Below are 144,179 nucleotides of genomic sequence, written 5' to 3' on the forward strand. Positions count from 1 at the left end.
GAGTGCCATCTCCTCCTGGAGGCCGGTCGCACTGCCGGGGACAGTCCCAGGCAGAAGGGCATCTGCAGAAGAGCCCCGAGCGCCGATCCGTGCCTCGCCGGTGGGGGGCGCTCTTCCGTGGGAACAGTCGGACCGGGCGGAGCGGGAAGAGGCGGAGCAGGGCGGGACGCGGACCCTCCGCCCCCTGGGCGCCGCCCCTCGCTCTGCCAAACTTTGACTTCCCTGCGGGTCTCAGCGGCCACTGAAGAGGAGGCGCGCCGCCGCCCGCCCGCCCGCCCGCCGCGTCCTCCGCCGCTGCTAGCGCCCGGCCCCCGGTCGCCCGTCGCGCTCGGCCCCGAGGGCATGCGGCAGCAGCAGCGGTCCCGGTTCCCGGGCTCGGCGGTGCGGGCGAGCGTGAGCGGTGAGTGGGGCGCGGAGCTCGGGGAGGGTTCCCGGAGCTGCAGCCGGCCGGGCCGCGTGGGGAGGTCGGGGCGCATCTCTGCCGGGCCCAGCCCTCGGCTTTTTGGGGTTGCCTGGCGTCCAGCCCGGACCCCATACCTATTCCACGTACCTTGGACAGACCTCTTTGGGCGACGTGGAGCACATCTTGCCCTTTCCGCCTTCCTTCCCCCCGCCCCCCTCCCCCCAAGAGTAAAAAGCCGTCGGGATGCAGAATCCGCGCTGCGTCGGTCCCTGCTGTGAGCTGGTGGGCTGGGCGCAGAGGAGCGGAGAGCCGGGCTCAGGTTCCGCTCTGACCTTGCACAGGTGCTTCTTTTCCAAACTCGGTCTCGCAGCCGTCGATGGTGAACTGAGGTTCTCCCGTAGAGCCCACAGATATAACATTTTCCAGCCATCAACTCCTCCCGGGCTGGCGGTGTGTTAGTTAGGGAACAGTTCGAACCATGCGAGGCATCCAAAGATTTGGGCAATGGTTATTATGAATTCACTGGTAACCCTGTCAGGGGCTGTGCTTTGAGAGTAAGTGAAGGTCCTGGCGGTCCCCCTCACCACCGGCAAACAAAAGTGCTTTGTTCTGTAGCAGTGTTACTTTATTGCTTTCCTTCAACAAGTTACAACTACCTAAAATTGCTTAGAAATTTCTCAAGCAAGTACTTTGAGGAGTGACTGTGCGTATTGGAAACAGTTTAGTTTTATTAAGGGAATCATTAAAACTGCCCCCAAAACATATAGGTCATTTTTAAACGGTATTTTCCACGAAATGTTACTTATTACTGTCCCTGCGGTGCATTTCGCCCCCCTCACTTCTTTGCTGCTCTGGGTATCACCTGGCCTTGGGATATTATTTTAGAAGTTAAGAGCTGCTTTTAGCTTCTGGCGGTTCCTACTTTTGTAAGTCAGAAAATAAAGTAAATGCCAGTCACAGGCGATCCCTCTTCACCAGTGAGTTATTATTTCATGCACTGCACAGCATGTCATCAATGCATGAACTTTTGTATTGGTAAGGAGAGTTATTGGGTTTCCCAGTGAACTACTTATCAGGGGTTGCTAACCCTGCTTCCGATGAGGAATTGCATCCAATTTTGTGTGTTCTGATCCAGTGAGTAGAATTTTCCTTTTGAACAGAAGTGATACAGTTAGAAACACACCACCTCTGCTCTATTAACACCATGCTTGTCCAAACAAAGTGGGCTGTTCTAAAAAAGACAGCAAGCAACCCCTGCCAGTGAGGTTTTTATACTTGAGATAAGCTTCTGGAGGTGTCTCTTGTACCATGCGACTGTATGTAGCATGCAGTGATATTCAGTCATCTGGACATAACATATTCATTGTTATGTCAATTTAAGTACCAAGTGCGTGCATGTGTGTGTATGCATGCTCAGTCATGTCCGACTCTTTGCAGCTCCATGAACTGTTGCCTGCCAGGTTCCTCTGTCCATCCATGGGTTTCTCTAGGCAAGAATACTGGAGTGGGTTGCCATTTCCTTCCCCAGGGGTTCCTCCCAACCCAGGGATCGAACCCATGTCTCTTACGCCTCCTGCATTGGCAGGTGGGTTCTTTACCACCAGCGCTACCTGGGAAGTCCATGTAAGTAACAAGTACCTAGGAAAACAGATTATTTGAACACATTTTTCAAGTTTTCTATTTTTGTCTTTAGAATTCAAAACTTTGTAGCTTTAACTCTAAGTAACACATTTCTTTTCTAAATCTTACAAATGTATAAATAGTAGTTACCAGCCTCTTTATATTATTAGGTCACATCTAGTCAAATATCTAGTTTTCCCTGGTGGCTCAGGGGTCGAGTCTGTCTGCCAACACAGGAGACTTGGGTTTGATCCCTGGGTCAGGAATAATCCCTGAAGGATTGGCAATAATCCTGAAGGAAATGGCAACCCACTACAGTATTCTTGCCTGGGAAATGCTATGGACAGAGGAGCCTGGCAGGCTACAGTCCACGGGGTCATAAAGAGTTGAACACAACCTAGTGACTAAAGAACAATTTACATATCTGGATGATGTACAAGATGTTTTATTGAGCAGATCTACGTATATTTTCTAAAAATGAAGACTAAAATGAAAACATTTCAAAATGGGATAATTTTCCATTTATGTTCATCAGAACCTATTTGAAAATCTACACTCTAATCCTCTCTCATTTTTCCAAAACGCATAGACACAAAGGAACCCCTGCACACATAGCACCATAGCCAGTTAGCAATCAAGGCACACACCCTCAAAGTGGTGCACCCATGCCCGAGGCTGGCTGCCTCTCCCCCAAGTTTTTCATCTTGGAGCAGAAATCCACCATAATCTAAGCCTAGCGTCTGATTTCTTCGGGCTGTGGCTGGGGGAATCACTGTAACTCGAATGGGAATTACTATAACTTAAATTACCCATTAGCCATTCTCTGTGGAGTATACATTAGTTCAAAATGCTTTCTGGACTGTGATTATACCCAACAGAGTGGTTAAGTCTGATTGCAAGGTTCTAAATGGCAGAGCCCAGGCCCAGGGCGTTATTACTGTGGTGTAAAGAGAAGAGCTGGGCTTTGCAGTCAGATCAGCCTTTGTTCCAGGCCAGGCTTTGCGACTATGAATACTTCGCTTCACCTCTCTAATTTCCTTGTCTGTAAAAATGAAGATTATATCCACCTCCCAAGATGAAGAGAGAAAGCACTTAGTTGGGTCTTGATGAACAGGAAGTCCTCCTTAAACGCTGGCTGCCCCCTTTCCCTCCTAGATAAACCCTAAAATATTGACATTTCTATCAACGTGGTGCAAATGTACATTGTACCGGTGAGAGTGCAAAGAGAGATTCCCAAGTCCTGGGTGACTTAGAGATGTTCTTCTCACTTTCTTCATTTTCCTGCTTCCTCTCCATGGCCCTTTTGCTCTTCCGTCCATCGTTTCTCTTCAAGGTATTGAGCTGCCCCCTCTCGGACCTTTGACCCTCATCCTGGATTCTGTGTGTGTGTGGAGGAGTCCCCTGGAACTTAGTCTTGCTGTGGCTGGGAAAGGTGGAGGTGAGGGGTGCAGAGCTGAGTGAAAGCCCCAAGAGCTTGTGCCCTTACAGTGCTGGGTTAGAGAGGCAGTCTGGTGTACAGGGGTCTGGGTTCTAATCCCAGCCATACTTGTGTGAGCTCTTGTAACCTTGAATAAAGGTTATCGTCTTTGAATTAGTTTTCTCATTTGCACAATGGGGGTAATAATTCCTTTTCTAGCTACCTGCATTGGTTGTGTTAGGTCCCATTAAGTCAGGTATGCAGAAGAGCTTTGTGCCCGGCCAGGGTCACATAAATGTTGGAATTAAAGAGGCAGGGCCTCCAGATGTGGGGCAGACAGGCTGTAGGGGTGGGAGGACCTCCACATGGGTGTTGGACGTTTTGAATTTGCTGCCTCCTCAAGGAGGAAATCCAGCCAAAGGTTGAGAGATTGATCCATGGGAAGTATGAGAGGAAGAGAAATGTCAGGACCAAGATTACCTAACATTGTGTGATCGAAGGCCCAGGGCAGAGGTCCAAAGAAGTTTTCATTCCATCTTAGAATTACCTGTGCTGTCTGCTCATCTCAGTTCTTGGTAGACAGAAACATAGAGTTAACTAACCAGCCAGTGAGTCAGAGCAGAGCGGTACTGGTGATCATCAGACATTAAATTGGGGTGCCCTCTCCTGTCCCTGGGCTTCCCAGGTAGCACTAGTGGTGAAGGACCGGCCCGCCAATGAAGGAGACAGAAGAGACGTGGGTTGACCCCTGGGTCAGGAAGATTGTCTGGAGGAGGGCATGGCAACCCACTCCAGTGTTCTTGCCTTGAGAATCCCATGGACAGAGGAACCTGGTGGGCTATAGTGCGTGGGGTCGCAGAGTTGGACACTGCTGAAGCAACTTAGCACGCATGCGCGAGCTGTCCTCACTGGCCTGTGCCTACTTGGTAACTTGAGTCTCTAAGGCTTACTCTGCAAAGCACTAAACTGACTCAAGGCATTCCCCCTCCTACCCCGAACAATTAAGCTTATTATTTCATTCAGTCTGAAAGGTGTGTGTTGCTCTCTGTCTGACTTGCCTGGTGAGCCAGAATAGAGCCCAATGAAAGGAAAGTCTCACTTCCTGGATTGTACCCCCTCTTCCCTCTCCAGGCTGATGTCTTCATTCTTATTGCTCTTCATCTCCTGGCCTGGCCTCTGTGGCCCCGACCCCTAGCCTCTTGTCCCATCTGCCTACTGCCTTGAACTCCTCGATTGCCTGTTCCCCTCCCTGCTCCCATGGACCTTGCCTCCCATCCTCAGATGTGAATTATTCATACAGCCAAGTCTGGGCCAGACTTGAGTGCCACTCTGGAAAACAGCCTGCCCCACCCCTTCCTAACGATGTTAGTCAGCCCCTGAAATTACTGATCAGCTATCCTGTGTCTTTATTGTTCCCTGGATGTTTTGCTGGAAGACCTACTAGCCCTGGTTGATTCAGCCTTGTGCAGCCTGATGTGGTATCATCAGGGTGGCTTGGCAGGTGGCAGAGGTGGGTTGGAGGGCATTTTATCTCCTCCCTAAGTGCCACTAGTTTGCCCAAAGCCTCTCCAAACAAATATGCAATCTGAATAAAAGCAGTGTGCTTGCTTTGTAAATGCACCTTTAAGGCAAGTCCTCTGCCTCCAAACCCCTCCTTTTCAGAAAGGCTTGAGCTGTCCCCAGATGGACTCACAGCATGGAAATCAAAGGTGGGCAGTAGAGTCGGTCACAGCCGTTCACTTCCCAAAGAGAGCTAGAATCCAATGTTAAGGCTCAGCGCCCTTGAGAGTAACTAGTTATTGAAAATCAAAGCAAGGCATCGGGTATAGAACATCCCTGAATGATTTGCCTCCTACCCTGGTTGATTTCTAATAGGTCAATCCTTTGAATGGGAGCCCTTTCCCTGAACTAAACTGTCACATGGGTCTGGCAAGGAGAAAATGAGTATAATCTTTTTCTATATCCCCATGGCATTAGGATTAGTCAGGGTTCTCCAAAGAATGGAACCAATGGGATAGCTATTTATAAGAGGGTGTTTGTTTTAAGAATTGACTTAGGGTCATCGAGGCTGAGAAGTCACACAGTCTTGCCATCTGCAGGCTGAAGAAATAGCAAAGCAGGTAGTGTAATTCAGTCTGAGTCTGAAGGCCTGGGAATGGAGCTCTGATGTCTGAGGACAGGAGGAGATGTTATCCCAGCTCAGACAACAGGGAATATTGGCTCTTCCTCCTCCATTTTGCTCTATTCAGTCTCTCAGCAGACTGGATGATACTCAGCCACGTTGCTTGAGGATCATCTTCTTTACTCAGTCTACAGATCCAAATGCTAATCTCTCCTAGAACCATCCTCACAGCACATTTAGATAATGACTTACCAGCTACCTGGGCATCCCATAACCCAGTCAAGTTGCACAAAACAATAATCCTTGTACCACCAAACCAGGAAGTTGCCATTGTTACAGCAGTACCATCCAATCCACAAAGCCCACCCGTATTTCATCAAGAGTCCCCCAGATGTCTCTTCTTTTCCTGCCTGATTTGGGATTCATGTTAAATTTGTCATGTTGTTTTCTAGAATAGTTCCTCAGACTTTCCCTTTCCTAAAGCCCTTGCAGTTACACAGGTCTTGCATACAGTAGATGACTCTCAACCTGGGTCTGGCAGGCATTTCTTCCGAACCAGACTTGAGCATATGTTCTTGGCAGGATGCTCTGCTCTTCTTAGCACATCACATCAGAAGGTACACAATATCAGCCTAATCACCACTGGAATTTTGGCCCTAATCACCTGATTATGTTGGTGTCTGCCACATCTACCCACCTTCAATTCACCATTTTTCCCTTTGAAACATATTGGTGTTTGTGGAGAGGTGTTCTGAGGTTATTCTAATAGCCTGTTCCTCATTAAGCCTCTACCTAAAGCCTTATTGGGATTCCCTGATAGCTCAGTTGGTAAGAATCCACCTGCAATGCAGGAGACCCTGGTTTGATCCCTGGGTCGGGAAGATCCCCTGGAGAAGGGAAAGGCTACCCACTCCACTATTTTGTCCTGGAGAAATCCATGGACTGTACAGTCCATAGGGTCAATGAACATTGGACATGACTCTTTATTCTTCCCTGCTGCCTTCCTGCCTGAATCAGCTACCTCTCTGAAGGTTGCCAAATGGTGATTCTTTATTTCCATCACTCCTTTCACATTTGTTAGTTGGCATTCTATTATAAGGAAGAACTTTTTCTCCTTCATGCATTTCTTCATTATATTAGGACATATTCGTGGATTCCTTTTGAATACAATATGTTGAGATCTCTTACTATCATTATTTATTTTGATGCTCAAATTGTTCTCCGTTTGACCAGTTGAGAATCCCTCTGAACTGGCTCCTTTGTCCTTTTGGCATCCTAATCATTCACTGAGCATTTTAAAGTTTTCTGTCATCACAAGATATCCCAGGCTTATCTTGTACTTTCCCTGACCTGGTTAGTCATCCCTTTTGGTAGAGAATGGTATTTGGAAAACAAGATATGGAAGGTTGGTGTGCCTGTTGTCACTGGGGTATTGTTGCTTTGGATCTCTCAGAGGACAAAACTAGGAAATAGATGTATATATACATATACACTTATGTATTGTCTACATAAGGCCGTATATTATAAAATCACGAGTTCATACTAAGACCTCCAATTCCAACTCAACACCCAAGGATCTTTCTAGTCTTATCTGTTTATATATTTCTACATATCATCTCTGGCAGTTAGAAACTTGACTCCCATTACCTTAAGTATTTTTACTTATTTGTTCAAAGTAGCTCATCTCTCAGCCACAAAGGCCATCCTGCTTCCTCTGTGTCCGCCGCTCTTCCCACTGCTGCCTGTCTTTGACTTCCAGGCCTGTTAGCTCAGGCATACGTGCAGCTTTATTATCAGCCTCCAATCCCTCCAGCTCACTGTGTGGTTCCCCAACTATAGCCTATTCTTCCTTGCAACTCCCCACATTCCCTTTCATCACACTGCATTCTCAGCCACCTGCTGGCCCCTCAGTTCTGGGCGGGGGGAGAAAAGAGAAGGCCGCGGAAGAGAGAAGATGAGAATGATAGAAAGCAAAAAGAGAAATAGTATATACATTTTTTAAAGTTTCCATGGGTTGATACTAGGTCATCACTAGCCTTTCTTAGTTAAGTTCTAGTCTAACTTCTGTAGTCAGATAATTGATGTCTGTGGCCTAGTTCAGCTGGTAGACTCTGTTGAGTTGATGGGGAAGGTAAAATGCGTTAGGAGAAACTGTTTCTTAAATTATATCATTCAACATGTTAGAAGTAAACTGCGTTGCTTGCTCTTCTGAGTTTTCTCTGAAGCAGGCAAACTAACTAATCGTTGCTATTTTCTATCTTGTATTTAGAGTTTTAGCCAGTCATTTTCATTTGATTATGGATTTTCCCCCATAAACTCTTGTCAAAAATTCTAAGTAGAGATACATTTATGAATTTTTATTGACATTTACCACAATCATATTACATTACTTCTAGAATCACTAAATGTTTGCAAAAGGCATTAATGTCATTATGGAGAACAAATCTGCATATTTTATTTCTCGTGGGGTTAGGGGATTAACTACTGAAAAAAAAAGAGGCTCTAGTGGTCAGTGTGGTGAAAAGAGCCCTGGATGTGAAGGCTGAGAGCTGGTCAGAGTGAATCAGTGTTTCCTAGTTTTAGTTTTCTCGTCTGTGAGATAGAGAAAGCTATGCTGCCCATCTCACCATGGGCTCAATGGGAAAAGAGACATGAAGTCACCTCGAAAACTGTTCATTGGTCCTTTAGTGAATATATCTTGATGGGTTACTCCAAGATCCAGGTAGAGCGTTCTAGAGGAAGTGTAGTAAAATTATCAGAAGATTAAACATCAGGTTTAATTTCATCGGGTGAGGATTAAACACCCGGCTGCTAAACTCCATTTGTACTTTTTCTCTGGGGCCGCATGTTTCCAGCTGGTCGTGAGAAATACCAGTTAGTGACCCTGGACAGGGTGGTAGAGGGGAGCCGTCTTGAGGTTGTAATGCCAGTGACCACCCCCCCCCCAGCCTGAGGGAGGGATTTCCTCCTTTGATCTTCCCTCCCTGGTCGTGTCTCTTGGGACCCCTGCCCCCACCTCTTGGGAACAGACTTGCCCTGTTGCTTTACTGGACTTGTCTGACTCCTCTGGACCTGGAAGTGGGTTGAGAACTTTACACTGGCTATTTCACTCACTTTGTCCCAATAACCCAATAACCTAACAAGTTAGTCTTGTCTCACTTTCATAACAGAGAAAATTGAGGCTCAAAGAGGTTAAGTAACTGTCCTCATGTGTGCGTGCTCAGTCGTGTCCAACCCTCTGTGACCCCATGGAATGCAGCCTGCCAGGCTCCTCTGTCCATGGATTTCCCAGGCAAGAATACTGGAGTGGGTTGCCATTCCTTCTGCAGGGGATCTTTCTGACCCAGGGATGGAAACCAAGGTCTAGTGCCCCCTGGGAAGCCCAACTGTCTTCAGATCCCACTGATAATAACAATACAGCCTCTGTGTCAGAGACTATTCTGAATGCCTCATTAAATCTCCCAGTAGTCTTAGGAAGAGGGTACTGTTTTTATTCCCATTTTATAGATGACAAAATTAGGGCACAGAGAGGTTAAACCTGGTAAGCAAGGCTTTGGGTTTACCTGTTGGCTCAGTGGTAAAGAATCTGCCCACCAGTGCAGGAGACACAGGTTGGATCTCTGGTCCAGGAAGATCCCCTGGAAGGAAATGGCAACCCACTCCAGTATTCCTGCCTGGGAAATCCCATGGATAGAGGAGCCTGTCAGGCTATAGTCCATGGGGTCACCAAGAGACTGATAGAGCTGAGTGACTAAACAACAACAACAACAAAAGCAAGGTGTTATACTCAGGCCAGTTATCACCAGAGGCCATGCTCTTTTTGGCCTTTTGATATCCAGTTTCCCCAACACCATTTGTTTTCCCCATCGCATATTCTTGGCACCCTTGCCAAAGATCAGTTGATCATATATACATGAATTTATCCCTAGGCTCTCTATTCCGTTCCATCTGTCTGTGTGTGTCTGTCACTCGGTCGTGTCCGACTTTGTGACCCCATGGACTGTAGCACACCAGGATCCTCTGTGCATGGAATTCTCCAGGCAAGAATACTGCAGTGGATAGCCATTGCTTTCTCTAGGGGATCTTCCTGACCCAGGGATCAAACCCAGGTCTCCCACATTGCAGGCAAATTTTTTACCATGTGAGCCACGAGTGAAGCCTCCATTTGTCTATATGTCTGTCTTTATGTCATACTTTTTCTGATAACTGTAACTTTGTATTGCTTTGTAGTATGTTTTGAAACCAGGAAATATGAGGCCTCCAGATTTGTTCTTTCTCAAGATTGTATTGGCTATTTGGAATCCTTGGTGTTTTCATATGAATTGTAAGATTTTTTTCTATTTATGTAAAAAAAAAGTGCCACTGAGGTTTTGATAGCAATTGCCCTGAATTTGTTGTGTAGGCATCTTAACAATCAGTTCGTTTAAGTTCAGTTCAGTTGCTCGGTCGTGTCCAACTCTTTCCGATCCCATGGGCCTTAGCACGTCACGCCTCCCTGTCCATCACCAACTCTTGGAGTTTACTCAAACTCATGTCCATTGAGTTGGTGATGCCATCCAACCATCTCATCCTCTGTCGTCCCACTTTCCTCCTGCCTTCAATCTTTCCCAGCATCAGTCTTTTCCAACGAGTCAGCTCTTCACATCACTTGGCCAAAGTATTGGAGCTTCAGCTTCAGCATCAGTCCTTCCAATGAATATTCAGGACTGATTTCCTTTAGGATGGACTGGTTGGATCTCCTTGCAGTCCAAGGGACTCTCAAGAGTCTTCTCCAACACCACAGTTCAAAAGCATCAGTTCTTCAGCACTCAGCTTTCTTTATAGTCCAACTCTCACATCCATACATGACTACTGGAAAAACCATAGTTTTGACTGGATGAACTTTTGTTGGCAAAGTAATGTCTCTGTTTTTTTAATATGCTGTCTAGGTTGGTCATAGTTTTTCTTCCAAGGAGCAATCGTCTTTTAATTTCATGGCTGAAGTCACCATCTACAGTGATTTTGAAGCCCAAGAAAATAAAGTCTGTCACTGTTTCCATGGTTTCCCCATCTATTTGCCATGAAGTGATGAGACCAGATGCCATGATCTTAGTTTTCTGAATGTTGAGTTTTAAGCCAGCTTTTTCACTCTCCTCTTTCACTTTCATCAAGAGACTCTTTAGTTCTTCACTTTCTGCTCTAATATCTTAACAATATTAGGTTCTAATCCATGAGCACAGAATGTCTTTCCATTTACTTATGTCTTCTTCAGTTTCTTCCACCATTGTTTTATGGTTTTGAATATACAAATATTTCGCTTCCTTGGTTATATTAATTCTTAAGTATTTTATTCATTATAATGCTATTGTGAATCAGATTTTCTTAATTTCCTTTTCAGTTTGTTTGTTGTTAGTGTTTAGAAATGCAACTGATTTTTGTATGTTGATTTTGTGTCCTACAACTTTACTGAATTCATCCATTAGTTCTAACAGGTTTTTTTTTTTTAATGTGTGTGGGATCTTTAGGGTTTTCTTCATATGAGATCATGTCATCTGCATATATATAAGTTTACGCCTTCATTTCTGATGTGAATACCTTTTTATGTCCTTCTCTTGTCTGATTCTGGCAAGAACTTGAAATACTCTATTGAACGAAGTAGTCAGAGTGAGTATCCTTGCCTTGTCCCTCCTGATCTTAAAGGAAGAACTTTCAGTTTTTCAATGTTGAGTATGATGTTCATTGTCGGGGCCTTGCTCTTTAACCACTCTGCTCACCTGCTTTACTACTAATACTTGAACCCAGGACCCCAAACCCGTGTTCTTCCACCACACCACGCTGCCTCTCCTCTGCTTCCTCACCCCCTTCTACCTGCCCCTTCCTGCTTCCCTGTTTTGTTTCAAGCAGCAGAAGAGGGAAGTGGCAGCACCCTAAGCCTCATCACAGCAGTGCTGGGCCCATACTTTCAGGCAGGGGAAGAGTCTTTCCTGGACTGTAGTTAGTTTGGTGTAGGTATAGGATGCCTTAGTTATTGGTCCTTGTTAAATTGAAGGGTTAGAGTGTGAACAGTGATTCCAGAATGCCAGTTGTATATTCCATTGAATTTGGGGAAAATTTTGAGTTAACTAACTTTCTTGGGAAGTATTATCTACCATTTATTGAGTACACCCTATGTGCTAAGCATCTTGCTAGGTGCTTTATAAACATTGCTTTCATTATTCTTTCAATAATCTATATAGTTGTTGTAGTTATTGTGCTGCAGTTACTTTCAGAGATGAAGGAAAAGGGTCTGCCCAGATCAGGGATGTGCCAGGTTAGAGGTGTTGCTGACAGTGATGAGGCCACATCTGACCCGGGGCCAGCTGTCGCCAAAGCTTGTGCTGTTTTCTCCCTGCTCCCCAGCCTCCTGTGTGTCACAGCCTGCCATACTTTCCTTGGAAGGACTTAGGTGACCAGAACTCCACAGGTCTGGCCTTCCCTTCTCTAAACCCTGTTTTAAATACTCATGATAAAATGTCCATTTCATTGCTTATTCTGACCGACTGATTCATTATACAATGGAGGAATAGAAACAAGCAGACCACAACAAAATAAAACTCCCATTCTGAAAAGTGGAAGACACCCAGCAGCTGCAGGTGTGTAAAAATGATGAAACACTGCTGGGCAGGAATGATTAAGGTTTCCCCGCCTCAATCCCTGCTTCTGCTCTCTGGGAGAGTCTTCCTACTGGCCTTGACTTTGACTCTGTCACCTAGGAAGTTCTTCCTTGTCCATTACCCTCTGTGGCCATATCTGAAATGGATGTTGGAAAGTGTGAGCTCCATGCCACGCTGTAGCTTCCATGGCAGTATGGTTTCTTAAAAAAGTTTACAGTCTTCTGATCTGTTTGCTTTTGGTCAGTTCCACACACCAGTTACCATATCCAGGTTCTATCCTGGATCAAGTTCTCTAGCATTCCTTATTTCCCAGCTTCTGTCTGGGCCCATCTCTCTCTTCCTCTCCTTAGTGGTCTCTACTCTGACTTCCTCAAAAACAGAACTTGGGCAGGAGGGTGCACACTTACTCTGATCTTTCCTATCAGCCTGACTTCTTTGTTCCAATGCCATGTTTTACCGAGAGTCCTTTGAGAAAGGCTGTGAGCAATGATACTATTTTCTAGGCTTTGCAGTTGTAGAGGCAGTTAACTTTTCTGATCCTCCAAGGCCTCCAGCTTCTAGGTACTGGCCATTTCCCCCCATTTTTGCTTACAGATGATCTTTGCCTGAGCTCCTCTCTTTCTGGGAATGCCTTTCTAAAAGCTAGGGCTTCCCAGGTGACTCGGGGGTAAAGAATCTGCCTGCCAATGTAGAGACGCAGGAGATGCTGGTTTGATCCCTGGGTCAGGAAGATCCCCTGGAGAAGGGTATGTCAATCCACTCCAGTACTCTTGCCAGGATAATCCTATGGACAGAGGATGCTGGTGGTCTGCAGTCCATAGGGTCACAAAGAGTCAGACACGACTGAGTGACTGAGCGCGCGCACACACACACTAAAAACTGTGAGGAGCAGCCAATGCACGCTCAGAGCATGTTTCCTTCCAACACTTGCACCTAGAGCTGCAGGCTTCTTTGGCAGAGAGGCCCCTGAATCCAGTGATTTGAAGATGACAGAAGTTGTTTTTTTTCTCTCTCTTGTTAATAATCCTGAGGTGAGTGGTTTGGATTTGAAGGGCTCCTTTTCTTTTGTTTGTCCACCATCTACCAGGGTAACGTTTCTCAAACTCCCTTTGTTTAAAGATAGATTTCTTTACATCCAGTGTGCTGAAGACCAGTATTTTGGTTTGGACTCCAGAGATCATGCATTTGTATTTCATAACAACGTCAAATTGTGACAGACATTTCTAGGTGTTTATTCATAATTTCTGTGTTTTTATCTGTTTATTAATGGAAAGTTGTCCCCAGATGACTTTGAGCTGTGCTTCTAGGGCTCTGTCTTGGTCTGGATGTTCAGTGCCAGATCACAGGCCTCTCTGAGCTCCAGCATGCGGGAAGGTGAAAGAGCATGAAGGTGTCTGGGCTGTTCCAGGGCTAACCCGGGAGCTGTGCTCTTCATTCACGCTCACAGTCAATTAGCAAGGAGTTAGCCACACGACCACCCTGGCTGTAAGGAGGCTGGGGAATGGAGTGTATTACTCTGTAAGAAAAGGAAGACATGATCTAACAGTCTGTGCCATAGACCATAAAGCCAAGAATGACGACAGAAATAATTATGAGAGAAGTCACAGGGCAGCAGACAGCCATGGGCAAGTGAGTTGGAAGAATTGTCCTAAGCTCAGGGTCCTGTCACTCAGAACAGGACCTCTTGGAAGTGGAGTCTGGGATTCTGCTGGTCCTTTTATGCAGTCTGAGGGCCACAGGCTGGTAGTGTGGTGAGGTTAACAAGGGGGAAGTTTGTGCAAGAAGGGCCCAAGAACCATTCTCAGGAGGAAATCCAGAAATGAGATACACAGATTTGGCATTAGAATGCACAAGGCTGTGTTCAAAGTGCTGGGGCAGAAGTGGATCTGATTGCCTGGGATGCTGCAGTGATCAGGACTGGTGGAGCACCGGGAAAGGGGTTCTACTAGTCTATCCTGAATCCAAGCAAAGCCCTGAAAGAGGGAAGACAAAAAGTCCAGGCCAGTGTGAGCTGGGAGAAGTCTCTCCAATCCCAAACCTCTCTGCCAGCTTGCAAATGCTATGCTACAAACAACTAATAAAACCCAAGACCACCCTTGCTTTAACCCCTGCATTAAAACCTAGTGCTTAAGCCTCAAACTTTGTTCCTATTCCAACAGCTGAACTGAAGGAGGTTTCATCCCATCCTGCACAGATGCTACCCTCATGGTGACTTTCTTGTTTATCTTGGAGGCAGTTTGGGAGCTTAGCATGAGAGAGAGAGGACATGAGCAGTGTCAGGGCTTAAGCTAGTTCTAGAGTCACCATATAGAGGAAATAACTTAAGCAATCAAAAGGAAAAGAAGAGAGACCTGAGAGCCAAGTCTAGGAATATGTACACTCCAAGGCTGATGGAAGAAAGCATGACAGAAATATTGAGGACAGTGGAAAGAGAAGCAGGAAAGAGCAGGGTCACAGAGGCTTGGGAGGGGAGTTTCAAAAAGAGAGTAACTCTCTGTCCATATCCACAGTGAAACCAAAGAAAAAGAGAGACTGGAAATAAAGGATTTGTTATTGAATTATTCAGTAAAATTGAGCATATATTTATTATGTGCTGATTACAAGCAAGATTCTGTGTTTGTGCTTCAGAGAACAGTGGGACAGAAGGATACCAGCTCTGCCCAACAGGTTTGGAAGTAAAGTGAAGACAAATATTTAATACGGTGTGTTGAATGCCATAGGAGAGGTACCAAGTATTTCATAGCCGAATTTCTTGAAAGAATAGCCTATACTTTCTTTCTACTTCTGTGTCACCCAGGCATCATTCAGTAAAGGGTGATCAAGTTCTTGCCTGCTCTACTCCCAACCAGCAAACTAAAACTAACCAACACATGAACTAGACGCGTGTTGTCCATGACCTTATATTGGGCATCAGGTGCACAAATGTGAGTAAAAAACTGGTGGCCTTTCAGAAGCTCGCAGTCTGGTGGTAAAGGCTGACACTGAGACAGAGGCTGCTTCTACACTGCAGTAACAGGGGAGTTCCCTCCAGTGGCTAAAAGAATCTGAATTTAGTAAATAAAGAGTCACCTTAGGAGAATGAATGTATATATGTCTGAAAGTTCCAGGTGTATACCTGTGTATAGGTTCCAGAGTTAAGGACCGCCTCTGAGCTCCCCCAAGTGTGTTTGTATTCATTTTGGAAGAGTAGAGGGGAGGAATGCTGGAATAAGATGAGACTGCTGATGGAGTGGAGATGAGCTGATTCCTGAGCCCCTCCCTCGCCCTCAGTGCCGTAAGCCCCCACGCTCTTTGTCTACTTAGGGACTGAGTCCAGTTCATGTCCGCAGGGCCTGAAAACCATCTGCCATTACAGCATCACCACCGTTGTAGTATCTCCACCATTTTAGCATCTCCAGCCTGCAGAGCTTCTGGGAGAGCAGCTCTCATCCACCAGCCCCCCTGGCTGGCCCTGCCCCTGGAAATGCCACTGCGGAGGATGGATCAGTGGTGCCACCAAAAGGCAGCCCCTGTGGCAATGTCTGCCTGGCCTCATATCAGGTGGCAGGTGCCCCCTTGGTTGAGGTTGTCACTACCCTGCCCCTCTTTGCCTCACCCCCTTCACAGCACCTTAAGGAAAAGTCTGCTGCTGCTTTCCAGTTCTAGTTTCAGACCTGGCTAACCTGAGGCCCAAATGAACACCACAACCCATGTCATTTATTTCCATGGCATACAAGACCAGGAACTCAGAGCTGAGACTGATGCTGGATTACACTGGAGGACATCCATGAGGTAGACTCCGGCATGCGGGGATCTGTCGTGCAGTCATCTTTTTGTATATAACCCCTGATGCAGACACGTGTGTGCTCAGCCACGTCTGACTGTTTCCAACCCCATGGACTATAGTCTGCCAGGCTCTTCTGTCCATGGGATTTCTCACGCAAGAAGACTGGAGTGGGTTGCCATTTCCTACTGCAGGGGATCTTCCTGACCCTGGGATTGAACCCATTGTCTTCTGCATCTCCTGTATTGGTAGGCAGATTCTTTACCACAGAACCACTAGCAAAGCCTGCATATAACCCCTAACTGTGGGCAAATCACTCATCGATTGAATCACTTAGTGTGTGTAGGGAAATTTGCTAGGGTTCTGGCATGTCTAAGGGGACATAGGGAACATCTAAAGAATCGTAATACTGGCCATGCCTTTGAGAATACTGTTTATTCCTCTTTCCTTCTCTGAGAGTTGCTACATTTGTAGCTAGGAAATATTACGTGTGCTTGATCATACTAAAAGATTAAAGAAAATCTATAGCATATTAACACCTTTCAAATAACACTGTTGTATTATAATGTACTTGAAGATGATATCTGTTTTACTACGTGAGAGTTTGGTATCTGGAGGAGGGGGATGATCACTTGGTAACTGGGGGAGGGCAGAGTTCATGAAAATCAAGAGATGGTGCAATGACCCAGAGCTGGAAACAGCAAGGAGCTGTTAACACCCCTCAAACTGAAAGCCAAGGAGAGGGGGAAGGGGAGGCTGCCAGTAACAAGAGGCTGCCTGCCAGGTACTAACCCGGCCAACCCAGAGACATATGCCAGGGAGTGAGCAGGGGAAGTCAGTGTCTCAGCTCTGCCCCACCCCTCCTCTTCATCTTTTACTGTACCTCTCAGAGTAGGCACTGGAGGGCAAGGAAGCCGATGTGGTCCCAACCGGGAAAAGAGCACGTGGAGAGGGTTGGAAAGGGAGCTGAATGGGTGGATGGTTGAAATCAGGCACCGCATTCTCTTGTCTTTTATATGCACTTCTGAGACCTGATTACCTTCATACAGGTGTGCTGTTTTACTTCTCGACACGCATAGGGTGGGAGAGGGGGATGGGATGGGGATGACTGTGAGACTCCTGCTTTGGTGACCAAACCTCGGTGCTCTCCTTTAGAGCCTCTGAAGCTTTCATTAAAACAACCGTTTCCCTCTCTAGCCACCTGCTTTGAAAGTGTGATTTTCCTTTCTGTATCGAATTTCAGGGTTCAAGCAGGCACTAACCTGGGTGGACATGCTCTCCAGAAGCAAGGAGGGGTCACTGCAGGTCACTATTCACCTGTTACTGGGAACAGTGGGGGACTATTTGGAACACACCATGTAGAGTAGGAGATTCTTGAACATCCTTCTCAGTACCAGAGACAGATTTAGTCATGAAATGGATCGAGCCAGGGAATGAATGCAGTATGTGGTTACGTTAAGACAAGCCGTTTGGACCAAAATTTTCTCTGTTGTGAATTTTATAACGAAAAGAAATCTGATATTCTTCTGAGAAGTCACTGGCTATAAGTAGGAACTTTGAAATTTCTCAAAATATATCTTCACAGAGTGACAAAGTTCTTTATACAAAAAATATCTCTTTCAGGGATGAATGTCCACATTTTAAATTTTGGCATTCTCTCCTCCTTCAAACGTGATTACATGACGATCTAAGGATCATTTGCTATATAGTAGAACATATGGAGTTATAGTATATGTAAATATTATTCATTTTAAGCATTCTGATTAGCATCATTACTTTTAAGATGGCCAAAATGTATGTCATCTGTCCAGTCTAATGAAATAGAGGAGATTAAAATTGTGTACAATTGACAGAGTAAACACAGTTAAAGATTTATATTACACTTGGATAAGCTGAGTCAGAGAATTTGCTGATCACATAAAATCCATGTCTCACCTCTTTTATTTGGTTTAGTTCAGTATGTTTTCAAGTTTGCTTTCCTGTTTAACCAAGAGGTTTAAGACAGTCCTTAGTCGGTCATCAGTGACATCTGGGGAACAATACGTTTGACTCTAGTTGTTTATTAAACAAGTCCTTGGGTAGAAACTGTGTGTTTACAGCCTGCGCTTTCATAAATCCACCCACCTGATGGAGAGAGAAAGCAGTGATCGAATCAGCTGACATGCAACAGGCAGGCCTCCCTACCTACAGGGCTTGGAAGCGAGCCCTGACACAGTAATCTGTTTATTCTGCTGAGCTCCCGCTGCAGGTCCCCCTGTGTGTCGCCACTCTGAGCTGAAGATGGCTTGAGGCACGGAAGCTTCTCGTTTCCCGAGTGCACGGTTGTGCCTGCCCCTCCCGTGTGTCCGCTGTTTGGGGAACACTATCAGGAGTGTCTCTCGGTGTACTGCGGGACCTGGAGGCGAGGTGGAGAACCGGGGGTCGAGATCAGGACAACTTTGCCTGAGTTTACCATTTGTTCCTAAGAAACAGAGTAATGAAACTTTTTAACAGAATTGAGTTTAACTTGCTTAAAGTCCAGTGTATTCAGAGAGGGTAGCAGATTTGTAGTAGCCCTACACTTAGCAGGTAGCCCTAATATAAATGTATGAGCTTTACCTGAGAATATCGAGGATCCCAGTCTTCTGTCATGGACAGTATCCATTTAAGTTGAATCTCCAACAGATGGCTGCGCCTCTGTGTTATTTTGCTACAGCAAAGAGTAAAGTTACTGCTTATGAAACCTGCAGGCTTTATTTATTTTGAAATTGTTGCAGTATAGCAGAGCTGATGTCCTCTCCCCTCTGTTTTTAAAATCTATTTTAAATATTATTTGCTTATAGGACAGTTTCATATTTACAGAAAAATTGAGCAGATAGTATAGAGAGTTCCCATGTTATACCCCTATTCCTATTACTAACGTCTCCCATTAATATGGTGCATTTGTTACACTTAATGAACTGATATGGAAACATTATTATCAACTAAATATTTGTTTATTTATTTATTCTCAGATAATATTATATAATTATAATAATTGAATATAATTATTATATATAATCATATAATTATGTACTTGGTATATTTAAATTTATAAATTACATATTTATAAATATATAAATATAATGTTTATATTATAATTATATATGTTATATATTAATAAACATAATATTCATTCAAATAGTCTCACTTTTTCATAACATTCCTTTTCTGTTCAAGGATCTGAGATATACATTATATTTAGATGTCATGTCTCCTTAGGTTCCTCTTAGCTGGAACAGTTTCTCAGATTTTCTTTGTTTTTGATTACTTTGATGATTTTTGAGAATGTCTTCCTGTTGGGATTTGTCTGAGGTTTTTCTCAGATCAGGCTGGGATTATGGGTTTTGCAGGGCTTCCTTGGTAGCACAGTTGGTAAAGAATCTGCTTTCAAGGCAGGAGACCCTGGTTTGATTCCTGGGTCGGGAAGATCCCCCGGAGAAGGGGTAGGCTACCCACTTCAGTATTCTTGGGCTTCCCTGGGGGCTCAGATGGTAAAGAATCTGCCTGCAGACCTGAGTTCAATTCCTGGGTTGGAAAAATCCCCTGGAGAAAGGCATGTCAACCCATTCCAGGATTCTGGCCTGGAGAATCCCCATGGACAGAGGAGCCCGGCAGGCTCCAGTCCATGGGGTCGTAGACTGGACATGACTGAGTGACTAAGCGGCAGCAGCATGGTTTTGGGAAAGAAGATTGCAGAGTAAAGTGTCATTCTTAACGCATCTGATCAAGGTTACAGGCTAGCAATGTGACTGGTCACTGTTGATGTTGACCATGATTACCTGGCCGAAGTCATCTTTGTCAGGTTTCAGCAATGAAAAGAGGCCCACACCCTGTCACGCTCTCCTCTTTGGGAAGAAGTCACCATGCACAGTCCCCATGTAAGGACTGGCAGAGATATTCCCCTCTAAAGGAGGGGAACATAATATATTTCGAATTCTTCTGCATGGGAGATTCATCTCTTCTTTTGCATTTATTATATTTTTCAGTCTTTTATTTCTATCAGTATGACTAATAGATCTTCTTTTTTTTAATGCTGGGTGATAGTCCAAGCCTACTTTACTTTGTTGCTCAATTGGCCTAGCTTTGGCCACCATTGAGTCCTCCTTTTCTTTGGAAGTCATGCTCAAAGAGAAGTCATAATTTCTGATGTTCATACAGACCAGGGAGAGGTCTCTACCATGGAACTACCCTTCAGACCACCCTGATTTGTCTGCTCTGGTGAAGCTTTTGTTCCAAGGTGGCAAACACCACTCCTCACACCTCTCAGCTAGCATGGCCGGGAGCCAAGTCTACAGAGGAAAGTGAAAGAGTTCTGAGACCCTAATTAGAGAGTATGCAGCAGCAGAAGCAGCAGCGGAAAGTAATAATGCTCAGTTTGGGTAAACAGGTAGGGTGTGTGTGGGCACATGTGTGCTTCAGTTAATTCTGCATTGAACTAGTGTCTACGGAGTGCCTACTATGTGCTGGCATTGTTCCGCGTGCTGGGGACATGCCACCATAGCACAAAGGCCCCAGCTTCCTAAGCGCATGGGGAGACAGACCATAACCCCAAGGAGACGGTGTCGGGTGCAGAAAAATGCTGTAAAGAATAATAAAGCAGGGGAAAGGGTGACAGCAGTTGGCAAGGGGTGGGGTGGGAGTTTGGAGAGGGGCTCTTTTACAAAGTGGCAGGGAAGGGACTCTCTGATGAAGTGATGTTTGGACAGAAATGAGGTGGCAGAGTGAGCCCTGAGAATACCTAGGGGAAGAGGCTTCTGGGCAGAGGGGCAGCAGTTTAAGGGCCTTGAAATTCATGGCTGAAATGAACCTCAGGGATCATATGTGGAGTTAAAATATCCCATGCTATCCTAATTTTGCCATTCACATGAATTAGTAAGAAGAATTCAGTGCACAAATGTGGTTGATTGGCAGGACTGGTCTCTATTCTGGTTGTTAGTATACAAACTTACCTGATCTCCAGCTCCCGTCTGGCTGGGGCTTCCAGAGAGGAGAGGAGAGTTCTACACTTGTGGACCACAGGAAATGAAAATGTGCACAGCACCAACAGATCTCATTTTGGAGGTACCCTGTTTCATCCTAAGGGGAAAAAGAAAGTGTTGTTGAAAGCCAACTAAAAGGCCAGCAGCAACTTGTCTCCCAAGATGTAGTTTGAAATAAGCTGCTTGAGTGGTTTTCACATGTCTTAATTTTCATAATTGTTTCCACATTATGGGCTGGCTGGACCGTGTTTTAGAGAATCAAGTTTGGGAGAGTCTAAATGAAAGCTTTGCTCCTGAAGTTTTCATTTGGATTCCACATATAGACTTTCTAAACCATCATTTTCTGAAGTCTTAAATTACTGAAGTTTAAAGTTGTGGTAATACCTCCAGAGTTTAACATCTTTTGTTTCTGGGTCGAAACTATTCAAACCCTCTAAACCTTTAGTATAGAAAAAAAAAAGAAAAAGAAAGAAAAAAAAGCCCAGCTGGAGATTTGGCAGAATTCAAGATGAAAAACATTAGTCTTAAAATTGTATTGTGTGGCCTGCTTACTATGAAATTTGAAAGCGTATTTTCAGAAAAAAAATGCCTTTTCCTATATTTCTCAGGGCTTTAGAAACAAAATAAAACATCCAAAGGGTATTTAGGGTGTCCCAATTTTTTTTTTAATATGCATTTAACACAAGACAGACTTTGAATGTGATTTGATGGGATCATTCTATTTTGGTAATTCCATGGTTATTGTGAGTATGACTATAGTTCTTGGTCTGTCTGGTATTTCATTTGTCTGTGGAGAGAAAAATGTAGTGTTGTAGAGAAGCTTGCAAGCCTGGGAGCACAGCTGCCTCAAGAGAAGCCAAGGTCTTCCAGTTACTAGCTGTGTGACCTTAGGCGAGGATACTTCAGTTTCCTCACCTGCATAATGGATCATGTAATAGTATCTGCATCACTGTGGGTAGGATTAAATGCTTAGTCCAGCATCAGGCACAGAGTAATCACTCAAATATTAGCAATTAAAAATAGTAATAGTAAAGTCAAGATATTAAGTAACTAACCCAAGAACACATAGTTAATCAGTGAAATTCTCCAATTGGCATAGTTGGTGGGTGATGTGTAAGTCATCAAAGGCATTTAACTGAACCTCTTCCTTTTAGAGGGGAAGAGAGTGTTAAATGGAGATTCATTTGCCCCCTCCACACATGCTAATGCTGTAGATGTGAGCCTAAAAGGCTAGGTCCCTGGTCTCATGGAGCAGAGAGGTCTAGCAGAGAGGGAAGGATAATAAAAACAAAACACACACAAAAAGTATGTCGTAACTGGTAGAGAAAGCAAGGCTTTCTGATAGCGGGAACTGAGGGTTACTTTGGATTGGTTAGAGGGGGTATCTCTGTGGAGGGGATGTTTAGAATTTATAATAGAATTATGTTTTGAAGTTTGAGAGAGGTCAAGAAATGATAAGTCAATCATTTGTTATAAGAGCACTAAGTTTTTGGTAATTTCCAGCTAAGAGAATATGGTGATCTGTTGTTAATATGTATTGGGGACTGTCAACAGTTTGACAGCTTATGCCGGAGGAAAAAAAAATCAGAAGTACTAATTCACAAACTTCCATTATTCATTTTTGGGACTCTGGGATGATTGTGTTGGGAATGTTTTATAAGAGTTGGGAAAACCGACCTCTTGATTTGGCCAGTTGTCAGCATTATAAGGTTTTGTTGTTTCATGAAGTTTTAAGTAGAAAACCATTTTATTCTCATTACCATTGGAAAACTCTAAAGTGTGCCGTGCTGATAAGAGTAATAATAATGAACATAAGTGAATCCTTGAGGTTTTTCCTTTGAGGATTAATTTTTATTTTTCAATGTCATAGTTTTCAAAGAAAGGTAAGTAGAATGTGTTCTCCTAAGACAGAATTTGTAAACCAGCATTTAAGAGTCTTTTTATTTATTACAATAAATATGGACTGTAGAAAAAACTGTAAAGAATTAAAAAATAAAAACCCACAAGTCTACCATTCTTCATAAAGTATTTGCACTTTGAGTTTTTTCCCCTCTTCTTTTTTCTGTCTTTTAAAAGTAGTCAAGATGACACAAACACACATTTGTGTGTGTTTATATGTGTGTGTGTGTATATATATATAAATATATGTGTACATACATATGTATACATACATATACTTTATTTTAATTAAAACAATGGCAGATGCTTTTCTTCATATTATTACAGCTTCATAGTAAACATGATTTTCAATGGCTGCATAATATTCCATCTTGTGGAATCTTTTTCACTAATTTCGTATATTAACTTTTTTATATTCTTATTGTTTAGTTCTCCCAAAAGTAGAATTAAAGTCTGGGAGGTAGGAAATTGTGTGGTGGGAGTTCTGGTTAATCATGGTTTTCCTATGGTTTTCAACTTTGTAAGATAAAACTGCTTCTCATTCTGAGGACAAATTTTGCTAAAATATGTCAAAGCATGTGCCATTTTGGTTTTGATGAGGGAACGTTGAATTTGAAGATTTTTAAAGTTTTTAAGAATCATTAAGGTTTTAGGGCATGATGTCATTAGAAATTCAAGCAAGTTTATGAACCACAATAAATGTTAAAACCCCTTTTAAAGGAAATTAGGAAAAATTTGGCCTTTTGCTAGTGTGTTAATTCCTATATCTTTCTGACATTAATCTTGATAAACTGATGAGTTAAAGATAATATAATTTTAGGACTTCCCAAGAGGTTCAGTGGTAAAGAATCCACTTGCCAATGCAAGAGACTCAGGTTTGATACCTGAGTTGGGAAGATCCCCTAGAGAAGGAAATGGCAACCCACTCCAGTATTCTTGCCTGGGAAATCCAATGGACAGGAGGAACCTGGTGGGCTACAGTCCATGGGGTCACAAAAAAGTCAGACATGACTTAGCAACTAAACAGCAATAAATATAATTTTAAAGTCAGAACTGTGTTTCTCTTAGCTATCAAGTGAAAGTGAAAGTGAAGTCATTCAGTCGTGTCTGACGCTTTGCGACCCGGTGGACTGTAGCCTACTAGGATCCTCCATCCGTGGGATTTTCCAGGCAAGAGTACTGGAGTGGGTTGCCATTTCCTTCTCCAGGGGATCCTCCCGACTGAGGGATCGAGCCCTGGTTTCCTGCATTGTAGGCAGACGCTTTAATATCTGAGCCACCAGGGAAGCTATCTAGAACATATAGCAAAATAAAATACATGAAATATTTTTCATTAGTAGAAGGACACATAGCAATTGCATACTAAAAAGACACATAATCATTAAAATTTCTCATGTGGTTTTTGGATTTTTTTGTCTTGAATTTCAGTATACTTTCAGTACTGTTGAAAGCTACATTTTCTGTTTGGATATTAAAATTGAATTTTACTCGATTAGTATCTTCCATTCAACTCTCATCTGCTGCTGCTGGTGGGATTAGAAATATCTGTCTCAAGGGCAGTTCAACAACATATACAAGAAACCTTTAAATAAGTTTATTTTCACTACTTCATCAACTAAAATCTATGGATTAATCCTAAGGAAATAATTGGCCAAGTATGTAAAGATTAATGCATAAGAATGTAGTCTTTCTTGTCAAAGTAAGATATTAGAAACAACTTAAATATCCAACAGTTAGGGATTAGTTAAATAAATTGTGGTATATTCATACTGGAATATTGTGAAGCTATTAAAATTATCATATAGACACATGGTTTTAATTTGGGAAAATTATCATGATATAATGTAGATATATTGACCTGTTTTATGAAGTCATCTGATATTGGCAGTTAGTGGTTGATGAATATCTTCCAAAGAGAGTAGTTTTTGTTTTGTCAGAGTAAAAGGCACTTAGACCCATTTGTATCTTGAGATCATTCTCATTTGTTTGTCTGAAGCATATAACATGATATTTTACCTTTCATTGTTTATGGCAGAGACACATATATCTAATTCAGTAAAAATATCATTATACCATTGTAAATTAAAAAGAAGACTGTCTACAATAATTTTCTATTTTGTGCTACTTTAGACTGATATTTAACGTACTTATTCTGATTCTGGATATGATGTTGGATTTTATACGCACCTTTAGAATTTATAAGAGCCTTAAAAGCTGGGATTTCCACCAAGTTTTCACTGTTAGAGCCACTTCATTCCCACCAGTGGCCTGCTCAGTGCATGTGTCTACCAGAAATCCAATTTTCCAGCAGAAATATTGTAGCCTCGTTTCTTGAAAGAGAGCCCTGGTCATTTTCCCCAGAAGCTAGGTTTCCTGGTTGTCAACCCCAGTCTCCATTGATTGGACCCTTCATAGCAATGGCCGAACCACTCTGAGGCAAGAACAACTGGTCTTCCGAACAAGCACAGATGCATGGGCATCGTTTGAGCCCCTGCCCAGCCCCTCCTTGGTCGGAACCCCTCACTTTTGGACTGCAAGAGACCGCATCCTGAGACTAGTGTCTTACTTGTCTGCCTGGTACCCCAGTGTGGGCTCTCCTTTCAGACATGTGTCTGGACAACTTGCCCTTACTTGGCAAATGCATTCTCATACCATCGGGCTCCAGATCCTAGTCTTACCCATGAAGGACTGGTCTTCTGCTACCTCTGTTAAACAGCCCAGGGAAGGGGACTGACTTGAAGTGACTGAGGTGGATAATCCAACATGCAAATTCACATTGGCGCAGTTTGGCTTAGGAGAATAAAAAAGAAGTGAACAAGAAGGTAAAAAAAGCGGATTGAGGACAAAGTCTCCAGTCCTGTACCGCATGCTTAACCAGTGTTGCCGTGGCTTGAAACTAAAACATGGCGAAAGGTGGACCAGAAGTCTTGGGAAAGCCATACAGTCACATGAAGAGAAACTCAACACCTGATATCTTGGCAAGAATGTGCCTGGCATTACCAACTTGCCCTTGATTAATGAACAGAACCTATGTATAAGAAATGAGCTGGAAACTACCAGAAAGAGTGTTAACATGCTATGCTGTAATTGTTACCAGTATAGAATGGATTAATGCAAGACTCAGAATATTTGACCTAGTTTTGCCTTCTGCTCATTCATTCTTTCAGCCAACCAGCCAACCATTCAGTAAATATTGGTCTTGAGACAGCCAGGGCAGGTGGGTCCTGGGGTTGTCATGATGAACAAAATAGATACAGACCCTCTCTCACTAAGCTTGCACATAACCTGAGAAACAGACAACAGTGACTGATGTGAAATAAATGCTATAATAGGAGGTCAAGGACCAGGGTCCTGGAGCAAGGGACATGTACACTGAAATCTAAAGGATTAACAGGAGTTGACTAGAATAAGGGGCTTAGCAATGGCAACTGGTGGTTTAGTGACTGATTTTTGCAAAGAGTGATATTTGTTTCTTCTTTAAATTTCTTTCTAGGATGTTCAGTTCTTCTCCACAATGAATGAGTGTTACTATGATAAGCGGATGGACTTTTTTTATAATAGGAGCAACACTGACACTGCTGATGAGTGGACAGGAACGAAGCTTGTAATTGTTTTGTGTGTTGGAACATTTTTCTGCCTGTTTATCTTTTTTTCTAATTCTCTAGTCATCGCAGCAGTGATCAAAAACAGAAAGTTTCATTTCCCCTTCTACTACCTGTTGGCTAACCTAGCTGCTGCAGACTTCTTTGCTGGAATTGCCTATGTGTACCTGATGTTTAACACTGGCCCAGTTTCAAAAACTCTGACTGTCAACCGGTGGTTTCTCCGCCAGGGACTTCTGGACGCTAGCTTAACAGCCTCCCTGACCAATTTGTTGGTTATTGCCGTGGAAAGGCACATGTCAATCATGAGGATGCGGGTCCACAGCAACCTGACCAAAAAGAGGGTGACTCTGCTCATCTTGTTCGTCTGGGCCATCGCCATCTTTATGGGGGCTGTCCCCACGCTGGGCTGGAATTGCCTCTGTGACATCTCTGCCTGCTCTTCCCTGGCCCCCATTTATAGCAGGAGTTACCTCATTTTCTGGACTGTGTCCAACCTCATGGCCTTCTTCATTATGGTTGTGGTATACCTGCGGATCTACATGTACGTAAAGAGGAAAACCAACGTCTTGTCTCCGCATACGAGTGGGTCCATCAGCCGCCGGAGGACACCCATGAAGCTAATGAAGACGGTGATGACTGTCTTAGGTAAGAGGAACCAAGTCAGCCATTATTCCCCTTCATTCAGCAAATATTTATTGAGTACCTGTTGTAAAACAAGGCATTTACTAGGTAGTAGGAATGCAGCAGTGAACATGAACAGACATAAACCCCCACCTGCCTGGAGCTTATACTCTAATAGGGGAAGACAACGTAAGTACTCTAATGGGACAAACAAAATAATTTTATGGTAAATTTTATTATGAATTTTGTAAAATAAGATGTTGAGGAGTCTAATGGGAAAAAATAGAGCAGGGAAGATAAGGAGTGTGCTAAACTGGTACAGTTTGCAATTTAAAAAGAGTGTTGTGAGGGACAGCTTCACCTAGAAGATGACTTTGTAGCCGAGATAGGAAAGTGGTGAGGGAGCGAATCACGTGGGTATGGGGGGATGGGTGTTTCAGGTAAAAGATGCAATGAGTTTTGGAGGCTGAACAGCAAGGAGGCCAGTGTGGCTGGGGTGGAGTGAGCGAGGGGGCGATGAGGTCAGAGAGCTGAGGGGGTGGGGTGGGGAGACTCAGATTCCATGGGGCTGTGCAGTTACCGTAAAGGCTTTGGCTTTTCTGAATGAGAGGAGAAGCCATTGGAAGGTTTTGAATGAGGGAGTGGCATGATCTCGCTTACATTTTAGTGGCATCTCTCTGGCTGCTGTTTTGAGGAAATACTATAGTGGGGCAAAGGCAAAAGCAGAGAATTGCTTAAGAGGGCATTTCGGTGCCCAAGAGAGATGGTAATGACTAGGACCAGAGAGCAGTCTGGAGGTGATGTCACGTGGCTGGTTTCTGAATTTTTTAGATGATAGCATCAGTAGGATTTGCTGATGGGTAAGGGACAAAGGAAGATGGGAGGGCTAGGGGAAGATGGAGATGGGGAAGACAGAAGAGGAGATTTGTGGAGAAGGTGGGGAGTTTGGCTTTGGTCTAGCTAAGTTTAGGATTTTTTTTAAGACATCTCAGGGAGTTATTGAATGAAGCTTTCAGGATTTAGGGGTGGACTGGAGATCTACATTTGAGAGTCACTGGGTGGGGGGAGGGGGAGTGGTATTTTAAACCACAAAACTGGATGAGCCCACTGTGAAAGGGAGTGTGGATGGAGAAAAGAAGAGGACCAAGGAACGAGCCCCGGGACATTCCAATGCAGGGAAGGTGGAAAGGCAGGAGCAACCAGCATAAAACCAAGAAAAGGAGTAGCCAGAAAACCCAGGGGAATACAGTGGCCTGGAAACTGTGAAAAGGATAGGGTGTATCAGCAATGTTCATACTCCTGAGAGGTAGAGTCAGACAAGGTCTCACTGGGTTTAGCAGAGTGGTAGTTGTTTGGTGACCTTGGAAAGGTCAAAACTAGCATAGTTGTTTGGTGACCTTGGAAAGATCAAAACTAACATAGCCAAGAGTCTGATCCAAAGGAAATGAAGAAAGGGACAGAGGAGAACCTTTAAGACAATGGGTTTCAGCAGCTCTCAGGAGTTTTGCTTTCCATTGGATTCTTGGACCAAGAAGACTCATTTGGGTGAAGAATTTTACCTTTGTTTTGTATTCTCTGTGGCAGGTAGCCAGTTGTGTGCCAATTCTAGTCCTGTGTCCAGGTGACAGGTAGACTTTGTGATGGGTGGACAAACAAAAACTTTGATGGTTTTGCAGGCCTTGACTTCTACATTAGAGAGGCCATTTCTCACCCTGTGTGGTGGCTGCAGCTGTGGGGCCCATTGTTGAGAGAGATTCAGGAGTATAGTCCTTTTAATTCCCAATGTGAAGGAACTATAAAGTGAATTCTTGGGGAGCAATTCATAATGGAAAATGCAGGGGATATGTGGTCTGGAATGGGAATCATCAGGATATCAGTAGGTCCTGAAACTGCTAGTGTGGTTTGGAAGTCAGCAGACACGTACTATAATTGTTAAAATAATTTCAAACTGAGGATTTATTTTAGATAACAAATATTTATATAGGGTTTAATATGTGTCAAGCATTGTCCTAAGGATTTTATAGATATTAGCTTATTTAATCCCCTTGGCAACCCTGTGAGGTCAGCTACTGTTATCCCTGTATCAGATGAAGAAACTGAGTGGAGAGTTTAAGCAGTATGGCCAAAGTCATTCATTGTTAATGGTGGAACCAACACTGACCAGTTGGCCATTGAAGTCCACATGTTTATTACCAGATTCTGTAACTAGTTTTGCTTTATTTGGACTTTGTACTAGCTTCTTCTTTGTTCTGTCTTCAAGTTTGAACACCTCATTCTCCTTGTAGTGCCTTGACAAGAATGTAGATAACAATAAGAAAAGGTGGAGTCATATTGATCCATTTTTCTACTCTTGAGCTAGAGCTATTGATGTTTTTGGTCTTTATTCCTAGTGTCAATAAACTACTTTTCCTACTTGCGAGCATAACCATTTGCTTTGATGCTGTTGTTCAGCTGCTAAGTCGTGTTCAGCTCTTTGCAACCCCATGGACTGCAGCACGCAGGCTTCCCTGTCCTTCACTATCTCCCAGAGCTTGCTGAAACTCATGTCCATTGAGTTGGTGATACCATCCAAAAATATCATCATCTGTCATCCCCTTCTTTTGCCAACAATCTTTCCCAGCCTCGGGATCTTTTCCAATTAGTTGGCTCTTCACATTAGGTGGCCAAAGTATTAGAGCTTCAGCTTCAGCATCAGTCCTTCCAATGAATACTCAGGGTTGATTTCCTTTAGGATTGACTGGTTTGATCTCCTTGCTATCCAAGGGATTCTCAAGAGTCTTCTCAAACACCACAGTTTGAAAGAATCAATTCTTTGGTGCTTAGCCTTCTTTATGGTCCAACACTCACATCCACACATATAAGAAAACCATTGTTTGACTATATAAACCTTTGTTGGTAAAGTAATGTCTCTGTTTTTTAATACACTATCTAAGTTTGCCGTAGCTTTACTTCCAAGGAGTAAGCATCTTTTACTTTCATGGCTGCAGTCACTGTCTGCAGTGATTTTGGAGGCCAAGAAAATAAAGTCTGTCATAGTTTCCACTGTTTCCCCATCTATTTGCCATGAAGTGACGAGACCAGATGCCATGGTCTTAGTTTTTTAAATGTTGAGTTTTAAGCCAGCTATTTCACTGTCCTCTTTCACCTTCATCAAAAAGCTCTTTAGTTCCTCTTCACTTTCTACCATGAGGGTGGTGTCATCTGCATATCTGTGGTTATTGTTATTTCTCCTGGCAATCTTGATTCCAGCTTGTGCTTCATCCAGCGTGGCATTTCACATGATGTACTTTGCATATGAGTTAAATAAGCAGGGTGACAATATACAGCCTTGAGATACTCCTTTCCCAGTTTGGAACCAGTCCATTTTTCCATGTCCGTTTCTAACTATTGCTTCTTTAACTGTGTAGTTTTCTCAGGAGGCATGTAAGATGATCTGGTATTTTTACCAGACCATCTCTTTAAGAATTTTCCAGAGTTTGTTGTGATCCACACAGTCAAAGGCTTTAGCATAGTCAGTGAAGCAGAAGTAGATGTTTTTCTGGAACTCTCTTGCTTTTTCTGTGATCCAATGGATGTTGGCAATTTGATCTCTGATTCCCCTGCCTTTTCTAAATTCAGCTTGTACATCTGAAGTTCTCAGATCATATACTGTTGAAGCTTAGCTTGGAGAATTTTGAACATGACCTTGCTAACATGTGAAATGAGTGCATTTGGACAGTAGTTCAAACATTATTTGGGATTGCCTTTCTTTGGGATTGGAATGAAAATTGACCTTTTCCAGTCCTGTGGCCACTGCTGTTTTCCAAATTTGCTGGCATATTGAGGGCAACATTTTTACAGCATCATCTTCTAAGATTTGAAATAGTTCAGCTGGAATTCCATCACCCCCACTAGCTTTGTTCGTAGTGATGCCTCCTAAGGTCCATTTGACTTCACACTCCAGGATGTCTGGCTGTAGGTGAGTGATCACACCATCATGATTATCTGGGTCATTAAGATCTCTTTTGTACAGTTCTTTTGTGTATTCTTGCCACCTCTTCTTAATATCTTCTGCTTCTGTTAGGTCCATACCGTTTCTGTCGTTTATTGTGCCATCTTTGCATGAAATTTTCCCTTGGTATCTCTAATTTTCTTGAAGATATCTCTAGTCTTTCCCATTCTATTGTTTTCCTCTGTTTCTTGCATTGTTCACTTAGAAAGTCTTTCTCATCTCTCCTTGCTGTTCTTTGGAACTCTGCATTCAAATGGGTATATCTTTCCTTTTCTCCTTTGTTTTTCACTTCTTTTCTCTCAGCTATTTGTAAGGCTTCCTCAGACAACCATTTTCCTTTTTTGTTTCTTTTGGGGGGGGATGGTTTTGACTACTGCCTTCTGTACAATGTTTGAACCGCTGTCCTTAGTTCTTCAGGCAGTCTGTCTATCAAATCTAATCCCTTGAATCTATTTGTCACTTCCACTATATAATCATAACGGATTTGATTTAGGTCACTCCTGAATGGCCTAATGGTTTTTCCTACTTTTTTCAATTTAAGTCTGGATTTTGCAATAAGGAGTTCATGATCTGAGCCATAGTAAACTCCCAGTCACGTTTTTGCTGACTATATAGAGCTTCTCCGTCTTTGGCTGCAAGGAATATGTCAGTCTGATTTCGGTGTTGACCATCTGGTGATATCCATGTGTAGAGTTGTCTCTTGTGTTTTTAGAAGAGGGTGTTTACTATGACCAGTGTATTCTCTTGGCAAAACTCTGTTAGCCTTTGACCTGCTTCATTTTTTTCTCCAAGGCCAAACTTCCCTGTTACTCCTGGTATCCCTTGACTTCCTACTTTTGCATTCCAGTCCTCTATGATGAAAAGGACATCTTTTTTTGGTGTTAGTGCTAGAAGGTCTTGTAGATCTTCATAGAACCCCGTTTGACTTCAGCTTCTATGGCATTCGTGGTTGGGGCATAGATTTGGATTACTGTGATTTGAAGGTTTGCCTTAGCAATGAACCGAGATCATTCTGTCATTTTTGAGATTGCATCCAAGTACTGCATTTTGGACTCTCTTGTTGACTATGAGGGCTACTCCATTTTTTCTAAGGTATTATTGCCCATTGTAGTAGGTATAATGGTCATATGAATTAAATTCACCTATTCCCGTGCATTTTATTTTACTAATTCCTAAAATGTTGATGTTTGACTACTTGCTGTCTCCTGTTTGACCACTTCCAATTTACCTTGATTCAGGTAAATTGACCCGGACCTAACATTCCTGCTTCCTACACAATATTGTTCTTTACAGCATCAAACTTTACTTTCACCACCAGACACACCCACAATTGGGCTTTATTTCCACTTTGGCTCAGCCTCTTCCTTCCTTCCGGAGCTATTTCTCTGCTCTTTCTTCAGTAGCACATTGGGCATTTGCTTGGCTATATACCTTCAGAAACTACTTGCCTGATTAAAAAGAAACTTTTTTCAGCATGTTCTATATTATACACAGCATGAGATGGAAAAGAACTCTGTCATCCTGTTCTGTCCTAGAATAGGACTCTTTGTGAAAATGGTCATCATGATCACCAGCTTCAGTGTCATATGTAACTTTTGTCTGGAACATATAGCAAGTTTTTCTGGAAGGGTTAAAATTAAAGTAGTTAAAGTGTAGTTTGGGCAGGTGTGGTGTTGGATAAGGGCCAGACCAGAAGAAACAGTGAAATTGCTGGGCAGGATAGGAGAAGTCCTGGCATCAAGATGAAACAGCATTGAGGAATTGGTTAACGGTAGGAAAATAGCTTGGTGTGGAGGACCTGGGGAAGTTCCTCAGTGGTGAGACAGAGGCATCTGGTGGAAGACGGGAAGTGTGGGGACAGAGGAAATGAAACTGAAGAGCTCGGTGGTATGAGGTTTTTAGACTTACAGCTCCTGACTTCTTTGGATAACAGATTTAGGTTTTTAGCCCCACTTCTATGATTTTCTACAGAGATGATATGAAGCTCACCTTTTCCTGGTTAAATTTCCTTATCAGAGGTTCAATAGGTAATCTTTAAATTATTTTCAAGCTCTGAAATTCAGTAGTCTACCATGACAATAAATAACCAAAGCCTCTCAAAGTTCATGGATTAACTGAGTATCAAAGCACAAAGTCTCCTTCCATGAGAGCATCTTCCATGTTCCTTAGGGAGGAAACCCCTCAGTTGCTCTGTCTGATGCATGTAAGAATTCAGTTGTCTAATACAGGTATCTGTCATATGATAGTATATATATTAGAAAAATCAAAGGACTGGCACCTACCACCACTATAGTCATGGGTTCTGAGTATGTTGAAATTAACAGCTTAATACTTATTTCTTTAATGATTACCTGATTTAAATAAATTCATGATAAAATACTAAACCCTTATGTTTACTCCTTGATGTATATTTTGTAGAAAATGTTAATTTAAAATTAAAGTTTCTTATAAACATAAATTCTTCTAAGTATTAGAAAATTAATAAATACATACCAACTGTCTGTTAAATAGCATCAAAGAGGCCAAAGGCTGTATGAATTCAGTGAACTTAATCTCATTTCAAAGAAGGAAGAAGGGATAACAGGGCCCATAGAATTTGGGGAAGGCTTCTTAGGAATCTGTAATGGCGGCTGGGATTTGTATTGGCAGGAGGGAAGGAATTCTAAGCAGGAGAAAGAGTATAATCAGAAGTGTGATGGTAGAAACATCTCAAGCTTGTGCAGTAGCACAAGGAATGCCCTGTGAAACACAGATGCGTGTTGAGGTACAAGGGGAAGTGACTATGAAGAAGAAAAGTTTAGTTGGCTATTCTCTTTGGAAGAAAAAGGGTAGATCCAGATGACCTTTGTGTTTCTTTCCAGGTTTAGGATTTTGGTTGAACACAAAAAGCATACAGAACTGGATGGGTAGCACTCTTTAGGCTTGAGGAGATAGACGGTGGTAGTGACGATGGCAGTATGAATTTTAAGTCTGTGTGTAACTGGAAAGGCATCTAGGCAGTGTGTTCCTATTTCAGCTACCCTGAGGCGGAATGCTGCTCACATCTGGGTTATGATGTGTGATGATCCCTTTACATGGAAGAAGTTGCTTGTTGAATGTTCTCATTGAAAAGACATTGGAGACATATGATCCTACCTTCCACAGGGCACAAAGGCCCTGCCTAAGAGAGACTCCTGTATTTTGAAATCTTACTGGTCAGCAAGCCTATGGCAACCAAACACACAGAATACCCTGTGTGGAAACCTCTAACTTATTGTCATCATGCTTATTTTTGTCAGCAGCACGCTGTGTGAACTGTGCACCCAGGGATGTCTTATTTCCTAGGAAATGGCCTGGAATTTCTTTTATTTTGCAATATCTGGAAATGCAAAAGAAAAGAAAGATTCAAAGGATTTGTGAACCATTCTTTTGAAATTTTTCATAAGCTCTCCTGTCTCTTAGGATGGTGTTTTCATGTTGCAAGTGTGACCTACTAGCAAGTAATGAAATCAATTAGGACACTTTTTTTTAATGACACACAGTGGAATAGAAGAGGAAGTATCAGAGTGAATTACATATAGTAGGTTTAAGTGCATTGTTTCATAGTGTGTATGTCTGTGTGAGAGAGAGGGAGAGACTGGTTTATGGTATAATTTTTTTTTTTCTATGGTTTATGGAGAAGAATGGGCTTCCCAGGTGGTGCTAGTGTTAAAGAACCCACCTGCCAATGCAGGAGATGCTAGATATGCAGAGACGTGGTTTTGATCCTGGGGTCAGGAAGATCCCCTGAAGGGGTGCATGGCAACCCATTCCAGTATTTGTGCCTGGAGAATCCCATGGCTAGAGGAGCCTGGTGGCCTACAGTCCATAGGGTCACAAAGAGTCAGACACGACTGAGGCATCTTAGCACGCAGACATGCATGCATGCATGGAGAAGAACATTTGAAAAGCCATGGTCTTAGGGTCAAGGGTATTTTTTGGCCAATACAGACTGAGGTTTTTAAAAATATGAGCAGCATGAAGTAAAGGGACTTTTCAGTTTGTGGTCATTGAAACAAAGAGCTGAACGTTTTTCTTATTTCTGCCTTCCACCTCTCCACTTAGATCAATGCTGAATCCTCCTTACCTTCTCTCAGTGGGGAGGGAAGGGTGGCAAAGTGGTGGTAAGAGAAGAAGCAGTACCTGGAGTTCTCATGCGAGGAAACGGGTGAAAAGTTAGCGCCATATGAGCCTTGCTAGAGTACTGCTAGTAATCATGCACAACATTTCTGCGACACAGTGTCTTTTTCAGTGTTTTAATTGTTCTCGTGTGGAAATTCTGTAGGGTAAATGGATAAGATACTATTATCCTTCTTTCCTGCCACTCCCCTGATTGCTCCCTGTTACTCAGTTATAAGTCATTGTTGAGTTCCTCAGTTGGCATCATTGAGCCTTTGCTCAGACTAGAACACCTTTCTTCTTGTTCCTCCTGGGAAACTCCTATTCAGTTTGTAAGGCTCAACCCAAGGGCCTCTCTTCTCCGAATCTTGCCCTGCCTGGATACATCTGGCTCCTATCTCCTTTGGGCCACTCTCTGACTTATCTATACCTCCATCACACACTTCGTTTGTTTACATGCCTTTAGTTTGAACTAGGGTGTCCACTTTTGGAAGTTGGGACCTGTACTTGTTTGTCTGCCTTTGCATATCTCACATGCAGCATGCTGTCTGGAGTACATGTGCTGGGGTTACAATAGAAGGAATAAGTGAGGAAACTGAGGTTTAGAGAAGTGGCTTTTCAAAAGCTAGAACTAAAAGTAGAACCCAGGTTTCTTCACATGCAGCCCGACCTTCGGCAGGCTCTGGCTGTGACTTGCCTGTGAGGTAAGCGATGGCAGGGGAACGGGTGGGGGCTGTCCCCTGTCTTACTGTGGGAGACTGAGGTCTCAGAAGGGCCAGTGACAGTGGTCTCTTGGGAAGAGGAAAACAAATGAATGTTTCTTGAGTGCTTACTCTGAGGTCTGCATCCTACACGCTTTTAGGATTTTATTTCACTTAACCCTCATGACGACTCTCTGTTAATCTGTTTAATAGATGAGGAAACTCAGATGGACTTAAGCATCTTGCCCACAGGCCCATACTGGTAAAAATAATAGTAGTTAATACTCGCTGTGTGCTATACATGGTTCTGAGACACATTTTACTTCATTTAATCTCCATGACAACCCTGTGAGGGAGGTTCTGTTATTCTAACCAGGCAGCTAAGGCCCTGAGAGGTTCGATGTCTTGCCTGAGATGAGTATTAATAACAGAGCTGACATTCAAATCTGAGCAGATTGGCTCCAAGACCCAGTTTTTCAAGGTTAGTTAGCAGCCACTGGTAAGTGGTAGGGCTAGAATAGCATTGATGCACATAATGAGGTTTATGGGCTTCCCTGGTAGCTCAGATGTTAAGGAATCTGCATGCAATGCAGGAGACACAGGTTCAATCCCTGGATTGGGAAGATCCTCTGGAGAAGAGAATGGCAACCCACTCCAGTATTCTTGCCTGGAAAACCCCATGGAGAGGAGCCTGGCGGGCTACAGTCCACGGGGTCACAAAGAGTTCACACAACTGAGCAACTAAGACTACTAAAGTTTATGCTTGGTATCTCCCTTCACTTCTAGTTCAGTTTATCTCAGTAAAGGTCCTTGATATCTGACGTTTACCTTGCTCTTTGTCTTAAAGATTCCACAGCATGGTGACAGTGATGACAGCATCTCCCAGGGAATGACCGCGCCACACTCTTCAGACTTTATGTTCTTTAAAGTCAATGGCAAGAGTAGGGGCTTTGAAATAGGGAGGGAACCAGATTTAAAATATGGCTTTGCTGCTTCTAAACTGCATGACCTTGAGCAATTAACCTGACCTCTCTGTGACTTAGTTTCCCCATCTGTAAAACAGAGATAATATCAGTACCCCTGGCATGGCAAGGTTTTGAGGATGCAGTGAGACAATGCACATAAAGTGCCTATAGTAGTCCCTATAAACCACCCTCTGCCGCCCCGTCAGCCCTAGTAAAATCCTATCAATGGTTCCTATTTCTAACAAATGATCTTTGCATTAATAATTCATTTTGATTTTGCATCATTTATGAATCAAACATGCTAAGTGAGACCCTGACTATCAAGTGTTAGCTTAAGAGGAATCCTGTAATATAGTACCAACATCTTATATGTGGATCTGTAAGATATTTCTCATAAGAAACTGTCCTCATCTTCTAATGAATGCTACCAGGATTCCTAGTTAGCCACGTACTATTACCAGCTTTACTAGGATTGGGAGATTTGCCCTTTGAAAAGAATTGGGAACACACACACACACACACACACACACACACACACAGAAATCAGGACTCAAGAAAAACTAGCTGTGGGTCCCCAGGAAATGTGAAATGTTTCTTTCTAGCTTTTGTGACCTTGTAGTAGCTTCTGCATCATAAAAGCCTGCTTTCAGTGTTTGCTGCCTTGCATGCCTTCATAATCAAATATCTGTTAAAAGAAAAAAAAGTTAAAGCTTTGCCTTAAGAAATGCTGAGTGAAATGATCAGATTTTTGGCACTCAAGAGCTCTCTTGTTGCTGGGCAGTTGTTTCAGAATGACTAATGCTTTTCAAAGTCAAGCCTTCCAGGCACCAGTCCTCAGTACGTTTGGTCCAAGGGTGTTTGTACTTTTGTCTTGGAAACAGCTAATTAAAGGAGCACCTTCATGGCAGACGCTTCTCCCATGGGCTTCTTGTCACTGTACCAGGGGCCTTCAGGAGAGGGGCCTGGCTTTCAGGCCAGCTGTAAATGAATAAGGGTAAATATGAAGTCTCTTCCCAAATGCTGCCCCGAGCAACATGGTGTCACAGACCCTTCCATTCTGGGGGGAAATGTGTAGATTGAGAAAAACCTCAGCATCTGGATTTCGCTCTAAATTTTTTAAAAAGCATCATCGTTTGCCACTGTATCCCACCTTTTCAAATTGTCTGCACTTTTTGATACTTCTTTTTATCCCACATTTTTAGGAGTCTGTCTCCCCCCTTCTGCCTCTGCTGTATGTAGTCCTTTGTTTTATCACCTCTGGCTTTTGGTTCTTTTTTTTTCCCCTGCTTTCATGTTTTAGATACCTTCCTTTGCAAGTCAGTTCAAAAGTCATTTTTCCAAATCTTTGTCCTTATTTCCAGTGTAATCACTTCTCTGCCTTCTTCCTGCTTCCGTTTCCTCTATGTGCCCCTTGAGTTCTGTTCATCTAAATTCATTCAGCTGCTTTCATTTCCCGATCACACTCCCTCCTTCAGAACTGTTTTTTCTGGTTTTTCATCTTTTCAGAAACCTGAAACCTTTCTCTTCAGCTGGAACAATGATTGAATATGTCCTGAGTATAAGGTACAAGAACACTTCTCAAATTCTGCCTCTTTGCTTTCCCCCCCAACTTTATTAAGGAATATTTGTTAAATAGAATTGTATGTGTGTAAAGTACACAGCATGATGATTTGATAGACATATACATTGTGGAATTGATGACCGAGATCAAGATAATGAACACATTCATCACTTCATGTAGTTAACTCTGTTCCCTTTTTTTGTGGTGAGAACAAAAAGATACACTCTCAGAAACTTTCAAGTAAATAGTTATCAACTCCAGTCATCATACTGTATATTAGATCCTCATAACTTACACTTGCTGTAACTGAAAATTTGTGTCCTTTGATCTACATCTCCCATTCCTCCTCCCCTCCCTCTGGCAACCACCATTCTCTTTTCTCTGAGAAGTCAGCCTTTTTTTTTTTTTTTTTAAGAGTCCACATATACATGGTGTGCGCAGCATTTGTTTTTCTCTGTCTGGCTCATTTCATTTAGCAGAGAAGTCTCATTACTCGACTGCATCCCACTCTCCTGCCAGCACCTAGCCTCCTGGTAGGTTGCAGAACTCAGCGATGCCCTCTCTTAGGGCCTTGACATCTGCCAAAGGAGAATGTGCTTATGTCCTGTCACACCAGCTGAGTAGCTTAACCCCTGGAATAGCATGGTATATGTTGATCCATGGTAGAATTTATATCAAATCTGTGTTAACCATGTTTGTACTTTTAAAATTTCCACTGGCTCCAAGTGGGAAAAGGAGGGGAGTGGGATAAATTGGGAGATTGGGATTGACATATATATTTATATATATATATAAGTATTCAGATATTACCTTTTATTTTTTATTGGGGTATAGTTGCTTTCCATATATACACTAATGATAGTATGTATAAAATAAATAACTAATAAGAAGCTAGTGTATAGCACAGGGAATCAGTGCTCTGTGGTGACTTAAATGGGAAGGAAATCCAAAGAGGGGACATATGTAAACCTGTAGTTAATTCACTTTGCTGTGCAATAGAAACTAGCACAACATTGTAAAGCAACTAGACTCCAATAAAAATTAATTAAAAAAATAAAATTTCCACTGGGGACTGCACTCAGTGTGTAGCTGAAGCACACATTTTATGGGAGGGAATTGGGAATAAAGGGTAGAATCACAGGCTCTCAGAGACCTAGGGGCCAGCGTGGAAGCTGGGATAAAGGGAAACCAGGCAATACTGGTGGGGAGGGGACACCGCATGGGCAGCCCTCCACCTGCCCTGATTGTCCCTCTAGTCCAGGTACCTCTCCTTCCCTCTCCACCAGGTTGATATCATAGCTCTGCAGAGTGTGAGAAAGAAAGATCCTATTACCTAGAAAAATCAATATCGGTTGAGAGATTTATTCAGGTTCATCTTGTAAAGCATCGCTCGTGTGGGGGCCAGAGCTTTGGGTTTCCTAGTCCCTGATGCTTCCTGCAGGTCTCACTTCTTGCCTTGGTGAAATACACCTGTCCTTGGGTGCCTGCAGGGCAGTGATGAACAATAAGATTTGTCTATTTCCATCAAGTCAGAGAGTTTACATAAACAATAAAACAGATAAAACAGTGGGCCTGTTTTATCCTTTATGTTTTCTTAACAGGAAGAAATTTCTGCTTTTTATACTTCCCCATCGTAAATGTCTATTGAGTACCTTCTTGATTTTAGATGGTATTCTAACGTTAAGACATGGCTTCTCTTCTGAAGGCGACAGATCTGTGCTGCTCTAAAGTTTTATGGTTGTCGGGGCATGGCCATGGTTTGAGACAATGGTTGGGTGGTGTGTGAGATAGATTGTGTGAGTGACTTATAGGGAATCCTACTTGTAGGCTTATCTGAGGAAATAAGCTTATTAAAAAGATAACTAAAGGAACAAAGAAATATACACAAGAGCAAGTATAGGGTCCAGGCCAAAAGTACCGTGGGTTTAGATGATCTGTGGAGTCCTCCTTGAAGAGAAAGGGGAGGTGAGAGGGTCTGTGTGATACATGCAGAGGAGAGGGCAAGGCCTCACTGATGGGGGAAAGGTAGGGTGGGAGGCAGGCATGTAGACATCTAGAGACATGCCAAGGTCAAGAGGGGGAGGACAAGGACAGGGCAGGCGGGTCTCTGGAATAAGGGCTTTGCATGGTGGTGACAGTTTGGTTTGAGAAGTGACTGGACCAGAGATTGAAAAGCCTTGCATCCTAAGACTGCGTGGACTTTATTGTCCACAGAGACCGAGTAGAACACCTTGGTGTGTGAATTGGGCCTGGGGTGGGGATCAGGCCCTAGGGAGGGGTGGCACCTGTGGCTGACCTGACAGTTCACCTTTTGTTAAAAGCCCCCCTGCAGGCCAAGGCAAATAGGTCCGTGGCCAGTTTTCAGCTGCCTCACCTGCAATGGAGATCCCCTGTAGGATCTTGGGGTATTGATGGCTTGAGAAGATGGGAACTGCAAGATGGGCTGGAGAGGGCGAGATCCCTTAGGAGACTGCTGGTACTGGCCAGGACTCTGTGGGCGGTAGATAGCTCAGACACCAGAGAGACACAGAGCTGGCTTGTCCTAGTGGGTGCTGCAGAAAAGCACGTCTGTCACCAGCAGTCCCAGTCTACACGGGGAGGCAAGAGCAGCCAGAGAGGCCCAGGGGGCTGCAGGGGAGCAGAAGAGAAGCAGGCCAGTGGAGCAAGAGCTGGTGGAAATCTGGCAGGAGAGGGAGCTGGAATAAGCAAGTGGCCAAGGTCAGAGAGACCTGGAGGCAGGAAGCAGGGATCTATCACGGGGACTAGGATTTGGGGGCAGGGGGCTGGTAAGAACAAGATTGGACCTACTCAAAGTTTGCCCACTTTCCTTTAGGCTTTTGAGCTTTTCCCTTTTCCCCTCCCAGCTGACCTCTCCTTCCTTCTAACCAAGAAGACGTAAGTTACCTGGCATGAATTTCCCTAATTTCTTTCCCTTAACCAGCTTAGTCAACTGGAAAGGCCCCCTTCTAGCTTTTCTGTGAGAGTGATTTCTCATCTCCCCAGGGGCCTCATCCTTACTCTTGCTCTCAGGTGCTCTATTTTTGGCCATTAAAAAATATAACCCTTGATCTTAGGCTCCCTTTTCTAACTACTGCGTTATCTCCTACCATTTATTATACTGTTTTCTTAATACCTCAGGCCATGCTACCCTTGCCATTCTACTGAGACTGCACTGATGAAGCCACCGTCACCATTTTGTTGCTTAACATTTTATCTGTCTGGATTCCTTTTTCCCAGTCTTCTCTGCCCCAGGCCTTTCTCCATACCACCAGCTGAGGCATCTTCCTAAAAACACAGTTAACTCTGTCCAATCTTTTCTCATTCCTCCTACTTACTAGATAAAACTCAGATTCCTTTGCTGGAATTGCAAGGCTCTTTTCACCTCTCCGTTTTCCAGTCTTCTTTCCCAAATGCCTCCTGCCCCCCATCCCAGTCCATGCTTCTGTGGGTCAGGCCTCTCACTGTCACCTTGCAGGAATGCAAGGATGGTTTAATGCTCCTTGTGGTAATTCTTAAAAGGGCCAATTCCTATCCATCTTTCAAGATCTTTCCCTGTGATATTTTCTGACTCTCAGGCAGAGTTAATTATCCAGTGCTTCTATAGCACACTGTTTATATGCATAAAAGTATTTAGCCCATTTCATTGTAATTCATTTGCAAAATTTCTATATCTCTTACTAGATTGTGAACTTGTCAAGGACAGGAATAACAAAGAATATCTTCATTCTGCACAGATGTTTATAAAATGAACTAACAAATATATTTACTGGGTGGGTCAGTGGGAGGCAGCTGCCCTAGCCTCTACCCTTGTCCTTGTCATAACCACAGAGATGGTCCTACTGCCACTCAGGATCCTTCTTACTAACTCTAGGCTATCTTAATCTGATTGCTTTCTCGAATGCAGGTCCCCTATGTCCTGCTTTTCACCAGTGGCCTTCTTTTTTTGAGCTGGGGAAGTTTTGAAGAGGGTGGAAAGTAAAGCTGGAATGGGAACTAACTTGTGTGAGGAATGACCCTAATCTCCTTCAAAGGAGATTTCTTTGGGAGGCATGGGACTAAAGGCTGAGGGAGCTCCAAGAATACCTGGAGTTCTATTATGTTGCTTAGGAAGCAGTTATGTCAGGGCTGCTGACAGGATCAGCCGCCTAATTTGTGGACCTCTTTTAAAAGAAGGCAGGAAAGGGGGAGGATTGAGAGTTTGGGGTTAACTGATGCAGACTATTATATACAGACTGGATAAACAACATGGTCCTACTGTATAGCCTCTGTGTGTGTGTGTGTGTGCACACATGCACATGTGTGTCCATGCACATGCTCAGTGGCTCAGTCATATCTGACTCTTTGCAGCCCCATGAACTGTAGCCCACCAGGCTCCTCTGTCCATGGAATTTTCCAGGCAAGAATACTGGAACAGGTTGCCATTTCCTACTCCAGGGGATCTTTCTGACCCAGGGATCAAACCCATGTCTCTTGTGTCTCCTGCATTGGCAGGCAGGTTCTTTACCACTGTGCCACCTGGAAAGTCCCACTGCATAGCATAGAGAACTATATTCAATATCCTGTGATAAACCATAATGGAAAAGAACATAAGAATATATATATATATATATATATATATATGTATATAACTTTGCTATACAGCAGATTTAACACAACACTATACACTGTGAATCAACTATACTTAAATAAAAAAAATTTTTAATTACATAATTACAGGGAAAAGAAGTACCACTAAAGGTTGTAAGATATAAAGCTCTTTCCTTTCTTCTGCACATCTCCTCTGCTCACACTGATACTCACTATCCTGTCAAACTTCACTGACACTGACAAAAGTTAAGTTCAAAGATACACTTAGGGTTTCAAGCAGAGCTGTAAGCCAAGCACAGAGCCCTTGTGAGCGACTTGTGACTGCAGTCTTCACGCCCACAAGGTTGCCCCTGGCTGCTCAGTTTGACCCCTTGGCCTTAAGTCACCCAGAACCCAGCTACTATGATTCAGGGCACTTTGAATGACTTAAGTCTCACTGAATTTGTGCCATCAGTTTTATGAGGACCAGCCATGTGCGTTGTCTTATGATCAGTCTTCTTGACTATGAGAGGTGTTTTCTTAGAGGCTTCCTTGTCTTCGCCAGGGCCTGTGCCTATTTCCAGGGCGAGTCTCCTCATCACCAGTTTTGAGTACTGGTGGGAGGTGGAGTGGGGCTATGTGGCTGAGACAGACCCGGGGCTCCAGCTCAGAGCTCATGTGTTGCTGAGGTTTCAGAACTGGATTCACCGATGAGTCAGGGAACAGCCTGTTCCTGCTCTGTATCTGCTCTGAGCTGCCTCTCTGGGTTCAGGACAAGGCTTATGAGATAAGGGTTGTATCCAGAACAGTCCCCCTCATGACTGGGTCACCATGAGAACACTGCAGATGGGCTTTGTACAAAAGGTCAGGATTTTGCACGTGACTTGAACAATCCCTCCCTTGGGAGGTCCGTGTTTTCCTCCTGAGGACACGTTCCAAGCTTCTCAGTCCTGGGGCTCCTCATCACTAGGTCTGTCATTCTGCGGGCAGCTCTGGTCTCCAGAGGAGTTGTCGTGAGTTTGTTCCTGAGGGTCTGGATGCTAGAAAGCATGTAGCCAAGTTCCTAGGACCCGCATGGCCCCTTTGATATCTTATTGTTACTCTAGAGACACATGGCAAGCCTTTTTTGTTTTTTGTTTTTTTGAAGGCTTGCTGCTGCTGCTAAGTCGCTTCAGTCGTGTCCGACTCTGTGCAACCCCATAGAGGGAAGCCCACCAGGCTCCCCGTCCCTGGGATTCTCCAGGCAAGAACACTGGAGTGGGTTGCCGTTTCCTTCTCCTTTGAAGGCTTACAAACACACATTTCTTTTCTCATAATTTAGAGGCTAGTTTAGTTTAAGGCCAAGATCAAGCAGGGTTGGATTCATCTGAGCCCTGTCTCATCGTCCTGTAGATGGATGGATGTCTTCTTGATGCGTCTTCATGTGGCCTTTTTTCTATCCACCACGTAGCAGACTTTTGAATGTCATCTCGGGGTGGGGTTCAGTGCTCTCACTGGGCCTGGGGAGTCTAAGGATATCGAGGTCTCACAGCAGGCCTGAGTGGTGCTGGGTGCTCCATTGGATCTCTCTGCAGCTTAGAAGCTAAAATGGTGTCTCTTTGGTAGCACAGAATGGACCCTCAGAAGGACACAGAGGTGGTCCTACAAGAGGGGAATGTTAATTTCTGGGGTGATAACTGGACTTTCTTCATTTGTTCTGACTTTGAGGGGAAATATTGTTCCCCTGCTTTAAGGCAACTCACAGTTCAGGGCCTGGAGGATCTTTAGGGGTCCTGATTCTTCCTTGGGGCCTCTATATAATAAGTGACTGTATAGAACCTTCTGGCACAGGGAGTCTCTCCGAATGTGGTCCCCAGGGGCAAGGGCAAGAACCAGCCCCTGGATTCTGGATTTCTGCCATTCGGGAGAGACATTGGCAGGCCTGGGGGGCCTTCAGGGAAGTCTGGACATTCTTAAGTTGAGGGCTTTCATGAGGGCCCTCAAACTCAGGGATGAGATAATACAGGCAACTTCACTCCTGGGTGAGAGAGTCAGGCCTAGGTCTGCCCCACAGGGAAAACTGATGCTTGGGTTCAGCTTGGGGGGCCTCAGCGATTGTAGACTGGAAGAACTGTGGCCTTCAGATCTGGCTAAGAAGAATGGGGATCTCTAAACTGTGGAGTTCCCTGGCACCTGGCTCTGCAGCTTCTCTGCACTCCCCAGGGCTAGGCTCTGGGAATGTGGAATCAGGGCAGCCTTAAGAGGCATCAGGGCCTCAAGAGAGAGTGCCGTCTTGAGTCATTAAGAGACTGGCTTACCTTGGCACTGGTAGGCAGATTCTGGTAGCTCAGGCGGTAAAGAATCTGCCTGCAATGCAGGAGACCAAGGTTAGATCCCTGGATTGGGAAGATCCCCTGCAGAAGGGAATGGCAACCCACTCCAGTATTCTTGCTTGGAGAATTCCGTGGACAGAGGAGTTTGGCAGGCTGTAGTCCATGGGGTTGCAAAGAGTCAGACGTGACTGAGCGACTAACTTAAACTAGGCACTGGTCTTCCAGAGAACACAGCCGAGCCAGGGTTCATTAGCTGGAGGCAGCCTTGGACAATGGAAAAGAGAGTGGACTAGGGTCCAAGGGCTCTCTAGGAGATGCCATATTCTCTTAAGGTCCCTTGGAGGCTTACTGGAGGACACTGATGCCTGTCCCACATTTGTCAGTCAGGGGCATTGGATGAGACGACCCTTCCTATGCTGAACAAGAAAGATCAGATGCAAAGCTCACTGCACCCATGGGAGATGAAGTTCTCTAGCAGCTGTAGGCTCCTCTGGAGTTTCCTAGGCAGCTCTCTGGACATTTATGTGGCATGGGAAATGGATGCCTGGAGATCTGGTAGGACAAATGGCCCTCTGGAGTCTGGTGGCCACCTATGTGGAGCTTTTCCCACACATCTAGACCAGGATCAGGTCACAGGGTGATGGCAGGACCCCCTGTGGGGTTAAAGCGGTCGTACAGATGGGGGCTGGCCACATTCAGGTGGAGAACGCTGTCCCCTTCAAGCGGCCACTGTCTGGTCTCTGCTGCAGGTGAAGGCTGGGTCAGCTGAGAGGAGGGGGCCGGGTTGTGGGACCACTGTGGAGGGAACAAGCTGGCTCCAGGCAGGCTCACAGATGCCTGTGCCTGCTGTCAGAGGTGGCGCTGAGGGAGTGCCGCGGACAGATCAGCGAAAGTGGCGGGTCCTCGTTGACAGTAGGGGCCCAAGATTAATGCCCAGGAGCCTCCAAGGAAGGGTTGGGATCCAGGTGGAAAAGCTGGACAACAGATGCCACTTCTTGCAACAGCCGGGCGCAGGCAGCCCCACTGGGAGCGGTAGTTGGAAGTGAGGGTCAGGGAAGCCTGACTGTGGGTACTGGGAACTGGTCATCAACCCTAGCCAGGCTGGGATCAAAATGGGGGGATGAATTGTCTGGAGGGCTGGAAGGTCCCTGAGAGACTGACAGTCTCTGAGAGTCCCTGAGACAGGTCTCTGAGAGTCCAGGAGAGGCCCAGCCCTAGTGTACCTTGAGTATCAGGTTACCACGGAGACCTTATTAGTGGGGCTGGAATATAAGGTGGAACTGAGGCTTCAGGCTCCTAAGATTCCTCCTGATCAAAAGATGGGCTCTAAGTGGCTCCAAGTGCTTGGTTTGGAGGGTTGAGAAAGGAGGGGTGCAGACAGTTAATTTTAGAATGTGGTTTCAGGGTGGTATGGTGATGCTTTGCATCAAGGTCGCCCGGGTGTTTTGCACATACTCAGAGCTCTCCTTCCCCTCCTACACACACATACCAGGTTCTACTTCAGTGGTCTGCTGGCACAGCCCTGATGAGCATATTTTGAAAAAACTACCGAGGTGTTCTGAATGCCCTCATTCCATGCATACATGCTTCAGAAGCAAGAGTTCCTCTGGTGGCACTCAGAAAAGAAAAGGAAAGATAGAATTAAAAGACATTAAAGTGATAGATGCCTCAGAAGGTGGAGACATATCAGACATGAGGGGAGCAGCCAAAGGATGACTCCAACTTCCGAATTTTAAATTTGGGTGACTGACAGAACAAAGAAAGTGGTGGTTTAGAAATGGAAAAGTTCAGTGAAATAGAGATACTCAAACCAAAATCTCTGATATTCCTAGAAAACATAAAATATCATTTCTTTTAAGGCCTTTGGAAAATACCTGCTTCCTCAACTCCAGTCTCTAGGAGAATAACCTACAGGCTGAAGTGAAAAAGTGAAAGTGAAGTCACTCAGTCACTTTTTCACTTCAGCCTGTAGGTTATTAACCTACAGGCTAGATCCTCACAACTTCAAGGTAGCACATCGAAGCTGTATCATTTGCTCTGATAGACCTTCCTATTCAATACATATCTTCTCTTCTGCCTCTCTATTATAGAGACTTAACACATTTTTCATCATAGGAATAAACTATTTTGGTAGGTTGAAATTAGCCAGTGTGAATTTGTATCAGATCTCATTTGCTCTGACACAAATAATCCCTTGATGGGTAATGAAAACAATTTACGGGTATGGTTTGAAGGAGAAAACAATGTTACTCAAACTATTGACATCAGGGGACTTCTTGCTGACCTCTCAAGATGCCCTGCAGACTGTGCTTGCAGTATTACTGCACTCTTGAGAAAACAGGGAGTGGAAGCTTGCCCCAAAATATTTTAGAGAATGCTTCATGTGGAAAAGTCATAAAGGCAGAGAAAGGGAGAAGGGACTTCTAAAATTAACCTGATGACAAGGTTGACTCATTTTGAGCAGCATGTCTCGAACATCAGTCTGTCTGAATTGGGCACAGGAGCCTGTTGCTATAGCATCTTGAAGATAAAAATTGCATAGGGTTCTGCAATATTGTGTTTTGAGATTCTCTAATAGGACTGAAACTTTCAAGGAAATGCAAATTAGGCCTAGCATTTCTAGCCTTAATTCTGAGTGTCGGGTGAAGCCCTTTGAGGCAGAGACTGGTTTGTCTTTATATTGTACTGTGAATTACACACAGGAATTGAATTATCCAAGCAAGGAAATCTTTAAGAAGACAACCTTTTCATGCCTTGAAGTATAGATGACACCCCCAAGGAAGAGAGAATAATGATTATTATTTAAAATTAATGTCTACTGTTTCAGTTATATAACTGGGACATCTTTAAAATGCCTGTTTTAACATAGAGGAAAAATTTATCTGGGAAGTTATTTTTAGTCTTTTATGATCAATAAAGGGCTTGTGGTAAAGAACCCACCTGCTAATGCAGGAAACATAAGAGACTTGGATTCGATCCCTGGGCTGGGACAATCCCCTGGAGGAGGGCATGGCAACCCACTCCAGTATTCTTGCCTGGAGAATCCCATGGATGGAGGAGCCTGGTGGGCTATGGTCCATAGTGTTGCAAGAAGTTGGACCCCACTGAAGCGACTTAACATGCACGATGATCAATAAACATGCTATCTTGAATTTGGTTTTTAGATCCGTAGTGCTGGGAAATTGATAGAACTTTGTAATATTGATTAAAACTTGCTTGAAGCTGAAAGAATTGGAACATACCCACCTTATCTGGGAATGTGCCCTCTTATTTGAAGTCATGTCAAGAGTGAGAACTTCCAGGGTTTTGACTACTTGAAACAAGTAGGACATGTCATGCCCTCGTTTGTACACCCTGCTTGTATATAATGGTAGCTGTGACCCAATGAACAAAACTTCCTTCATAAACTTCCCAGTGACTAAAACGTCTGCCCCTTCATAGATCACAGCCTTATGGTGGCAAAAGGTCTTATATAACGCAGTGATGCTATTAATAAGAGCCATGCTGTGCAGGGCCACCCACGATGGACGGGTCATAGTGGAGAGTTCAAACCAGTCAATCATAAAAGAAGTCAACCTTGAATATTCATTGGAAGGATTGATGCTGAAGCTGAAGCTCCAGTACTTTGGCCACCTGATGTGAAAAGCCGACTCATTGGAAAAGACCCTGATGCTGGGAAAGATTGAGGGCAGAGGAGAAGGGGGTAACAGAGGATGAGATGGTTGGATGGCATCATCGACTCAATGGACATGAATTTGAGCAAACTCCTGGAGATGGTGAAGGACAGGGAAGCCTGGTGTGCTGCAGTGCATGGGGTCGCAAAGAGTCAGACACGACTTAACAACTAAGCAACAATAACAGAGTATCCCTTTATGCACTTTGGTGGAATTAGTGCCCCTCTCTTTTTAAGTCTCATTTTTCCTTCCGGTAAATGCATATTTGTCTTATCAAAGTGTACATTTTCTCTTCTTAAGTAAAATCCTGAATATTTATTCTGAAGAAGTTTTCCTAAACTGTTCTGATTTTAAGTGCATTTATTTGAGCATAATTAAAAAGATTAATTGGCCTTGGTAAAGATGAACCAACACACTTTGCAGGAAAAGAAATGTACAGGTTTTTTTTTTTTTTTTTTGCTGCAGTCATATTTTATTTTATAGTTCCTAAGGTGCTTATTACTGCTCCTGACTATATCCAATCCCTTACATCTTAGAGGCTTTCATAGTTTCCTGAGTCTATTCACCTCCCTTTTCTCTGGGTAATGTATGGGATGAAATGGGAGTTTAACGTCAAAGCATTTGATTCTAGTTCTGCTATCCAAGGGAGAAACTTAATTTCTCTCTGCCCAAATTTCCTCACCTGTAAAAATCATAACACACATCCTTTCTAGAGTCTATTCTTAGGAATAAATGAAATATAATGCGAACAGGAAACTTAAACAATATACATAATGGCTTCTTGGAATTTAAAGTGTTTTTAAAACTCATCCCATGAATTTGATTTCGCTACCCAATAACCCTGAGCAGTAGACAGGACAAGAATTCCTAGCCTCATTTTATGAGTCAGGAATAAATAAAACCTAGAGTTGATAGAATTTGTTAATCTGAATGTCACGACAAGAGCTCAAAATGTATATAATAATTTTATAAATATTAAAGTTCTCTGACTCCAGAATTTAAATGATGTTTAAAACCTTGATTGTTTTTTTATTATTGTGAACATGGCATTTGCTTGTTGCTAAAATGTACACATGACAGAAATGTATTATTCAGAAAGTGGACGTCCCCCTCAGCCCTCTCTTTAGAGCCGTCAGCGCCACTGTTAACAGTTTCATGTGTCATCTTGGAGACATTTTCCCTGCAAATAAAATGTGTGCTACACACACACAGTGATGATTTTTGAACAGAGAGGTATTCTTAATAGCCGTAATAGTTCTCTGCCTTGCTTTGTTCCCTTCACCATAATATGTTGGATTTTTTGTCACATCAGTATCAACATACATATCTTATTTTCTTCAGTGACTGTATATGATTATATTGTATTCCACACTGAATTATTGATATTTTATGGATTACTTGGGCTTCCTAGGTGGCTCAGTGGTAAAGTATCCACCTGCCAATATAGGAGATGCAGGAGACGTGGGTTTGAAACCTGGCTTGGGAAGATCCCCTGGAGGAGGAAATGGGAATCCACTCCAATATTCTTGCTTGGAGAATCCTATAGACAGAGGAGCCTGGAGCTACACAGAGGGTTACACAGAGCTGGGCACGACTGAGCATGCATGCACCTGTGGGGTACTTCTGATTTTTCACCGTTATCAATAATGCTGCAGTGAGCAGCCTTGTATAGACATCTCCAAGGATTTCTGGGACTATTTTGTGCACTATATTACTTGAGAATTAGTAGTTCAAGAAAATCCCTGTTTAAAATTTTGTTAGGTATTTCTAAACTGTCCTCCAGCTGATTTTATCAAACCCCTCTCCCACAAGCAGTGCAGTATTCTTTCTTCTCATGCTTTCCATCAATACCAGGTTTATATAATTCACAGACCTTTAAATGAAGTGTTTCTGCTTTAGCACAAGACGTGCAAAAGGGTGAGAGCTATCCATCTCCCGACTCCTGTCAGCAAACCAAGGGCAAAAAGCATAGAGGAGTAAATCAGAGCTGACGGGGAGTTAGAAATGAGAGATCTGGCTTCTGTTCCTATTCATTCATTTAGCAGTCACTGAGGGCCCATATAGGCCAGGCCCAACTTAGGCCCCAGGAATAGAGTGATGCAAACACAAAGTCCCTGCCTTCGTGAGCTTACATTCTAGTGGGCATGAACCTTAAATAAATTATAATATTATCTCAAGTAGTGTGGTGTTCTTTGATGAAAACATAAAGCAGAGGAAGAGATAAAGAGTGTGGCAGGGTAGAGGCGGGAGGAGAGGGGGTGGTCCTGGGATTTTCTCTGCAGACTTGATACCTGAGTAGAACCCCAGGTGCAGTGAGGGCAGAGCCCAGTGCTGTTCAGAAGGGGTCCCCCCAGAGCTGGCAGGAGCAAGAACAAAAGCCTGAGAAAGGAGCAGTTTGGCGGGTTCCAGAAGTAGCCCCAAGGCGTCACTGACTTGATCTGTCTGAAGAGGATAATGGGGCTACTTCCTTTCTTTATAGAGGGCCATGTGCAGGTGAGTGAACGTGGAAATAAATTAAGTGATGCTCTTAGAGTAAAGTAGGACTTTTAACCTCTAAAATCCCTCAGCTAGTCCCAGCCAGGGTCCCGCAGAGGTGGCGTTCTAACATTGTCTTTCTCACCAGCAATACAGCTCCCTGCGTAGAAACGTGAAGGTGTAAAGCCATACCCACCGCTCCTCCAGCCTGCAGGTTAGACCAGCATACTCTTATGACTGACATGTCCTTCCCCCTGCTTCTTTGCTTCATAAGAATGCAGTTCTTTATTGAAGTGTTTTAAAAACCACCAGAGAGAAGTCACAATTGAAAACCAAGTTTGTGTGGAAGGTGGTCACAGAAAGCAGCTTCCACTCTCCAGATCTGGGAAGTTACTCCTGTGTCCATAGATGGATCACCTGTCCCCTCATCTCTGACTTGGGGACTCAGGAGGAGGCTGAGGGCAGCAGCCAGGAGATTGAAGGGTAGCTGAGTGGAGCTTGAAAGAGGACACACTGAAAGCAAAAAGGCAGCTTCAAATGTGAGGATGAAGGTAGGAGTTAGAATTTTCTGTGGGTCAGAGCCTTCATAGGCATTGAACTTCTGGCTCACCCCTGACAAACACCCCAGACTTGAGTCCCTTTTAATGATGTGAAGAGTGAGACAGGACTTTACTTTCTCTTCAGTGCTTGGTCCCCTCCTTGTAGAGCTCATCTTTTAAGGAAAAGATGAAATTGCCTGGCTATGAGGATTATAGAGGCCAAAGCATTGCGTACTGGGTGGTTTATGCTGCTTGCACACCAGCTCCTTCATGTCTCAACATGTGGCAAGTCTTTTTTTTCTTCTCCAAAAGTCTTATGTAAGAAGGCTCAAACAAGAAAAACCTCCCTGTGAACCAAACAGTACCCCTGGAAGACTTTGATATTCATGCCAAGTATGATATTGAACTTGAAATTCAAACATAGGACTGTTATTATCTTCTGCTTCTGAAAGGAGCTCTTGAGTCTACCCCCTTTACCTACATAAGGAAGAAATGTGCCTACTTAGAAGTGCTTTAACAGATGATTTTTTTTTTAGGTGACAAGTTTATAAGAGTGCTATGAATAAACAGATGGATGAGGCTTAAAATCTGAACACTTTGCATTTTATCAAAATGAAAACTAATCTATTTAAGTGCACCTCTTTAATACATCTCTTCAAATCTCTGACTTATGAAGCTAAGGGAAATGGAAGGAAAATAATTTCTAAAAGCTTATTTACATCATTAAAGCCACTTGTGTGGCCATACATTATGTTCTATGCCAACCTTTCCCCCCAAACTCTTTGGGAACTTTTTGGCTTTTGACCGATGAATGACTCAACTTCTTTTGTCTGAGACTCTAAATTTATAGCAAATGATTGATCTGACTGCAGTGGTTATAAGACATCTGGAAGAAACGATATATTTCAGTTTCTGAAATATATGGAAATCTATGCTTACATTTAGAGTTCCATTCATTTGTTAACTGTACTTTTAATTGCAAAAACAGGGACCAGCCACGTCTGTCAGCTTAAGTGAAAAAGTTGAAGAACCAAGAGTGTATAGATCACCAGACCTAAGGAGTGGCCTGGAAGCAGGGTGGGGAAAGTCCTGTGTTCTCCCGGAAATTCTACTCCCTTTTCATCTGAATTTCTCCTATGTCCTTATTTTCTTCTTATCTCCCTCTGCAAACTGCTTTTTATTAGCCTGCCAGGCTCCTCTGTCCATGGAATTTTCCAGGCATGAATACTGGAGTGGGTAGCCATTTCCTTCTCCAGGGGATCTTCCCAACCCAGGGATTACACTGGGATCTCTCACATTGCAGGCAGATTCTTTACCATCTTAGCCACCAGGGAAGCCCTTTTATTTTCCAGCTACTTCTATCTAGATTGTGCAAAATGTGCAGCCAGTAGCTCCTGTGTGTATGTATCAAGGTCTGTCTCTCCCATTTACATATTCTCTGGGATGAGTCTTACCTGGCCCAGCCTGAAATCAGACCAAACCTTAGAACATTCACATCTGGCCAGAAGCTGGGGTCTAAGGATGGGATTTTGATTGGTCCAGTTTGGGTCAGGTGTTTCAGAGGAACCAGTTTTGGTGAGGAGTAGTATCAGGTGTGCCAGGAGCCTTACCTGTGTAACCACGTGGATGGAGTGTCTGTATGTGTGAGGGAGAGAGAGACAGAGAGTGAGAGAGAGATAGAAGGATGAGGGATGTGATACTTAATTTTTACAAAGCTAAGACACAGAGAGATTAATTGAGAGGTATGCAACCACCAGAGAAGAGGGAATCTTTGACTTGTAGGTGTCCGTTTTAACCTCCAAACATGATGCCCTACACACTGCATAATTTACTAGTACAGTGGTGGGTATTGACAAATGACAGAGGAGCCCCTGAGAATTTCCTAGGATCTCATGGGGGGGCCTCATCCACTTATCTTTCCCACTGAAGAACAAACTCCACTTCAGAGAAATCTAAAAAGTCTCCAGATTTTTAGTTGGGGTTTTGTTGTTTCAAAAAAATTTATTAAATTCATGAATAAAACAAACATTATTTGTCATAAGGGACCATTAGTTGTCCTTCCAAACTTCTCAAGCAAATAAAGAATTTCATGATTATGCTACATTTTAAGGAGGATTTAATCTCCATCACAGAAATGGGAAATGGAGTTTCAGGAATTCATTTTTGACCTGAGATCCAGAAAGAATAGACAGCCACAGCACCTCAATGAATACTGTTTTATTTTCTTTGCCAAGCATTGCCAAAGAATGGATCATTGTTGAAAACTGAAGGATAATGTTTATAGTAAAAGTTCTGGTTGCTGTTTCTTCACGGGGAAATTCCTGTGAGCATTTAAATGGGTCACAGACGAGAGGACCAAGACTTTGGACTGCTTGGCAGAGGGTCTACTCTGAATGAAACTTTCCTGTATTTCTATGTCTCTTTTGGTGAAAACCAGCCATTGTTTTCAACAAATAGTGTCTCCATTCCAGTATTCTCCAGAGAGTGTCCCTAACAAGGGATGCAATACTCAAGTGACTCCACAAAATCTTGGCAGAGTGTCTGTTCGTTCGGTTATATTCTTTCTAAATTATTGTTTTAATAAGTCATCTGCCGTGTTTTTTAGAGCACACAACTAAATCCCTGTCAAGGTCTGAGAATGCAAGTTTTTTCATTGTCAGTGAGTAAATTGTTCAGGGGATTTTCACCATAAATTTTTCCCCATCAAATGGAACTTCTTTGGTCCTAACCATTCTCACAAATCTGAGCTTGTCCTGTTAGTTAGTCATAGGAAACATTTCTTGATAGCTTTCTTATTTAATTTGGTCCTTGTATAGGGCTTCTCAGGTGATGCAGTCACCTGGGTGACATGGGTTCGTTCCCTGAGTCGGGAAGATCCCACTGGCAACCCCCTCCAGTATTCTTGCCTGGAGAATCCGCCTGGAAAAGCCAAATGACGGAGGATCCTGATGGGCTACAGTCCTTGGGGTTGCAAAGGTTGAACATGACTAAACACAGCACAGGAGCATGCGGGAGTTTATTTTTTATATGAGTAAGTGGTGTGCTCTGAAACTTCCAGACCTTTTCCTCTTTAGAGTTGGTTAGAGCTGACTCACTCATCTGCTGTTTTTGTTAGTTTGTTGTTTTCGCTGTTCTTTAAAAAAATCTGCTGACAGGATATTTTGTAAGGAATCCATCCTTAAGCTGTTTCTTTGATGCTTTGTAACAAGTATTTGGGCAATGATGTTTAATTCTAGGAACAGCAGATGTTTGAGGATTGTCACTTTATCTTAGTTTCTCTTGCCTGTAAAATTGAACTAATGATACTTATTCCATTTTACAAGTGCTTTTAATTTCTTTGTTAACAGGAATGCTAATAATAGCAAACACTTGTATAGTCCTTACTTGTGCCAGGAATTCATCTAAGCACGCACAGATATCAACTTATTTAGCTCTTACATGAAATATGTATTATCATTATCCCCATTCTAGGCAGAGAGATAAATTGCTCATGGTTACACAGTCATGGGGCGATCTGAGATCTGAATGCGGAAAGCTCCTAGAATGCGCTGTGTTCCGTCTGAGCTGTGCGAGTCGCTTCAGTCCTGCCTGACTCTGTGTGACCCCGTGGACTGCAGCCCACCAGGCTCCTCCGTCCATGGGATTCCCTAGCCCAGGCAAGAACACTGGAGTGGGTTGCCATGCCCTCCTCCAGGGAATCTTCCCGACCCAGGGATCAAACCCTCGTCTCTTACGTCTCCTGCATTGGCAGTCAGGTTCTTTACCACTAGCACCACCTGGGAAGCCCAAGAATGTGCTACTCACCTTAATACCGTTTGCCACCCTTTCTACCGTATTGCCAAGCATTGCTGTCATTGCCATCAGTTATTAATTTACAGACATTTATTGAGCTTCATCTCAGAGACCACCAAAAATCAGACATGTATTTTCCCTTCAAGACAGCACTCTGTGCAGAAGATTGGGAAAATAGATAACTGTAAGTTTTATGGTAAAGACAGGAGCCTCTGGGAGGACTTTAGAAGTGGCACATAATCCAGCTTTGAGAGATCGTGTGAGCTCATCTATAAAAGAGGAACGTGATAATCCCTTCCTCAGAGAGCTGATGAGGGGATTCAGTGACTGGATGCATAAAAATGCCCTGACAGAACCACTCACGTTAACTGAAAGCTATTCTTTTTATTAAACTCAATATTGGAAGCTGTGGAGTGGTGTGAGGAACTGGATTGTGGTTCTTTACAGTGTGTTGGAGACGGAGCTGCAGGGACAAAAACCTGGGAACAGAAGATGGCCTGGCCTGTTCAGGGTGCTGCAAATGAGCCAGCAGGTGGAGACAAGGGCTGAAGGGACAAGGAGACTGGTGGGTCAGTCGGGGTGAGGTCGTGAAGGACCTGCTGGTCAGGCTGCAGACTCTGGGCTCATCCTGAAGACTTCTAAGCCACGAGGTAGGTTTGTCAGTCTTGACACATATAGAGACTGCTGACCACTCTTTGCAGAATATTAGGGCAGAAAGACCATTTGGAAAGTTATTAAATTAACCCAGGCCTAGCAATGATCTACCGCACAATTTCACTCATCTCACACACTAGCTAGAGAGTTCCAGAAAAACATCTACTTCTGCTGTATTGACTATGCCAACGCCTTTGACTGTGTGGATCACAACAAACTGTGGAAAATTCTTAAAGAGATGAGACTAACAGACACCTTACCTACCTCCTGAGAAATCCATGTGCAGGTCAAGAAGCAACAGTTAGCACTGGACATGAAACAATGGACTGGTTCCAAATTGGGAAAGGAGTATGTCAAGGCTGTATCTTGTCACCCTGATTATTTAACTTCTATGCAGAGTCCATCATGCAAAATGCCAGGCTGGATGAAGCACAAGCTTGAATCAAGATTTCTGGGAGAAATATCAGTAACCTCAGATATGCAGATGTCACCACCCTTATGGCAGAAAGCGAAGAGGAACTGAAGACCCTCTTGATGAAAGTGAAAGAGTAGAGTAGAGAAGCTGGCTTAAAACTCAACGTTCAGAAAACTAAAATCATGGCATCCAGTCCCATTACTTCATGGCAAATAGATGGGGAAACAGTGGAAACAGTGAGAGACTATTTTCTTGGGCTCCAAAAATCACTGCAGATGGTGACTGCAGCCATGAAATTAAAAGACGCTTGCTCCTTGAAAGAAAAGCTATGATCAACCTAGACAGTATATTAAAAAGCAGAGACGTTGCTTTGCCAACAAAGGTCTGTCTAGTCAAAGCTATGGTTTTTCCAGTAGTCATGTGTGGGTGTGAGAGTGGACTATAAAGAAAACTGAGCACTGAAGAATTGATGCTTTTGAACTGTGGTGTTGGAGAAGACTCTTGAGAGTCCCTTGAACTGCAAGGAGATCCAACCAGTCCATCCTAAAGGAAATCAGTCCTGAATATTCGTTGGAAGGACGGATGCTGAAGCTGAAGCTCCAATACTTTGCGCACCTGATGTGAAGAACTGACTCATTGGAAAAGACCCTGATGCTGGGAAAGATTGAGGGCAGGAGGAGAAGGGGACGACAGAGGATGAGATGGTTGGATGGCATCACCGACTCTATGGACATGAGTTTGAACAAGCTCTGGGAGTTGGTGATGGACAGGGAAGCCTGGCGTGCTGCAGTCCATGGGGTTGCAAAGAGTCGGACACGACTGAGCGACTGAACTGAACTGAGGGATGATGGTAATTCAGTCTATGGGAAACATAGGGTAGTTGGAAAGAAGCAAATGGATTAAAGAGATACTAAAGAGATACTTGAAAGTCCTTGGCGATTGTTTCCATGTGAAGGTGGGAGAAGGGACAAGTCAAGGATGATATCCCAATTTTTGGCCTGGACAACTGAGTGGACAGTGATCCTATTTCCTTGAACTCATAGCATGTAACCCATATCTAAGAGTGTAGGTTCTAGCAGCGTTGAGGAACATGAGAGATGGTAGAGTACACAGTGAAAGAGGTTGACCTATGAAAGAATCCACCATGGAGCCAGCACAATCAATACTAGGTGGCACAAATTTCTCAACATTTGTGCAGAGAGGCTCGTAATCAGACTATATTAGTACAGGGTTGTAGGGAAAAATGGTCCTCACCCTCAGATTTCTTTCATTCTGAGAATACCTGCTGGCCCCTTAGCCTCCAGGGCCCACCCTGGCAGGAGGGGAGTGCACCTTGTTTCTTAAGGAGTTGGCCTGATGCTCTTTATGCCCCAATACATGATGCACCTGTGTTTTATGGAGCTCTGCTATTCTAGGGAGTTTTAAAATCACAGCCTGTTATATCAGGAGGGACTTCAGATGCCATCTAGTTCGGCCATTCACGGAGCATATTTCACAAGTAGATGTGATAATACTGAATTATGTGTAATGTAAGGACACCATTTCTGACTCACATCCTTTTTGCTTCCAGCTCCAAGTAAGATTGTTTTCACCCTAGTTTTTGTGTCAATAAGAACATAACTCTCCCCAGCCTCACTACCCTCCTGTTTCTGTATCTTGTTACTTCCATTAGATTTCAGCATTTTTTTTCAGTGGCAACAAACTGATAAGGATATTATTTGTGTGTGTTTTACATATACATGTGTTATTTTACATATATATGTGTGTATGTGTATATGTTTTGCGTATAAATGTGTATATATATGATATGTGTGTTTTAGAAATATGTGTGTATATATTATATGTTTTACATATATATTATGTGGGGCTATGTGTGTGTTTTACATATATATGTGTATATATATATTATATATTAATATGTTCCTGTGTGTGTGTTAGTTGCTCAGTCGTGTCTGACTCTTTGTGACCCCATGGACTGTAGCCTGCCCAGCTCCTCTGTCCACAGGGATTCTCCAGGCAAGAATACTGGAGTGGGTTGCCATTTCCCTCTCCCAGTGATCTTCCCAACCCAGGGATTGAACCCTGGTCTCCTGCATTACAGACAGATTCTTTACCATCTGAGCCACCAGGGAAGCCATATATTAATATATGTATCATATTTCCATGTTTTATGATGAGAAACTCCTGCCTAAGTTTGACATTTCATGTACCCTTTGTAGATTCCATTAGAGTTGTTTTTTTTTCCTAGAATAGGAAAGGACCCCAACATTCTCTGAACTGGCCCCTAACTGGCTCATAACCTGCGGGGAGGCATATCTGCTGCCTAGAATCAAGCTGGAGGAAGTTTCTGTCTTTTTTAAAATGAAGTGCTATGTTCATATCAAGGGAGTTTTATAATTAATAATTGATAAAGTAAGTGTTTTTCTCAGTGATAGAATTTTTTTTAAGACTGCAGGGCTTTTAATTTGCTAAAGAGATCAGCCTTAATTGTATTATTTGCTGATAAGATTTACTAACCCCTTTGTGTCTCAGTTCCCACACCTATGAAATGAAGCAGTTAGCACAGAAGTGATTGTTTATTTTGAGACTTGTGGTTTTAAGATTTTGTTCTAATTTTCTAAATAAAGTCCCAAATGAGCAGTTATGGTTGATTATAAATGAAATAGTCTTATTCTTTCCTGGGACACAATGTGTCCACAATATGTGGAAAAAAATAATAGTTTTGGACTTTAGAAATTTAAATGTCATTGTCTGATCACCTTTACAAGATCTCTGAGTATTTTATAAATATGAACATTTTTATATGAAGTCAGAAGATATGTCATGAATTTATATTGCAAAACTATTTTAATATTTGATAAGGAAACATATGCTCAGCAAAACTGTAGAATGGATTTTTAAGTAAAAAAATAAGAAATGGTGCTCATAAGACCCACATATATTAAATAACAAATTAATTCAGTTTATAATTTGTGATAATGTTGCTAGGAGAGTAGCTAAGAGAATGCTACAGACAGTATGTATCTGTGGATGTCAGGAAGACCTTTGATAATTGGACATTGTATTCTGATCATCAAGAGGAACTGTGGGCAGGATTATAGAATAGTCAGGAGATTCACCAGTAACTGAATGTTTCACCTGCGCCTTGGTGATTAGGTACAGGCTTGATATCAACCTAGCAAGAATCTCAGGATTGCCAGAGGACTCTGTGCTTGGTCTGTATTTCCCCAGCAAAGTAACAACGACTTAGAGAAGATGGAAAAAGACATTACTTGCAGATGTCAAGATATGCAGGTAGCCAAAAGAAGAATTGCTAATATGGTTAGGTAGGAGGTTCCAGACTCATACAGCTATCAACAGAATAGATCTGCCAAAGCGAACAAGAACAGCACTTTATAAGAACAGATGTAGTCATTAGGTTTAAACGAAACACACACACGCTGCAGTTATACAATCAAAGAGATTAGGAACATCTTAAAACAACATATGTGGGGGTTAGGGGGGAAAGAGGAAGAAAGGGTTTTTATGGACCAGAAGTGCAGTTGTGTCGAGGACATCATGTTGTGTAATTGTCCCAAACGGGAGTGTAGTCATAGACGTGTTCATTGAATGTGAAGGATCCAGACTTAGGAAATTGTCCTGTATTCTGTGGACACAAGGACATCCACAGTGACACCACAAAGCCAGATCTGGAGCTCACATTTTGAGATGAATATTGTCAGTGTAGTCAGCACCTTCTGGAGGGTGACTGGGGTTTGGAAGGATCCAGAACAGATGAAGGAATTGGAATTGTCACCAAAGAAGATAAGAAATGAGGACACAACAATTATTTTAAAACATTTTATAAGTTGTTACCTGGAAAAGAAATTATAGTTTAGAAGTTTGAAAGTTAAGATAGGATCAAGGGGTAGAAATTATAGAAGGAATATTTTAACTCATTATCAGATGAATTTTCTAAAAATTAGAGCTGTTCTCCAGGGGAGCCAAGCTGCCGAGTGATATGAGGGAGCTTCCTCTTGCTGGAGGTGCTGGGTAACTGAGAGATGACTCTTCGTGTATGGTACTATCCAGGGATTCTTACACAGTGTGGGAGGATGGATGGACAAACTGTACGAAGGCTTGTGAGTCTCAGAGTCTATGACTCTATAAAAAAATGTTTTATTAGATTTATTGATAACATTTTTGTGCAAGTATGGGAAGATGACTTGATCTTATTTGAGCTGGGTGCAAGCATTAAATACTTTAGTTGGGTTGGATGTATATCATCCGCATAAAGCAAAAACAATCTTGCCAAAGGCCCCATGCAGTGCATCAGCTCTGGCTAGGCTAACTGGAATTGCCAAGAGGATTCATAATAAAATCTCTCTATGGTAAAAACTAGGGACTGTGAAATTGAGGTTCCAGGCTATAGGGACATCATTCTTGTTCATCTTTCTTCTCATTTGCTATTGGCTCCTACCTGGTGACCAAAGAGTCAAATTCTGCACATATAGTATAAAAACATCTGCGTGATATGCTTGTACTTGAACAAATGTCTCCATGTATCTTAGACAGTGAAATGAGAATGTTAGTTGCTCAGTCGTGTCTGATTCTGTGACTCTGTGGACCGTAGCCCGCCAGGCTCCTTCCTCTGTCCATGGAATTCTCCAGGCAAGAATACTGGAGTAGGTTGCCATTTCCTCCCTTAGGGGATTTTAATTCACTCATTTGATCACTGTCTCATTAATAAATATTAAGTGCCTGCTTTATGTCAGGCACTCTGCTAAGAACTGGGACTGCAAAAGTAAATTGGCTGAGTGTAGTCGTCATCCCTTGAGGTATGTACGGTCTAGTAGAGAAAACAGGCATGAAGGTGAAAAATATCTGCAGCATCACTACTGTAATAGAGATGTGCTAAATGGATAGGGCTCTGCAGGCTACTTCTGCCCCTCAGGTCTTCTCACTTAGTTATTCCTATGTTCTAAAAGGCTGTTAAAAAACATAATGAAAAAATTAAAGACTAAATATCTTGATAAAAATCATTATCCCAATGGGATGACTTAGGAAATAACAACAAATTTTTGCATCTCAAGTAACTGGTTTCTTAGTATTTCCCCACCTCTTCCCACTCTGGAGTCTGATTCTGAGCATCTTTAAACCTGGAGAGCAGGGTCAGCAGCAAGAATGGCTAACACATCATGCCTAACTCAGTGCTGAGCATTGATCTGGATACTTTATGTATGATCAGTCATGTAGCCCTTAAGCAACCCCAGGAGGTGGGCATCCTTGTTATCTCCATGTTATAGATCAGGTATAACTGAGGTACAGGTAGGTTAAACAGGTAAAATAAAAATAGCCCAAGGGTACCCCAAAGCAAGTGTAGATTAGGGGTTTGAACCCAGTAGTTTGGCCTTAGTAGACAAGCTATTATAATTCCATGCCATGTTGCTCCTCTGACCAATGCTGTTGTATTAATAGGTTTTTCAAATATCAGATCACAAAAGGTTTTCCTGGAGAAGGAATAAGAGATGCTGATCATGATGATGACTTTGTGCTCCATGCTGTACTGAAGAAACTTTAGTCCGTTCTTCCAGTTGGGCCTTACCAACCCCACAAGGGGAATTTTATTGTCTATTTTGCAAATGAAAAAACAAAGTTTAGCAAGTTTAAGAAAATTACTCGTTTACCTAACTAGTAAATCCTTCAGTATATGAATATCGTTAGGTAAAAAGATCAAATTAGTCATTGTACCCAGTAATAAACACACACACATGTGCTTCAGGAAAATGTTGGGTTGGTCAAAAAAGTTCATTTGGGTTTTTCCATATCTTCTAGAACCCAAACAAACTTTTTGGCCAACCAAATAAAAAGGTATATGTTGAAAGAGGAAGTGTTTAATATTTTCCAGTGGGTGGGGGCTAAAGGATAAGAAGATAAGCTTTCTGTTATTTGAGTATCACGATGTCTTTAGTTTCACAGTTTGAGTGAGACAGTATCTCAGACTTTATTTATTCGCCCTTTATTGAACTTAGGGTGTGTACCCAGTATGTACCCAGTATCCTGTACCAGGGTAGATAGATAGTCTCTAGTTCAAAGACAGACTCCTTAAACTTTGAATGACCTTTCTCAGCATCACATCAATGTGATTTGACTGTTTCTTCTTCCCTGATTAACAATTTACAAGTTATTTATTGTTGTTTATGTATTTGACTTACTAATCTTATTTGATTACTAGAATAGTAAAGCTAATGTTTTGAACAGAGGGTTCTTCCAAACTATGATGTAATGTGACTTAAATGTGTTTGGTTAACCCAAATATAGCTTCCCTGGTGGGTCAGATGGTAAAGAATCCACCTGCAAAGCAGGAGAACTGGTTGGGAAGACCCCCTGGAGGAGGGCATGGCAACCCACTCCAGTATTCTTGCCTGGAGAATCCCCATGGACAGAGGAGCCTGACAGGCTACAGTCCATGGAGTTGCAAAGAATCGGACATGACTGAGCAGCTAAGCACACAACCCAAATGTGGAAACACATGGACTACAAGATAAGCCTCAGACTCCTCTGCTCTAGATTATAATAAATCATCTCAAATGAGAAAAGGAGCCCTTGGCCTCCCAGGTGCCTATGATAACATGGCTTATAACATGGGAGAAGAATGCACTGGGAGCTCTACCATTTTGCTGCTATTATTGCACCAAGGGACAGTGCCTCATCTCAAAGGTGTTTGGTATATTTACATGTCATATGTGTGGTCAGTGGGTTAGGAGCATTTCAGCTTTCCTTTCCCACTTCCTTGAAAATAATAACTACTAAACATCCAGCCCCCACCCCCCATCAGGTGTCAGGAATCCAAGGTGAATATGGCAGCATCTCTGCCCTTCAGGTGCTCTCAATCCAGCTGGCCAGATGAAGGGATAATCCACTAACAGTGTCTGATTCGATGATACATATGTGGAGAGCCTATGGGAAGATGGGATGGGGATCATTTGACCCAGCCTGGGAGGAGTGTCTGGGGAGAGCTGCACACAGGAGGGAAAAAAAGAATCAGCTTTGAAAGAGTAAGAAGAACCCAAGGCTATAAAGTTAGCACACAGAAGAATGTGAATGAAGCATGGCACCAAAACTGATTTCCCTCCTTCCTGCCTCCCTCTGGCCTACCCTCTGTCTGGACTGTGTGTGTGTGTGTTTGTAATTAACTAGAATGCCATCATATTTATTTGGGTTGAGAAAATAAAATTACCAAGACGTTTGGATACTCAGTTCAGTTCAGTTCAGTCACTCAGTCGTGTCCGACTCTTTGTGACCCCATGAATCGCAGCACGCCAGGCCTCCCTGTCCATCACCAACTCCCAGAGTTTACTCAAAACTATTGAGTCGGTGATGCCATCCAGCCATCTCATCCTCTGTCATCCCCTTCTCCTCCTGCCCCCAATCCCTCCCAGCATCAGGGTTTTTTCCAATGAGTCAACTCTTTGCATGAGGTGGCCAAAGTATTGGAGTTTCAGCTTCAGCATCAGTCCTTCCAATGAACACCCAGGAGTGATCTCCTTTAGGATGGACTGGTTGGATCTCCTTGCTGTCCAAGGGACTCTCAAGAGTCTTCTCCAACACCACAGTTCAAAAGCATCAATTTTTCGACACTCAGCTTTCTTCACAGTCCAGCTCTCACATCCATACATGACCACTGGAAAAACCATAACCTTGACTAGACGGACCTTTGTTGGCAAAGTAATGTCTCTGCTTTTTAATATACTATCTGGGTTGGTCATAACTTTCCTTCCAAGGAGTAAGCGTCTTTTAATTCCACAGCTGAAATCACCGTCTGCAGTGATTTTGGAGCCCAAAAATAAACTCAGCCACTGTTTCCACTGTTTCCCCATCTATTTGCCATGAAGTGATGGGACCAGATGCCATGATCTTAGTTTTCTGAATGTTAAGCTTTAAGCCAGCTTTTTCACTCTCCTCTTTCACTTTCATCAAGAGGCTTTTTAGTTCCTCTTCACTTTCTGCCATAAGGGTGGTGTCATCTGCATATCTGAGATTATTGATATTTCTCCCGGCAATCTTGGTTCCAGCTTGTGCTTCTTCCAGCCCAGCATTTCTCATGATGTACTCTGCATATAAGTTAAATAAGCAGGGTGACAATATACAGCCTTGACGTACTCCTTTTCCTATTTGGAACCAGTCTGTTGGTCCATGTCCAGTTCTAACTGTTGCTTCCTGACCTGCATATAGGTTTCTCAAGAGGTGGGTCAGGTGGTCTGGTATTCCCATCTCTTTCAGAATTTTCCACAGTTTATTGTGATCCACACAGTCAAAGGCTTTGGCCTAGTCAATAAAGCAGAAATAGATGTTTTTCTGGAATTCTCTTGCTTTTTTGATGATCCAGCAGATGTTGGCAATTTGATCTCTGGTTCCTTTGCCTTTTTTAAAACCAGCTTGAACATCTGGAAGTTCGCAGTTCACGTATTGCTGAAGCCTTGCTTGGAGAATTTTGAGCATTACTTTACTAGCATGTGAGATGAGTGCAATTGTGCGGTAGTTTGTGCATTCTTTGGGATTGCCTTTCTTTGGGATTGGAATGAAAACTGACCTTTTCCAGTCCTGTGGCCACTGCTGAGTTTTCCAAATTTGCTGGCATATTGAGTGCAGCACTTTCACAGCATCATCTTTGAGGATTTGAAATAGCTCAACTGGAGTTCCATCACCTCCACTAGCTTTGCTCATAGTGATACTTTCTAAGGCCCACCTGACTTCACATTCCAGGATGTCTGGCTCTAGGTGGGTGATCACACCATCAGTACCTGGCAAATCCAGTTACCATCAGAGGTTGCTTTTTGCACAGAATCAGAACAGAAGCGACATCCCAGCCATGAAAAAGGCTGACGTTGACCAAGAACTTTCTCCCTTGAAATTGTATATGGTCATTCTAGACCTCCCTGGCTCTGATGACATTCTTTCTTCTGAGATGTTATTTGCCTTCAGTCAGATTTCAGGAAAGATGTTGCAGGTCTGGGGACTATAATATCTCTTTAGGACTTAACTGAAAGAACAACCTCTTTCCTCTCCTTTCCAGGTTCTTACAGAATGTTTTATTGTCATCTCCTTGTACCTCTTGCAGTGTCCATTGTTTCTTTCACTCTTATCTGTTACATGTATTCTATTTATGTCCTCCAACCTTACTTTGCTTTCTTCTCCTTTCATCCTCACTGTATACTTAACTACATACTCCCTCATATTCCTTTTGTCAGGCTTTGGAAGTTTGTTCAATGCAAACTAAGAATGTATTTCCAAATTATGTTGTTTTTTTTTTTCTCTTTTTCTGATTACATAGTATGTTCACTAGGGTATTAACCAGATTGTGCTTTACCAGTAATTTTCTTTTTCTTAAATATGAATCTGACTGAAAATGGCTTTTGTAAGTTCCTGTAAGCCTATACAGTTCACTGTTATCAAACTACGTATCACCAGCCTCTACAGAGTATATTCGAATTGAAGATTTTTCCTTTCCTGTGGGAAGATCCCTAAGTGGGATGTAAGCAGATTTGGTCATCAAACTTTAAGACGTGGGTTTGTCCAGCACTTTGCACATTTACCCTGAGCATGAGACTCCCTTGGGACATTGGTTAAACATTCAGATTCTGTCAAATTGGGATAATTTGCAATCAGTAAATGAGTTAACCAACCAGTCAACAAATAAACAAGATAATTGCAGAGAGTGACACAAGGAAATCCAACAGAATAACATTTGAGGAAATGACTGGGCTGGGTGCTACTTTATATGGCACAAAGGAAGAGCTCTCCAAAGGGTTCACTTGGAGCTGAACTCTGAGAAGGAGCCAGTGAAATCAGGAACTGGGAAAGAGCTTATATGTCTCACTTTACTTAGCTATAAAGTGGTTAGCACTATTGTTGGCATCTCTTGTGGCTCAGTGAATTTTTGTTAGATAATGCATGCAGTCCTGAAATAGCAGTGCTTATACCCAGATTCTGAACAATGGAATCAAATAAATGCTGTTTAAGTCTGCAGGGATCTCTAAGTCAGGTTTAGAACATTTAGAACCTGAATGTTTAACAAATGTCCCGAGGGAATCTCATGCTCAGGGTAAATGTGCAAAGTGCTGGACAAACCTGGGTCTTAAAGTTTGATGACCAAATCTGCTTACATCCCACTTAGGGATCTTCCCACAGAAAAGGAAAAACCTTCTATTTGAATATACTGTGTAGTCTCCTATGATATGTAGTTTGATAATGGTGAACTGTATAGGCTTACAGGAACTTAATGTGGGGTTATTATTACAAGTAGGATACAAGCAGAATTCCTGAAGAAGTAGAGAAAATGAAGAAAAGTGGATAAAGGAGAGCATCTGGGATGAATAGGACATGGTTTCGGGGGTGGGGGGGATGACTGTAGAGCAGCCAAGGAGTTGAGGGAAAAAAGGAAATAAACGAGAAAAGAAGGCTATCTTTGCACCCCTGGCATCACTGTACTGCTGTCCACCAGGGAAGCTCCTAAAGAAAATTAGAAAAGAAGGCCATCCTTTGCACTTCTGGCATCACTATACTGCTAGTTAATAGGGTGATCAGTAATTATGGCCATCTTCTTGGGATTTGAGCAGCGTGCTTTGACTAGCATAGCATTGCTTTCTATTTTGCAAAGTAAAATTAAAAAAAAACCTTTGGAAAACAAAGATGGTGTCACATTATGGTGGTGGTTTAGTCACTAAAGCAAATTATGAAAAATACCAATTCCAGCTAGCTTAGGACAAGTTAGATTTGATCAGAAGTAGTAGGTAGAAAATATTTCGACAGAATCTGAATGGCACTCAAATTCATATATCTGCCAAGTTAAAACTATAGAGGTTTGTCACTTGGATTTATTTTTACCCGCTTGGTCACAGAAAGCATAGCAAATGCAAAATGAGTTATTGGAGAAGCTAGCTACTTAAGAACTAGCAGGGTGTATTTACAGCAGACTCCCTCCACATCGGTGTGTGGAGAAGGAAGCTGTAGGTGAAACCCAGAATTATCCAATGTAAGAACCAGAAGGAAACCTCCAGGTCTTTCTAGTCCAGCTCCTTGAATATACAGAGGAAGAACCTTGAGGGGGAGAGACATAGAATGACCTTTTTCAAAGCATACTCCAGTCCAGGGCCTGGATTTGAATCAAGATCCCTTACTTCTTCATTTAACAAGCTTCTATTAAGTACCTATTGTGTGTACCATGCATCGCAAAGCACTGGGTATCACAAGCTGAAGAAGATACAAACAGGATATCCCCTGAGGATGTCATTCTAGCAGGGCAGCCAAAATAGGACAGTGTAATAAAGTGTGTGTGTGTATGCACGCAGGTGTGAGTGTACAATAGCAACTGAAGCTCTCTACCAGATGTGTTTATAAACTGAGAAAACTCAGCAGGGGAAGTATCTGACCCCATCCGGGCAGTCAGAATGAACATTTTTGGAGTGTTTTCTGTGTTAGACACTCTCTGCCCATTATCTCGTTAAATCTCACAAAAATCCTGTCCCCGCCGCCCCCACCCCCCAGCCCCGGTCAGTATCTTTCATGCTCATTCCATAGCTAAGAAGTGCAGGGAGGCTCAGGAAAATGAACTGATGTCCCTGTGGGCATAAACCAGGATTTCAGCTCTGGGACTGCTTGATCTTAAGCCCTTTTTACTGTAATAGGGGTAAGTAGACTCCTCTCAAGGGCAAATTCCAGCTGATTGCTAGAGGCTGAGCCCTATGCCGAGAAGGAGTCCAGGCAGTATCCAGGTTCAGAAGCACATGGTGTGATGGGTTAATGATGGCGGCCATTGGGCTTCCCGGATGGTGCTAGTGGTAAAGAACCCACCTGCCAGTGCAGAAGACGTAAGAAATGGGAGTTTGATCCCTCGGTTGTGAAGATCCCCTGGAGGAGGCCATGGCAACCCACTCCAGTATTCTTTGCTAGAGGATTCCATTGACAGAGGAGCTTGGCGGGCTATAGTCCATAGGGTCGCAAAGAGTCTGGACATGACTGTAGTGACTTAGCACTCATGGGTGTAGGATGGAAAGGGTAGTCCTGAGTCAGGACTTGGTACTTCCTGAGCTATAGCATGCTCTCACTGTTCCAGGCCCAACTCTGAGTCACATCTTCCAGCTCCTACCACGTCCTGTCCCCTTCCTCTGAGCTCAGGATAGTATTTTGTGCCATTGAGGTGTCTAGAATCTTGTCTCCTAATCAGGTCAGCTCCCCTGTATGGTGTCCCATGGTGGGTGTGTGGGTGTGTGTGTGTGTGTGTGTGCACTCAGTATGGCCAGCTCTTTGCAACCCCATGTCCCCCCATGCTGTGTGTGTGTGTGTGTGTGTGTGTGTGTGTGTGTGTGTGTGTGTCTTTGCAACCCCATGGACTGTAGCCCACCAGGCTGTGTGTGTGTGTGTGTGTGTGTGTGTGTGTGTGTGTCTTTGCAACCCCATGGACTGTAGCCCACCAGGCTCCTCTGTCCATGTAATTTTCCAGGCAAGAATACTGGAGCGGGTTGCCATTTCCTCCTCCAAGGAATCTTCTCAAACCAGGGATCAAACTTATGTCTCTTGTATCTCCTGCATTGGCAGTAACTCTTCAAAATTTTCAGCCCCACCAAAGATATCCCTTTTGCAGTGCCCCAGAACCTTGCTGTGTGCTAATGACAGCTTCTGTGTTATATAAATTATTACATGCCCACAGTTTTGTATGTTTGTATGTATAGGTGTAATGGCAGGCCTTCCTAATTCAAAGGCGTGACTGCAGCAGAGAGAAGTTCAGATCCTGGGGCAGGCTAGCTGGGATGTGTCAGGGTTTAAGATTACACCAGGCAAACAGCTGCTGGCAGTACACACACTTGACCTCACACCTTTTCTTAGATGCTGGGGAGCCCTTGTTATAGTAGTTACCAAGGTGCTGAGGTATGCAGGCCCCTGCATATGATGCTTAAGGAGGAATCTGTAGGTGGAGGTGGTGTTCTCTTACTGTTGCAGTTTATAATTTCCAGCTGTCTCTCTGAGTTAGACACTAGAATTAGGTTTAGGCTGTGGTTCTAGCTGGTATGCCTCTGCTTTAAATTTTATCTCCTAACCCCTTGGCACCAAAGAATTTCAATTTTCCAAAGCTGGCCACAAATTTGAAACAAGTGTCTAAAACCAGTTGTTAGAGTCAAAAGACCCAGCAGTAGTAACAATCGTGTTAAATGAATCATTTGTGGAATGCTCAACTGCTCATCATCTGTTTGAAGTGTCTCCGTGCTTTCTTGTTTTCTGCAGTAAAAATAAGTCAGGTTTACTAAAGGTATATATTTTCATTCCTTTCACATATGTGACAATCTATTTTCTGAATTATTGGAGTTCTAAAACACTGTGGGTAAACAAGTATGAATTTGAATGCAAACCATATCTGGAGGTGTTACTTTTAAATTATTAAATAAATTCCTTAGTGTCATAAGAGCATTTTCATTTGAATATCCCATTAACATGTAACTTACGCATTGTGATACTTCTAACCAAGAACATCTATTTATTTAAAAATTTTTACTTTTAAAATTCTTCTCAAATAAGAAGAGAGCTTCCTGTGGATGAGGCTCCCAACCTGAGTTTTATGTAGAGTTGTAATTTTCTATTTTAGTAAATCAGGCAGTCCTGTGGCTTAGTAGGTTAGCATTATTGCTAGTACTCTTCTGTTTTTTTTCCTGGACTAAAAACAAAGAATAACAGAGTGAACATATCTAAAATATATCCTCTTATTTGATGAAATGAGTAGCCCATGTGCCAAAGTGAAACTATTCTGTGTGAGTGATTTATTGTTATGGATGTTTTATTTGTATGCCACTCACATGTGAAGGTTTCTTTTTAACTGTATGTGTGAATTTTTAAACAGATGAAAATACGGCTAACTAGACAGAACAGAAAACTCTGAGTACTAAAGAACAGGATTAAAAAAAACTTGAGGGAAGTCTGAATCCTCTACATATCTTGTCTGTCACCCAGACCCCAAGAACTATCTTCAGTACATTCCAGTGAGGGGCCTTTCTCCCAGATGGACTGGTATTCTTTCCTATAATGTGTATCTCTTCTTTCCTGTAATGCAGCGATGAGGTATTAACCAGAGTATTGTTTGAGATATTTTGAAACCTTCCAAATAAGGTAGGTGGTGGTTGTAGATTATTTCAAGATAATATTGACTAGAGAATTGGAAAGATCTTTGATTTCACTTGCCACCAATATTTTCAGTTGTAATTTTATTTTCAAAAGTGTTAAACATTCCTTAATTTGATGTTTCTGATTACCTTAAATTGCAGTCATTAGATATCATTTCAGTATGTAATTGAATATTCTAGTATCTGATTGACTATACTTTAGAAAGTTACATGAAACTCATGATACTAGTTTCTTAGTATAGCACTGAAACTAGTTGAATTACTAGAGGAAGGCTCATTTGTAGTCTAATTGGACTGTTAGTGAGTCTCTTATTAAACAGGTACCGAAAGAAAAGAGAACATCATTAAAATAAAAAAATAATTGCAGGAGCTGCCCTGGTGATCCAGTGGCTCAGAATCTTCCTTCCAGTGCAGGGGACATAGGTTTGATTCCTGGTCGGGGAACTATGGTCTCACATGCCAGTGGGGTAAGCCTGCAAGCTGATGAAGACCCAGAGCAGCCATAAAAAATAAACAAATGCTTCTCATCAACATAACTGACCTGTCATGTGGCACTAGAAGTAGGTTATATTTGTTATCCAAATGTAATCACCTGGAAGCCATTCACTCTTAGTAGCTGGCACATGGCATGCAGTTGCCTAGTGAGTATTTATTAATGAAAGAACATACAGCTTCAATTCCACCTACTGCTGATGACTCCCAAGTCAACATTAAAATTGGGAGTGCTCATTATTCTGACCCATGTTTCTGGCTGCTTTCTTCTCCTCTATACCTGGAGGAGCCATAGACAGTCCAAGTTCCCAATACCTAAAACTGAACCACCATCTCTTCCTTCTAAACCTGTCCTTCCTCTCTCTCCCTCTTGTTTATCAGAATCACATGCTGCCCAAGTACCCTGGATTCTTTCCTGTCCCTCACTTCCTAGATCTAGTTATTTATACATCAAATCTTACAGGTTTTTCTTCTTACCACCTCCTAACCTGGTTACATCTCTCCATCTCCATCACCAATGTTTTTTCAAATCCTTAAACTTTTCACCTGAATTTCAGCTGGTCTTCAGGGGTGTCTTCCTGCCAAATCAGTGGTTCTTATACTTTACAATACGAAAGCATTTCCCAGGGAGCTGTTTAAAACTGGAAATGCCCAGATCATACCTTCGTCAGGTTCTCATTTGGTAGGTATGAGAGGGACCCAGAAGTCTGAATTTCAAGCCAGCAGCCCAGGTGATTCTGATGTGTAGCACCATTCCATCCTGAGCACTCAGATACAGCTTTGCTCTAAAATATAAGACTTATCCACGCTACTGATTAAAAATATTTGAAGAACTACCATTCTACAGCAGTGGTTTTCAAGCTGTGGTCATTGAGGTTTCCAGGGGTTTCTCAAGGGTTCCTCAATGTGTGTATGTGTAAGGCATGGTGGTGGGGGGCACACTGTTTGGTGACGGATAAATTCTCTATGAAGATCCTTATTCAACTACCCCCACCCCATCTCTTTCCTTAGTCACAGCAGCTCTCATTTTGAAGTTTAACAAGAGATTTCCTTTGGGAAGTAACCCTCTACGTTTTAAAAAAATCATGAAGTAGATTTCAATTAAAAAAAAAAAATCAGGCCCTCACAGTGAGAAATAATGTACATTCTCTATCAGGACTCAAAACATACATATATTTTTCTGTGTAACTGAAACAAGTTTCATGAGACATACCCTTACTATATTTGATATGTCCTGAAGTTTTTCTGTTCTATTTTTTTAGAAAATTGCTGGTTTCAGCCTATTAAATGATTTCACAAGCCACGGATGACTTGCAACTGAGCCAGAAAAACCTCAGCTCTAACCTTTCTCAATAGGTTTTCTTTATGAACCGTGGAACATAGAAATATTTTCTTAATCCTCCCATGATAGTCTATGACTCATACCATTCTAGGTGCTTGGAAGAGAGGTTTAATTCAGTGTTAATCCAGTGCATACCTGAGGGCATTCAGACTTAATTCTCCTGATGAACTCCTGATTGAAAAATGCTTATGGGATGTGATTTACACAATAAATCCGAACTCTTGAGAACTTCCCACAGGGCCCTTCCAGGTCTTACCCAAGTTCACCTCTCAGACTTCATCTTACTTCCCTAGTCACCTTCCTGGGTTAAAACCATCCAAACCTGTTTGGAATTCCCCAAGTGTATCACACTATTCCTCACCCCTGCACAGTCATTCTTGACCTTCAGTACTCTGCTCAGCTGAGTGTCATTTCACCTGACACCTCCCTTGACAGTGGTCAGAACCATCCCATCCTGGTCCCTGCCTGTCAGTCCCTGAAGGGCAGGGCATTATACTACTTGCATCAGAAATGCTAGTGCTTATTCATTACCTGGCCTGTGGTTGTTAATAAACTTCAGTTACATTCAATGGACATGTCTTCTCTGTTACTTGAATGTGGGGCTCTATACTTCACTCTGAGGACACAGACAGGTATGAGGCACAGCCTGCATGCTTAGGAAGTTTATAATGGACCTGAGCAATGGGACCTATGTATTAAAAACTACTTCAGTATAGCGCAATGCTCAAGAATTTGCGTGGAGGAATCAGGCTGGGGTTCAAATTCTGACTCTTCTATTCATTGGCTTCTGAACTAACTGTTGAGCCATTCTGAAGTTCAGATTCATCAAGTATGAGGCTGAAAATAAGAGTAGCAACCTCACAGGGCCATGAGATTTAAATAATGGGTGTACATAAAGCTTTAAGCACACTGTCTGGCCCAGAGGTCTTGGGAGATGTTAGAGTGGAACAAAGCAGGTGATACGCCCAGTGCCATGTGGATGTTGTAGGTGTGAAGTGTCACAGGAATTGAGAGAAGAGAATGGTCACTGTGGGTTGGACAAATGGGAAAGGTCCAGTGGAGGAGGCAGAATAGGAGCTAAGCTTGCAATGAAAAGTAGACTTTAGATTAGGAGCCAGGAAGGCATTCTTGGCAGGGTGAACCAGAGAGCTAAGGCCAGCGGAAGATGGTATATGCCTTGCCTGTAGACTAGTTTCCCTGTTTTTATACATTTCATTTATGCATAAGATCTGTTCAAACATTTTTCCAAATAGAAGCTGAAGGTATTGATCTAAAGGTGATTTTTTTTATTTTAAAGAATTCTGCCCCCTTTCTGTTTTCCATGTCTTTTGGCCAAATCTATATAGAGTCTACAATTTTGCTGACAAGGTCAGCTTGATGAAACCATATTGGTCAGCATACAGAAGTGATTTGTGAAACTGGTCATGCATTGTAATTACCCAGGAAACTTTTTCTACAGATTTCCCCGTCCTACCACAGACAGTCTGGCCATTGGGTCTGATATAGGACTAGAGGATATGCATTAGTAAAAAGCTCCCTTGGGAATTTGATGGACAACCAGCTTTGGGAATTGCTATCTTGGAGAATTTGTCTTAATCAGTTTTTAGCCATACTGTCTGATAATGGTGTCTGGGAAACCAACAAGTTGAATTTCTTTGGATTGCGTGGGGAGTTGAAACTCATAGTTTGTAGATAGCAGTTTTCTACTTGGAAAACAGTTCAGAAGCCACTTAACCCTCTGTCTGTCTCATTTGGGGAAAATCCCTTCCCTTTGTACATCTCAGGACGATCTGGGCAAAGAAAATACTCAGGCCAAGGGAGGCTCTCTGTCTGCTGGACAACAAATTCCTTTACAAAATAGCTTTCTTTTTGTTTTAAAAAAATTTATGTTCAAATTCTGCTTTTTGATACTTTTCCATTTGGTTCAGGGTGACCTTCAAGGTAAGTTGTGCTTCTTTTTATGTAATGACCCTTTAGGTATTTGGGGGCAGTTAACATAATCTTGTTTTCTTTTCCCTTTTCTTCTCCAAGAAAAATGTACCTGATTTCTTCCATTTCCCAGATAGATACCTTTAGATCTGCTCCTATTTGTTAATGCCTAAGTTAAGGGGAAAAAAAAATCCGGTCTTGATATATGTCTCTTGGTAAGCCTTGCTTTTTCCTAGCTGTTTTTCCTGAGCATTGAGTTTAAATACTCAAAAAAGATTCATCTTAGTTTTTTCTTCTAGAATTTATTGGAAATTCATAAGGGGCTGACTGATATATATTTGCTAGGATGCACCATCTGGCCCTCTTTTAAGAACTGGGACAGTTGCCCATTTGTATGTTTCTGCCATCTCCCACGTTCTTCAAGAATTATCCAAGAGGACAGATTCCCAAGGCCAGAACCATTCCTGGCATTTTCTTCTCCTTTTAAATATTTTTTGGGGACCTCATATCTGCTGCTGCTGACACACAGTAAAAAACCCCTAACAAATGAACTGTTAAGATAAGCTGTGCCTCCACACTGGTATGTTTAGAAGGAGAGCCTGGCCTCTGGGTGGAGGAGTCACGGAGCTGTGGTTTCCCAGGGTCCCTGCTTAGAGTGTAATCGTCACCTCAGATGGCACCACTGAAGCGCCATCTCTGGTTCAGCAGCCCAGTGTGTTTGGGCTGTTCTGTCAGAGCCTTGCCTTTTGTTGTTCTTGGAAACAGTGTAATAAAAAGGTCAGCAGATTTTTTTTTTTCTCTTCATACCCCAATGGCCAGCCTATAATTTTGCTGAAATTCTTTCTCCTTTCCTCCCTCCCCTTCCCCTTCTTTCTTTCCTTCTTCATCTTTCTTCTTTCCTTCCTGCCTTTGCCAGAAAATCTTTCTGTTAGCAAACCAAAGAATGACATAGTTATGATATATGCAGTTTTAGATATGACATTCTATGAATAGGACTTTAAAGGCCAAAAGTACTCTCTCCCCTTCCCCATCACTTACTTTAGAAATAAGATCCTTTGCACTCACTTCTGAGCCGAGCACGTGAACAGTAGCACAGGCTCTGGGGCCAGGCTGCCTGAGTTCAAATCCTGGCCCTTCCACTTATCAGCTGCATGGCTTTGAGCAGATTACCAACTTATCCGTGGTTCATTTTTCTCAGATTTAAAATGAGGGTACTGTGACTCAGATGGTAAAGAATCCACCTGGCAACGAGGGAGACCTAGATTGGATCCCTGGCTTGGGAAGATGCCCTGGAGGAGGGCATGGCAACCCACTTTCATATTCTTGCCTGGAGAATCCCCATGGACAGAGGACCCTGGTGGGCTACAGTCCATGGGGTCACAAAGAGTCGGACATGACTGAGTGACTAAGCACAGCACACAGCACTGTGTGTGTGTGTGTGTGTGTGTGTGTGTGTGTGTGTAATAGTACCTATTTCCAAGGGTTGCTGAGGATTAAATGGTTAATTCATATAAAATGGTTACAACAGTGCCTGGTATATAAACATTGCCTGAAGAAAAGTGTTTCAGTGTTGACTGAATGAAATATTTTATGAAGTTCAATGCAAAAGAAAAATGTGTATGAATTACCACATTATGACAAACAGATCTGAAGATTTATTTAGAGTGTTAAAGTCCCCTGGTTAATCCAAACTAGAGTTTTATGCTGAGGAAAAAAGATTAATGAATTTAAAAAATTACATTTTAAAAACAATCTTTAGAAAAACATATTGGCAATTTACTTTTATCCATTTTTTGATGTGTGTGTATGAAATAGATCATTCAAGCAAAATTATATGATATACGTACAGTTTAAAGAATAATACTTAAAAGAATTTTAAAAATTAAAACACCTGTGTACTTGCTACCCAATGTAGTAGATCGTTATCAATGTCTTTAGAACCTCCTTTGTACCCTATCCTGGTGGGCCCCTAGCTCCTGTAGAAGTAGTTCAGTTCAGTTCAGTTCGTCGCTCAGTTGTGTCCAACTCTTGGTGACCCCATGAATCGCGGCACGCCAGGCCTCCCTGTCCATCACCAACTTCCAGAATTCACCCAAACCCATGTCCATCGAGTTGGTGATGCCATCCAGCCATCTCATCCTCTGTCGTCCCCTTCTCCTCCTGCCCCCAATCCCTCCCAGCATCAGGGTCTTTTCCAATGAGTCAACTCTTTGCATGAAGTGGCCAAAATATTGGAGTTTCAGCTTCAGCATCAGTCCTTCCAATGAACACCCAGGAGTGATCTCCTTTAGGATGGACTGGGTGGATCTCCTTGCAGTCCAAGGGACTCTCAAGAGTCTTCTCCAACACCACAGTTCAAAAGCATCAATTTTTCGGCGCTCAGCTTTCTTCACAGTCCAACTGTCACATCCATACATGACCATATCATAAATCCCATGTTAATCGTCTTGGCTTTCTTCATGGGTTTTACCACATATGGTTGTAATGTTAGACATCAAATTATTTCAATTGACTTTTTAAAATATACAGTTAACATTGATTTTGATTATTAGGATACCATTGACCCTTGAACAAAAGGTGTTTGAACTGAGTAGGTTCATTTATGTGAAGATTTTTTTCAGGAAATACATTCTACAGTACTACATGATCCGATCTGAGGTTGTATCTACAGATGTGGAATCATAGATGCAAGGGCCAAATGTAGTTATATATGGATTTTCAACTGTGCCCCTAACCCCCATGTTGTTCAAGGGTCAGCATACTTGGATTCATTTCCAGTACCTTATTTTTTTCTTTATCCCACTTTTCTATGTTTGCCACCTTTCTTTTGTACTGAGACCTTTTTTTCCTTTGCTTGCATGCTTCCCCTTCCATTAGTTTGAAAGTTATATACACTATTAAAGTTTGACAAGGGGCTTCTCTGGTGGCTAAGTGGTAAAGAATCTGCCTATCAATGCAGGAGACACAAGTTCAATCGCTGATCCAGGAAGATCCTACATGCTGTGGAGCAACTAAGCCCATGTGCCACAACTACTGAGTCTGTCTCTAGAGCCCAGGAGCCGAAACTGCAGAAGCCCTTTTGTCCTAGAGCCTGTGCTGCACAAGAGAAGCTGCCACAATGAGAAACCCAAGCACCACAACTAGAGAGGAGCCCCTACTCACTGCAACTAGAGTAAAGCCCTCACAGCAACAAACATCTAGCACAGTCAAAAATAAAAAATAAGTAAAAATTAAAAAAACTTTCATACGTATATTTAACTAAGTATGAAGTTCACCAATATTTCCTCCTCCTACCCATTAACACAGAACCGTTGGAAACTCCCTCTGGAATTTCTTTGGAATTCTGCAGTTTCACACAGAAAGGACACGTCAAATAAAAGTTGGTAGCTACAGCTTTTGATGTCTGCTTTGTTTAGTTCTTCCCTGTCGGCAACACAGTAATCCTGTCTCAGAAACAGCAGAGAGAGCAGAAGTTTTATTGTTCTAGGAAATACAGACCATTGGAGCTAGACGGGGCTTTTTTCAAACTTTCTGACTAATCCCAACAGTCAGAAATATATTACTTTACGCCCAATGCACGCATAAATATAATATATAAAACTGAAACAAAAATTGCATGAAATAGTATTTCCCTTGGTCTGTGTAATATACTCTGAGCTGTTTCATTCCATTGCATTTCTATTCATTGAAAAAAAAAAATGTCCAAACTCATTAATTTGATTGCATACCAACTAACGTACCCCAGCTCACAGATTGAAAAACCCACAACTTGCCACAGATCCTTAATTCACAGTTTAGGAAGATGAAGCCCAGACTGATAACATGGATCTCCCAGAGTTGTACAGTAAGTGAAGAATTTGGACCCAAATCTCTGATTTTTTAACTCCAAGGTCACTTCTTTATTCACATATGTCAGCCAACCCCAAAATAATAGAGAATGGAGAAAAAAGGGAGCCACTGGAGAGGTGTAGTTATGAAATGGGAAGTGAACCCCCCTGAGAACTCCGGCACATCTTTTGTCAGATGTCTCTGACAAAGCATCTCATGATAACCACTGCTGAGTGAACCCAGTACAGTGTTAGACTCCACTTTTCATTACCTCTGACCTTCCCAATTACCTTATAAGTCAAGATCATTATCTTTATTAAATTAGGGAATGAAGAAGGCTCAGAGAGGTGATTTGCCTTACTAGTAGCTCGTAAGGTGAGGATCTTGGCCTAGCTCTCTGACCCCAAAACTCATGGAGTTTCATGGCCTTGCACTGCCACTTTATAATTCTTGACTTGACTTGTTTATTGCTCAGAACAAAGATAAAGCACTAAGAGGAATACTGTCCAGGTCTGAATCTAACCAAGAGGAGTAACTAGTTAGTGATACAGTTCACAGACTTGCTTGTTCATTCTGTCTCCCCCATTTGCTCCCAGAGCGCATAGTCCTCACCTCATTCACCTTCTAGCACAGTTCTTGGCACGTTGAAAGTTCACAGTGACTATTTGTTGACTGTATAAGTAAGGGCATTAAAAAATGATAAGGACTTTTGGAAAAAGAAATCACACCCCAAGATGGAGGCAGGTCCCATAGTGGCCAAGTGTGAAGCCTGTGAAGGAAGATTGCCTAGGTTCAAAATTCAGTGTCACTTATAAGCTGTTTTCTCTTAAGCAAGTTACTGAGTTTCTCTTGTACCTCAGTTTCCTGAGGATGACAGTGATGTCTGCTTTCATAGTGTGGTTCTATGAGTTAATAAAGGGAAACATTCCTGTGTTAGCTGTCATTGTTATCTGATGTTATGCTGACTAAGTAGAGAAATAATGAACCTGTGTCTCATATCTCAGGAAGAATATATCAGAAAGTTCTAAAGTAAGCTAAATATGGTCAGATGGATAGAGACTCAGAAGAGACCCTCCTTCATGTGCAGTTGGGGCTAAAATTATGCTAAATAAATGTGCTAATAAAAGCACATCTCTATCTTATGGTGAAAGAGAAAGACTTATTTCTGACAAAAATATCTCAACTTAGAGCAGTTAATTAAGCAGATGGCCAGTGAATGTCAAAAAGAATTTCGTGCCTACTCAGCTTAAACGTCGTTTTGTTAAGAATATAGTTTTTGAGCAAGTGACTTGATTAAAAGACTAGGAGACACCTATGTATGCAGTGTGTCTTATTTAGGACAGCACTTGGAAAGTCTGAGTTGGAGAACAGCAGAGTGCAGGGTTCCCCACATACACTATGTGTGTGAGGCTCCCCCCACATAGACTCTAGAACTGGGCCTCAATTTTCTCACCTGCAGAATGTGGATAATGACCGCACAGCCTTCTAGTGTGATTCGGAGAGCACAAGGAAATAAGGCTGTGTTGTGTTCAATATGTAAGAGAGAAGTGTAAGCCTCTAGTTAAGGTACCTGGGTAAGCAGATGGGAAGGTGAAATGGCATGTGGTTTATAGTCTGTCTGCTTCTAACAAGCGCAGGCCTCAAATGCTTAGAGGAAGTCTGGAAGTTTGCTTTGCAGTTGTCAAAACAAATCCTCCAAGTCCCTTGATGCCACTGACGGAAGACTGGGCGAGAAGAAACCTAAATAATTAACCTGACGCCTGAGAGCCTGTTGCTTCCTCCCTCTCTCCCTCCAGGGGCCTTCGTCGTGTGCTGGACGCCCGGCCTGGTGGTTCTGCTGCTCGACGGCTTGAACTGCACGCGGTGCAACGTGCAGCACGTGAAAAGGTGGTTCCTGCTGCTGGCGCTGCTCAACTCCGTCATGAACCCCATCATCTACTCCTACAAGGATGAGGACATGTACAGCACCATGAAGAGGATGCTCTGCTGCTTCTCGCAAGAGAAGAACCCGGAGAGGCGGCCTTCCCGCCTCCCTTCCATGGTCCTCAGCCGGAGCGACACGGGGGGCAGCCAGTATATGGAGGATAACAACCGAGGCCCCGTCTGCAACAAAAGCAGCTCGTAGGCTGCGACGCCCCTCCGCCCACCCCGGCCTCCTAGGGGAGAAGAGGTATTCGGAATGGTTACCTGCCTCCAACAAAGCCTGCGTACAGTGTTATTTGAGCGCTTAATGAATCATTGGGAAGTTTGTTTTAAAAATTGTTTTACGTCAAGTAAAAGCACGGGCAGAAGAGAGAGGACACGTGCATTTAGAGAGAATGCACAGAAAGAGGGACGGCAGCACAATGGATCCCCACCTGAGGCCCCGTGGCCTTCTCGGAGCACCGCCACCGCCCACCAGGCTGTGCGTTCTGGTCTCTGCCGCCATCTTGTAGGCATTCTCTCTTGTTTTCAAAGGATGTTGTTAAAGGGCTTAGGCCAAAATAAATAAAAACATTACTTGAGCCACTATCCGTAGCTGCTTGGAAAGCGTATGTAGTTCTTTCTGCATGCATTTGAAATTTTAAAAAATGCTTCAGCAGTGATATTTTTCTCCTCAAGCAAACCATGGCCAGTAGCTAGGTGTTCAATAGAAATCTCAAAGTAACACGTCAGTCAGGGCTCCAGATTAATTAACTTGATCTTTAACTGAAAGGACAGTCTGAGGAAAAAAAGATTTACTTCAATAACAAAAAAGGTAAACACGAAAAGCTCTACTTGCAGCGAAAAAAGAGGCCTTGATATCGTCCTCTCAGTGTGCATGCTTGTGTATCCACACCTGCATATTGACACACTTCAAATTTGTATTGAAAGACATCACAGGTAGTGGTGGTGAAATAAATTCACTGGCCACCTAGACTTTTCAGTCTAGGACTAATAGCTGTAGAAATGACCTCTTATGCTCTCTAATAGCAAGGGGTGATTTATTTGAAAACAGACATTCAGCAGGGTGAAAAGTCTATTAGCATTCGGGCTGAGTTCCTTGCATGTAGGATCGAATATGAGCTCAATTGAGTCAGTCTATCCAGTTTCCTCCATACCCTGGTAAGTTGTCAGATTTAATATATAGAGTCATTTTCACATCTCATATTTTACCTACAATTATTGACATATTTCCAGTACTTGTTTTACTTATGGACTGCATTTTTATTTGGGTTCTATTTAAAATTTTTCTCCTTCCAAGACCTAAGTAACATGAAAGGCAAGTCAGTAAGAAAAGCTTTATGCATGTAGGCTACTGGCCAGAGTTTTCTATGTAAAGCATGTAGATTATATTCTGATTTTAACATAAGAATAACTTCAAAGCAGATATTATAGTATTTATGTAGTTTGCAAAAGAAGTTTACATTTTTTTTTTTTTGCTATTGTGATGTAACATTTTTGTGCAAGAACTACTTGTAATAAAAGAGTTTGAGAAGTCATGCTTTTAGATATAATGACCTAAAATAGAGAGTAGTATGATTTGAAGGTATAGATTTCACAAACTGTGTAGTAAGTGGATCTATCTGAAGCTTATACCAAAGCTATCTATAAAATAAAATAAAAAGAGAATCTGTTTTCTCTTGTTGGAGGTGTATTATTACTTTGTGTATTTTCTAAGTAAAAGTATAGTTTGTGGTAACTATAGCTCTCATTTCTATTACAGAAGAAAAAATCAGATTTGCTTTGAAGTACATACTCTCAGTGTTTTATGTAAGCATTTTGAATCTACAGCTGGGCAAGAGGTGGAGAATTGAAATTGAAAACCAGTCCCTGAATAGCTACTAAGGGACCTTTAAAGGTTTTATTTTGAGGAAAGCACCATTTTTAGTACCCTTCAGCAGAATGTCATGTTCAGAATAGTGTCTGGAGGGGATCCAAGTGTGGAAACTCAGGGTGGAAATAGATAGCTTTTGTTTTTATGCGCACACATATCTCAGCGCGGGTCCAAGAGTAGAGGAGTCATGTATATTTGCAGATGACAAGTGCCAGCCATCTCAGGGCTCACCAGGAACACATAAAAGCCATCTCTTAGTTGGAAAAATATAAAGAAAGAATGCTCCTATTCAAATCCTAGGACCCCCAAGTTTATCTGCAAGTCATTGAGATGATAGTTCTAAAACTCTGACCTAACCTTTTCAGACAGGCCCTTGACTCAAAGCAGGGGCTACACCCAAGCCAAACAAGATTCATTTTCTGCTTAGCTTTGTAGCACTGCCCAAGGTGTTCTGCTAAACCTGTACTGATGAGAGAATTTAGTTCTTCATGAAGACTGTCTCTTGGAAAGAAAGAAATTTTTTGGAAATAAATTGAAATTTCTTGGTGAAAATTTTTTTGAGTGGTAGACTTCTGTAAGCCTCAAACAAAACTCTAATTTCCTTCACAGTCAGCACTTTCATGCTTTTTATAAATATTTGCAATCAAAGTTTGGAAATCTCAATGCCTCTGCTTCATTGGCACCCTGAGCCCATGTTTGGATGGCCCAGGATCAGGGATTGGGGGATCTCAGCAGCAGCAGCAGCAGAAGGCAGGATGCGAGGGGGTGGGATGGGTACAGGAAAAGTGTGGGGGGTACAGCTCTGTTCATCTGCTGGGGCTGCCCCACGTAGATGACAAGGCATGCAGTGCCCTGTGTTCCTAGGCTAATTGCAGGAGATTAAGAGTATTTTGTTTTTATTAGCTCATTGATCCTCTAATCATTCTGTGAGTGGGAGCGGAGGCAATCAGAATGCTTGGCCCTCTTAACTAATTGACTAGGCATAATGCAGGCAAGCCCTGTGATGACACTCATGAAATTGACTTAGAGACAGACTCAAGCCCTGTTAGAACCTGGAGTGAAAATAATCAAAGTGTTATTCTGCACAATGGTTCATCTCACTGCATACTAACAAGAATTTAACACACACACATATCTGACTTATGGGATGCTTACCAGAGAATTCTATGCCCTTGGTGGGTCGCTAAATGTGAGATTAAATTGGAAATTCCTAGGGCTCCTTTTAACATTGCTCTTTGTCTTTCAGGCATAGGGGTTAGGGTTAGAAACACTTAAAGGCATGAAGGAGCTTTAGGAAAAGCTGCGTTTTGTGAGGAATGTTCCCCTGAACACATCACATAATTTAAGATACTCATCATGTAAGACCAGTTTTTACAGAGGAATAGCATTAGGATTGTAGGGATTTTTATTTCGCCTTAATGGTGTGCTTATTTTCACATCATTCTCTCCAGTGTCTTAGAGTGTGCTCCCTCCTAAATTAACAGATGGTCAAGTGTCTAAGGATTCAGAGTATTTTGTCACATGTAATTTCTGAGCTAAAGATTTATGGTGCAAACACTAGTACAATGGTCACTAAAATCACATGGGGAGATTCCAGTACACGTGAATAAGAGGGCGGGCCATGTTATGCTATATATATAATGCAGCACCTCTGCATGTCAACCCACGAACATGGTTTGCAATTTACTGGATTTTGGAATTTACCATTCTTGCCAGCTTTTTAGAGAGCTGCTATTTTATACAGCAAACTTTATAAATTTTTTTCTAGATTACAAACTTCAAGTTTACATAATTCAGATTTCCATAAACTTCATCTGTATTGTGTTTATTACTGCAATTAACACCTACACATTCTATGGTAATCACAAGGCTATATTGAAGAAAAACGAGGGTGGTGCCCGCCACAAGTCCATGTTACATCTTTGTGCATATTCAAAAATGCTATCCCTTCCTCAAGACACTTCACTTGCATCTATTGGAAATCATCTGATATATTAATTTTGTTAGAAGTTTACCACCACTTGTCAGATAACTATATTAACACATAAGCATATTTACAGTATGATTGGCACACATAGGGGGGTTGTTCACTTCACCACTCACACAAATGTTTTGATCTTAAAGAAATCACTAGGCTGAAATTCAGAATACCAAAATTCTGAGATCTGTTCTGTCCTAAACTATCTATGAAATTCCAGATATGATCGCTGATCTAAATAACAGACTTAAATGATCTGTGAGAACATTTCCAGCTCCAAAATTCTGTCATCCTATACATCACCTCCAGGATGTGAATCATAAAAAGAACCCCAAGCCTTGGATTCTTTGGATTTTATTCCTTGCATTAGGAATTTCAACTAAAAGGAGCTGATTCGTTGCAGTGGTTCTGAAGATTTAGTGTATGTAAAGATCACCTAGGGAGACCATTTGAAATCTAGCAGGCAGGTGTGAAATGTATAAGTGTAAACCCATCATCAACACAGGGAAGAAGAAATTTCTGGAATAAAATGGAACTGCTAATCAAAATGGAGAACCTAAAAGATTTGATGATTTGCTTATGGGTGCTAAAGCGAACTTAAGTTAAAAATGTGTGAATTGTTGTTTACTCCATCCAGGCAAACGGAAACCCACACACTTATTTTTACATTGCATTTAACCAACATCTTTGAACATTTCCTAGGTGCTACGGAACAAACAAGCAAAAAATCCCTGCCCTTAAAAGAATGGACAAAATCATACACACAAGTAATTGGACAGAAATAAAGAGAAAGGAAGCTGAAAATATTAAGGATGGACTATGGCAAGGTAGTTGTCCACCTAGTATCACTTGGAGTGTTGTTTGATGTTGGTGTATTTTTTTGATCCAGCTTCTGTAATAAAATTATTGATACAGAATTCTCCAAAAGCTGGGGGAAGAAAAAGAAATCACAAAAGGGGCTACTTTAGTGGTTAAAATCAGTTTACATACAATTAATGGGTTGGGTCTGGTACTGATCATCTAAACTAGACTTGTCTTTAAGAGGACACTTGACTACATGTTTATATAAATTAGGAGATTGGAGATTTCAGTCTTTCCATTGAAAAACAGAAACCACTCTGGACACTTGAAGCAGGAAGGCATTTAAAATATGTAATTAGATGCTGATAAGAGAGTTGGAAAAGCTAGAGGAGCAGAGGTGAAAGAAACCTATTGTTAGCTTGTGGCTAACCTTGGAGGAATTCTTGCCACACAGCTCAGGAAATTGTGGAAGCCACCCAGTGAGGCAGGTGATTCGTGGAGGGATACACACGCAAAATTGCAGTGGAGGGGTCACCACAAAATCTCACAGCTATTGCTGGGGAGAATATGGCCTCTGTCTGCCTTCTGCCTGCCTCCTCGCTTGTATGTGGCACTTCCAGAATCTAAAATGGGAAATTTGCTGGCTTCGTACTCTGGGAAATATAATTCCCAGGCTTCCAACTTTTCGAATTCAGGGGCGAGCAGAGAAAGGATAAGCAAGCCAGCAGACTGCTGACAGACAATACAGCAGGTGGAAAAAGAAAAAAGGAAGGGGGTGGGGTCTTCTTGGCTTTTGAGACTCTGCCTTTCTGAGATATGGGTCCCATTAGTTTTTCTTGACTGTGGATAGAAGACAATATAACTAGTTCTAGAGTGAGTGAAGTGTGAAAGTTGCTCAGTCATGTCCAGCTCTTTGTCGACCCCATGGACCATATTCTGTAGGCCAGAACACTGGAGTGGATAATTTTTCCCTTTGCCAGGGGATCTTCCCAACCCAGGGATTGAACCCAGGTCTCCCGCATTGCAGGTAGATTCTTTTACCAGCTGAGCCACAAGAGCAGTCCAGTTCTAGAGTAAGAGATGAAAATTCTGTAAAAACTAGTGTTGGTATGTGTAGCTTTTGAGTTCCATCTTACAGTATATGGATCTTCTGAAGGCTGAATGGGTAAATAAGACAAAAAAAGAATGTAAGAACATAGTTTACTTATTGGCTATTTATTATCCAAATCTGTGATCTCAAACGAGATTTGAGCATGAGAAATAAAATGTATGGTTACAGTTGATATATAGTCACGGCAAATTTAGTACTGCTTAATTGTCCCTGGTGGCTCAGTGGTAAAGAATCTGCTTGTTATTGCAAGAGACATAGGAGATGGGGGTTTGATCCCTGGGTTGGGAAGATCCCCTGGGGAAGGAAATGGCAACCTACTCCAGTATTCTTGCCTGGAGAATCCCATGGACAGAGGAGCCTGGTGGGCTACAGACCATGGTGTTGCAAAGAGTGAGACATGACTGATAGGCTAAACAACAACAACAACAACAACCTTTCTTTTAGATTTTAAGATGGTGAGAAGAGAACCTTGAAACAACAATGAGTGAGCCAAGGTAAAATGAGGTGTTAAATATAGGTGTGCAAAAAAGTCAGAACTGAGTGTTCCACAGTCTTAAAAGATGCAATGGATCAATTCTTTTGTAGAGCTGAATGGAATAGATCTAAGTTTCAGAGTTTGTGGTTTGTTTGGGGGCAGGGAGGAGTAGCGCTAAAGTTTCTTCTTTTGATAGAAATAAGGGTCTGATTTAGGCATTATTGTGAGGAAGTTGTAATGTAGGGATTGTCTTGATTTTACAAGTGAGGAAACTGAAGACCACAAGATTGAATGAGTACTTAAGTGACTAAATCAGGGGCAAACTCAGCTAAGTTCTTCAGAGGTTCTTCTTTATTAAGAAAAAGTTTCCTACAGCTATACATATAACTTCACATTTCAAAGAGCCAACATTTACTAATAAAAAATAGGTTAGCTATTTTAGGGATTGAGAATGTTTATACTCTGAACAATTCAGCTTCTAAGAATGTATGCTAAAGAAATGATTCTAAATTAAGAAAAGGTTTATTACACAAAGGTGATCAAAATAACATGATTTATAACACTGGAAACTTCTAAACAATGTAAATATTCAAGGTTAAAGGTAAAGCATTGTAGTCAAGCCTGTGAACTCAAATCAATTTCCCTGCATTTACAATCAGCCATTTCACTTACTAGTTCTGTGACTTTGGGCAATTCCTCTGTGCATCAGCTTTTCATCTACAAAATGGGATCACAATTCTATCTCCCTCATAGGGTTGTTGTAGATTAAAAGTCAAGCACTTAGAACAATGCTGGGCACTGTGAAAGTGTATTTATTAATATTGATAGAATACTATTTGGTGATTTTAAGTTATGGGTAGGGATAATCAAATAAGGAAAAGCATGTGATGATGTAGGATTTGCCAGTGAATTGGATATGGCAGCAAGAGAGGTGTGTTAAGACAACTTCAAGTGTTTTGATCCAAACCACTGCAAAAGTGAGTTTTCTTTTAATGATGGAGAGGTGGTAGTAACAACAGATTTGGGGATGGGTAGGAATCAAGAATTTAGTTTTAGTGTGGTACTTAATGAAGATCCCGTGGAGAAGGAGATGGCAATCCACTCCAGTATTCTTGCCTGGAAAATCCCATGGACGGAGGAGCCTGGTAGTCTAGAGTCCACGGGGTTGCAAAGAGTCGGACATGAGTGAGCGACTTCACTTTCACTTTCACTTAATGTTGTAGAGATACATGTAAGTGGAGATGTTGAAAAGTCAGCTGCAGAAACAAAAGTCCCACTCGGGGAAAGGTCCAGGCTGGAGATACTAATCTTGGAATCACCAGTATATGAATGGTATTTATAGCCACAAGGCTGGGCTAAGTCCCAGGGACAGTAAGTATAGATGGATTAACAGATTCCAGAATTGACCCCTGGGCATTTGCAATGTTGGAGGTCAGAAAAATGAGGAATCAGTTGAGGACACTGAGGAGGAGCAACCAGTGGCATAGGGAGAAAACCAAGAGTCAACGAGAACTGGGAGTCATCAACTTGAGACCTGGGAGTCTCAAGAATTGACTGCTGATTTGGCCATGGAGGTGTTTGTGATCTTGACAAAGCTGAGTGAGTTAAAGTCACTCAGTCATGTCCAACTCTTTGCAACTATACAGTTGGACTATACAGTCTATGGAATTCTGCAGGCCACAAAACTGGAGTAGGTAGCCTTTCCCTTCTACAGGAGATCTTCCCAACCCAGGGGTACAATCCAGGTCTCCCAAATTGCAGGTGGATTCTTTACCAGCTAAGCCACAAGGGAAGCCCAAGAATACTGGAGTGGGTAGCCTATCTCTTCTCCAGCAGATCTTCCTGACCCAGGAATTGAACTGGAGTGTCCTGCATTGCAGGTGGATTCTTTACCCACTGAATTATTGGTGGTGAAAGCATAACTGAATGATTATAGGGCATTCAAGAGAGATTGTGAGGAGAGGATAGGAGTCAAGTGAGGACTAGTTTTTGTTTATTTGGGATGTGCCAAGTGGCATGTGGGATCTTAGTTCCTGGATCAGGGATAGAACCCTGCCCCCTGCAATGGAAGTACAGAATCTTAACCACTGAATGGCTAGAGAAGTCCCAGGACTAGCTATTTTTAAATTATTGTTTTTATTTTCCTAAAAAGACATAAAAGAAATGGGGCAGTAGTTGAAGAGATACACGAGGTCTGGGGGCAGGGGTTGGGATTTATTTTAAGATGGGAATCATTGCAGCTTATTAGTTGCTGGTGGGAATGCTCCAGTAAAAGGGGAATACGTGATGATTCAGGAGAGTCATGGTGATAACTGCTGAAAGGAATGGGCTCTGAGATACAAGAGGAAGGTTTGACCTTTGAGAGCAGTGGGGACATTCCATTCCTATTTGGGGGGTGGGAGGGAGGAAAGGTATGCAGGCATGGACCTGGAAGTAAATCTGATGGGTGTGTGTATGTACGTTCTTCCCCATCTTATCAGTAGGTGAGGGCTTCAAATCCTTAGCAGAGAATAATGATAAGGCAAGAGGTGTTGGAGCCTTCCCAGGTGGTTCAGTGGTAAAGAATCTTCCTGTCAATGCGGGAGACGCAGGTTCAATCCCTGGGTCAGGAAGATACCCTCGAGAAGGAAATGGGAACCCATTCCAATATTCTTGCCTGGGAAATCCCATGCAGAGAGGATCCTGGCGGGCTACAGTCCATGGGGTCGCAAAAGAGTCAGACAGGACTTACTGAGTAAACAACAAAGAGGAGTTGGAGGTTTGAGTAGAGAAGGCGAGGTGAGAAATCACTGTTCAAGGAGTAGGCCAGTGAATGCATTTAGTAGTGCTTCCGACAAAGGTCCACCCAGTGAGACTTAAGACCAGAAAGTTCATGTGTTTCCCTCGAATCTGACTAGTTGACTGGCTGCAGTCATGGTGAAAACAAAGTTGAAATGTCTGTCAAGTAATGTCTGGGCTCCATCCCAACAAATTAGATCAGGATCTCTGATCCCAGGGGTACATCCAAAGTGATTGCCATGTGTAGGCAGATTTCAGAACCATGGATTAAAGCAAGAAGGTGAGGGAAGTGGGGTCACAGAAGAGCCTAAGATCCTGGACATCCTGCTGTGAAAAAAAAATCAGTATGTTTGATAACCTAATTGTGGGCTGAAATTTTAACTGAGAAAAGAAGGCAAAATAGGAGAAACTAACATTGATTGAGTGCCCATTATAGGCTAGGAGTTGTGTTGTGCACTATATACATATTCCCCCCATAAGATAAGAATTAGATAAGAACCTTGGAGATAAGAATTTTAATCTCTACTTCATAGCATTGAGATTTAGACAAGTGATGTGAGTTGCCAGTACTAATATGTAGTCAAGCCAGGATTTAGATCCAGAACCAGTTAACTCTAAATTTTTGCATAAGATTTTGTGGTAAATGTGAGACTTGAGCTGTGTGTCAAGGGTGGAGTGAGGTTTTGATTTTGGAGAGGCAAGAAGGCTTCCCAGCTGGAGGGATGCTGTAAGGAAAAAAAAAAAGGAATGGCAGCAAGAAAGAACATGATGAACACAAGGAAAATTCAGGGAGAAGGGTGCCTCTTGTGGCTTGGTAGGTTGAAGTAAATGAAGGAACGAATGATTCAGCCAACCAACTAACAAACAGAGTGAGTGTCTTCTCTCAGTGGCCAGACAGCTGGGCAGCCTGCCAGGGGATTTAGGGCTCCAGGCAGTTGCACTGCAGAACTGCTAAGCAAACGTTCTCCATATTGTTTGTACAATTCATTATTTTTAAGAAATGTTAGCTGTTGGGGTCCATTGAGATAAAAGATGGCCTCTAAGTATAATCTCATTATCATCTGTCACACTGGCTTGGGAGTTTTATGTGTCTGCAGAATCTTAGAATCTATATTTCTCCAGCTTTAATCTCAGGGTCAATATCCCAATACAGCACTGCTCATAATAAATAGCTAGTAGTAAATGATAAAGTAGGCTACTGTGTTTTATTTTATTTGGCTTTCAAGCCAATCCATTTTATAGCTGTCTGCTTGAGTGCTGAAAAAAAAAAAAAATTCTGGAGACAGCAAAGAATCATGAAAAACTAGAACATGCTGACAAAAAAAATCTTTTTATCTCCCCCACTTCCCCCACAGAAAGAAGCCCTAGATAGACTGTTGATTATGCATCTAATAAGGTGGCTGCTCATGGAAATGGTCCCTTTGATTGGTTTGCAGAATAACTCTGTTTTCTGCCCCTTTCACCCATAATACAGCTTCTCATAGGCACCTGTGTGGTATGCTCAGTCATGACATTGCTTTGCTTGCCTTCTCACAGAGATTTTTTTTTTTTTTTTTTTTTACTTTGAGGCTATGGAAAATCATAATTCCTGAAGTGGTAGCAAATTAAAAAAAAAAAAGAGAGAAATGAAAAATAAAATAGCCTGTCCGCAATCGCAGTGGTGATTACAAAGCTGAATTTCTCCTCTCTTTGTCTAGTTATTACTTTTGGAAATATATGTGGTTCAAATAAGGTTGAAAGTGTTTTACCTGCCCTGTGATGGAAAACCTACACTTCTGAGGCTTTACATTATAGAAAAAAAAAAAAGTATAAATGGTCCAAAAAAAAAGTATGCAATAAATTAAGCATAAAAGACAATGATTAAGTATACTTGTTATGCTTATCAGACTTTCAGTTTCTGACCAAGAAAGTGTTTTTATTTCAAGTCATTCATTAATGCATCATGCACTCACTATTCATTCATTTTCTGAGCATACTTTCAGAGTACCTATCATAAAGCATTGTGAAATAAATACCAAGGAAAATGAGATTGACTCTAAGCCCATAAAGAGCTTACATTAGTGACTGAGCCTCTTTGAGTAGATATTCACAGAACAAGAAAGGGGCTAAAATCAGTGGCTGCCCACACTGTCCAAGATGCACAGCCTTTGCAAAATTTACAGACTATGGCATAAAATTCACTGTTGTTATGGAACCAACTGGAATTTTCCTAAGAACCAATGACTGCAAGAGTATTTGCATGTTAATGTGCATGTTTTACGTAGGTTATATGAATGAGTTTTATAAGCCTACTTAAAAAATTATTATTGCTATCCCAAGGTATATTTCTTGATTTTTATTTCCTTTATTACTTTTTAACACTTAAAATCCATCTGAATTCCACTACCGAAGTCTATGCAGAAAGTCAAAAGATGTTTAACTAGAGAGGAAGAGTTAGGGGAAACTGAGAGGACTACAACAGATATAAATAAGCTGGATGGTTAAGGGGCTCACTGACTTCGTGTGGAAGACATTTCCAGTTAAAAACAGACTCTAGTGCCATTGAGGATCGGACCCTTGCTTCCAGGACACACCACATTTTTCAGTTGCCCCTTCTCAGTCTCTTTTGCCTGGGTCACTCTTCTCCCTGGCATCTCAGTGCTGCTGGACTCTACTATCAGTCCAGTTCTCTTTTCTGTTCACCTCCACTATCATGGTCATCTCATCTAGTCATGTGGCTCTGAGTATATATATGCTGACAGTTCTGAAATTTTTATCTATAACCAAGACTGCTCTGTTTCTCTCTCAAACTTTAAACTCATAGAAAACCCCCCCTTGAGGGAGAGCTAAATTAGGACTTTAGTATTAACATACAAACACTACTGTATATAACATAGATAAACAACAAGGACCTATTGTATAGCATAGGGAACTATACTTAATATCTTGTTCAGTTCAGTCGCTCAGTCATGTCCCACTGTTTGCCACCACATGGATTGAAACACACCAGGCTTCCCTGTCCATCACCAATTCCTGGAGCTTGCTCAAATTCATGTCTGTTGCATCGGTGATGCCATCCAACCATCTCATCCTCTGTCATCCCCTTCTCCTCCAGTCTTCAATCTTTCCCAGCATCCGGTCTTTTCCAATGAGTTGTTTCTTCGCATCAGGTGGCCAAAGTATTGGAGTTTCAGTTTCAGCATTACTGATGCTGAGTATTCAGGACTGATTGCCTTTAGGATGGACTGGTTGGATCTCCTTGCAGTCCAAGGGACTCTCAAGAGTCTTCTCCAACACCACAGTTCAAAAGCATCAATTCTTCAGCTCTCAACTTTCTTTATGGTCCAACTCTCACATTCATACATGACTATTGGAAAAACCATAGCTTTGACTAGATGGACCTTTGTTGGCAAAATAATGTCTCTGCTTTTTAATATGTTATCTAGGTTGGTCATAGCTTTTCTTCCAAGGAGCAAGCATCTTTTAATTTCATGGCTGCAATCACCATCTGCAGTGATTTTGGAGCCCAAGAAAATCAAGTCTTTCACTGTTTCCATGGCTTCCCCATCTATTTGCCATGAAGTGATGGGACTGGATGCCATGATCTTAGTTTTCTGAATATTGAGTTTTAAGCCAACTTTTTCACTCTCCTCTTTCACTTTCATTAAGAGGCTCTTTAATTCTTTGCTTTCTGCCATAAGGGTGGTGTCATCTGCATATCTGAGGTTATTGATATTTCTCCTGGCAATCTTGATTCTAGCTTGTGCTTCATCCAGCCTGGCATTTTGCATGATGTACTCTGCATATAAGAAAATAAGCAGGGTGACAATATACAGCCTTGACGTACTCCTTTTCCTATTTGAAACCAGTCTGTTGGTCCATGTCCAGTTCTAACTGTTGCTTCCTGACTTGCATACAGATTTCTCAGGAGGCAGGTCAGATGGTCTGGCATTCCCATCATTTTCAGAATTTTCCACACTTTGTTGTGATTCACACAGTCAAAGGCTTTGACGTAGTAGATGTTTTTCTGGAATTCTCTTGCCTTTTTGATGATCCAGTGGATGTTGGCAATTTGATCTCTGGTTCCTCTGCCTTTTCTAAAACCAGCTTGAACATCTGGAAGTTCATGGTTCACATACTGTTGAAGCCTGGCTTGGAGAATTTTGAACATTATTTTGCTAGCATGTGAGATGAGTGCAATTGTGCAGTAGTTTGAGCATTCTTTGGCATTGCCTTTCTTTGGGGTTGGAATGAAAACTGACCTTTTCCAGTCCTGTGGCCACTGCTGAGTCTTCCAAATTTGCTGGCATATTGAGTGCGGCACTTTCACAGCATTATCTTTTAGGATTTGAAATAGTTCAACTGGAATTCCATCACCTCCACTAGCTTTGTTCATAGTGATGCTTCCTAAGGCCCATTTGACTTTGCATTCCAGGATATCTGGCTCTAGGTGAGTGACCACACTATCGTGGTTATCTGGGTCTTGAAGATCTTTTTTGTACAGTTCTTCTGTGTATTCTTGTCACCTCTTCTTAATATCTTCTGCTTCTGTTAGGTCCATACCATTTCTGTCCTTTATTGTGCTCATCTTTGCATGAAATGTTCCCTTGGTATCTCTAATTTTCTTGAAGAGATCTTTAGTCTTTCTCATTCTGTTGTTTTCCTTTATTTCTTTGCATTGATTGCTGAGGAAAGCTTTCTTATCTCTCCATGCTATTCTTTGGAACTCTGCATTCAAATGGGTATATCTTTCCTTTCTTTCCTTTGCCTTTAGCTTCTCTTTTTTTTTTCTCAGCTATTTGTAAGGCCTCCTCAGAAAACCATTTTGTCTTCTTGCATTTCTTTTTCTTGGGGATGGTCTTGATCACTGCCTCCTGTACAATGTCAGGAACCTCCAACCATAGTTCTTCAGGCACTCCATCTATCAGATCTAATCCCTTGAATCTATTTGTCACTTCCACTGTATAGTTGTAAGGGATTTGATTTAGGTCATACCTGAATGGTCTAGTGGTTTTCCCTACTTTCTTCAATTTCAGTCTGAATTTGGCAATAAGGAGTTCATGATCTGAGCCACAGTCAGCTCCCAGACTTGTTTTTGCTGGCTGTATATAGCTTCTCCATCTTTGGCTGAAAATATATAATCAGTCTGATTTCAGTATTGACCATCTGGTGATGTCCATGTGTAGAGTCATCTCTTGTGTTGTTGGAAGATGGTGTTTGCTATGACCAGTACGTTCTCTTGGCAAAACTCTATCGACTTTGCCCTGCTTCATTCTGTACTCCAAGGCCAAATTTGCCTGTTACTCCAGGTGTCTCTTAACTTCCTACTTTTGCATTCCAGTCCCCTATAATGAAGAGGGCATCTCTTTTGGGTGTTAGTTCTAGAAGGTCTTGTAGGTCTTCGTAGAACCATTCAAATTCAGCTTCTTCAGCATTATTGGTCAGGGCATAGACTTAGATAACTATGATATTGAATGGCCTAACCCACAGAGACTGAGCCAGAACTGTGTCTGAGTATCTCCTGTGGAGGTACAGGTCAGTAGTGACCTGCCTCAGGGGCAGGGACTCTGGGTGCAACAGATCTCGGTATGGCATAAGGCCTCTTCAAGGGGGTTGCCATTAACCCCACCATAGAACTGCCAGAACTCACACAGGACTGGGGAAACAGACTCTTGGAGGGCACAAACCAAATCTTGTGCACACCAGGACCCAGGAGAAAGGAGCAGTGACCCCACAGGAGACTGATCCAGACATGCCCATGAGTGTCCAGGAGTCTCCAGCGGAGGTGTCAATTGGCAGTGGCCTGATGCAGGGTTGGGGACACTGACTGCAGCAGTGCATGCAGGGGACCTTTAGAAGGAGGTCGCCATTATCTTCATTACCTCCACCTTAGTTTGGCCTCAGGTCAAGCAACAGGAGAGAACACAGCCCCGCCCATCAACAGAACAATATCTTGTAATAACCCATAATAGAAAAGAATCTAAAAAGAATATATATTAATATATATATATATATATAATATGTACAACTGAATCACTTTGGTGTACACTTGAAACTAGTACAACGTTTTAAATCAACTATGCTTCAATTTTTTAAATTAGGAGGAGAAAAAGAAAGAAAATTCCTCTTTGAATGTGTAGTTATTCATGCGTGCATACTTAGTCGTGTCCAACTCTTTGTGAGCCTATGGACTGTAATCCACCAGGTTGCTATTTCCTCCTCCAGGGATCTTCTTGACCCAAGGATTGAACCCACATCCCCTGTATTGGCAGGGAGATTCTTTACCACTGAGCCACAAGGGAAGCCCATCTTGTCATTCACTGTCCACCCCCACCCCCCCGAAACATGACCTACTCACAGTTCTCCCTGTCTCCATTGATGGCAGCACTATTCTTCAGGTTGCTCAGGCCAACAATCTTAGTGCCTTCCTTTACTTTTCCCCAAAGGTCCCAGAGCCAGTATGTCAACAAATTGCCTTAGCTTTTTTTTATCATCAAAGCAGAATCTGTCCACTTTTCACCAGGTTCAGTGCTACCTCCTGGTCTGAGCTACCTTTGTCTCCTGCCTAGATTCCTGTATACCCTCTGACTGGTCTCCCTGCTTTTACCCTTCTCTTCCAACCATCTAATATCCGCACTGTATCCAAAGTGATCCTTTTCAAATTCAAGTTAAATCATGTCATCCCTCTGCTCTTAATCTTGCAGTGACCTCCCATCTTATTAAAGGGATGCTAATGACCTTCAAGATCTAGCCTTGTCACCTCTCTATCTCTTTCCCTTCTACTTTCCTTCTTGCTCATACCATTCCAGTTAAATCACCTCTTGTTTGTCCTTGAACATGTCAGGAATGCTCCCACCTCAGGGCCTTTGCACTGTTGGTTCCTGAACTGCCTGAAATGCTGTATCCCCATCTATCTGCATACCCCTCACCTCCTTCAAGTCCTTACTCAAATGTCTCCTTCATTATGGGGTCTGCCCTCTTGGCACTGCCTTTCCCCCTTCCCCTGCTCCATTTATTGGGTCATACTTTCCCCTTCAATAAGGCTCCTTCCACTAGAACTTAAGCTCCATAAGGCAGAGATTGGTGCTTGTTTTGTTCAGTGATCCATCCCAAACACATAGAACAGTGGACTGCAAATAGTAGATGCTCAATAAATATTTGAATATAAATCAAAATGAATGAATGCATTTTATGGAGAAGAAAACCTCCTTTTAAGGACTATAGTCCTCTATCTACCAAATTTGTGTTAATAGTCCCTAAAGGAATGTAGGAACACTCTTCTGAACAGTGGCTAGATATATAAATTCTAATATTCTAAACACTAGCGCTTTTTTTAAAAAATGCTTTTTGCACTGTGAGAAGTACTATACAGGCACTTCTCTTTTAATCCTCACTACCCAATGATGCTGCAAGGGATTGGGGGCAGGAGGAGAAGGGGACGACAGAGGATGAGATGGCTGGATGGCATCACCGACTCGATGGACATGAGTTTGAGTAAACTCTAGGAGTTGGTGATGGACAGGGAGGCCTGGTGTGCTGCGATGCATGGGGTCACAAAGAGTCGGACACGACTGAGTGACTGAACTGAATCGAACTGAACCCAATGAAGTAACTTGAAATGATGTCGCTTCCACTTTATAGATAGGGGTCCATCATCTCAGAAAGACTAGGTAATTTTCTCAGGTCATACAGCTTATACATATAGAATAGTTTCTTAACCACGCTACAAATCCATCTCCTTTAAGTAAGAACTTACTATCAGTATTGGTTCTTTGAGATTCATTGCTCAATGATTTGCTCAGTGTCTTAAGAGTCCTACCCAGTTGTTTGAAACTGGCAGTGGAAAGACCTTAGGAGTGTAACCAACTAGTCAGGCAAAACCATAACAAGAATGACAGACTTCTGTTGGGTTCCATTTAATCTCTAACTCTGAGAGTTAATGAGCCTAACAGATTGAAAAGACATGGAACCAGGATTCTGAAGTTCAGATGTCTTTAGAGATAATCAGAAAAAATATTTTTATATGTTGTGTTAATAAACACAAAACTTAATCAAGTGAATTGTGTGGTCCAGTTAGGAGGAGGGTTGGTCCAAATTCCATGAGGAGTTAAAGACAGTTAATACAATAGAATATAAATTCAAGGCTGGACTGTGAAACAAGCTCACCTGAAGTGCATTGGTAGCTATGCTATAAATAGCACTAGTATGTCCCAGCAGTGTTGCCAGCAGAAAGGCACCCAGTTACCACATCTGAGCATTACCGTGATTCATTGGAATGACAGTCATTTTGTGGGGATGATGGATTGAATGGTGGCCCCCAGAAAGACGTGTCCATGTCCAAATCCCTGGAACCTTATATGAGAAAAGGCTCTTTGCAGATGTAGTAAAATTAAGTATCTTAAAATGAGATCATTCTGGCTGGATTACCAGAGTGAGCCCTAAATCCAAGGTAAAAGTCCTTATAAAAGACAGAAGAGGAGGACTTCCTTGGTGGTCCATTGGTTAAAAATCCACCTGCCAGTGAAGGGGATAGGGAAGATCCCTGGTCTGGGAAGATCCCCATGCCATGGAACAACTAAGCCCATGTGCCACATAGAGCCCATTTTTTGCCACAAGAGAAGTCACCACACGAGAGGCCCATGCACCACAAACAGTAGTCCCCTCGCTGCAAATAGAGAAAGCCCGAGTGCAGCAAAGAAGACCCAGTGTGGCCAAAAATAAATAAATAGATATAACTAGTAAGTTTTTTTTTTAAAGAAACACAGAAAAGGAGACACACAGAGAAGGTGATGTGAAGATGGAGGCACACATTGGAGTGATGTGGCCACAAGTCGAGGAAGCCAGGGAAGCCTGGAGTCACCAAAGGTGCAGAAGATATGGAAAGATGCTCCTCTCCAGCCTCCAGAGACAGCAGGGTCCCACTGACACCTTGATTTCAGACTTTGAGCTTTCAGACCTGGGAGAGAATAAAATATCTGTTGTTTTAAACCACTCAGCTTGTGACAAGTTTGTAACAGCAGCGCTAAGATTGTGATACAGAGCTTAAACATCACTCCATCCCAGTCTGGCTTAGATTTATGTATGTATGTGTTTAAGGAAATCAACCTCTTGTATAATAATATTTTGCGTGAAGGAGAATCATATATTTGGTATTTCATGTGCCTGTAATGTTTAACATGATTTGGCCTAATATTAAAATTAACAGATTTTCAGCTCCAATTTATAATATGTGAATAATTGCTTTCAGTTTTTGTTATAATTTTACTAAATTTATATACAACATTGAAACATTTAAAAGAAGTTAAGGTTGACCCTATTTATAAGTTTGAATTATGAGCAGTGGCTCAGATGGTAAAGAATTTGCTTGCAATGCAGTAGACCTGGGTTCAATCCTTGGGTTGGGGAGATCCCCTGGAAGAGGGCATGGCTACCCATTCCAGTATTCTTGCTGGAAAATCCCTATGGACAGAAGAGCCTGACAGGCTACAGTCCATGGGGTTGCAAAGAGTCAGACACGACTCAGTGACTAAACACACACTTGTTATTTGAGTACTCAGGAAAATTGTGTTAGTTCAATCAAAGCATGGAAATAATAATTAAAGAAAGAAATAGAATACATTGATTTATAAATGCAATTTAAAATTCTTGAAGGTGTTGATTTAGCTAAGCTTAGAAATAGGATCATATATTATCCAAAGGCATAGTTTTAAAAAATATGACAGGATATATATATTAATACAGTGAGCAATAATATTTGATGCAGAACTTAAAACTTCAGAAAAAAATAGTTTTTTAAATCTCTAACTTTAAATAAATTGAATGTTTATTTTTAAAAGCAACGTTAACCTCTGAGTCATTTTTACTGCCTCAAAACCACTCGAGGGCACCAAAAGGCCCACATTTAATAGAAGCAACATGAAAGAAACTTTCTAACTATGCCATCATTCAGGAGCAGGGCGCTGGGAGGTGGTCAGCAGAGGTGAATCAGTGTCTGGACAGTGCAAAGGTGATCTGGGGAGCAGCAGACAGCCGTGAACTTAGCTGGTGGAGCCCTCTGTTCTGATTCAAAGCTTTTCTCCGAAGGCGGAGGAATGTCAGGTCCAAAGGCCTCTAGTGACTGAACAGATAATGTGAGCACCATCCACGTTCAGCTCCGCTCATCCCTGCCTCTCCTCCCCATGAGAGCATGGTGAGGATGGCATTCAGTTTATTGTGTGATTTTCTGTTAAAAGGAACCAACTCTGTCCCTCAAACTTATGTCCCCTGAGTCAGTGATGGTTGGATGGCATCACTGACTCAATGAACGTGAGTTTGAGCAAACTCCAGGAGACGGTGAGGGCAGGGAGGCCTGGTCCGCGGCTGTCTGTGGGGTTGCAAAGAGTCACTCGTGACTTAGCAACCAAACAACAACAAAACTATGTCACTACAGAGAAAGCCACAGAACGACCCTTTCTGGCTTTAGTCCTTTAATTCCCGTCACTGCTGCCCTTATCATTGGTTTCTCGTGAGTGGCTGCTGGTCCTAAAATTTCCAATTTTGTTGGCCCATTGGTCGGGTCCCAGTGAGAGAGCCCTGGGCAGATGCTGCCATGACCTGGGATATAGAATGTTGATCTTAACTTTACCATTATCATTTCTTTGAAGAACCACAGCAAATGACTTAAAGCTGTATCATGGCAACTATTAAAAAAAAAAAAAAAAGAAAGCTCTAAGGAAATAGAAATGATTTCATATCAAGAAAAACCTGAAAAGAGAGTTGATAATGATCTTAAAATGTGTAACCAGTTGTAAGACTGCTGTTAGTTCTGTCTAGATCTCTATTTATTTTAAAGCTCTCAGCATGCTCCAGGGCTGGGAAAGGAGCAGGGGGAGAAGCGAGGTGAGTGGGGAGCTTGAGGCTGCATTGGCAGAGATGTGGCCCCAGAGTTACATGCATTCCCAACTTGGACTGCCCAGAGCTCAGCGTTCTTTCTCCACTCTGGGCCCGATTTGCCAGGTCTAGAAAAATAGGCAACATCCCACTTGCTACTTCCCACTACAGTACCTCATTAAGAAAGCATTAGTCACTCAGTCGTGTCTGACTCTTTGCAACCCCATGGACTGTAGCCCGCCCAGCCCCTCTGTCCATGGAATTCTCCAGGTAAGCATACTGGAGTGGGTTGCCATTTCCTACTCCATGAGAGAAAAAGAACACTGGTTTTTACCAGATTGAATCAATGGAGTGTTTTGGTGTTTATCTCCATGGAGATTATTTGGTAGGAAACCAAAGCACAGTAATCCAAGATTTTTATTTTATCTATTTAGAAATTGTTCCTGAAGTCTCTTTAATGTAGTTGAGTGTCCAGAAGTCTCTACAAGGAAGCTGAGCATCCAGCTGTAGCTGAGAGACAAGGAAGAGTAGCCAGGGGCCTTCTCTGAGCAGTCTTGCCCAGGCTACCCTACATGAGCCCCCTGCTCTGCCATCTTCCATTTTATTTGATGAATATTTGTTTGGCACTTGCTATGTGGGGCATCTAGTAGTCTCTGACTTCAAGGAGCCTACAGTACAGTGAAGAGAAAGAAAAGGAAACAGATACTCACAACGAAGTGTTAGAAACACTATGAGGTAGAAAGACTTGTGGTTTCAAGGGATGGGAACGGTGAGGGAGGGATAGAGTTGGGAGTGTGGGATTAGCAAATGCAAACTGTTAAGTAGAATAGGGCTTCCCTGGTGGCTTAGTGGTAAAGAATCTGCCTGCCAATGCAGGAGACGGGGGTTCAATCCCTGATCCAGGAAGATCTCCTGGAGAAGGAAATGGCAACCCACTCCAGTATTCTTGCCTAGAGAAATCCATGGACAGAGGAGCCTGGCAGTCTGCAGTCTATGGGGTTGCAAAGAGTCAGACACAACTGAGCAACTGAGCAATAGCAACAACAGTACATAGAATAGGTAACAAGGTCCTACTGTATAGCAGGGGAACTATATTCAATATCTTGTGACAAACCATGATGGAAAAAAATATTAAAAAATAATGTTTATATATGTGTAGCTGAGTAACTTTGCTGTAGAGCAGAAATCAACACGACTTTGTAAATCCACTCTATTTTGATAAAAAAATTAATTAAAGTTAAAAAAAAAAAGGAAACACTTTGATGGAAGTGGCAGGGCTGCTGTGTACGGTTATATAAGTTGTCTGCTACACAAATCCGGGTGGGGGGCAAGGTGGCTTTCATATTGCACAGCCACATGTAGCAACCTGGGTCTCTCTGGAGGTGAATAGGAGGAACAGTTAGTCTGGGCAGATGAAGAAGAGCAAAGATGCTAAATTCTAAAGTGGTTCCTGTGCTTTCAATCCACTGTATTCACAACCTTCTGTCACCTCTTCCCCCGGATCTGTGACTTCATTTTAACTAACATGGCCAAGGTGATAGGATGTTGCTTCTGTACTTTGTTACACAAACTATAACACCTCTCTTGCTAGAAGACCCTCTCCTTGACTGGTTTTGAGGAAGCAGGCTGCTGGTTATGAGCTTCCCTATGGAGAGGGCAACATGGCCAAGAGCTGAGGCAGCTGGCAGCCAGCAAGAAACTAAGGCTCTCAAGCCCACAAGGAGCTGCTTTTCACTGTGCCTGACTTAGTAAGTGCTCATTAAGTACTTCTTCTAAATATTCAGGGCTTAACACAGTACTTGACACGTGCATTATAAATATTTATTGAATAAATGGTCAAATGCAAGAATTGATGGAGAAGTCCAATGTATACCAACCTTATGGCAAAAGGAAAAGTGTCAGAATTTGGTTATCATCCCTCAAGGTCTGACAGAGGAAGCTAAGTCAACAATTGTGCCAGGATGACTAAGCAAACCCAGGCAGGAACAGGCCCAGTTACAGCGGCATCTATCAGAAGCTGCTTCCTTGGTGCTGCCCACTCTGGACACCTGGTTCTTGACTGAAATAAATATGTTGGTTTCACCCAGGGGTTCTTTTTAATGCAGGCTTTATGAACCCACATTTTGTATTGAGAAAAATTGTTTACATACACAAAGCAGTATGTAAGAGAATCAGCAGATTGTGATGTGACTATTTAATTTCTCCTTTCTAAGGACCTGGTAACAGCCTTCAATCCTCCCTTTGCTGCTTCTTTCATTTGTTATGTATTTATGCATTCCACACACAAAGGTTTACTGAGGACAACTCTATGCCAGTTGATGGGTTAAGTGCTGGGAATACACAGAGCTTCTCATGGTCCTGGGGCTCATTAGAGGCACATCAGGTTGGAATCTCTTCTCTATGTCCTGGCGGTCCCCAAACTACCTCCTTGCTATTTGTGCTATGCTGGAAGGTTCTACTCTTGTTTTAAGGTTCTCAGTATTTTTTGTAGTCTTTACCCATTGCTTATGCACTTGCTTCAAGAAGGGGCTCTAACAGTTGCTATTTAGTTGTGGGGTGGGCTGCAGTAAACACCAACAGAAGCACAGAGAGAACATCAAGGAGAAAGTCTAGCCACAAGCAGTTTGATGCATCCCAGGGGGGTCTGGGAGGACCAGCATCTGACACTGGAGCCCAGCCTACACTTATTGCTGATTTCTTAGTAAAAGTGTTGAGTCCACCAGGTAGAATTATAAATAATTAGACCTGCTTTAAAGTTTATTTGCTTGTTTTTTAAAAATTGAAAGAATGAAATGAGCAATTATGAACCTACCACCCAACTTAAGAAAAAGAATGTTTTTTTTGGTTTGTTTGTTTTTCATTTATTTTTGTTAGTTGGAGGCTAATTACTTTACAATATTGTAGTGGTTTTTGCCATACATTGACATGAATCAGCCATGGATTTACATGTGTTCCCCATCCCAATCCCAGCTCCCGCCTCCCTCCCCATCCGATCCCTCTGGGTCTTCCCAGTGTACCAGCCCTGAGCACTTGTCTCATGCATCCAACCTGGGCTGGTGGAAAAAGAATGTTATAAATATCATGGAAGTTCCTTGTGAGTAGGGTTGCCAGATTTAGCTGAAAACAAGCAACAGAAATGAAAAAGGACACACAATTAATTTTAAATTACAGATAAGCAACAAATAATTTTTAGTATAAGTATACCCCATGCAGTATCTGGGATATACTTATACTGAAAACATTATTCATTGCTTAAATTCAAAGTTATGATCAATCTAGACAGCATATTAAAAAGCAGAGACATTACTTTGCCAACAAAGTTCTGTCTAGTCAAAGCTGTGATTTTTTCAGTAGTCATGTATGGATGTGAGAGTTGGACTATAAAGAAAGCTGAGTGCTGAAGAATTGATGCTTTTGAACTGTGGTGTTGGAGAAGACTCTTGAGAGCTCCTTGGACTGCAAGGAAATCCAACAAGTCCATCCTAAAGGAAATCAATCCTGAATATTCACTGGAAGGACTGATGCTGAACCTGAAACTCCAATACATTGGCCATCTGATACAAAGAACTGACTCATTTGAAAAGACCCTGATGCTGGGAAAGATTGAAGGCAGGAGGAGAAGGGGACAACAGAGGATGAGATGGTTGGATGGCATCACCAACTCAATGGACGTGGGATTGGGTAGGCTCCGGGAGTTGGTGATGGAAAGGGAAGCCTGGCATGCTGCAGTCCAATGGGGTTGCAAAGAGTCGGACATGACTGAGCAACTGAACTGAACTGAACTGAGAATAGTTTGCTTTTGCTACTTTGGTTATAAGTAAGATTGACCTATAAAGTTTCCTTTCTAGTCATATTTTATTTGATTTTAAGATCAATGTTATGCTATTCTCACAGGATAAATTGGAAGAATTTAAGATTGATGCAAGAGGATGCTCAATTAAGTTTCAATTGAGGAACTAAGATTCAAAAGATATAAACTTCCAAAGTGAGGTGATAGGCCAAGATAGCCTTTTCAAAGGAAGGAATCAGGAATTAGTTCATTGACATCAGTTCCTCATTCTCTTGAACATGTAAATGGCTTGAGAGAATGAAGTTTGATGGAGATTTTGTTCAATAAGATTTTTCAATTTTTTTTCCTTTGGAAAGTGTTACTGGTATGAATTGAGCTAATTGAGAAGGGATTCAATAATTCCCCCTTGGAGAACTCCCTATGAATCTTCTGCAGCTAAGCAGGTCCAGTGGACCCATGTCTGGCTCCTATCTGGAACACAGAGGGCAAGACCAGGGCTGGCCAGAGTAAAAGAAAGGTGTTGCTGGGCTTGAATAAGCTTGTATCCCCCAGGTTTGCCTGGCCAAAGAATGTGTGAGTATCTCCTTGGCTTATACAGAGAGCTGGCTCAGGGTCCTCCTAGATTGTTTCAAATAGAGTCAGGTCAGCTGGAAGGTGAATAGGTTCCATTCCAGGGGAAGCTAGAGGTGGATGCTGGTCTCTTCTTCTTCTTTTTTTTTTGGTTATTAAACGAGGATTAATAAGCAACTTATAGAATGCAACGCATTCATTCAGATCTAAGGAAATTAGCAGCAAGGAGGTAAGAAAATGGATTTTTCACAGGAAAGCACTCGATGAGAGAAAGAACCAGCTTCAAATACCAGCAGGTCCAGAGGGAGCCAAATACTCTAATAACAGTACTGATTCAGTAAGGACTTGCTCTTCCCTTTCCTTCCCCTCTTCCAAACCTGAACAGGATCAGAAACAAAGCTGAGTTTCAGCTCTTCAGGGTCCCTTGTCTCAGCTTTGAAGCTTTAAGACTTTTAACTTCATCCTTTTATTCCTCGAGCCCTGGAGATGGTAACTGCTTCTTGAAATTTTTATGTTTATGACACCTTAGAATCCTCTTCTTGTCTCTTCAGTCACCTGGTTAGTAACTTTATATTTAATTGATAATTCTTTATATTAAATTCTTTCTCAAATAACTGCTGTGTCTTCTGTCTTCTTCATTGGACCCTGATTGATCAGGGAGGGAGAAGGTAGAAGAGAGGAAGTGAAGAATCTGATTCCATCTCCTGTCCCCCAAATAGGTGGTCAGCCTGCCACAGCCTCTCATTGGGGGAAAAGAAGGTGGAATGAAGTCTTAACTTTTAAATTGAAAGCGTAGCTTATTATATTGTGCTGGACATTTTAAGTTACTAACTTGGGTTAGAGTCTATGTCTAAAAGTAAACATAAGCATTTCTTTTATTCAATAATAATCATAAAAGTCTGGGCCAATGGCAGAGGGAGAAGATTTAAAAGGACCGTGCTCAGTCGCAACCTACTGTGTGACCCCATGGATCCCACCAGGCTCTTCTGTCCTTGGGATTCTCCAGGCAGAATACTGGTGAGTTGCTATGTCCTCCTCCAGGGGATCTTCTCAACCCAGAGATCAAATCTACATCTCCTGCATTGGCAGGTGGATTCTTTACCACTGAACCACCTGGAAAGTCCAAAGGGACCGTATGAGGCAACAATGTGATCACTTTCTCAATTACATCCCATGTATCCTGCTTATTTAACCTACTGATCATAATCTGAGGTTATAATTAAAATGTCTCCTAGAACTCACAAATGAAATTCTGGAAGGCTAGCATTTCTTTTGTGGGAAGATGTTTTACTACTGATTTTGCTTTCTAGTTCTTATTAAGTCAACATTGATAAGTTATATGTTTATAAGACTTTTTTTTCCATTTAAAACACACATTTTCAAGTTTACCAGCTTAAGGTTTTTCTATCTTATATTTCTATTATCCTTTTGATCTTTGTATATTCTCCTTTTTCATTCCTAATATTATTTGCACCTTCTCTTTCTGTGTATATATATTTAAATTTCCTTTATCAGTCTTTCCAGGGTTTAGTCTCTTCAAAGAGCCAGTCTTTGGCTTTGTGGATCATCTTTATTGTATCTGTTATCTGTTTATTTTGATTAAGATTGTTTCCTTCTTTCTACTTTCTTTGGAAATATTCTGTTGTTTCATTTCTCGCTTCATATGGTTGATGCTCAGCTTATTAATTTTAAGTCTTTCTTTTTTTTTTAACGTAATAAACTTTTAAAGCTACCTACTTTCTTTTGTGTTGGAGAACTCGTTATTCTCCTCTATCACGGTTGCTTTTCCATGATCTGAGTGAACTCACTGCATACTGTAAATGTTGAGAGCAGTGTCACATGATTCTCTTTATGTTTTACGATTTCTTATTGACTCCCGGGTTATTATGTAATGTGTTTTTTGCTTTTAAAAAACTCTCTCTTGAAGCATAATGCAGAAGATATAAATATATATTCATATTACACAGAAAAGTGCACGTATAATAACTTGAAAAAATTTCAGGAACTGTACACACCTATGTACTCACAGATTTAGGATTTAAACAGAGGTAATGAACATTTCTTTACTGAGGTGGAAATTCACATAACATAATGTTAGCCATGTTGAAGTGTACAATTTCGTACATTGACAGTGTTGTGCAAACACTAGTCAGTCTAGTTCCAACGCATATTCATTACTTCAAAGACAGCCCCATCCCCATTAAGCAGCCACTCCCTAGTCCTCCTCCCAGGCCGTGCAACTGCTATCTGCTTTCGTCCTTTAGATTTTTAAGTAATGTGCTTTTAAATGTCTAAATGTATGGAGGTTTTAAGTTGTAATTTTTTTTCTGATTTCTAACTTAATATGGTATAATCTTATAAAACTGATTCTTTGAAATTTGTTGAGACTTATTTCAAGGCTTAATTCATCATCGGTTTTTGTAAATGTAATATGTGATTTTTGGAAAGAGCATGTACATTCCAGTGGTTGAGGGCCATGCTCTGAAGTCCTTTACATCAAACTTGTTAATCATGTTGTTCAAAATCTTTATAACTTGACTGAATATTTTTGGCTGTTTGATCTATCAATTACTAAGAAAAAAGCATTAAATCTCCCACTCTGATCACAGATTTGTCAATTACTCCTTGAAGAACTGTCAGTTTTGGCTTAAGTGATAGACTTTTTCAGCTAACACAGAGAGGCACTAATCAAAGCAGAAACTTCAAATGTGCTATATTTGCAAAAAAGATTATCAGCTGTCTCAGTCTTTTCTGCCATATTAACCCCATTTAGTCAAAGTCTTTCCAGAACAAGATGGCCCTTTCTCTATCTTCTGCCTCTTCTCTTCTTCTTCCTCCCATTCCAGAAATACATGTATTTAAAATCAAAAGAATGATCTAAGAAAGTGTGGAATAAAAATACTCTAGACCAAAAAAAAAATTAAAAAAAAAAAACTCTAGACCAAGTATCTCAAGATTAGATATGCAGCTGTCCCATAAGGGAGTTCTTTATTTCATTTCAGCAATACAGCTGAAAATATATTTAAAAGTATTGCTTCCCTAACTGCCCCACAACCTTGTACTTTTTCATTTTCTGCAGGGACTGAGGGCGGCCCAAGCACTGTTGGCATCTCATGGCCACGTGGCCTCCAGCATCGTGCTGCCTCTTGTCAGGCAGCGAAGGACGAACTCTGATTCAGTCCACTAAGGGGAAAGCCTCCATCATCCATCCCTCAGCTGAGTTCACTCTGTGCTTATCTGCTGTTTTAGCCAGAACAGTAAGAGAAGCGTGGGTACTGAATGGTTGGGCTGGGTCCAGCATCTTTATTCTTCGTTACCTTCTACATCTAATACAATTGCTAATTGAAATAATTACTGTCTTTACCTGGTAGTAAGGTTCTATTTTGCTTATAAGACAATCTGACGAATGTGCTTTGGAAAAGCAACAAACTTCTACTGAGCTTGGATTCATTTCCCATAGCAGATGATTTCAGGAACTTCACATCATTTTTCATCTGGCAAGTCAAGGAGAGCCAAGTTCTGAGACAAATGAATCTTGTTCCTTGGAGTGGAACAACGCCGCGAAAAGTGAAATGACTTCACTTTCCCTGCACATGTGTATGCAGAGAGGTGCCTGGGTCTGCTCAGATCCGCTTATGGTTCTCACACTAATTAGGTGTTTGAAATGGGCTCCCTGGCTGGCAGCTGCTTCAGCCACCAGGATGGCCCTGGGGTTGCTGAGTCATTTCTCTCCCTAAGACTGAATGGCCTATTATCTGGAAGGCATGATGGAGCCAACCCAGTTTGCCCCAACTTGCTGCAGGTGACCTAGGAGGGAGCCGCCTCTCCAGTGCCGCTGTTGAACTCTGAAGAAGTCATTTGCATCTTAGCACAAGAAACAGCCTGAGGAGCTGGTTCCCTGGAGCCTAGAGGGCAGACTGTGTGTATGCTAAGTCGCTTCAGTCATGTCTGACTCTTTGCGACCCATGGACTGTAGCCCGCCAGGTTCCTCTGTCCATAGGATTTCCCAGGCAAGAATACCGGAGTGCGTTGCCATGCCCTCCTCCAGGGGATCTCCCCAGCCCAGAACTCGAATTCATGTCTCTTATATCTCCTGCATTGGCAGAAAAGTTCTTTACGACCTGGGAAGCTAGAGGGCAGAGAAGGTCATCAATTCTGCTGGGTCAGCGTACAATTCGGGAAGGAGACTCAGGGATGAGACAAGTTATGCAAACCAGGCAGCTGGCACAGTTTATATTAATAGTATTTGGGGTTCTTTACTCCACCTCAGGACCCTCATTTAACTCATTTTTCTGAGCTGAGAAGTAATGGCCAGGTAAAGGGCTGTGGAGCAGACAATCACTTGCCAAGTTTTGTGATGATGAACACTCTAATATTCACTGATAGAGCCCTGTATGCATCCAGTCCTTCTACATGTGTTTCTTGAGCATCTATTATACACACATCTATTATACCATCTTAGTACCAAATGGTACTAAGTTCTGTGAGGGATATAAAAACAGAAGTCCAGTAGGATCTCTGCCCTCAAACTCCTTATAGTCTGATTAGGGACCCAAGACCTGAATACAAAACATTAAAAACAATACAGAAGTTAAATGCCAAACTCATTTCTCACAGTAGATAAATTTCAACTTCTTGAGGCAAATGACTTTGAATCTTTAGCAGAAATACCTGTGTGAATAAAAATGAATAGAGGCAGCATTCTTGAGGTTTTACTATAGTAAAGCATTTGTAAGCTCTTTACCCATTATTTTATTTAATCTTCAGAAAAATCACTAAAATGTAACAAAAAATCTCAAAAGAGTGAGGCATGATTCAGGTTTAAAACTAAGACTGCAATAAATAACCACTCCTTTGAATTTCAGCCTTGGCCTGATTTGTGTCAAAGCCTGGAATTAAGTTCTTTATGCTGTAGCATGTTGCATTGGAGAAGTTGATCCAGGTCCAGGCTGTAATATTGTGATATAGACCCATAAATGTACAAATAGCCCTGTGACACGGAATCACAAGGGTTAAGAGCAGGAGACAGGAACACACCTTGATTAATAGGACAGCTTTATGGAGGAGAAAGTATTTCAATAGAAGTCAAAAGGTCTATTTACAGTTTAGGAACTAAGGTAGAGACTGAAAGTTTCGACCTATAAACTTTCAACTAAACACCTCAAGATCAGATATCTAGCTATCAAACTTTAACAAAGGAGCAGCTTCGTTCTCTTAGGGCTGGTGAACATCTCCTTACAATGCGTGCATGCATGCTCAGTCACTCAGTCGTGTCCGACTCTTTGCAACCCTATGGACTGTAGCTCACCAGGCTCCTCTCTCCATGGAATTCTCCAGGCAAGAATACTGGAGTGGGTTGCCATTCCCTCCTCCAGGGAATCTTCCCCACTTAGGGATCGAACCCATGTCTCCGGTGTCTCCTGCATTGCAGGCAAATTCTTTACCGAGCCACCAGGGAAGCTCTCTCCTTTCATTAGCAGAGTATAAAATTGTGATCTTTAAGGCTTTCCTCTTCAGTGTTCTCAGGGGACTTCCCTGGAGTAGTGGAATGCTGAGCGAGTAAAATGTTATACCGACCATGTCAGCCCCTTTTGCTTCAAACTCTTGTAAGATAATGTCTTAGAGATAAGGGCCTGACATTCAACATCCTGCTCAGGTTCAGGGTTTCAGCCCCTCTTTAGTGCCATCTCCCAGGACAGCCTGGAGTCCACACTCTGGCAGCATTTCAGCTTGCCACCCATCAGCCTCTCGGTGGGTGAGCTGGGCACCTACTGGGTGGTACATACTGTGCACTCCTTGAAAGTAAATGCCATCACGTTCCCTGCCTGGTTCTGGAATGCCCACCCACTCCCCAGTGCTGGGGCCTGCTAGGTATCCTTGACAACCAAGCCTAGGTCACATCACCCTGGAGAGCCTACGCTAGGTGACATACTTTTCTCTGTTCCCCCATTTATTGGAGTTGTGTTTCCAGGTGTGACTTAATCCGTCAGAGTAGAGGCTCATTCATTTTATATTCCCCAGCACTTGTCATCGAGCTTGCCACACAATTGCTGCTCAATAGATACTTGTTGAACTGAACTTAACAAGGAAAGCCTGGAGACACATGTGCAGAACATCCATCAAGGCCATCGCGCGAGGCAGAGGTAGGGTGAAACGGGGCAGTGCACATGTTAGGTGACTGAACGGTTCTTTTCCCTGGGGAGGAGAAATGTGCTCAGATTCCTTGGTGTTCCTTTTCTGTCCGGGGGATCCTCTGCTCTCTGTGGGCTGATCACCATCTCCCCTGGAGGCATGTCCTACTCTAGAGGGAGAGTGTAGACCTCGGCCCAGCCCTCTGCCCTCTACACTGAAAGTGATGGAAAGTGAAAGTGAAGTCGCTCACTTCACTTTGCGACTCTGTGGACTGTAGCCTACCAGGCTCCTCCGTCCATGGGATTCTCCAGGCAAGAATACTGGAGTGGGTTACCATTTCCTTCTCCAGGGCATCTTCCCGACCCAGGTATCAAACCCGGGTCTCCCGCACTGGAGGCAGACGCTTTAACCTCTGAGCCATTAGGGGAGGGTAAAATTGAGATTAGGTGTTGAACTGACCTAAGAGAGTCAAAGATAAAGATAGGGAAGTTGGACGGATGAAAGTTTGATCATAGTCCAAGATGCTGTGACTGGTTATGTGATGACTTGTACAGTGACTGTGATCAGAAAGCCCAGTGAGGAGCCCTGGAGCGACAGACCCCAGATCCGGTGGTCACTGTCTGCCAGTGGCTGACAGTAACGCAGCAAGAATAGTAAACACGGAGGGCCTACGAGCAGCGAGGCACTGTGCTAAACCCTTTCTGTGGTCATGGATCAGGACTAACCAAGGAAGAAGGGGTCCAGGTCTATGAAAGGGTCCTCCGAGACATGCTGATTTCACAGAGAAGAAGAAATTGGTGTGGTTTTGAGCACCTCCTCAAAGGAGGCCAAGATCAGAGTGAGGAAGAATGCTGGTAATCCCGAGGTTGGCCTTGAAGATTTATAGAAACCACCAGCCTGTGCCCCCAACCTGGCCCAGGAGACAAGCCTCCGGTGGGGGGGCCTTTGGGGACCTGATTCCTCTTGCACATCCTGGCAGGCTCAGGGCCACCCCTTTACAGTGGCAGCTGGCACTAGTGGTAAAGAACCCACCTGCCAATGCAGGAGACGTAAGAAACATGGGTTCCATCCCTGGGTTGGAAGATCCCTGAAGGAGGGCATGGCAACCCATTCCAGTATTCTTGCCTGAAGAACCCCATGGACAGGGGAGCCTGGCGGGCTACAGTTCATGGGTTAGCAAACAGTCAGACTCGACTGAGTGACTAAGCCACTTAGCACACATGCACGCCCAGTCCTGGACCCCCAGAGCCTACCTATCAGGATCAGGCTCCCTGCTGGGAGGAATATAAATTTGAATGGAGCATGGCATCTTCAAACATCGTCATACAGAGCAGAGGGACAGCGGGCTCCAAATGATAATATTTGAAAAGCCACAGGGAGCCTCCGCTGCTGTCGAGTTAGAATTGCTCTTCTTTCATGTGATTAAAGAAGCCCTCGTGGGTTTTTTCTTTTCCTTTGAGACATACCAGGGTGTCTCTCCTCCTACTACAGCACTGAATGGTTTTTAAGGCTCCTAAGTGCACTGCATTTACATTTGCTACTCATTCTCTAAATGAAAGCCAGGCTCAAACACATTAATGAGCATCCTGATTACCGCAGCCCTTGAGAAATTAATTAACGACAATGCAGCATGCACTTAACATTCCTCCTGCTCCCGGAGATGAAATGGAGAGCCGAGGAGCGGGGCTTTTATCCACATCCAGCCCCAGCCAAGAGCCGCCTCCACACACCTCCTTCACCCAAGGAGCCACTTTTCCTAGATGCATTTTGCTTTTCCTAGAGAATGCTATTCCCTGGATATTTAAGTGACAGTGTCTTTCTCATGAGCTGGAGTTTTCCCCCAGGTGAGGTGTTTTTAACTGGAAGAGACTTTAGTCTGTCTTCTTTCCCTTCTTGTTTTTTATTTATTTATTTTTTGTTTGTCTGTTATTAAAAACTGGTATCAAGCACCAGTACTTCCCGGGTCCTACCCTTATAAAATAACCCACACTTAATAGTGCTTCACTAGTCAGGGTCTCTGTGTACGTGTGTATACATTTACTTATTCAGTCTCACAAGAAAACTGGGGTGTGTGTGTGGTAGTCGCTCAGTCATGTCTGACTCTTTGCGAGCCCATGGACTGCAGCCCGCCAGGCTCCTCCGTCCATGGGATTCCCCAGGCAAGAATACTGGAGTGGGTTGCCATTCCCTTCTCCAGAGGATCTTCCTGACCCAGGGATCGAACCCAGGTCTCCTGCATTGCATGTAGGTTCTTTACCATATAAACTACAGGGAAGTTCCTGAACTCTGGGGTCGGTGCTATTATTATTGTTTTACAGAGAGTGAAACCAAGGAACAGAGATGTCAATTAAGTCACTTAAGGTCACGCAGCTAGAAAGTGGCAGGACCACAGTCTGAACTTAAGAAACTGGCTCAGAATCCATGCCTGAACGGTGAATCACCTCTACAGCTACCTACACATTGTATTTTCGGTCAAGTTTTTAAATTCCAAAATGTATTTATTGAGATGTTTTCTTATTTATCTTGATTCGGGGTGCTTTCTGTGCTGCTTCTGCCTAAAGGAACATCCTTCAGTGACCTTGCTCTGCCTCTGAAAGCCAGTAGGAGAGTCAACACACAACGCCACTGTCTGCACGGATAAACACCAAGGTGATTGTATAGCATCCAGGCATTTCTCATCCAGGAGATAGGAGTCGGGCTCTGCACCTGAAATTTTGTTCTTTTTTTTTTTTTTTTCTTCTCTTTTGGAGAAGGTTGAAGGAGATTCTTCACAAGAAGCATATTCTCACACTGAAGAGGGTAGAGAGAGGTTGACATTTTTTAGATGAGGATCAGGGAAGACTATTGACTTACCCGCTCAGGGTTATGCAGGTTGTTTTATGTTGTGCTGTTTTTGTGTGTTTTTGTTTGTTTGTTTTTTGTCTGTTTTTGGTCTGACTCTGCAAAACTACAAACTGGCTGATTCCAAATTGCTGTTCTTTTTACCACACCTCGCTGTGTCTGCGTGGTTCTGCTGATGGTGCATTCACTGACTGTTCCTTATACTTATTTCTGATCTCGGGGCTAATGTAAGAATGAATCAGCCTGACAAATGTGAATCCCCAATGCCAGGTTCTTAAGAGAACCTCACACCTTTTTGGCACCCCCCAGGAAGCCCTGAAATAGAGCTGAGGACCAGAGTAGCATTCATGGGCATCTTGGGAGCAACCACATTTACCTCATAAAAACCGTGAAGATGTAAAGATTTGGCAAGGCACCCCCAGAAGTAGCTTTGGCTGAACAGTGTGTCCAGGTAAGAGGAAGAAAGCAATCGTAAAAGAAAGCGATTTGCCCGAGAGCAAAGCATCTTCCAGGAAACACACAGTCTCAGAAACACTCTTTCCTCCACACGAAGCCCCGTGGGCCTGGGAGTGGCCTGTGCTGTAGCAACACGGAACACTGCAGCTGAGAGGCTGGGAACGAGAATTCAGCCTAGACACAGGGGCTGAGCCTCAGCGCAGCTGTGTCCTAACTATGAGATCTGGGAGGAACTAGGTTGTCTTTCAGCCTCTGCTTCATCATCTCTAAGATGGGAGAGTGATGGTACCAGTGACCCAGGACTGTTGTGACAATTAAATAAGATGGCATATGTAAGGAGCTGACTTCCCAGGTGGCTCAGGGGTAAAGAATCTGCCTGCCGATGCAGGAGACTCAGGAGACTCAAGTTCAATTCCTGGGTCAGGAAGATTGCCTGGAGAAGGAAATAGCAACCCACTCCAGTATTCTTGCCTGGAGAATTCCATGCACAGAGCAGCCCAGCAGACTACAGTCCATGGGGTTGCAAAGAGTCGGACACGACTTAGTGACTAAACCACCACCGTGTAAGGAGAACATACACAATAAGCACTCGTGCAAGATGTAACATACGCAATAAACACTCGATAGTAGTAGCTGTTCTTAGTGTCCACAGTGCTCTTTGCCAGATTCTCCTTTCTTCTAAGGAAGAATCTCTTCTTCTAAGGGAGAGTCTAAGCACCCACTGATCCCTCTGAAATGCTTTCCACTCAGGACTCTGCTCCAAGCTCAGCTCATCCCCAGACCTTCCCAGACCACCCCACCCAGGGATGCTCGTGGCCTCCCAGCTTGCTTTATGCTTTTCCTGGTGTGGATCACTCTCAGATGCTAAGTTATAGAGTCATGTGTTTTATTTGGTGATGGTCTATTGCCTTCCCCAAGAACGTTAGCACCATGATGACAGCAGCTGTGTTGGGTTCACTCTTGGACTTTTGGTGGCTAGACCAGTGTCTGCCATGTGGGAGGTGCGGCGGGGGGAGGTACCAAATCAGTGCTTCCTAAAGACACGTGAGTACAAGCATCTCTTCTGAGTAGATTTCGATTCCATACAGTGACACGGCCTAAAAGTAGATGTCGGGCACAGGAGCACTTGTGTACCCGGGACAATCCTTGGGTTTCAGAGTGACAACAGAGTGCCCATTAAGGCGCTGAGCTGTGCTCTGGGGAGCCCTACAGCCCCCAAACGCACAGGGGATCTGAGCCCCTGCCCGGCTGGAAAGTTATAGACTGAAGGGACTCCCGGAAGCTCTCCTGCCTCCCCCCTCCCCACAGCCCACCTCCTCTCTCCCTCCAAGTATCCTTACTTCTTCCAGGACCAAAAGCATATCTTAAAAGTAACCCCTGGCAATGGGTGGTTTACTGCTTTTAAACTCAGGAATGATTTTTTAACTGCGGCACACAGCACAGGTCTTGATTTTCAATAAGTAAAAGCAAAAGTGAGTTTTGCTCTTGGTTCTGCCTGGCTGCTACTGATTTTGCAGCAACCTGTGTTCGTCACACCCTGGCCTCTGGGAGGGAGGTGGGAAGGGCTGCCTGCTCCTGCTGTTTCTCCGGGGAGAGGCCAGAGGGAGCATTCAGCATCCTGGCCCCACCTCACCCAGCCTCCAGGATTCACACACCCCATAAAGACCAGATAGAGGGTGAACTGAATACAATAATGTGCGACGGAGATTTCCTGGAGGTTGACTTAGAGGTGCCTCTAATGGCATGGGTTTTTTCCATAGGACCAAGTGCTTGTAAACTCCAAGCACTTTCAGAAGTTGTAATAAGCAGATGTGTGCCTTCCCCAAGCCTGCATAGAGCAGAGAAATCAAGCAAGAGGAGGAAATTAATTAAATAAGGTAACTAATAGCAAAAAGGAGAACATGCTCCATGAACTTTAGCATGACCTAGCAATTCTTGCTAGAATTTAGTTAATTTAGATAATTCATGTTCAAATTTCATTTCATGCTGGGTAGTGAGATTGGCAAGGTAAGGAAGAAGCCACCTTTGGTCCTTGGCTGTGAACCATTGTCCATGCTGTAGGCAGCATTTCCATGGTGATACACCTGTGATGCCGCATCACTGTGACAGTAACTCTACTGCATGAGGCCCATGGACTGATGCAGTCATGAAAGGCTACGATATCCTGAACGGATCTGGGAGCAGGGAGAACCCGAACTGTCCTGACGTTATAGTCTAGAAGTGTGCTGGGAGTGTGTTTCTGCTTAGTCATGTCACATCAAATCACAAGTGTACGGCTCTCTGGACAAACCTAGCTGGATTTCCTGAGCAGTGTTCAAGTTCTCTGGCCGGGGATGGGTAGTTTCTTTCTTTTTTTTTTTTTAGATTTTATTTATTTAGTGTTGGTTGTACTGGGTGCTGCCTGAGGACTTTCTCTAGTTGCATCTAGTGGGGGCCCCTTTTCATCGCAGTGTGTGAGCTTCTCGTTGCAGTGGCTCCTCGTGTTACAGGCATGGGCTCTAGGCCCAGGCGTCAGTAGTGGTAATACACCGCTCAGTTGTTCATGGGCTCTGGAGCACAGGCTCAGTAGTTGTGGTGCTCAGACTTAGTTGCTCTGTAGCACGTGGAATCTTCCCGGACGAGGGATTGAACCTGAGTCTCTTCCATTGGCAGGTGGATTCTTTTCTATTGTGCCACCAGGGAACTCCTGGGTTGTTTCTTGTATTTATTTATTTTCTCCCTGGCTTGGAGTGTCTCTTAGATACACACAGCTCTTATTGAAGAGAACATCTATTTGGGATTCCCTAGGCAAGGTTGTGCCAGAGAAGGAGTGGCCTCCTTCCAGGCAAGGATGCTCTCTCATGGACATCACCGTTCCCATTGTGGAAAATCAGGATGCTGACAATCTGAGGTCCTAACCACTTCCTGGGAGGCTGGAGGACTCGACCCACACCCTACATGCTGGTCCCCACCAGACAGGGCAGGCAGATAGCCTGTGACCATCAGGACTGAAGGCTGGCAAACAGATCTAAGAGTCTATAAAAAAAAGCTCTATGTTGTGAATTTCATCCACAAAACAACTCCAGGTGGTGGGGAGCTTTCCCACCCTTTCCTCTCCCCTGCAACATCCACTCTATGCCCCCACAAAACCCAATCCTCTATTCTAATGCGGCACCTGTAACATTTTGTACTGGTTCCCTCCCCATATTTGAAAGCGCAGTGAGGACCCATGAGGGAGCCTGAGCTTGGCGCAAGGCCTGGAACATACCAGATATAAATGTTTGCTCACTTATTTCTCTGAGGACATTTCTGCCTGGCAGGGAGTGCATCTATGCACGGGAGCAGCCTCTTCCTTACATTCAAATGCAGAGGAAAGCATGACGAATCTGAGCATGAAATGGGGCCAGGTGTTAAAGAAACCCAATGAGATAGTTTGGGTCAGGAATGCTTACTCAAATGTCCTGGTCTGAAACCAAGGGCAAGGATTGCCCCAGTAGGTGGATTCAGACTGTTCCCGCCTCCCTTGCAGGGTCTGCCCTGGACTCCCAGGAGACAGAAACTTAGCCCCAGGTCTCAGCTGATTGACAACAAGGTCCCAACGAGATAGTTTGGGTCAGGAATGCTTACTCAAATGTCCTGGTCTGAAACCAAGGGCAAGGATTGCCCCAGTAGGTGGATTCAGACTGTTCCCGCCTCCCCTGCAGGGTCTGCCCTGGACTCCCAGGAGATAGAAACTTAGCCCCAGGTCTCAGCTGATTGACAACAAGGTCACCTTTGATAGTGACTGAATGTCTCTGAGGACCCAAATCATATTCACCCTCTGGTGAGCATCATGTTGTGAAAATCAACAATACGTCCTTGTGATGCAGACGTCTGGCATCCTGGGGGTTGTTTGATTGAGGCATGTGAGCTGATGGTGGCAAAGAAAGGATGAACCCACTTGGTTGGATTGGAGTCCGGTGGGAGCTTGTTGGGCCCTGTGTCTGAACTGAGAGAAGAGGATGGGAAAGCTTGTCCTGAGAAGCCAGCTGGAAGGCTCACTGCTCGGAGAACACAGGCCTCTTGCAGATCTATAAGGAGATCCAGAGGCCCTTCTCTGCAGCTCTGAAATGACATTTGGGCCTTCCTCCCCGTGGAGCTGCCCACCTGTGAACAGAGGGCATGTTTCGAGGGAATCCCGTGCACACGGAGAGCCAGGCCCAGGCATCCCTGGAGAGGCTTGGTGGAGCACAGAGCCTGAGGAATCCCTTCCTGGCAGCTTGTCAGCTGCACCCACTTTTCCTGGGGCTCCGGCAACGTGGATGCTTTTTTAAAGAGTGGGTTCATCCCATTGCAAACAGAATGGCCTTCAGCCTCCAGGGCCCTGGACGTGCCCCAGAATCCCCCATGCCCAGGGTCCAGGCTGCCTTGTCCACCCAGATGGCACCCTCCCTCACCACCTGGCCAGAGGTTCCCTGCACGGGCTGCTCGGGGCCACTGCGCTGTCTCCCCGATGAAGGCGCGGAAGATGGATGGATCGCCGCAGGCCACTTGCTGTGTGGGAAGACAAAGCCCAGGCCTCTGCTCAGGGCCGGAGCTCTGGGTGCCCGTGAGAAAGCCGGCGGGGCCTCAGGGGAGGTGATGGGCCGGGTGCTGGCTGCCAGCCAGGAGCACAGAACATTCCTTCGAAGGACAGCGAGTCCTTCTGGGTGGGCAGCCTCTCCACAGCCAGCCTCTCTGCGACGGGGCCTCTGCCATGCGGAGGCCGCAAGCCATCGGTGTTCACTCAGGTGCCCCTCTGCGAGGCAAGGAGGCTGGTGCCTTCGTCCCCTCGCCCACCCCTCCCCTCCGTCCTCCCCTGCCCACCGCCCCGCCGCCCCCACCTGCAGCCCTGATGCTCTCCCCGGCTGCCTTTGAGAAGTCTCTCTCCAGACGGGTGGGGAGGAGAAGGGCATGTTTTAACGCAGACGTGAGCCTTTGGGGGCATTTATTAAAGTCATCTGGTCAAACTTCCATCAAGTGTTAAGGCTCTCTGTCCCTCAGAAAGGAAGAAACACATCTGTGGGGTGGACACAAAACTGCTCAGAGAAGACTAGGCAGGCAGCCTGCTGCTGCAGCACCATCAATTTCTTCATCATCATCATCCAAAGACATCTGATTGCCTATGACATCCAAGTAGAAGAGAGAATTGGGTGGGGGGTGGCGGAACTTGAAGGGAGGAGTCCTGAAGGGAGGGGGCCTGGATTCCAATCTCTCTTCTGGCTCTGTGCCTCTGAGCGTGGCCTGTGTTAGTCATTTAGTCGTGTCCAACACTCTGCGACCCCATGGAATGGGGCCTGCCAGGCTCCTCTGTCCATGGAATTCTCCAGGCAATACTGGAGTGGGTTGCCATTTCCTTCTCCAGGGGATCTTCCTGACCCAGGGATCAAACCCAGGTCTCCTGCCTTGCAGGCAGTTTCTTTACCGTCTGAGCCATTGGGGAATTCCTGTTGTAGACAAAGCCCTTGACCTCCAAAGTTCCCCAGCCCACACCCATGGCAGACATGGCTAATCAGTCTCTCTTCCCCACAGCCTTAGAACGTGGACTCTTTAACACAGAGCTCCTGATGGCCAATGCCCACTGAAGTGAAGGGCATTCAGGATGAAACCTGGAATTGGAATTTTGTACCAAGAACACGCCAGGACACACAAACACACACAAAAAACAACCGACTAAACAACCAACCAAACAATAACAACAAAACAGAAAGAGGGAGAAAGAAAAGGAAAGGAAAAGCTTAAAAATCAATAAATAAATTCACCTGAACAATCTGGATGGTCCAAATGAATGATCCTTAGTTATTAGGCAAAGACATCTGCACTGAATCATTTTATTTGAACAGATCCAGAGTCAGAGAGGTACTGGAACACGCCCCAAAGCAGACATGCTCCTTCCTTATATATATGGCTTTCTGGAAGGGAAGGAACTTTAATGCAGCCTCTTCACAGGTGAGGGAATAAAAGCCTCAGGGACTGTGACTCCTCTGCCCTGAGCTTGGCAGAGGCCATGTCAGGAAAGAACCCAGGCTTTCTGGGTCCCATCCCAGTGCCCCCTCCACCCACTGTCTTGCTTGGCATGAAAAAACTCTGGAATGGCAGCAAAAGAACACAGCTATTTAAGGTACTGGCAATTAATAGTTTTTGATAGTGTTTGTAGTAACAAAATAACAAATCAATGGCCCCTCACTGATACCATAGAAAACAAAGCCCCAAACATTGGGGGTTAATTGAACAGAGGGTCAAAACGCCTTCACTCTGGGGTACTCCACTTCTCCCTCTTTGGATATGTGGGGAGAGTCACCTACCCGTTTTTTTTACCTCGGTTTTGTTGCCTGTACAATGGACGTCAATACTGCTGCCTATATGTACTTGCCTCGCCAGGATATAGAAACAGAAAGCAAACGACATGGAACTTCTGGCTCCAGGAAAACAGCAGTTACCATGAGGGGGTGATGAGCCAGCAGGCAGTGTCTGTCATTCCAGGATTAGCAGCAGCATGGACAAATGTGTGGGATAGACCCACTGCAGCCCAAGGATGACCCGGATACTTCAAAGCAGGACCACACAGGCTTCAGAATATAAATAAAATAACATAGTCTTTATTTAGAAAGAAAGAAATAGTCTTTACTTAGATGGGAATGTCAGGGGAAAAAAGGGACTTTCCAGGTGACTCAGCGGTAAAAAATTCACCTGCCAATGCAGGAGATGTGGGTTCAATCCCTGGGTTGGGAAGATTCCCTAGAGTAGGATATGGCAACTCACTCCAGTATTCTAGCCTGGGAAATCCTATGGACAGAGGAGCTTGGCAGGCTACAGGCCATGGGGTCACAAAGAGTCAGACACAACTGAGTACACACGTCAGGAAAAAAATAAACCCAGAGGGATCTTCCAACGATGAAGGATTGGTCTAGGTTGGCAGGCAACCCCAGGGGTCCTTCCCTCCTCTTTCTGAGTCAGATGTCTGGCCAGAGGTCCTGACTGCAGTGTAAGGCCCGGGATGGAAGCACTGCATGTATGCTTAATAAGTGTTAACTGTGGAGCAGCTGAAAGAATTAAGGACCAGTGTGTAACAGAGCAGCGCTCAGGCAGTAACCCAGACACATCTCCCCACTGCATGTGCCAGGGCACCTTGGTACTCCTGACATCAGGAGCCTGGCTCTGGAACCACATGCCCTCCACACCAAGGCCTTTGCCATAGGAAGTGGCTGTGTGTTCACAAAAAAAAAAATCTTTCTAAGGCGTTAATTAAACATGTGTTTCTCCCAGGTCTGGCAGTTTGCTGTACTTTTGCAAAGGAATTGATGAACTGGCTGTGTTCTCTTACTTCAATGGAGACCTATGAGCAGAAGGCATTTTCGAGGGAAAAATGCTGCAAAGTGGCCACTAGGTGGAGCCAGAGCTCTACCAGTGAGACCACAGTTGGCCTATGGCCCTTTTAGGGAAATTTCTTGAGATTAATTTGAAGCATCCTAGAATTTCAAACCAACATTGGACCTCAGAGATCATCTAGTTCAACCCTATCATTCTGAGGCCAGATTTGTGGCGCTCAGAGAGATTAAAGATCTCTCCTCGTATAAACAACTAGTTAGTGCAAAGCTGGACTTGGAAAGCAGGTCTCCTCCCTCTGGGTTAGGCTGATTCCGTCAAGCCACCATATTTGCTTTCTCTTCTTAATGTGTATATTGGATTTTTGGCCACGACTAAAGCTGAAGTGGCTTTGGTATTGAAGATTAAGCATAGGAAGGGACAAGAAGGGACTGGAGTTGTTAGGTCTCCCCCAGCAGTGTGGACTGGCCTCTGACCTGACCCAAGTGCTTGGGTCACAAGGTACAGAGAATTCAACTTTGGTCCTGCCCAAGCAAGCTCAGTTACCAGCTGCTGTTCTTCCCTGGGCTGTAATTAATCATATCATGAGGCTCAAAGGCAGTTGGAACCCAGCCTGAAGACAGCAATACTAGGTCCATTCTGCTCCCCATTTGCCAAACCCAAGATACTATCCAAGACTTTAGTTTTGTCTTACTAGGGTAATATGGCAAAGGGAGGGTAAACTCTGCCATTAAAATTCCATCCAAAGACCATGGGGACCCAGAAAGTGAACCTGTTATGTTTTTATTTTTCTGTGTTCTTTATTCTTTTGCATATGTTCCAGAAAGGAACTAAAGTACAGCTGAATAGTAGGAATATTTCACAGAGACCTAGAAATATTTGATGGTGATGATGATTCATTCAACAGAATCTATCCAAAAATATTTATTAGATGCCAAGTCTGTTTTTACATGTGTCTACTTTATTTGACACTCCATCAACCAGAAATCACATTTCTACACATAGGTACACTAGCACATCTTCACTTTTTCTGCCAAGTATCGATTCATATTTATAACAAGAAAGGCCTTTACACTACTGGAGAGCTTCAGTGTGCAGGATCTGTTCTGGTTTGAACTTTTCAGCCTTCTGTCCTGTGTAACATTGGGCATTCGTGTAACCTCACGAATTCTTATACTTCTCATCTCTAAAACTGGTGTCAAGCTTTGATTCAAAAATTATCTTACAATGATAGGTAATGCCACCTCGTATTCAGATCTTGTTTTCTAAATACTGTTCTCCATCAAAAGAAACCAGGGCTCCTTTGGAAAAGTGGCTGACTATAGGACTGAGAGGGAAGTTCAGTTCAGTTCAGTCACTCAGTCACGTCCAACTCTTTGCAACCCATGGACTGCAGCACATCAGGCCTCCCTGTCCGTCACCAACTCCTGGAGTTTACTCAAACTCATGTCCATAGAGTCGGTGATGCCATCCAGCCATCTCATCCTCTGTCATCCCCTTCTCCTCCAGCCTTCAGTCTTTCCCAGCATCAGGTTCTTTTCCAATGAGTCAGTTCTTCGCATCAGGTAGCCAAAGTATTGGAGTTTCAGCTTCAACATCAGTCCTTCAAATGAATATTCAGGACTGATCTCCTTTAGGATGGACTGGTTGGATCTCCTTGCAGTCCAAGGGACTCTCAAGAGTCTTCCCCAACACCACAGTTTAAAAGCATCAATTCTTCTGTGCTCAGCTTTCTTTATAGTCCAACTCTCACACCCATACGTGACTACTGCAAAAACCATAGCCTTGACTAGATGGACCTTTGTTGGCAAAGTAATGTCTCTGCTTTTTAATATGCTGTCTAGGTTGATAATAACTTTTCTTCCAAGGAGCAAGCATCTTTTAATTTCATGGCTGCAGTCACCATCTGCAATGATTTTGGAGCCCAAGAAAATAAAGTCTCTCACTGTTTCCATTGTTTCCCCATCTATTTGCCATGAAGTGATGGGACAAGATGCCATGATCTTAGTTTTCTGTATGTTGAGTTTTAAACCAACTTTTCATCAAGAGGCTCTTTATTTCTTCTTTGCTTTCTGCCATAAGGGTGGTGTAATCTGCATGTCTGAGTTTATTGATATTTCTCCCAGCAATCTGGATTCCAGCTTGTGCTTCATTCAGCCCGGCATTTCTCATGATGTATTCTGCATATAAGTTAAATAATCAGAGTGTCAATATACAGCCTTGACATACTCTTTTTCCTATTTGGAACCAGTTTGTTGTTCCATGTCCAGTTCTAACTGTTGCTTCCTGACCTGCATACAGATTTCTCAGGAGGCAGGTCAGGTGGTCTGGTATTCCCATGTCTTGAAGAATTTTCCACAGTTTATTGTGATCCACATAGTCAAAGACTTTGGCGTAGTCAATAAAAGCAGAAGTAGATGTTTTTCTGGAGCACTCTTGCTTTTTTGATGATCCAACGGATGTTGGCAATTTGATCTCCGGTTCCTCTGCCTTTTCTAAATCCAGCTTGAACATCTGGAAGTTCACGGTTCACGTATTTCTGAAGCCTGGCTTGGAGAATTTTGAGCATTACTTTACTAGTGTGTGAGATGAGTGCAATTGTGTGGTAGTTTGAGCATTCTTTGGCATTGCCTTTCTTTGGGATTGGAATGAAAAAACTTTTCCAGCCCTATGGCCACTGCTGAGTTTTGCAAATTTGCTAGCATATTGAGTGCATCACTTTCACAGAGTCATCTTTTAGGATTTGAAATAGTTCAACTGGGACTCTATCACTTCCACTTGCTTTGTTCGTAGTGATGCTTCCTAAGGCCCACTTTGCATTCCAGGATATCTGGCTCTAGGTGAGTGATCACGCCATCATGGTTATCTGGGTCATGAAGATCTTTTTTGTATAGTTCTGTGTGTTCTTGCCATGTGTTCTTAATACTGTTTGCTTCTGTTAGGTCCATCCCATTTCTGTCCTTTATTGAGCTCATCTTTGCCTAAAGTATTCCCATGATATCTCTAATTTTCTTGAAGAGATCTCTAGTCTTTCCCATCCTATTGTTTTTCTCTATTTCTTTGCATGGATCACTGAGGAAGGTTTTCTTATTTCTCCTTGCTATTCTTTGAAACTCTGCATTCAAATGGGTGTATCTTTCCTTTTCTCCTTTGCCTTTCACATCTTTTCTTTTCTCAGCTATTTGTAAGACCTCCTAAGACAACCATTTTGCCTTTTTGCACTTCTTTTTCTTGATCACTGCCTCCTGTACACTGTCATGAACTTCCGTCCATAGTTCTTCAGGCACTCTCTATCAGATCTAATCCCTTGAATCTATTTGTCACTTCCACTGTATAATCATAAGGGATTTGATTTAGGTCATACCTGTATGGTATAGTGGTTTTCCCCACTTTCTTTAATTTCAATCTGAATTTGACAATAAGGAGTTCATGATCTGAGCCACAGTCAGCTCCCAGTCTTGTTTTTGCTGACTCTATAGAGCTTCTCCATCTTTGGCTGCAAAGAATATAATCAATCCTATTTCGGTATTGACCATTTGGTGATGTCCCTGTGCATAATCCTCCCTTGTGTTGTTGCAAGAGGGTGTTTGCTATGACCAGTGTGTTCTCTTGGCAAAACTCTGTTAGCCTTTGCCATGCTTTATTCTGTACTCCAAGGTCAAATGTGCCTGTTACTCCAGGTATTTCTTGACTTCCTACTTTTGCATTCCAGTCCCCTATAATGAAGAGGACATCTCTTTTTGGTGTTAGTTCTAGAAGGTCTTGTAGGTCTTCACAGAACCATTCAACTTCAGCTTCTTCAGTGTTACTGGTCAGGGCATAGACTTGATAATGAATGGTTTGCCTTAGAAATGTACAGAGATCATTCTGTCATTTTTGAGATTTCATCCAAGTACTGCATTTTGGACTCTTTTGTTGACTATGATAGCTATTCCATTTCTTCTAAGGGATTCCTACCCACAGTAGTAGATATAATGGTCATCTGAGTTAAATTCACCCCTTCCAGTCCATTTTAGTTCACTGATTCCTAAAATGTCGATGTTCACCCTCACCATCTCCTGTTTGACCACTTCCAATTTGCCTTGATTCATGGACCTAACATTCCAGGTTCCTATGCAGTATTGCTCTTTACAGCATCAGACTTTACTTCCATCACCAGTCATATCCACAACTGGGTATTGTTTTTGCTTTGGGTCCATTTCTTCATTCTTTCTGGAGTTATTTCTCCACCAATCTCCAGTAGCATATTGGGCACCTACTGATCTGGGGAGTTCATTTTTCAGTTTCCTATCTTATTGCCTTAAAACCCAGTATAAATCTGAAATATCTTGGTGTTTCTGAAAGGTAAGAAATTATCCCCAAAAGGACAATAGCTCATTGAAAAAGCACATGAGCTAATCTGAAAGAGCTCCCAATGGCCAGAGCTAAAGCAACTTGAGTAGCAAAAAACTCAAAACAGTATTATAGTTCATAGAATAAAATATTCCTGAGTCAATATTGATTTAAACAAATGTCAAATGAATAAATAAACGCAGGTAAGGGACAACTCACCTTTACAGGAAAATTAAAATTAATAAATGAGGGAACGAGGTACATATAACAATCACCTTCAGAACAGCATGAGTAGGATTCACAGATGGATGCTAAAATTAGTCGACAGAAGTTTGACAGGAAACAGATTATTTGAATAGGTTGAAAGTATCTTCCCCAAGACACTTGTTAATTACAATGGGGCCATAGTAACTTGACAGTGGGAAAACCCAGCAAACACCTCCTTAACCAAATGTTCATGGTCAACATCACCAATTATAAGACACACTGGCATCACGGACCTCTGGGTTTCATAGACTGAGATGGACATATCACTTATATGCACTCTTGGTAAAATATTTGATCTAACCATAAGAAAACATCAAACAAAGCAAGTTTGAGAGATATGCTATAAAAAATAACTGACAAGAGTGCTCCCAAAGCATCAAGGTGTTGAAAGACTAGGAAAGCCAGAGGAGTTTTCAGAGATTAGAGGAGACTGAAGAGAAATGCCAAGCAGAGGGAATGTGGAGTCCTGGATTGCAGCCTGGAAGAGGACAAGGGCATCATTGCTTCTGAAAGAGGAGAAGGCAAGGGGCATGAAGCCCTCATCATCTGGCAGGAGGGCACCAGGATCCACTTTTGTTCCCCTCCTGCTTACAAATATTGTCATTTTCTATGTGTGCCATGGTGGGATAGAAGTAGAAGCAGCACAGAGGCTGAAGACTAGACCATTGGCGAATCTTTCCATTAACCCTCCTGCTTCCATCTTGCAGACTGGCAGACGGCCAAGGGCAGTCTCTGAAATCAGTGACCCCAACCAGGCTGGGGTTGGTGTGTTCTGGGCAGACCCTCACACTTGTGGGCTCCAGTTTGGGCCTGGTTTTATCTTCAGGAGACAGCTCAGAACTGACTAAAACATCTAGTGTACTAAGAAAAGCTCTGGGATAAAACACATCTGAGCTTAGAATCCCACTTATGGCTGTTTGACCTAGAGTAACTTGCTTAACCTCTCTGATCCTGGTTTCCTCGTCCATCCATGTGGATTAATAGTGGTGCTTAGCATTAAGTGTTGGTTGGAAGGATTAAATGAGACATAGTAAAGACTCAGTCTTAGGTTGTTTTCCTCTTTCTACACCTGTATCTTTGGTGGTGTTGACAAATTAATGGCAGGCTACTTGGAGGCATTAGGCTTCTGTCTAAAGTGAGAGGCAGCCTGGCTGAGTTAAATTGTTCAGTCTGTTGTGGTGGAAAGGCATCCCTAACAACGCCACAAACGGCCCTTTCACACAGAGGCTGGATGTGGGCGTGTTCCTGCATGCTCAGTCCCCGAGCTGTGTCCAGCTCCTTGGGACCCCGTGGACTGTAGCCCACCAGGCTCCTTGTCCATGGAATTTTTTAGGCAAGAATACTGGAGTGGGTTGCCAGTTCCTACTCCACAGAGACTAGCTAATAAACATTAAAAGTTAAACACTGATTTAAAGAAAAACCAAAACCCAAATAAATCAGAGGTCAAAACTTAGATGGACTCTTGGGAGTGAAAGAGGAAAGGCAGAGTAAAGATGGGGCAAACTGATTGTTCCTATTCAACATCCACCCTCCTAGACTTCCTTAGTAATGAACTTGAGTTGTATGCGTGGTGGCCACTTACCAGCCAAAATTTTGATATTATATTTTCCAGCTTCCCTTGCAGAGAGTTGTGTCCACTTGACAAATTTCTGGCCACTGAAATATAAATGGATGCTGTTTGGTAGAACTTCCAGGAAGGCTCCTTAAAGAGGAAAATGGTTGAGAAGTATTCTTGTTCGGTTCTTTTTGCTTCCTACTTGGATGTGAGGTTTAATGACTGGAGTTATTGTGACCATGCTTGAAGCAAGAGGCAGCCTTGAGGTGGAAACCACAACTAAAAGTGTGAGATGAAACCCTAAGTTCTTGATGACATAAAGAATCACCAACCAGGCCTGGACCACCTACCTCCAAGTGTGTTAGCTGCTCAGTCATGTCTTACTCTTTGCAACCCCATGGACTGTAGCCCACCAGGCTCCTCTGTCCATGGAATTTTCCAGGCAAGAATGTTGGAGTGGGTTGCCAGTTCCTCCTCCAGGGGATCTTCCTGACCCAGAGATCGAACCCAAGTCTCCTGCATCTGGTGGCAGGTGGATTCTTTACCACTAAGTCACCTGGGGAGCCCTACTTATCTCCAAACTTCATGTTTATTATGCATTATTTCCAGCCTGTTAGTACCAGCCAATAGAAATTCCTAGCTGATACAGGAATATAGGAAATAAAATAAAATTTGATGATTGATGTTGATCATCACAGTGAGAAGGATAAATCCATTTGGTGACCTTGACCTATTCTTAGCCCAGGTAGAAACATCCCTGGGTAGACTGTAAAATATCATTAGTAAGTGTCTTAATCAGAAGTGCCAAATTCCTATGACAGTGTAATTTTTATTTTCATTTTTTGGCATTGTGCAGAACAAGAAACACTAGGCCTGATGCCATGTAAGAAGGGACTCTGCATAGGCTCTGGGGTTAGGTCACTTGTTCAGCCATTTATCCCATCTGTTTATCAATCCAACTATCAGTTCACCCATGCATTCATATTCATCCATCCAACCATGTACCCATCCATCTATATCCATCCATATCCATTTATCCATCCATACAATCCAACTATCTACCTAACCATCAATCCATCTACCCTTCCTTATCCAACCATCCACCCCCCACCCCAATTCATATCCAACCATATCCATACATTTAGCCATCCATATCCAGGCATCCATCCACGCAAGAACATCTACTCAGGACACTCTGTGCCAGGCATGGAGCTTACTGATAAATGAGACACAACTCTTGACCTTGAGGAGCTCCTGTCCCAGGAGTCCATATAGGGATATATACTCAACACATGGAGTTGAGTCTATGAAACTTCACTCATTTCCCAGCATAAATATAAATTGGTGAGTCAGCAGTATTGGAAAGTAGCAAGTTAAACCCCATGTATTACTAATAATTATTCTAGATTACCGTTTATAGAATGATTAGTTTGTGCCCGGCACTTGACACGCACTATCTCAGTTCATCTTTACCATGATTCCCTGAGATAGGAATTTGTATCGGGTGGAATGCTTCAAGTTGTAAGAATCCAAACACCCAGTGGACGGTGGTCTAGACTGAAGTCATTTAATCGTCTCACTGGACAGAAGGATGAGCAGTTCCAGGGACGTTCAGCAGCTCGGTGATGTCCGGGCACAGGGGGAGCATCTCTGCATTCTCTTGGCCTCCCTTTCACGGTGACATGGTGATGGCAGTTGCAAACATCACATTCTCACAAGGCAGCATCCACAGCAGAAAGAGAGGAATGTAAAAGAAAGAGGAATCTCTTCCCCTGCCTTCTATTATAAAGGAAACTATTTCTCCCAATTCTCCAGCAGCCCATGGCCAGGACCAGGTCACCTCTAGTCAGCAAAGGAGAATGGGAAGGAATGTGTCTGTTATTCTCCACTTCTAGTGTGAAGCAGGTGAGGAAGACAGGGTTGGGCATGTTCTATAGTTATTATATATAATATAAATATATATATTATACACACACAAACACACAAGGAAGGTGAGACTAAAATGGCAGAATTCAGATTAAAATTCAGGAAGGTATGATCTTGGGCCCAGACTCAATCACTGGATAATTCCCTCATCAGCTGTACAAGACTGTGGCAAATTTAACAACTTTCACATTCATTGTATTTCTCTGCTTTTCCTATTAACCTTACATTGAGGTCCAAGGTTGCCAATTCTTTCTTTAAGGTGAAGAGGCACATGCAGTGTCTCCCCAGCATCGTGAGGGAACTGAAGTTACCAGTGAAACAATAAAAACTCCCAGGAAGGGAGCCATTTAACAGAGTGGTGATGGAGGCATGTATCTGGACTTGGCAAAATCCTAAGCTCAGCACAGAAGCTGGAAAACTATCCTTCACACTGGAATGGCAGATGAGCGCTTGCTGGCCCAGCAACATTTGCACCACAGAAGTAAAGTTCAAGGTGAACGGCAGGTGTCAGCCACCCAACAGTCTTAACACATAATGTATGTTGAACATAGCACCATTTCAGTGATTTCTCTCCATGATTGTTAACACTGCTTTCATTGGAAAATGCACTTTAGTTTCTGCTGGGCTGTGCCAAAACTCAAATGACCCTTTGTGTCATGTGGTGATTCAAGGGCTTCTTCTAATAAGTGGATAAGGAGCAGTGGGTGGGGAAAATGACTTATTAAGCCTACATTTGTCTAACTTCCCTAGTGGTCCAGTAGTTAAGACTCCATCTGCCAATGCAGATGGACTCAGTCCCTGGTCTGGGAAGATTCCACATGCGGCAGAGCAACTAAGCCTGTGTGTCACAACTACCGAAGCTTTCACTCTAGAGCCTGTACTCTACAAGAAGAGAAGCCATAGCAATGAAAAGCCCGTGAAATGCAACTGGAGAGTAGCTCCCACTAGCAGGAAATGGAGAAAGCCTGTGCATAGCAATGAAGACCTATCACAGCAAAAATAAAATACATAAATATGTATTTTTTAAGACTATGGTTGTCAAGTACAAGTGAGCTCCAAACCTGAAGCGCCAAAGAGTTACACCTGACCATATGGAGAAGGGCACGGCAACCCACTGCAGTATTCTTGCCTGGAGAATCCCATGGACAGAGGAGCCTGGTGAGGTACAGCCCATGGAGTCGCAAACAGTCATACATGACTGATGCGACTTCGCAGGCACCCACATGGGTATGGGCAGAGGGGATTCAAGCTCCAGGCAAGCCGTCTAGCCGCAGGGTGCTAGAAGTGCCAGGGGTCACGATGGCAGTGCACCAGGTGCTGGGTGCATCGAGGAGAGGAAAGGCACCCTAGCTCCACGACCCAGCTGGTAAAGAACGCTAGCCGCACCCTCTCCCAGGGCCTTTTGGCTCCTGAGCTGCAGCTCCTGGGACAGCACTTCCGCCTCTCTGGCTGCCGAGGTCGGAGATGCTGTACGCAGAATGTGCTTGGTCCCAACAGTCGTGTCCGACTCTTTGTGACCCCCTGGACTGTAGCCTGCCAGGCTTCTCTGTCCATGGGATTCTCCAGGCAAGTGTACTGGAGCGGGTGGCTGTTTTCTTCTCCAGGGGATCTTCCTGACCCAAAGATCAAACCCAGGTCTCCAAAACCCAGGTCTCCTGCATTGCAGGCAGATTTTTCACTTCTGTGTCACCAGGGAAGCCCTGTAGGCAAAATAGTGGCTCCCCGAAGAGGGCCAGTCCTAACCCCAAGAACCTGTGAATATGTTCCCTATGTGACAAAGAGGACTCTGCAGATGTGATTAAGTTAAGGATCTCAAACTGAGGGGATTATCCTGGATTATTCAAGTGGGCCCAATGTAATTGCTGAGATCATTCCATGGCAAAAAAAAAAAAAAAAGGGTGCGGGGCAGGAGGAGAAGCTCAGGGAGAAATTTGAAAACACCAAACTGCTGACTCTGAAGATGGAGGAAGGAGCATGAGCCAAAAAAATGTAAATTTATGAAATTTTAGGCTTTCCTGGGAACTGGGAAAAAACGGGGAAATGGGTTCTCCCTTGGAGCCTCCAGGAAAGATGCACCCTGCCAACGCCTTCATTTTAGCCAAATACGACCCATTTTGGGCTTCCCCAGTGGCTCAGCAGTAAAGAATCTGCCTGCAATGCAGGAGCCGCAGGAGACGTGGGTTCAATCCCTGGGTCCAGAAGATTCCCCTGGAGGAGGGCGTGTCAACCCACTCCAGTATTCTTGCCTGGAGAGTCCCTTGGACAGAGGAGACTAGTGGGCTATGTCCATGGGGTTGCAGAGAGTCGGAAACAACTTAAGCTACTGAGCATGCAGCACACATGCCCAACCCATTTAGACTCCACAACTTCAGAACTGTCAGAGAATAAGCACGTGGTGTTTGACGCCGCCCAGTTTGTGGTATTTCGTTACAGCAGAAATTGGAACAAGTACAGGGGCAGAAGTGGAAGCAGGCACTCACTTGAATATGTGCAGACAAGGATGAGATGGTCAAGGTGAGGCGGACAGGGGCCAAGAAGGGGGAGGGGTCTGTGGGAGCACCCAGCTTCAGGCGCCCTGTGCTTCCCCCTCCACTGCGTTCTACCTTGGAAAACTATCCTCACCAGCCTAGAGACCTCCCCAAAGCAGGTGGGAGACTCCTGTTTGGAGCTGATTCCCTACCCTCTATCTCTGTGCTGGAAACACACCACGTATCTCCTTTCAGGGCTAAAGGGCTGATGACTAAGCCCTTGATTTCAGGGGCTCTGGCCCATTTCCAGGGCCACACTGAAGGGCTCCACTGTGTTTCTCCTCCAAAGTGTTTTCCTTGCTCTAATTTTAAATGATCTAGCTGATGGGACTGCTCTCTCTGGCTTCCCTGGGAGTCTTGGTTCATTACATCCATTAGCACTTCCCAGGGCGTTCCCAGCAGGAGCTTTTCAGACAGGCAGCCACCTCTCTTCCAGCAGAGCGTCCTGGCTCCGTTCCGGTCCCCTCCCCTGTCCCCTGGCAGTGACGGCAACCCAGGCAGCCTCTCTGCAGCTGTGACATATTTTTCATGTTTTTCATGTTTAGCGAGAGAAACCGTGTGCCCTTGGGTGTTACACGGATTGCATTCCTTTGCAGTAGTAGATGGTCCTTGATTGGGAAGATCATCACTTTCAGAGTCTATGGAGAAAGTGAAAAAATACATGAGTGAATAAAACTGCTTTCAGCATTAACTCAGGAGATATCCTCGTTTTACCTGAGTTGACTGTGATCACAGGGCACTTCGTGGGCCACTGATTTGTGTTAGAAACCTCACAAGGGAGTGTTTGCACAAAGACTGGGAGCCTGTCTTGAGCTTCAGATGTAAACCACCTCGCTGTGGGCATGCAAGTCAAATAAGGACCGGAAGAAGTATATTTTGTCTTTTGCAAGAGCATTTTTTTCTCCAAACTGCTGGATGAAGACCAGATCGTGCTTCACTGTTAAGCATCCAGAACACGTTATTTACTGAATGCAGAAGACAGTATGATGCAGGATTGGCTATGCAGACAAGCGGCAGCATTTGAGGCTCAGAGCATTGAAAACTAAGAGTCTACATAATCATAATGCCTCAATGCTATAAAATATCAGTGGGAGGCATTTTAATCCAGCTGCATTTTGTTTTACAGATCTTTTTCTCATTATTTAACCAGAGCAATGGATAATACACGCGATAGCCTCCAGGAATCTACGGGCCATATGCAGATACAGTCAACTGGAAGGGCTATGGACAGCTGAAAAACTAGCTCGTAATGACTGAGAACATATTATACTGACAAAAAAAAAAAATCAACAGCCAGGACTATATTATATTAACAACAACACAAAGTATGTGCCTTCTGGAAGCTTCCAGTGAAATGCTGGGGAAATGGCAAGCTGGCTGCCGCCCCTTCCTGTGACAGTGGCAGATTTCATTAATCAACCACCATACTTTTCCTGCTAGATCAGAATGCTGCATTAAAATCCTTCTCTGCATCATCAGAGGACAGGGTTTGGCATGCAAGATGAAAATCCAGTCTGCAAATTAGTGTCCCTATTAGCAATTTCATTCAAAACCCTTCAGTTTCTGAGGATTTTGCTCACAAGAATGCCTATGTATCTAGAGCAATGTGTTTGGCACTGGGAGAAAAGGGATACAATGGAGGTTTTGTTGCGCTAAATGGAGTGAATTTGCAAGATGGGGAAATCTTCCCAGGAAAGATAATATTTGAGTTGGCTCCCTAAGGAAAAGAGGGAGTAGATGGTCATCAGAAAGGGGCAAGATCATGAAGAGCCACGAGGAAACGAGTGCACTCCTGGCACACCCCCAGGAAACAGAATGTGGGCGGTGAGGTCAGGAAGACAGTCATTCTGTGAAGGGCCTTGAGTGCCACACTAGGAGTTTTCTGCAGCAAATGGAGAGGTAATGACAGCTTGTGAAGAGTGACCCAAGGCTCTCCATGTTTTAGGAGGATTTCCTTTTTAGCAGCAGGCAGGAGGTTTGCACAGGCGTGAGCCCAGAGAAAGGAGTCAATCGTCTTCTAGGGAAGGATGTTGTCCCTTTCTCTCCCTTCTTCTCTGCCATGTCAAAGTCTGATGGCTGTCAAAGTCTTATGGTTGGCTCATTGCTAGATTGAAGATCTTATATTGATATCGATTGGGGTCCCTAACCACTGGGCCACATACCGCTGCCAGTCCATGGCCTGTTAGGAATTGGCCCACACAGCAGCAAGCGAAGCTTCACCTATATTTACAGCTGCTCTGCACTGCTCGCATCCCTTGGGGACATGGAAAAATTGTCTTCCACAAAACTGGTTCCTGGTGCCAAAAAGGTCAGGGACTGCTGATCTAGATGACACTTGCTGAATATGTGAGTCTCTGCACTGCTGCCATTCTTCCAAATGTCTGGGGGTCTCCAGTGACCTGCCCTGCTCGAGGCTTGATCACTAGATTGGAAACTCTCCGAGGGCAGGGACCAAAGAGAAGCCCGCTTGATATTCCAGTACCAGTTTATTCCTGACCCACAGCAGCTACCCACAAATGTTCATTGAACTAACTAACTCATTGCATACTGTTCCTTTTTTTTATTATTATTAAATATATGGCTACTGCATGTTCTTTTTCTTACTATTCATGGGGTTCTCAAGGCAAGAATACTGAAGTGGTTTGCCGTTCCCTTCTCCAGTCCTGAATGTCCGTTGGAAGGACTGATGCTGAAACTGAAACTCCAATACTTGGCCACCTGATTCAAAGAACTGACTCATTGGAAAAGACCCTGATGCTGGGAAAGATTGAAGGCAGGAGAAGGGGATGACAGAGGTTGAGATGGTTGGATGGCATCACCGACTCAATGGACATGAGTTTGAGCAAGCTCCGGGAATTGGTGATGGACAGGGAAGTCTGGCATGCTGCAGTCCACGGGGTCGCAGAGTCGGACCTGATTGAGTGACTGAAGTGAACTGAACTGCATGTTCTAGGCTTCCCAGGTGGCACTAGTAGTAAATAACCCACCTGCCAATGCAGGAGACGAAAGAGACACAGGTTTGATCCCTGGGTTGGGAAGATCTCCTGGAATAGGAAATGGCAAGCCACTCCAGTATTCTTGTTTGGAGAATGCTATGGACAGAGAAGGTTGGCGGGCTGCAGTCCACGGGGTCACAAAGAGTTGGTCACGCTGAGTGACTGAGCATACATGCGCTGCATGTCCTGCCCTGGTGAGCAGATTTCAATATTTTCTAAGCAGGAAAGCTTTTTTCCAGATGCCTTTCTCTAATCTCCTTACACTTCAAGAGAAAGCCTTCTCTCCTCCATTCCCACAAAACCCACTTCACTCTCATCCCTTCAAAGAAGGCCATTGTCAATAATATGCAGATCTGTCCATGGTTTCAGAACTTGGGCTTAACAAGTCTATGGGGAGTACACTCACCATATGCCCCTGCTTGAAGGGAAAAGTCTGCTGTCCTTTTGTCTCCAGGGGCTTTGTTAGCTCAGACTCCTGAAATTTTATAGCTGGAAGCAACCGGACAGAGCCAACCTCGTCGTGTTACAGTGAGCAGCCGAAGTCCTCTTTCACACAGCTTCTGAGAGGCAGAGTCAGGATTAACTTGGTCTCCTGACCTTTCCATCTTCCACAAAATGTCACAGCTGCCCCTCCTATTCACTGGGTGCATGATCCATGAACTCGCTGCAAAGAGTTGTTAATGGAGATGACAGCCATATATAGATTACTGACTTTGAAAGGAACAACATTTTTTTTTTTCCAGACAAAATCCATTTTACACTACAGTGGCATGGAACATGATTTTTAGGGGATGATGTCAAGAGCTCTAGAAGACTGGACAGTCTTGTCTCGTGTTGTTTGCATAAATCCAGTTGATGTCCTATACTGGCAGATGGAGTCCATACAGGCTACAACTAGGGGACAGAGTTAGTAGTCAGACTGACAGAAGGAGAGAAGAGTTACAAAACATCCATCACAGGGCAAGTCCTTACTCCCTCTCAAATTGGTTATTTTATTGTTGATGATGATGATGTTTCTGGATGCTACAGCTCAAGCCTGGATGTTACCATTCACCCATGAAGGATCCAGGAGAAAGCTGGGGGCAGGGGTGGGGCTGTACTGAAGGCTGAAGGAGAGAATTAGCATTTATTAAATCCAGCCCAAGGCCAGGACCAGTGCCAGAAACTCCCGTATCTGTTTGATTCCTTTCACACCCAGCAGAGCAGACATCGCCATTTACGTAGACCGCATTACTTCGCATACAGCGTCTCAGAGCCTAGCTGTCAGTTACACACTGCTGCCAGGAAATGCTGGAATAGGAAATGGCAAGCCACTCCAGTATTCTTGTTTGGACAATCCCATGGACAGAGGAGGTTGGCGGGCTGCAGTCCACGGGGTCTTTTATAGCTACAACTTTGCTATAAAATGGATGTTGTGTTCATTTATCTTTGCATTATGCACACTCTTTAGGAACACAGATCATTTGCATTCATAGGTTTCCTTTCGGTAAAAAAGGTTAATAATAATTCCTACTTAATAGCATGGTCATGCATGGAAGATGCTCAGAACAGTGTCTGACACGCAAAGTTTCTTGGTAAATTGTAATTACTATAATGATGATGATTGATATTATTTTTGTTTATTTAGTGATGCATGTTTCCTTTTCAAAATGAAGCCAATCTTTTTCTAATAACCAAAGTAATATATAAAAAGCATAAAATAGAGACTAGCAATAAATATTAAGCACTTTTAATACCCTGGCTAGATTATCTTAGATCCTTTATGGCTACATATGCACAAGCTTGCTCTCTCTCTCTCTCACACACACACATAAATGTTTCCAAAACACATTGTAAGCTATCAAAATTTAACCCAAATAGCAGTCATTCATCTAATCACTCACTCACTCACTCATCCAACAGAAATTGTTGAGAATTGACAATGTGCTGGCATTACTAAGGCTGGATGAGGTATTGAGCAAGGCCGGGCTGCTTTTCCAAGCTTTCAGATGCTTTTCACAGCTTGAAATGAGTGACTTTGAGAAGCATGCAGAATTTCTGTAGGAGAAACAAACCTACAGACCCGTGGGGCCCCTCATTTGACACTATTTCCAGAAGCACCCTGAGTACATTCAGACCGTGGCCTTCCGCCATCCCCATGGACTCCCCCCTCCTTCTCCCCTCCCCAACACACACAGTTGGCCCAGAAGGTAGGAACACCCATTGCTCCTGTCGACTTTGTGAAAAGCTTTCTGGGCTGTGTGAAAACAAAGATCCTGAATTTTTACAGGGAAACAGGATTGTTTCTGAAACAAACAAACAAACAAACCTCATCTGGTGATTAAATATGAGAAAAGCAAGAGGAGAACTAGTTACTGTTGGCAATTCATCGGACTTCATCCATCTGGTGGACAAGGCCAGCTCTCGTCCCTAGCCATGTTGGGGGAGCAATTCAGGCCACTCGGAACCACCACAAGGCCTGCCAGCAAGCTCTGCCCAGACTGCTGGGAAAGGAGTAGTGGGTGTGGGTTATTCATGTTCCCTTTCAGAACAAACCCAACAAAAGAACAAAGCTCCTCTTCTGCTGGCAATGCTAGCAGCCCCGACATACGGCACTGCTGGGTTCCTTCTGCTGAGGAGTGGGCGTCCAGGTTGTGCAAAGGTGCTGCCCGCAGCCATCTCCTGGGTGCCAGCTCGTTTCACTCTGAGCTGAATGCTAACTGTGAAACAGGGCAGTAGGGGCGGGGGAGGAGAGAGGCTGGGGGAGAAGATGCGATTTTGTGACTGAGGAGACATGCCCATCCAGATCATCATACACGTGGTCCAAACCCATTCTCTGGAAGAAGCGTGAGATCCTATGTGTGTGGGGGGTAGGGGGTGGGGGCAGGAAGGTGAAGGACAAGGGTCTAAAGAGAAGTGGAGCGGGGAGCAGGGCACCTGGAGAGCCAGACTCGCACCTGGAGCTGTTTGTAGACTTCTGATCAGTTACTGGTGCACTGGAGCTCCCCAAGTGGTGAGTCTGCCTGCCAATGTTGTAGCCACGCATTCCGGGAGACACACTCACTCAGAAGGACAATGCAGATCGTGGAGTGCAGTTTATTATACTGGCGGGCCCAAGGCAGAGTCTCCTCTTAGCCAAGGACCCCGACCAGTATTTGTGTATACCTTATATACCCTAAGTGTACGTGCTCAAACCCACCGCCCCCCCCCCCCCAAATTCTCTGAAACTAGTCTGAACAAAGGAAAAGAAAGATACAATCAAAGTCAACCCATGATTCCTATGCCTTAAACCTAGGTAGTTAACAGTGGACAATTATCAATAGGCCTGTGGTCATACCCCAATAAGCATAACAGAATTTATGATTCTATTCAGTTACACAGATAATTAGGGTATACTTTTAGGCGATGGAGAGTCTAGGTGTGAGCCCCGGGGCTCTTCCATCCAAGGGGGTCTGGTTTTCCAGTTGGTTTGTTGTTTCCACAGATACTGGGCATGTAGCTCAAAATCCACAGTGCGGCCCAAGGTGGAGTCCTGCCTTCAAGATGGAGCCTGTTCTGTCTGTTTCCTCCTTCATTCCCCCCTCTTGATGCTCTTAACTCATAGTATGAGCATCACTCATAGGGATATATTGTACCCTGGCTCTCCGACCACCAATTTGGGAGAACGACACCAAACTTTGGGTTACAAAGTTCATAATACATTGTAAAGTGCAGGGTCCACAAAGCAGAATTATCAAGGCAACTGTAACAATGGTAAATACAAAGTCCAGAAAGGAATGTTTTCATTTGACATTGCTTTTACCTGGCTTTTCATGTCATCTAAAGCATCTGATACATTGCCAGATAAATCAGGAATATATACACAACATTTAACCTTAATTATAGCACAGGTCCCTCCTGAGCAGCTGTGAGCATGTCCAAACCCATTCTGTTTTGAATTACTGCTTTTCTCATTTGGATTTGTTCCTCATTTAAGGCTTAGATGGCTTTATCACCATCTAGGAGGGCCTGTTTTAGGAAATTAGTCAAGGCCTCTACTTTAATCATAATATCTATTGTCCCTATAGAAGATACGAATAAGGCAGCAATATATTCATACAGTTGAAACACAGACCTTGTCCACCTAGCATGTAAATAAGGTAGATTTACCAGGGCTTGTTATAGGTTAGGCTTTATGCTGCCACGGACAAAAGTGAATCCCAGTGTGCAGCGGCCTACTCAGCCGATTGGTAACCAAGGCCAAAGGTTAGGCCCACAAAGCCATTGGGTCCCATTGGGCACCATCCAATGGATTCCAGGGTTATATTTCCAATCAGAGCCTGGCCAACGGATGGACTGGTTGGGGTGGTATGTGACCTCGAATGTTCATTTACATTGTTTAGGGGATAGGTACCCCATATATTTTAGTTCTTTTGGGTCTAACGGAGGTCACCGAACCCTATCCTTTGTTCTTTTTGTTCCCAGCATATAGCAGTGGGAGTAATTAATTGACCCCTTTCTGGGGTCATCCAGAAATATTCATCCCAGACTTGGTAGAATTGTTCAACATACCTAGAGGCCTGTCCTCTCTTGCCTGTCAGGGAGCTTTTTTCCTTTGTCCTTTAAATATGAGGTATAGGCTTTTATTACTCCTATGAAACTGGTGTTTACAGCAAATGTAACCCCATGACCTGAGTCTATTGACTGTAGGTCTGGCTTATACCAAGAGAGCAGGGAGAGATTATGATTGACAAGAGAAAGGAAAGTCTCTTTTTGTCGTCCCAGAAAAGAACACCAAGGAAGTCCATCCATCACAGAGGCATAGCCCCACATACCCAGCAGCTGGAGGTGTTGTGGAAGTCCACGTAGGAATGTACCTGTGAGATGAAAACATTGTCCTGAGTTGAAACAGAAGTAAAATTCAAAATCACGTTGATGAGGCCATGCAGCAGGAGTTGATTATGTGGCTTCATCCTGAAGGGGCTCATCCAGGATCTTCTTTTCCTTCTTCTAAGGATGATCTTAGTCTCTTGAGGATCAGTGGGGTCCCTCTGCGCAGTCCACTCAGCGTTTTCTGGGTCTGCATGGTATGTTCTCATGTGGCGGATCCAGGGAGTGACACCTGCAACTTTAATTGCTGTGAGTGAAGTGAGTGAAGTGGCTCAGATGTCTCCAACTCTTTGCGACCCCATGGACTGTAGCCTACCAGGCTCCTCCGTCCATGGGATTTTCCAAGTATCCAAGAATAATCCAAGAATAATGGAGTATTCTGCCATTTCCTTCTCCAGGGGATCTTCCCAACCCAGGGATTGAACCCAGGTCTCCCACATTGTAGGTAGATGCTTTACCCTCTGAGCCACCAGGGAAGTCCCAACTGCTGTAGGGATGGTTAGAACAACAGTATATGGACCCTTCCAATGTGGGGCCAAGGAGTTGTGTTTCCAGTCCTTGACCCACACCTGATCCCCAGGCACAAATCCATGAATCTGTTCCCCAAGGGGGAATGGCACCCTTTCTTGTACAGACTTAGTTACCTGATTTATTACCTTACCCAGTTGTTACATCTGCTGTGATATATCATCTCCCCTTACCTGAGGCAAATTTGTTGACACCTGGTTTATTATAGGAGGGAGCCTCCCATACACAATCTTGTATGGAGAATAGCCATGGCACCGTAGGGTCATCCTGAGTCTAAGCAGAACCATCAGAGGCAAGTCCACTCAGGAGCAGTCAGTCTCTAGGATCCACTTGGAGAGTAGAAGGTTGGTTCCTTCCACCATCCCAGAACTCTGGGGTCTATATGCTGTATGTAATTTCCACTCGATGTTTAAAGTTTTGCTTACTTGTTGTACTAAATCAGCTACGAAAGCTGGGCCATTGTCTGATCCAATGCTGATAGGAAATCCAAATCTGGAAACTATCTCCCTAAGCAGGCACCTGGGTACTTCTGATGCTCTTTCAGTCCGGGTAGGAAAAGCTTCTACCCATCCTGAAAATGTACATACCATGACCAGCAGGTAACAGTAGTGTCAGTGAGGTTTCATTTCAGTGAAGTCCACTTCCAGGTGTTCAAAGGGCAGCGTGCCTTTTAGCTGAATCCCCGGAGATTTCTGTCTGTGCCAAGAGGCAGCGCTGACCTGTGAGCAGGCAGTGCAGTTCTGAGATTTTGTCCTGCATAGGGAAGAGAGGCGGGGAACCAAGAAATATTTACGAATTAACTCTTCCAGTTTATCATGGCCTAGGTGGGTCGCTTGGTGTGTTTGGCTTACCAGAGTGGGTGCCAGCTCCTCTGGTACCAATAATTTGCCACTTGGCAATCCCCACCATCCCTTTTCAGTCTTGATGGCCCCTTCCACTTTGGCTAGTTGGTTTTGGGCTTCAGTGTAATTTGGAGAGTCCAGAGCTAGCTCAGGCAGCTCCGCCAATACAAGAGCTTTAATAGGGGCCTCACTTGTCCCCAAGCCCTCGGCTGCTTGTTTAGTGGTCTTATCTGCCAGTCTGTTCCCTGAGCCCGGGGGGGGGGGTATCCTCTTTTTGAAGACCTCAGCAGTGTGTGACTGCAACCCTTTCTGGTTCCCAGGCAGCATCTAATAGGGTCTTAATTTCTTCCTTATTTTTAGTATCTTTTTCACTAGCTGTGAAAGGCCTCTCTCCTTATCCAGAGCCCTGTAGTGTGGCAAAAGCATACCTGGAGTCGTGTAAATGTTTGTCTTCTTACCTTTTGACAGCTGGAGGTCCTGGATTAGAGCACATAGTTCGGCCCATTGAGCGGACCAGTGTGATGGCAGAGAACTAGCTTCAACGATGGTTTCTTCCATGACTACTGCATGTCCCAACAGTCGTTGTCCTTGTTTCACCAGGCTGGTGCCATTGGCGTACAGGACCAAATCTGGGTCCAGGATTGGCTGGTCTTTCAAGTCAGGTCTGCTGGCATATTTCCTTGCAATGATGTGAGGGCCCACCTTCTCCCACAGGAAGGAGAGTGGCCGGATTCAGGGCTTGACAAGGCTCAATAGTAACATGGGGGTTCTCACATAACAGTCCCTGATATTGAGTAATCCGGGATGTCAACAGCCATTTATGAAGGTTCCCTTGCAGGAGACTGTTGACCTCATGTGGGACTTTTACCATCAAACCTTGGCCCAAAGTCAGCCTGATTGCCTCCTGGACCAGTAAGGCAAGCTGCAGCAACTGCCCATAAGCAGCCCAGCCACCCAGTGGCAACATTGTCCAGCGGTTTCGGGAGATAAGCCACGGGTCTGTCCCATGTCCCCAGAGTCTGGGACAACACTCCCATAGCCACCTTGTCCTTTCCAGTCACATAAAGAGTAAGTGGCTTAGCAAGGTCTGGCAGGCCCAAGGCGGGTGCTGATGTAATTGTACTGGGTTTGACTTCGATTACCAGTGGGACTTGTTTTGCAACCCTGCGGGGTGGGGGGTGGGGGGAGAGGGGTTGTCTTCCGCCCAGACTTCAGGGAATTGTTGAATTAACGATTCTCTGACTGTTTAGCCCGTTCGATTTCCCTTCCGGGAGATCATGCAACCTCCATTCATCTTGAGGGGTTACTGAGAGGAAGAGTAAATAGGTGGTTGAGCCCACTCGAAGAGTGGGTCTTTCGTGGGGGGGAAAGGTCACTTGTGCCCCCAATTTAGACAGCAAGTCTCTTCCCAACAAAGGTGCTGGGCATTCAGGGATGTATAAAAATTCATGAGTCACTTTGTGTCCCTCCATCTGACATTTTCAGGATAGGCTTGAGACACAAAGTCTGCATTTATCACCATCTGAGACCCAGCAGCCTCTGGATCTACTGGTGTATAAAGTCTACAGGCCTCGCACAGGTTTTCATAGAATTCAGAGGGTGATTTGCTTACCATTTGAATCACTTCAGAGGGTTTTGTCATACTCATAGGTTTTAGGGCCTCCTCTTGAGGCCTTGTAAAATAGCCGCTGGATATCTCTCCAGATGGCCCCGCCCTTCCTCTATGTTACAGTCCCAATCGGGGCTCTCATTGGGGGTGGCTCATTCTGCCCACTGCTGCGGGTCTGCAGTGCCCTCGGGTGCCATTTCTCTGAGCCATTTTCTGGCCTCAGTTAGGATCCTGGTCTTTCCTCAGTGCTGAAGAGAGAGACTAGTAGTTGGATTATGTCACATGTAGGGCGGTGGGTTCGAAAAATAGTCTCCATTAGCCTAATAATGGCTTGTGGCTCCCCCGAGTATGGTGGAGTGTGTCTCTGCCAGCTTAATATATCCGTAGAGGAAAATGGCTGGTAACAATAGGCTACAGGGGGCTGATGGTAGTGCCCACATGCCTCCTGAACCAGATGTTGTTGTAGCTCTCTGAGGGGCATCTGTAGTGGGGTTCTTTCCCCCTGTTCCTTGGCGGAGCGCAACCTCTGTCTAATTCCTATGTTTTCTTCCCCCTTTCCATCAGTACTCACCTGGAGAGGTGGATACAATCTAGGATATCCAGCTGAGGTGAAATTCTGGGGGCGTTGGCCAGAGGTCTCCATTGCTGGGATTAGAGCCTGCCAAAACCGTAGCTCTACGAACTCCAGGACAGCTGGTGGAAGAGCAGCGACTGCTGCCAGACTTCACCTGGCCCTGGATCGGTCATTAAGGCGGCCTCCAGTCCTGGTGGAGCACAGGGAGGCAGGTGCCTCATTATCCAGTCTGGGGGAGCAGTCAGGTCATCCCTGTCTAAATCCTGTAGAATTTCCTTTTTTATCATCAGTCAGTTTTTGTGCTATTAATATTTTTCCCTTTCCCTTCTGGATACAGAATCTTGTCCAAGTAGGAAGGTCTTAAGCTAACCCTAGCCATGAGTCAATATATGGATATTGATCTGGGAGTCCTGGCTCTCCTGTGACTACTGTATAGACTGCTTCCACTATTTTTAAGTTCATGGTGTTCTCTGGTGGCCATCCTATTCCCACAGGGAGCCTTTCGACCTCACAGAGTATGTGGAGTCGGTTAGGTATCATCTTCACCCCATAGTCTCCTCCAAATCCCTTCTTTAAAATTTTTAATCATGCACTCCAATACAGTTGCCTTAGATTCACTTCCCTCCACCATCTTGCTTACCTTCCCAGACATTCTACCTTTTCTTTTCAT

At 43.4% G+C, this 144,179-nt stretch overlaps 1 protein-coding gene and 1 pseudogene across 1 annotated transcript; one reads left to right on the forward strand and one right to left on the reverse strand.

Annotated features, from left to right (window-relative positions):
- Positions 1-249: 249 nt before the first annotated feature.
- Positions 250-82,212, forward strand: LPAR3 (lysophosphatidic acid receptor 3). The gene is made up of 3 exons (XM_043460811.1): positions 250-400; positions 26,350-27,106; positions 80,402-82,212. The coding sequence occupies exons 2-3, from the start codon at positions 26,371-26,373 to the stop codon at positions 80,728-80,730; spliced, it is 1,065 nt and encodes a 354-aa protein (XP_043316746.1). The 5' UTR covers positions 250-400; positions 26,350-26,370; the 3' UTR covers positions 80,731-82,212.
- Positions 82,213-138,548: 56,336 nt separating this feature from the next.
- Positions 138,549-140,165, reverse strand: LOC122428843 (annotated as a pseudogene).
- Between the last annotated feature and the right edge of the window lie 4,014 nt (positions 140,166-144,179).

This window comes from Cervus canadensis, chromosome 2 (assembly GCF_019320065.1).
Source record: "Cervus canadensis isolate Bull #8, Minnesota chromosome 2, ASM1932006v1, whole genome shotgun sequence".
NCBI classification, from domain to species: domain Eukaryota; kingdom Metazoa; phylum Chordata; class Mammalia; order Artiodactyla; family Cervidae; genus Cervus; species Cervus canadensis.

Excerpts from the sequence above, each read along its gene's own strand:
- LPAR3 (XM_043460811.1), top strand. The coding sequence starts at position 26,371 with ATGAATGAGTGTTACTATGATAAGCGGATGGACTTTTTTTATAATAGG. Across the intron at positions 27,107-80,401 it reads GACGGTGATGACTGTCTTAG|GGGCCTTCGTCGTGTGCTGG; the intron begins GTAAGAGGAACC and ends CTCTCCCTCCAG.